We start from the raw sequence: 144,179 nt of genomic DNA, 5'->3' as shown, positions 1-144,179 counted from the left end.
TCACTTATTGGTTGAGCGTATCAACAATCGTTTGCTTCCGCAGAAAGTTCGTTATGCTTTTATGCGTGAATATCTTCCACACAAATACTAATAAGATATTAAAATATTAAGCGGGGCAGTTAATTATCATTTAAGTAAAACACTAATGCCATAAATCCATTTTATTATTAAAAAAAAAAATAATAATTTAGTAGATCAACTTACGACATCTGCGTCAATAACAGATTTTTGTAATCGTTGAAATCAATATTACGCTTATAGCAATGTTATATAACGAACCTGTTAATGAGTTTGTTTGAAACTGTTATTAATCATACATAATTGATTTGAAAAACAAACCAAAATTTCTTGGTTCAAGAAACTTACTTCATCACTGAAAAGGTAGGTATTTCTCCAAAGTGTAATTGTTTTCTTTTTTCAACATTCTTCCAAGAAATTTTTTTTGTATAGTAAGTTTTTTGTTAGTTTTCTAAGTTGTTTTAAACATCAAATTAGTAATAACGTGATCGTTACAAAATTATCAAGTTGAGTTCAGATCTGTAAAATAATTGTCCCAAATAAACCAAACTTGTAAACTTTTAAAAGAAATTAGTTTACGTTAATAAAATATGTGATGAAAATATTATTTTATCTTTTTTGTCATTTTGGTGGAAATTAATCTAATAGATTTGTTTTAATTTTTTGAGTCGACTTTTTAAAACATTTGCGTCTAATTTCTGATATATGAGTTTACTGCTTACCAGTATAAAAATGAGTTTATTTTCATTCGCTTTTAACGTGATTATAGATCCGTAAAAAAAGCAATTCATGACTATGTATAAGAAATTCAATTTGTTGTAATGGTACAATATATTTGTAAAGCAAATATTTTTAATTTTCTTTTTCAACTTATATATGTTTTTTTTATTGTATATAATCCACTGTTATATAATGTGATTGTTTTTTTAAAATGAAATAGTATCATAACTAATGTTCGGCAATATTTTTTATAAAACTTTATAAATAAGACATTTCATAATTTATTGCAGATTTAAATCTCTGCTTAATCTTGTCTTTTTAAACGAGCTATTGAGATATGTGTTCTTATTTATTGAAATGTTTTATAGGTCTTATCAAATTTCCATACTTGAATATCAAATTTATGGAATTATTTTGAATATCATAATTGATATTAAATTTGTAATATTTGATTAACTGCTTTCTGTTTGCCTGATGTGATGTATCAGTTGAAGTAAACAGCTAGTTTTTTGATCAGAAAATAAGAGATAACTGTTTTTGTTAATGTAATAATTTTTAATTGTACTATAACTACATTTTTCCCTTTCATTATAATAAACCAGATTATTATGATTATCATTGTAATGAGTGGTCAGTCCAAATTACCTAATGTGCATAGATAAATCAGAAATTATAGAGTGCACAAGCTTCTACTAGTCTTGTGAAAGACACAGAAATTATAAAACGAAAGGAAATAGAATCATGGGGGAAATAAATGCTCTATTCCTAGCTATTCACTATTTTTATGATCTGTTAGCGTATATAAAACGTATTTCTTACTCATTCTGCAGAATAAAGTCGTTCTTTTGATGCACTGCTTCAGTGTTTTATTACAAATAATTATCAACATATGTACTTTTTATTAAAACAGACCGAAAAGGGAGAAATAATAAAATTATTAGGGTCATAGACTGTATACTTTGACATGTTGTTTTATTCTATTAATATTCTAGAGAGTCCTAGAGAGTAGGATGGTCTATGAATGTCTGGGAAGGGGTGAAAATGGAGTAAAATGGGATTTTTTGAAAATATCTAAAATATATTGTTTTAAAAAATATAATCAAAAATTCTTTAAAAATTAGATATATCCCAGCCGTTCGTTTTTTTATTTTTTATTTTCTTCAATAAAAAAATAACAGAGTTAGAACGCTTTTAATTAAAAAAAACTTTATTCACCATTTACATGAAAAGAAGTGCTCCTTATACCAATAAGTTGCAATTAAGTCCTTAAAAGTTTTAAAGACATTATTTCTTACAATTTACATTTTCTTTCTTTCAAAACTGACTGAGTTTAGAAAAAGATACATAAGGTATAAATCATTATTTAAAAATTTAATTTCTGAATAACTTGGTAATAAGTTTAATGAAACTTTTTGTACAAGTTATTTTGCTTTTATTTTTATAATAAGGAGTAAGCAGGTAAATTTTTTAAATATGTAATCAGTATACGACGTTTCATAATAAAAAGTAATTTTTAGAAAATTACTTCTCTTTAAAGAAGTAATAATTCTAGAAAATAATTATTTTTCAAATATTTTGAAATATTAAAAATCACTAACAACTTTTATCGATTATTTTTTGTTGCTTTTGTAAATTACGATTGAATCTTGTAATTAAGTGTAATTACTGTACCGCTAAAGAAACTGTAATATGTGGATGGAATTTTATAACAATTAAAACAATATATTAATTTATTTTTTTCTCGGTTAATACCTTTAGAGTTATTTTACACGAAGTTAAATAATTTCAAATTTTCGTAAAAATCTACAAAAGAACAATTTTAACTACTTATAAATTTAAATTTACACGCCTAATTTTTTATCTGTACTTATGAAAATTATATGAATTTTTTTCTGTCATCCTATAAATATAGATATGTAGTTTTGTAAAGAAAAAAAATACAAATTACTAAATATTAGGCTTTAGTAATATTTTTTATATTCTGTAAGTTGAGAATTATGATGATTCTAAAAAAATTCTTATTATATAACATTCAAAAACGGCACCAAATTATATCTTACTTAGAAATATAAAGTAGAGATTAATTTAATTTAACTTTCCTCCTAATGAATGGCGGCAGTGTGTGTAATGCATTGTTTCCTACAGCAAGGGGTATACTAATTTGTTGCTTTACACCATCTGCACAGCCTTTTATATAACTATGATGCATGTAAAACCCTGAGAGGCGCAAGCGGTACTCTTTTCCTATTTATTTTCTTTGAGAATAATGAAGATCGTCATACAACCAGTATCTGGCTAAATAGAATGAAGGTACTATTTAAAGAATTGAATGCAACACTCACTTCGAGGGATAGGCGTTCCGATATGTAACAGTATATTCTTTCTTTTTCCTGTTTAGCAGGCTAAACAGGAATTCAGTTACCGGAGGGTAACTACCGTTTAAATAATTCTTCAGAGGATGAATGAGGATGATATGTATGAGTGTAAATGAAGTGTAGTCTTGTACATTCTCAGTTCGACCATACCTGAGATGTGTGGTTAATTGAAACCCAACCACCACAGAACACCGATATCCACGATCTAGTACTCAAGTCCGTGTAAAAATAGCTGGCTTTACTAGGACTTGAACGCTGGAACTCTCGACTTCCAAATCACCTGATTTGGGAAGACGCGTTCACCACTAGACCAACCCGGTGAGTTATGTAGTATATTATCTTGATGAAGAATAACGGAAACCGCTTCTTCTCAGTCACCTTAGTTTACCTAGCCCGGGATTACTCTTTATTAGTGATTCTGTCTCACTGCAGATCATCTTAAATCATTACGGATAGGACAAGTAACGTATATACTGTACACGTCGAATAAACTCGCTGTAGCTGAGTTATTCTGAAAAAAGTATTCATTACCAGTACATTTTAATCTTAACTCGGTGAATTTTAAAACTACAGCAAAGAAAGAAAAGGTATATCGTTGGAAATAATTTCTTAAATTTTTTATTTCAAGTAATTTTTATTCTTAGATTCTTGGATATAAATTTAATAGCAAAGTCTAATGCAAAAAACACACCTTCAAGAAGAGGAGTTAAAGAATTTACAAACTAAAAACCCTTTGATTATTTTTTTAACGTGCAAAATAACAAAAACCAAAGTGCAAGGGGTAGTTTTAGATATTCCCAAAAAATTCCATTTTACCCAACTTTCACTCTCATAACCCTCTGTTTATTTGGATTTCCCAAAATTTTAAAAAGCAATTAAAGATAAATGTGTCAAAGTAAAAATCAGTGAACCTTAATTATTTCCTTATTCGTTTTCTGTATTATTTTTTCTCTTGCACTTGCACAAAAATACTTTTTATTGAGACTTCAAGTACTGACGTAGGTTCTACTGAAAATACTGTTTGCTTTATTATAGTTGCTCCTTTTACAATCAGAAACATTGTTACCGTTTTTGGTTGTAAATAATATTTACAATCACAAAAGCTTAATGCTTAAATATTATTTAATCTTCCATTGCAATTATTAACTGCAGCTGGATGTATTTACTTAAATAATTTTTTTTATTCTTACGACACACCAACTTTACAATCTGTTCAGCAAGATAATTGAACAATAAGTAAAAAGATCTATATTTGAACTTACATTAAATAGTCACAGACCCAGCGGCTGGTGACTTAACGATAATAACGAAATGAAAGAAATGAAATAGAAAAGCACTCCGTACAGCCATAAAGTCACCTAATTGAAACGATAAGGCAAATAAAGAATATTGTTCCTTAATAATATTAAAATATCACTGATTGTGTTATCCAATAAATTAATCGCCAAATAATTCGGGTGCCAATCCAAATGATTTTGATACCGTATGCTGACTAGAGAGATTTCCCGCCGAACGGTTCGCAATTTAAGATCATTATATATTAAGCTATTGCTTATGTACCCAGGTATGTTTAGCATTTTTTTCGCAATGTTTTTGTCTGGTAGCGTTCAATTATGTCAATACTGGAGTTGTGTGCTGTACCCCACAATTCAAGCCCGTAAGTCCAAACAGGTTTCAAAACGGATTTATAAATAAATAATTACTTTCTACTGAAAGTCGAGATCTGTGTCCTGTCAGCCAGTACATGTGTTTAAACTTGAGATCCAACTGTTTCCGTCTGGATTTTATATGCTTCGCCCAAGTAAGTCGTTGGTCAAGATGAAAATTCTTATATTTACAGTCCTGACATCTCGGAATCGGAACATTGAAGAATCAGAACAAATAAATTATCAAGAAACATTTTTTTCTTCAGTTCTGTATCAAGATCTTCCTACCATTGATTTTAATCTAATTTGTGATAGAAGACTTAAGTAAAAATTTTCAAGAAATGCGATTTATAATTTCTATAAGGAACAAAAAGAACAAAGAAAATAAATATTTCCTTCATATCTTTACTAATATGTATTTTCTGGAAATTAAACAGTTATCTCCTGAATACGCAAATTATAATTAAAAAATTTTGACTACTAGGTAATTTTTATAACTACAGGATTTTGTACCAAGATAATTAATCCTTTTATTTTATTTTGAAACCTTAAAAAAAAAAAATATTCATAAAAAAACAAAATTATTCAATATTTTTATGTTTCTAAAAGTACAGTTCTTTTTTACATTTTATCTTCAGTTCTGTAAGTATGAAGGTAGGTATACGAGTAAGTATGAAGAAGTAGCACTAGTATGTGATTTTTGAGGAATCTTTTTAATATGAATATATGTTATATAATTGTATGTGTTACAACGATGAACCCTAAAATTCAGTTGAATTTGTGAACTTTTATAGTTACAGTATTATCTCATATTAACTTTTCTCATATTAACCTTATATAATTGCTTTATAATTATAATATAATTATTACCTTCATATTAACTTTTATATAATTACGTTACGGGGTAATTTTACTGTTTTTCTTAAACCACGTTTCTGCGGAGTATTTGTGCAACAAATATTAAGTAAACAGAAAGACTAGTAGAAAGTTAGACTGCACTCAGAAGGTTCTGCAATCAACTGATTGATTAATTAGAGTTAATAGGCGTATACTGGAGTTAATAGGCGTAAAATATTACATTTATTATATTTTAATCTTTTATTACGATTAAATAATAATATATAATCTGTAGCATCAGCAGCTTTATCTTTTTATTATTGAAATTAAAAAAAAAATCAATAATAAAAAACAAATTGCAATTCAACAAAAAAGAACGGTTTAGTTTTCTTATTAACTCCAATATTCAAACTATTTTCATTCAAATTAAGTGGAATTTTCCGCATTTACTCTTATGCTTACATGTATTTTAATTTTACCCTCAACGAATAACAATTTACATGTTAATATCAAAAGATTGTAGTATTCTTTTAAAACACAAATATAGTGGAGTATAATTTAAAGAAATACCCTTGTAACTTACGATTGCCTTTAAATAGCTATTTATCTCTTTTTCTAAATCTTATTAGTGGATACAAGGGATTACTTCACAATAAAAGTATCTATTATGGAACTGACAATATACCTACAATCTTAATTGAAGGAAGTATACAGAAATAGATTTCAGTTTTGTCAGGCTAAATAAGATAGTTTGATGACGTAATTGAAGACTCCCGGCCCAAGAAGAGCGGAAACGTAGTCTTATTGTAAATTTATATTCTCTTTTGTCCTTGTTGAAGCGTTTTTTAGACAAGAATTTTTCCCTGAATAGGAACTGTTCAACTTCAGGAACTACACGGACATAGTTCCTAAAAGGATTTCTCATTTAAAAGTGGATAAAACAGCTTCTAACTTTTACAAGCTATTGACGACATATGTATTTCAGCTATTCATAAAAAAGAACGATAAGAAAATGAAATTTTGTAATTTTGAATCAATTCATATATATTTCACAAATTGTAAAAATTCTATTGGACGTTTTTACTTATAATCATGAATTACGAAATTCTCAGTTGATGTAAGATTTTATTGACTAAATAAACCGCTTTATATAGAATCTTAGCGACGAATACATTAACGTCACTCATGAGTTTGATTTGTACACCTATCATTTCCATTCTCCTATTTCTAGCGCATCATCGTTAATTTATCACCATTGAAACTAACAATACTACTCACTGACACTTATGTTTGATTGCATAAGTGATGATCATCAGTTGATATAATTTCGATACTTGTGACGTTTAATTACAGAAAGTTATTACTTTAAAACTGAAGAATAATGACGTTCTTTGATATTATTGGCGCAAGTCATTATTTCAAATTGTCTTTTCCTTAGTCTAATATTATATTATAAACTTTACACTGTTTTTTGTATATATGATACAATTAAAAATATTTAATATGTGTTACCATATAATCTAATTCTGAACTTCATGAACAAAACTAAAAGGGTAATTTTAAATTTTACGTAATCAATTTTAAAATTACAATACATTTATAATTTTAAAATACAATATTACAGAAAAACATAAACAAATGATCGGCTAAAAGGAACTGTTTTTCTTAAAAGGCTATTATAATAAATAAAAAGAATAGAATAGATAGTATTAAATAGGTCATACCCTTATATTTTCCGTTAAAAATGGATCCATCGATTTGAGCTCTATATATATATATATATATATATATATATATATATATATATATATATATATATATATATAGATATATATAGATATGTATATATAAATTATGTTGCAGTAAAATCCTGACACATTGCATTCTATACGCCACGTGTGTTGCATATCACTAAAATACTAAGAAATTCACCGTGTGATGGAATGCAATGCAGCTACACCCTTTTTTAATTGTAATAATAATTAGTCAGTTCATGTATGGCACTCGTTCGACGCACATAATCGTCCTAATATTGTAAAGTTAGCATGTACGCATAACTTACATTATATTATACAATTAGTATTTGCGTGTGTAGCAAAGGAAATTGATTTATATTAAGTGTTTATTAAAAATAAAGATTATTTTTAAAAACACTCATTCGTTGTGTATAAACATAACTTTTATATATATAGTATTTTCTATATATGACGCCTTAGCCTCTAATGTAGGCATCCCGTGAAGGGGACCCACACCGGTTCTCGGTCTCCACGAAGGAACGAGGGAGTCCCAGTGCCGCATCACTACCGCCCAGCTGTGCAAGCACTGACGAACGGTAGCTCCACAGGGGGCTGTCCCTCATCTCCTCGCCGCTCCGTCGTCTCGACTTTTCTGTTGAAGAATACGTGCGATAAAACTGGTTACTGCCCTAAACTCCTCCACTCCGGATAACATACGCTCGATGATGTAATCGATTGCAAGGGGCCCAGTGACCATTTCAAAGTTGTGGCGATCGGTGACCCACGCCGGCAGTCGAACACGACGTGTTCCGATGTGTCCAATTCCTCACAGTATAAACAGAGGGGATTGTTTGCCCTCCTCTTGGCATGTAAGTATACCCGGAACACGCCGTGGCCAGTTAGAAATTGGGTCAACCAACAGGGTACCGGCTCGATCCGCCGGATCAGCCAGTGAGTCCATCGGCCAGTAGAAGCTTGATCCCAGCGAAATTGTCATTCTCGGTGGAGGCGTTTATTCATCTCGTTTCTGTCAGCACCCCGGATGATTCTATTTCTCTTCCTGGCCAACTGCAGAAATGGGGGAATATCCGCAATAAGAAGTGCTGTTTCGGTTGAAATGGAAGAGTATGCGGAAATGACGCGGAGGGCGACCCGTCTCTGCATATCCTCTAGTATTCCACGATTCCGCTCACATCCTAAAGCTTTCGACCAGACTATATAGCAATCTTGAGTTAATGAAGTGGCTATACACTTTCCGTTTTGAAGCCCGCGGCCCGGTCTTTTTTACCTGTTTAACTTCCTGGAATCACCGTCAGGTATTACTTGAGATGATGATTGAGGATGACATGTATGAGTGAAAGTGAAATGTAGTCTTGTACAGTCTGATGTCTACCATTTCTGAGATGTGTGGTTAATTGAAACCCAACCACCAAAGGACACCGGTATCCACGATCTAGTATTAAAATCCGTATAAAAGTGCCTTTACTAGGATTTGAACATTGGAACTCTCGACTTCGAAACCAGTTGATTTGCGAAGACGCATTCACCACTAGACCAACCCGGTAGGTCCCGGTCTTTCTATCTGATTGGTTCCAAACTAACTTTGGTTTCCAAACTAATCTACATTTTTTAAACGTAAAAAAAATTAATTAAATCAAATCATAATACAGTATTATGCACAAAGTCATCGAATTAACTCTTTGCAGTGCGATAAAGAATATTAATTGATTGCACTGCATAGTTGATAAGAATATTTATACAATTTTAATTAAAAAAAAAATAAATAAACATATTAACTGAATTTTTTAATTCTACATTTGTGTGTATATATATATATATATATATATATGTTTATATTATAATTATAATGAAAGATCAATAACATTTTTATTTGATGATAATAATGTTATATATCTGTTAAGAGATTAATCTGATAATGTCACTTTAGATATACGAGTAGAAATTGAGTTAAATTCGGAAAAATTATCTGAAGTTATCGTAATGCTTTCTTACTTGCTGATTTATACTTACACAGCACGATAAATTCAGGGCTTCGAGGTGATGTCTGATGAAGCACTTATTCAGTGCGGAACTAATTATCTTGAGTTGCAGCCAATTAGGAGAGCTTCATAGCATTATTACATTGAAGCAAAGTATTAATCATAATCGTTCAATTACAAACAATGTATTCTGTAAAAATAAAGGAAACATGGTGGGAGAATTGCAAGAATATGAATTTAACTTAATGTATTTATCTAAAAACCAACATTTATTTTATATAATACTATGTAATTTTCTATTTATTTTTTTTCTGTAATTTTGATTTTTAAATGTTATTCATTGAATATTCCTGCAATCGGAGTAGGACTGTAATTACCTTTCATATCTGGATTAATTCTCTAGCATCAGGTCAAATATATTATTTTATTAGTATTATGTGAACTGCCACAACCTGTTGGTTGACAATACAAATGACAAGTCACTTAAAAATTCTTCAAGAATAACAGTCTCATGCCAAGGAAATTAAGTTTGAAGTTCTATTATCTTCTTCACTCTGCTAAATATACGGTAGCTTATTAGCGCGCCAAAGCTCACCGACATCCAAATGATATTCAGCCCTACAAGTGACAATTTCTCTCCGTTCACCATAGGGACTGTTTGTGTAATAAAACATCATTAATCTTAGAGAAAGCAAATCCGACTGGTCCGCTTGTACCAGGGGTCCGATACTACCGGATGTCAAATGGGTAGCATTCCGATCTGTCAAGCTAATTTGGTCCTCTTGTTCCTCAGATGCATAATATACGTCACAGTCGTAAGAAAGACTGGGACAGATAGTTTTAAGCAACAAAGTAATGTATCCTTCTCTATTGTAAAGAAATGCGTTGTATAGACTCTTTCAACATAATAGATGTTCATCTGCTATTTTTGTAGTATAAAGTTTTTACTTGTATAATGCTTAAGTTTTATAGCGAATAATTTAATTTTATCTTAAAATAGGATGTAATCTGTATCAACAGTCAGTCTTGAATGTGAAAATGTCCGTAGTAATTCGTCTTTAAAACATACTAGTTAAGACACCACAGAAAAAGAGTAAATGGCTGTTTTTCATTAATATTTTTTTAAATTAAAGATAAAACAAATTCTGATACAGATTTTAAGGGTTAAGAATTTTTTTTTAGAATACGGCATCAAGAAGTTAATGCGTTTTCAAAACCGATAAAAACTTTAAATTTCAGAAATAGATTAATAAGACTAAACCTTGTCTCACGAAACCGTGCTGCAGGTATAAATATAAATTCATCAAGTATGAGTAATATCCCGGTAATTTAGGCTGTGTGATTCTGTCACTTCCACTTAAAAGTGAAATTATTGCTTTATGCTTATAATAATGTACTGTAATCTATCACTTGTCTGGTGCTGTGACATGCCGATGATAAGAAATTAAAAGTTTTGTTGGGTTTTTGTTTTTGACGTTTAATAATGATAACATAATTTGTGTGGTTCACACCATTATTCAGTTCAGTGAAAGAAAGTATTTCAGTCTATGTTATCGTGTTACATTACTTGCAAAGCAATTAGTGCAGCCGGCATTAACGAAGGTACTTTTTAATATAATAAACACAAAATTAATGCTAAACATGTTATCTTTAAAAAGTCTCGATTAAAAAGTTGGCTATCAGAAAAAATGTTCATTCGTTTTGTTTTAATAATGAACTTCCTAACTTGAACATAATATTTAATGGCGTGAATACCGATTCTGAACTGCCGAATTCTTCTAGAAGTACATTATATCGTGTTTTAAAATCAATGAATTTACGTTTCATGTCCAGAAAAAATAATTCATTATTGATTGAACGCGAAGATAAGAATTAACAGCGTAGGCAATATTTAAGAGAAATTAAGCGATTTTATGAAGAGGTTAAGGCAATTTATTATAAAGATGAAATTTCACTTGATGCGGGACATGTGCGGGAAAACGTATGGGTGCATAAAGACGTAAAGAGCGCAAAATACGTTTTTATGAAAGGTTTGTCTACTGGGATGAAAACCCCGGCTGGTAAAGGTAAACGATTAATAGTAATGAACATAGGAAGTGATAATGGATTTTTGAACGGTGGTTTATGGGTATTTGAATCCAGATCTTCCCAAAAGTATCACGATGAAATGACTGCTGAAAATTTCATGCAGTGGTTTAAAAAAATTGTTGTTGAGGGATCCGTTATAGTAATGGATAATGCGCCGTACAATTGCCTGAAAACTGAAAAAATTCCAAATGTTTCGATTTGAAAATCGGAAAATGATTAATGGTTAAAATAGAAGAAAATCGCTTACACCGGAGGAGATATGTTAAAAGTGGAACTTTTAAAAATAGTAAAATCAGTTAAAAAAATATATATTCATTAACAACTAGATGAAATTGTAAATTCAAAATATTATGTCGTGTTGCGACTTCCTCCATACCAATGCAATTTTAACCCAATTGAATTGATATGGGCACAAGTCAAAGGCTACATTAGGAGTAATAATAGAACATTTAAGTTACGTGATGAAAAAATTTATTGATAGGTGTTAAAATAGATGCAAATACTTGGAAAATTTGTATTAAACCTGTAATTAAAGTAGAAAAAAGCATGAGAACTGGACAGTTTGTGTAAAAAGGTTTATTGAAGATATTGTGATAAATTTGGGAAACGAAGAAAATAGTTCTACAGATTGCAGTTTATCGTGTATTGAAGAAAGACCTTGTGGTAAAAAATATTTTTTTTTATTTTACTTGATAAAATTTCAATATAGCGGTAACATAATTTTTTTAAATGATTATTTTTAAGATAAATCTATCATTTTATCACAGTTTTCTCATTTTTTTATTACAAATTATTTTTACTTAATTTTTATGTTAAAAGTGTAGAGACGTGTTTTTTTTTGGTTAAATTGCGCTAAATTAAATTAAATTAGAATCATCATACTGTTTTGTTTTGGTTTGCTGTACGGTTTTATGAGACAAGGTTTACTATGAAGTAATGAACACTAGGAATTTTTTTGGAGAGTAACTTTTGACTGTATTTTACTTTATCTGTTCGTATCTAAAGCCAATAAAATTGTTCAGTTAGATTTAAATCCTACAAAAAAATAAAAGAATATCTTAAATCCAAAAACGGCAGACAAATAACAGAGCTAATTCTTTTTTTGAATATATAAATATTTGTGTAGTCAAAAAATAATTGTATAATAATGTGTTGTACGAAGAAATAAATATTCACCATCGTTCAGTCGCAGTTTGTAACATTAACTATTACATTTTGTCTTAATCTAAAATAAGAATTATATAACATAATTTTACTACACCAAAAACACAGAAATTTTGTACAGCATACATTGCGTATATCTTTCTATTAGTTGGAACTGGCGACAATCGAAATTGATGAAAAAAATTAAAGTGAAAAATAATTTAAAGGAATTGGTGAGCAGGCAACACTACTGGAAGTACTTGTCTTGGTAGATCTTCGTATGAGGTAATTAAAAGAAAAGAATAGAAATTACAAAATTTTCCTGTGGAATTGGTAGTTGAGAAACGGAAAAGTATAAACAGGGTACTTTTCTTAGATTTAATTGGTTTCTCAGATTTCATTATATTAAATTGGACAGTAATGGAAAATTTAAACAAAAATTGGCACAATCGTTCATTCAAATAAAAGAAAAGTTTTATATTAACTATTTTCTTTAAAAAATTATAAAAATTTAAAAAGCAAACTTTTTTCATGTTAAAATAAAATGTAAATTAAAAAGTTATGAAACAAATTAATTTGTTCTAAAAGTATTTATTTATACGAGTTTCATGTGTTATGCGTATTTCATATATGTATTACTATTTGTAAATATTTAAAAAAAAATTTTAAAAACTTAGTTTATACTTTTTAGTCATACTTTAATCAAATTATTATCATACATTGCAAGAGTTTAATTAGTAGGTTAATTTGGATTTCAAAATGTAACATCATATATTGAAATTTCTAATAAATTTATAAAATATCAAACAAATTTTCAATCAAACATTTACTATACAACGTAACGAAATAGTGAAGTTTTTGATTATTGAAATGTTTGTAAATTAACAAAACTATTTTGTCGCTTATATACATTTTACAAATTTACCCCCGTATGGGGGAATGTTTGTAAAATGGTGAAATATTGTATTCATCACTCGCCCTTAGTAACTGTGCAAAATTTCATCAGTAGGCAATGTCAGGAAGTATGTTAAATTATTACACCCGCAACCCTAATTTCCACTCTTAATTTATCCCCGTACGGGGAGATGTTTGCAAAAGTAATGGTAGAATGTTGTATTGTCTGTCATCCGACCTTAGTAACTGTTCAAAATTTCATCAATCAGCAATGTCAGGAAGTATGTTAAATTAAGGGTACAAGATTTGAGGACAAACATGAAAAAAAAATTGGAAAAAATTGAAAAAAACATTGTGAGTTAAAGTAAAGCAAGTAACAAGAGTAACCGTACGGTCTCTACAACTGAGCGAAGAAAGCATGCTTATTGCTTTTGGTGTGAGACATTTGTTATCTCTGAGGGCAGGTAAAAGAGGCGCTAGTGGAACTGAAAGAAATGATTTTCGTTATATATGCAAAAAGAGCGAAGGTGCAATTGTAGAACTGAATACTGCCTAAGTTTCGATGATTATGACATTCTGATATGCAATAATAAAATTAACCGTTAATTAAATAATTAATCTATTAGGCAGAATAAAACTTATTCATGGAACTTAAAGATAATTTGTGCCGTTATCGAGTTTGAAAAACTTTTAAAACGTTTATTTGATAAATATTTTTTTTACGTATGACGTATACTGCTTATACTACGTAACCTACTTCGGGAAAATTTTATGTACGAATGAATTATTTTTCGTGCCATTATACAAGCAAGTATAGACATGGAATACATTTTAATTGAATGCAGACGATTTGAATTATTCGGCGTTAATAGAATATTAAACGCTTAATGAGAGCATTCGTGCATAGACGTGTGTACATATTTTCTTCACTTACGTAATAAGGAAAGTAAAAGTAGGCTTATGCACTGGTCAAATTAAGTAATTTTTTAATGTAATATATTAAAATAAAAACTAATATTCTGATTAACTGCACAAAATGTAATTAGTTAATTAATGTAATTAATAATTTAAGTTCTTTTCAAGAATACGTCTTTCTTAATGTACGATGTTGTATGAACTATTTAATTACCTGTTTTCCGTGGAGGTCTGGCTGAAAGATTTATCTTGCACTTGGATATTTCCACCTTTACACAATTCTAGAGACGGAAAATTATGTTCCTTAAGGAAGTCGATATCTATTCTCATGTGAGTTTTTAGATTCACTAGGATATTACTACACCTGTTTGAACTGCTATACACTTCATCTTTGGTCAGAAATGGATATTCCCATTTTGAATAAAATGCTCCGAAATTCTAAAATATTGAATAGGGATTTTCCATTGTTAGAAAGAGTCTTTGAGATGTATTTGACTACGGGTTTCTCGTATCGCATTTCGTTCGTGTTTAGCCACCCACTAGATCTTACTTCAGTTTCTGAGTCGTTGGTATTTTTTTGTTCAGTGAAATTTGGTTGTGGGGTTCGTCTACGGAGGTGCACGGTGATTTATTTTTATTAGGTCGCTAAAAAAACTCAGTTTAGTGTTGAAATATTTATCGAGCAATGTCGGGTCTAGTAATTATTTTTAATGCATCTTTAGTTAGATTAAATTTCAAGAAAGTAGTTCTTCAAAGTGATAAAATCAGGATAAAAAAATTAACTTAAGAATGATTCGTGATTATTATTAAACGTTGTCTTTCTAAAGACTATTTCTACGAGTAATATATAATATAACTAAATCGGTAATTGATATCTTACGTAGATCTACATATAATACTTTTTTTCTGTTGAGTGTAGTTTTTGGTGATGAAGTTAAATTTACATTTAATCTGATACTTTACATTTTTATACATAAAGTGGTGGTATTAAAAATGTGAAAATATGCATAAGTTTTATTTGTAGGTTTATCAATTCCTGTTATTTGTAATTAAGAAAATCTAACATTTCAAAACTATTTTGTCAATATAAAATGTTTTTACAGTTTATTGTATTGAAAAAGATCTTGTTAAAACATGCAAGTTTTAATTCTGATAAAAATGAAAAAATCACGACTGCCATAAAAATTAAAAAAAAGAAAAAATAGGATGTCCGGCCAGTGCAGATCATTACACAACAGTGTAATGTAGAAGTGCGGAGCCCCTAAATTTCGAACCATTACAGATACATCCGTGAAGTTTTTATGCCGATATGACGTGGTTAAAATATTTAATTAACTTGGCTAAAATACCCACGTACTATGAACTTTCCTTTGCTTATATCTTGGAAATTACATTGTTCATTTCGTTTGACGTATTGATTTTGCTGCATTATTTGTATATAGTATAATTTTTTTTTCAAAATATTTAAATTTATTTAAACATATGTGTAGCTTATGACACTCCGGATAACGTAAGGCTTCCAACGCCGGGTCATACATCTAAGCCGGTTCAGCCGATGAGCTGCTACGGTGAAACAAACATAAAATCTTGCATACACCATAAATATATTACATTCCTTTTTGGGTAGACATATAAAAATTAGTTGCGATTAAAATTTTTCCTCTTATTTACGCTATAATTTCTTACAGTCTCTGCGATGCATAAGTAAACTGATATGTAATACAGAAAGTTGTTTAGCACAAACTGTGTTTGATGACTTGTCTAGAAACTTTTCCGAAGTTGTAAACCTTATTCTAAAAACAAGTTATTTTTTTAATCAACATCAACTGACTGAGCAATCCTTTAAAAGCTCATTTTATTATACTTCTTATCGGTTTATCGATAATTAGACTGACAAATATTAAACAGTAAATGTTCATATTGCTTTTAGACTCATTCCCTTTTATATTATGACTCGCTTACAGTAGTATACAAACTTGAGTGTTTGTAGCTTACAATATTAAACGAATGGTGATCAACCGTTGCCAGATTCAGCATGTAGGAACATTCTTCGGAAAATAAATTCTCACGATTTCATCCATTAAGGTTGTTCAGTAAAGGTTTTTTCGCTATTTTCACGTCTTTCATACTAAACTTTTAGTACAAATCATGTGTGCCGTGTAATAATATTTTTCGAGTCGTGTACTTTTAAACCGTTCTTAAAATGAAATCACTTGTTAAACAAAAGTTCTCAACAAGAATAAAGACGTGGATATTATATAAATTATGATGCACTGTTTGTATCATATTTTATTTCATTAAAAAGTATTATTACTCGAAGAGACAACGGTAAAAAGCAAGGTGTACTTGTACAAGGTCGTGGGCAAGCTGAAATCACATACTGAAGCCGTATACGCGGAAGTAGTTACAAACAGCCACGAGATTACTAGCTTAACATTCCGGTGAACGCTTATATCGATGTAATATTGCGTCAGAGCAGTTATAAACTAGTTCTAATTAACGTTTCAACATGTATCGATATACATTCACTAACTTAAAAACGGAGGCTTACCATATGTAGTACGCTTAGTTTATCTCGCATGTGTACGTATAGTTTATCGACTCAACTAATGATATAATCATATCGATATGTTTATTTAATGAACCAGTTCATCTAAAACGTAAAAATGTGGTAGGTTTTTACTTCCTTAGCGTAATTTGTATTCATGTTATTATATCATCTAAAACAATTTCACTGTTACAGGTCTATTTCTGTTCTTGCATTTAATCATATATGACATGTAATAACACCAGAAACGGGATAAGCGACTATTAAAATTATAAAATTACCATATATTTTAATTTTATATATTAACAAGAAATAATATAGCCTACTTCTATTATTTAACTTGCTAAAGTGTTATTCAACTCCGTTTAAAAAGTTTTTTATTTATCTCGCATCATTTTGATTGAATTTATTTTCATGCTTTTCATAATAAACGTATTATAATAAACATAATGCGTAAATATTGGTTTTACTTGCTTTGATGTAAGAAAAAATTCAAGATAAAACAAGATAAAAAAAGATAAAAAAACATTTCTTGAGCAAATGTATTAATATAATTTTTTTATCTAATATGATTAAATGATAAACAAAAGTCAAAGCTTGGGATGGGAACACGAAGAAAAAAATTCTTCAACCTAGGAAAAATGCCAAACCTGATTGAAATACAAACCCTGAATTTTCAGGACGGTCGAGATTTTTTAATGCTATCATCTATTTCAAATAGCACATTTTATGGCTGAAATATAATTCATAAGAATTAAGTCTTTAGTAACTATTAATAAAATAGTAGATTTTGAACGTTGGTGATTAAATAGAACTGCAGGATACGAACAATTACTTTGGTATATTTTGTTACAAAAGATGTCTGTCTAGTTGCAACTAATTCTTCCTCGATAGCTAACTAAAACAAATAGTTTGGCTAATTCCAAAAATCTGTTTTTCGATTACATTCCTTACAGACCTCCAGTTATTTTTGTATTTGTTTTAAAATTCCATTAGTAAAAATTAAGAAAACGTAGATCGTTTAAATTTTAAGTTAAAATTTTATATTAAAATAATATATTTTTTACAAATTAAGTAGCACCTCTATTTATAGTAGCACCTCTATTTTTATTTTTTTACTCAATTAAATTTATATATTTGATTCGAGTTATTTTTATTCATGATTTTAACAACTAAAGGCGAAATTTTCTTTATAATGAGGATGGAAGGAAAATGTTTATTCTTAATTGCTATTGGCGGTTGTAAAATGCACATTCGCTCACCGCGCACAGGCTGCAACAAAATTTCTTCCTAACAGGAATTAATAACCCTTATAAGATCTGTTTATTTAGGTTAACCGTAATCAGACCTATATTACATGTGTTATTTCTTGCGTAAAAACATTAACTGTTTTCTTATTAGAAGCTTTTTGTTTACTTATTAGAACCTTTATGTTCACGTAGTAACGAGAACTTACGCCCGAACTATGTATATCCAAATTTAAAATTTCTTTTATATTACCTCTACGTAAAATTTCCTTCAACGTATTAGAATTTAAAAAAAGTAGGGTAAAAGTTACCAAATTTACTTACTCTCTTATGAAAGTATTTCGATGAAAGGTAAAAAAATTCTGGAATTAGCATGAACACATTGAAAAGTAGCTCGAGTTTAGGATTGCAAAAGTGTAGGAACTACGAATTAACATGTGAATACGATATTTTTATTTTATTCCTTTACGTACAACTTGTGTTTATTTCATCTTCAGGACTTCATTTAGAAAATATTTACAAAAGAATAATTTTCAGGTATTGAAAATCACACGTAATTACGTGCAATCTTTATCTACACTTAGAATTGTGTTAACAGGAAATAATATTTTAATATTAAGTAAGGATATCGAAAGAATGTTTTGAAAACAAACGAAATTATAGTCCGTTTCAAAGAAAGCGTTGCAGTCATAATTCACTGAACTAGGTCGCTTTTTTATTTGCTAAACATATACACCTGCGTGAAGTAGATAGTTCTAAAACGAATAACTTAACTTTCTTGAAGCAAATGCAGTCAGTTACATCATGCGTCAGAATCAGTTCAGTCGACAAGCTCTGCGGGAAAGCAAATTAAAGTTGAAAAGAAAGTGGTTGGAAGCGAGGTGTGGTCGTCCGACAACGGAAAACAAAATGAGAGCAGATCAACAAAAACACAGTATATGCATACTCGCAGTAGATTACCTTCTATTCAGCGCCGCTAAATATAAGAGAGTGTCGTCGTCGATACACCGTAATATAGCGAATATAAATAATAACAGACTTACACAATAATTTCCTGTTTGTCTTCCTGATATTATGTCGGGACGCTTCAGAACACGCACGCATACACGTTCTTTGTACATCATGCGCAAAGAAACATGGAAAATAATCAGCCAGATAAACAGATGATAGGTATATAAATTAAGCAATTAATTTAACTCCAGAATTTATTGTTATTTTTTATCATATTACTTCATTTTTTCTGAGATTCAAACGAAATAGTTTGCCTAAGAAATTAATGTTGCCATGATAGAAAAAGCAATTAAAAAATTAAGTGTCCTAAATAATTTCCATTTGTTGATTCCCTTATTACTAAATGCTCTCTTTTCTATACTCTTGAGGAGTTTATTAAGTTCTTAATTTTATAATAAAAAAGATGAGAAGTACTTTATATAGAATTTTATGGTATTTAAAAAAAACAACTTCTTATCTGAGAATAAATAATATTTAAAAACATCTCAGTTTTAAATCTGTTAATAATGAACTACTTTAGAGAGTAAATTTTATCCGTTTTGGTGCATTTGGTCATTTTTAACGTTGCTATATATGACAAAAGTGCCGATCACTTGGTGATAGTTACATATAATGCTGACTGCCGGTGACAGTGACTACATATTATATTTAGATATAATAATTACATTACTTCCCATCAACATAGTTATACTTTATCCGAACAATAGATCATGCTGTAATTTTATGACATCTTACCTATACATCTTTCATTTGACGTTTTCTAACTTACCGTTTTTCTTAAAGTTCTAGCATTGCCCTCTACAGCACGGGGAAAAATGTCTTTTTAATGTTTTATTCGGCGAAAGGATACGTAAAATTCATTTCTTCGGTAATTACATCTGGATTTTTTCATTCTTTTAAAAATTTGAATTCAAAGCCTATCAGATATAAAACTACAGTTGTTCCTTAACAAATACAGAATCCATTTTAGAGAGTTTTATTGATTTGATTTCTAAAAAAAATACGCACCCGTTATCATAGGTGATCATCATTATAATAGAAAGTTGGAGGTGGTTTTCGTAAGTGAGGTACACTTGGAATTACTTACAAAGCTTATTATTACTAAGAACTTCATAAAATCAATTAAATTTTACAAAAAACTTTACGGTCAGCAACGGTGTAAAAGAAATTAATTTTTTTTTTGCTCAATAACAATTATAATTACAATCGGCTCTCCCGTGCAGCCATAAGTAAGTTTCCTGACAAAAGCACGTGATAAGAAGGTCCTTAAGAAACCCCCAATATAAATAATACACAATAAATAGTTGCAAGCAAACTTAAAGTCAAATATGAAATTTCAAGCTCAGTCATAGATCACAAACCATTAACTTCAGCACCATATAGTCTACAAAACAAACATTAATAACGAATAAAAAAGAAAAAGAAAGAGAAGTAACAAGAAATTAGATACCACACCACAAAACTTATCGGTGTTAGGTTCCAAACCGTTATGCAGACCCTAAGTCGAGTACATGGGCTCGTTTCAACCGTCGGACGTCTCTGCTGATATCGAGTAGATTAATCGCAAAGTGGTTTACATGATTCTCAAGCCTCCGCAGGTATTTGACATTGCGCTGTTGTGCAATCTCACGAACCGATCGGAGAAATTAAATAAAAAATTTAAAATCAATAAAATTTGGTACGTGTACTACGCTTCAAATATAGTTTTAATTAAGATATATACAAGCTTATTTCGGAAACTCATAAAATTATATAAAAGTTTTTATATTAAAAGTTACAGATTTTTAATTGTAAAGTTTAAAATTAAAAAAAAACCGTTAAATGTAATTAAATATTGTCTTATACTGATAGAAGAAGGATTGAAATGTTATTTATTACAAAAAGTGAATTTATCTGTTTTTTTAATTCGTTAACAACGCAATTAAAATCTTTGTTTTTGTCTATTAATACAGTTTAAATAGCAGATGTGTTGAATTATGTGCGGAACAAATTTATTTTTATTAAATGCATTAAAAGATAAGTTCATAATATGTTACATTATGTATATGTGTATACATAAATATATTGTTTATTATAGTATACACGAATAAAATATAATAGTGGAAAAACGCATATAAATTAGGCAGTGTAATCTATATTTTACAATTCTATATTTATTATTATTATTAGTAAGTTGTGATGTAATAATTCCACAAAACTATCTTACTGACCACAAATAGCTGTTACTATTTCATTGTGTCAATGAATGATTGTAAAATACAATATTTGTTAACTCTAATTATATTAAATTACGCTAACAACATAATTACAAACATTAACTGCAAATTAATTTATATAAAAACTTAACGGAATTAGTTGTTTAAATTTAAATAGAAAATTATAAGGAGTATGTTCTTGAAAATATTTTATGCAAAACGATTTATTTCAATTATAGTTATGACTAACCGTACTTACCTAACCACTGATTAAATGAAGATGATTTTAATCGCATCAGTTTTTTAAAATACTAACACTTGAAAATGCCATATTGTGAGGCAAAGACTGAAAGGTATGTGTAATAATATTCAATATGACATTTAATGCGGATGAACATTGCTTACATATTTTTGATAAATATGTCTCAATATTTCAATTTTTGTTAAATGAATGCCATCTGATGTAGTTTTCATATCCTGGTGCGGTAAGGCAACGTTGCCTACCTTTTTTCAACATTTTTTTTTATAATAACCACACAGAAATTTTACAATCTGTTCAGCAATATAACTGAACAATAAGTAATTATCTATTTGAACTAACATTAAGTAGCCACAGACCCAGCGGCTTGTGACTTAATAATGAAATAGAAGAGCACTTCGTGTGGCCAGACCATAAAGTCACCTAATTGAAACGATAAGGCAAACCAAGAATATTGTTCCTCAGCAAACTTGAAAAATCACCGATCGTGTTATCTGATAAATTGACCGCCAAATAATTCGGGTGCCGATCCAAATAATTTTGACACCGTAGGCTGATCAGAGAGATTTCCTGCCGAACGGTTCGCAATTTAAGGTCATTATATATAAGGCTATTACTTATGTACCAGGTTATGTTGAACATTTTCCGCAGTGTTTATGTCCGGTAGTGTTCAAGTACGTCAACACTGAAATTGCATGCCGTACCCCACAATTGAAGCCCGTAAGTCCAAACAGGCTTCAAAACGAATTATAAATCAATAATCTATTTTCTGCTGAAATCCGACATTTATGTCCTATCAGTCTGTACATGTGTTTAAACTTCAGATCCAGCTGTTTCCGCTTATATGTGATAGGTTTCGTCCAAGTAAGTCGTCGATCAAGATGAAAACCCAAATATTTACAGTTTTGAGATCTCGGAATCGGAACATTGAAGATAGAAAAAGGACAAGAGTTTCCTTACGAAGGGTAAGCGTGAACATTACAACAATTAGTGCTATTTATTTCGTGAAGCAGAATATTACAATAACTTTTCGAAAACGACCACGGTACTTGATCATGGTAATTATAATTACTAGGCACTGAGTTGCAAGCGTGATCAAAAATTTAAAATTATATTGAAAACAAGATTTTACTGGCTGCTAGAAGTAACACTTATTTTTTAAATGTAACCTATAAAATTCTGCAAAGTGTTTTGTAAATTGGTGAACGTAATGGTGGCCAGGCATTGGAAGACAAGAAATCTCAAACCTTTTTAAAATCATCGAGTTTTTTTTACAGAAACTTGCGATTTAAAAAGAATTTTTGAAATATTGCAATAAGTAACTTATGAAAACTACGATTAATAATAATCGATCTAAGAGATGATGTCCAAGCCTACTGTGCAAGTCACCGTTATCACAACCGGAAAACAATAATTCAGCAGAGCGACATCGAAGCAGATACGTCCGACTGGAATCTTTGATTTTGTTTATGGTAATATAAATAAAATATTTTCGATGTTTAAAGAAAATCAAATTTTTTCACAGCAAATAAAATTAAAACTCCATCCATGGTATAGGTGGACATTATTTTTATTTCTACAAACTGATGCTACTTTTTTCACTTGTTTAATCACTCATTGCTTTATCAACAATAAAATGTAACGAATGAATATATAATAAATTTTGACTTGATTTGTACTCAATTTCCTTACTTAGTATTATTATTATTATTATTAGTGAAATAATTTAAAAAAACCGTCGTACGAAACAGTGACTGATTACTAACAACAAAAAAGATTGTACAAAAAAATATATTTTTCCATAATTAATATAGAATCATTTTTGCATTTTACATCCATAATAAATGGTGATGTGTTATATAAACGATACTGAAAGTTTTACCTCATCTGGTCCAATCATTTTTTGAACTTTAGAAGTTTTAATCAATAATTCCAAAATTGTCAAGGAAGCTCTTAGGGTAAAGTTCTACCGATGGAACTGAAGAAACAGAGCCTTTACATCATTACTGTAGGTTTTTATATCTTGATGTATATCAAGAATGCTGTTTTTTACCGATTGATATATTAAAAGTAAATGATAATTATGGGGAAAGGTAAACAATTTTTTTATCGTGCAAACTTTTAAATCTTGATTAAATTTTTCATATTCTTACACTTTGAAAAAAAAATTAAAGTTATATTTTCACACATGACTGATGAAACCATTGACTTTTATCTGTTCGTACTAAGTAATTCATTCTTACATGTTATATACGAATTGATATGCGATCGGTGTGTTCTCATGATTAGTCTTGAATGTTCCTAAAAATTATAAGCATTGTTTTTCTTTGTATTCCACCAGAATTCTAATTTTTATGTTCGTCTTAGCTTTCGCCTTTTTTGTAACCGGTTTTTCTTTTGAATAATCAAGAATAAACATTCAGAGTAATAGTAAACAAGAACAATATGTCTTTAGTAATTCAAATGACTGGTTGTTGATCTGGAAATACCGATTTCTTTTTGTTTAAAAAAAGAATCTAATCTATTGTATATTCAGGTAGGACGAGTTAATTTTAATGTTTTAAGAGATACAAACAGTATTTCATCGTTAAATATATTAAATAATAACGCTGGCTTTTTATAATAAGGCGATGAAATGGTTTACTTTCTAATATGGAATAAAATGGAATCTCTTTGGAAACAAATTTAATATTAAAATGTAAATATCTACCTTTACATTTCATATTTTGATTGCATTTTAAAACAATCTGTACCTGAATAAATTTAGTCGGTAATAGCTCACAGAGTTTTTTAAATCGATCAAAATAAATAAATAAATACTAAACCGCTCAAAAATTGTAAAACTACTCAATTTCCTTACTTACTATTATTATTATTATTATTAGTGAAATAATTTAAAAAACCGTCGTAGGAAATAGTCAACAGTGACTGATTACTAACAACTAGAGATCATGATTTAATATCGGTAACAATATATTAAGGTGAAAGTTATACGCTTATAACAGCACCTAAAAAGTTTTAGTAAATTTTAAGCTATTCCGAATTCTGTTCAATCTAGCGATAAAACAATTACAGAGAATATTTATTTAATGAAACCAGGCATTTGATAAACATTCGTTATTATAAAAACAAAAATTTCTTCTGGCAGAAGAAAAAAAAAATTGATTGACGAATAAAGCACTAACAAGACCTTTATATCTGATACCGTTACTTAACATCCTTTAAATATATGAGAATTCTGAAAACAATAGCTATATATTTTATATTTTAATTTGTTAGGTTAGAGGTCGATAACTTAGATGCATTATCATACTGATCCGTTTCCTTCTTCAAAATTTTATTTTTTTGGGTCTTCCCGCTCATTTACCCATTACGAATAAAATTTCTTTTCTTCTGTCTTGTGCAGCAATTTGTTGCAGTCGCTCTGTTGTGAATTGAACATTATTCATTCTGTCTTCTGTCCGTACTCCTTTATAACAACTATTTTACGTTAGTCTATCCGCTTGTTTTTTGTTTTGTTTTATCTAATAGTATTCTTTTTTATTTAGTCTAAAAATTGTTTGCGTCTCTCGGCAATCGTTAGTGTAACTGTAAGAAACAAGTGTCTACAATAATGTGAAAATAAATAAAAAATAAAAAGTATGTGAATTAAAAAAAGAAATTTTAATTATAATTAAATGGAAAGGATAATTATAGCTATTAGTATTAAATAAAATTCTTTGTTAAAGAATTTACTGCGATAACCACTCAAATTCTAACAAAGAATACGATATAAAATATTTATTACATACCCGTAAATTATAGAATTATAATAAAAGATGCCTCCTCTATGAATCATGAGACCTTGCCGTTGGTGAGGGGGCTTGAGTGCTCAGGGATACAGAGTAGCTGGACCGAAGGTGCAACCATATCGGAGAGGTATCTGTTGAGAGCAAGACTAAGGAATGATTCCTGAAAGAGGGCAGCAGCTCTTTCAGTAGTTGTTAGGGGCGTAAGTCACAATGACTTAAACGGCCATATCAACATCACTCAGTCCTCTGAGTACTGCGCAGCTGAAAGCAATGGAAAACTACAGCTGTTTTTTTTCCAAGAAAATGTGGCTCTGCATTTTCAAAAGCAATAATGGAGGCGCCTTCCTTGGTAAAATATTCCGGAGGTAAAATAGTCCCCCGTTCGGATCTCCGGGTGGGGACTACTAAGGAAGGGGTCACCAGAAAAGTAAAAAATAACATTCTACGAGTCGGAGCGTGGAATGTTAGAAGCTTAAAAAAGGTTGGTAGGCTAGAGAATTTAAAAAGGGAAATGGATAGGGTAAACGTGGATATAGTAGGAATTAGTGAGGTTCGGTGGGAAGAGGAAGGCGACTTTTGGTCGGGTGACTTTAGAGTAATTAACTCAGCGTCAAATAATGGGCAGGCAGGAGTAGGTTTCGTGATGAACAAGAAAATAGGGAGGAGAGTGGAGTATTTCAAGACGCATAGCGATAGAGTCATTGTAATAAGGATAAATTCAAAACCTAAACCGACAACGATTGTTAACGTCTATATGCCTACAAGCGCCCATGATGATGATAAGGTAGAATGTGTATACGAAGAGATTGATGAAGCAATTAAACACGTAAAAGGAGATGAAAATTTAATAATAGTTGGAGATTGGAATGCAAGCATTGGAAAAGGCAAGGAAGGAAATATAGTGGGTGAATACGGGCTGGGCAAAAGGAATGAAAGAGGGGGCCGACTTATAGAGTTTTGCACGAAGTATAATTTAGTAATTGCCAACACCCAATTTAAAAATCATAATAGAAGAATATACACTTGGAAAAAGCCAGGCGATACTGCAAGGTATCAGATAGATTATATCATGGTTAAGCAAAGATTTAGAAATCAACTCGTGGACTGCAAAACTTACCCTGGAGCAGACATTGATAGCGACCATAATTTGGTGATAATGAAATGTAGATTGGGGTTTAAAAACCTGAAGAAAAGGTGTCAGATGAATCGGTGGAATTTAGAGAAGCTTGAGGAAGAGGAGGTAAAGAAGATTTTTGAGGAGGACATCGCAAGAGGTCTGAGTAAAAAAGATAAGATAGAAAATGTAGAAGAAGAATGGGAGAATGTTAAAAAGGAAATTCTTAAATCAGCAGAAGCAAACTTAGGCGGAATAAAGAGAACTGGTAGAAAACCTTGGGTTTCAGACGATATATTGCAGCTGATGGATGAACGTAGAAAATATAAGAATGCTAGTGATGAAGAAAGTAAAAGGAACTATCGGCAATTAAGAAATGCTATAAATAGGAAGTGCAAACTGGCGAAAGAAGAGTGGATTAAAAAAAAGTGTTCAGAAGTGGAAAGAGAAATGAACATTGGTAAAATAGACGGAGCATACAGGAAAGTTAAGGAAAATTTTGGGGTACATAAATTAAAATCTAATAATGTGTTAAACAAAGATGGTACACCTATATATAATACGAAAGATAAAGTCGATAGATGGGTGGAATATATTGAAGAGTTATACGGAGGAAATGAATTAGAAAATGGTTTTATAGAGGAAGAAGAGGAAGTTGAGGAGGATGAAATGGGAGAAACAATACTGAGATCTGAATTTAAGAGAGCATTAAAAGATTTAAATGGCAGAAAGGCTCCTGGAATAGACGGAATACCTGTAGAATTACTGCGCAGTGCAGGGGAGGAGGCGATTGATAGATTATACAAACTGGTGTGTAATATTTATGAAAAAAGGGAATTTCCGTCAGACTTCAAAAAAAGTGTTATCGTAATGATACCAAAGAAACCAGGGGCAGATAAATGTGAAGAATACAGAACAATTAGTTTAACTAGTCATGCATCAAAAATCTTAACTAGAATTCTATACAGAAGAATTGAGAGGAGAGTGGAGGAAGTGTTAGGAGAAGACCAATTTGGTTTCAGGAAAAGTATAGGGACAAGGGAAGCAATTTTAGGCCTCAGATTAATAGTAGAAGGAAGATTAAAGAAAAACAAACCAACATACTTGGCGTTTATAGACCTAGAAAAGGCATACGATAACGTAGACTGGAATAAAATGTTCAGCATTTTAAAAAAATTAGGGTTCAAATACAGAGATAGAAGAACAATTGCTAACATGTACAGGAACCAAACAGCAACAGTAGCAATTGAAGAACATAAGAAAGAAGCCATAATAAGAAAGGGAGTCCGACAAGGATGTTCTCTATCTCCGTTACTTTTTAATCTTTACATGGAACTAGCAGTTAATGATGTTAAAGAACAATTTAGATTCGGAGTAACAGTACAAGGTGAAAAGATAAAGATGCTACGATTTGCTGATGATATAGTAATTCTAGCAGAGAATAAAAAGGATTTAGAAGAAACAATGAACGGCATAGATGAAGTCCTACGCAAGAACTATCGCATGAAAATAAACAAGAAGAAAACAAAAGTAATGAAATGTAGTAGAAATAACAAAGATGGACCACTGAATGTGAAAATAGGAGGAGAAAAGATTATGGAGGTAGAAGAATTTTGTTATTTGGGAAGTAGAATTACTAAAGATGGACGAAGCAGGAGCGATATAAAATGCCGAATAGCACAAGCTAAACGAGCCTTCAGTAAGAAATATAATTTGCTTACATCAAAAATTAATTTAAATGTCAGGAAAAGATTTTTGAAAGTGTATTTTTGGAGTGTCGCTTTATATGGAAGTGAAACTTGGACAATCGGAGTATCTGAGAAGAAAAGGTTAGAAGCTTTTGAAATGTGGTGCTATAGGAGAATATTAAAAATCAGATGGGTGGATAAAGTGACAAATGAGGAGGTATTGCGGCAAATAGATGAAGAAAGAAGCATTTGGAAAAATATAGTTAAAAGAAGAGACAGACTTATAGGCCACATACTAAGGCATCCTGGAATAGTCGCTTTAATTTTGGAAGGACAGGTAGAAGGGAAAAATTGTGTAGGCAGGCCACGTTTGGAATATGTAAAACAAATTGTTAGTGATGTAGGATGTAGAGGGTATACTGAAATGAAACGACTAGCACTAGATAGGGAATATTGGAGAGCTGCATCAAACCAGTCAAATGACTGAAGACAAAAAAAAAAAAAAAAAAATAAAAGATGAAATTAATTTTGATGTATTCGTTGTCTTATTATCGATTACACCCTTTTTCCATTTCTCATCGCAATTTTAACATTTGTTAATTAATGTTTTGAACTGTAAAGAGATATAAATGTAAAAATAAATATCGGAAATTATTTTTTAATAGTAAAAAATGTATTTGTTAATGTACGATACGTTTTTCTCGGTTTAATGATTATCAATTTCTCGACACCTTTATATAATATATCTACTGCGTTCCTAGGTAAACAACCTACCTGTTTAGTCTGAACGCTTCGTTGAACATCTGACAGTCCTTTTAATTAGCGTTCGGTTTACTTTTTTAATGTCTTCTAACTCGATTCTAAAGCTAAAATGTGAACAGAAATAAAAAGGTTAGTACGATTTTCTTATCATATTCCAGCTATAGGAACGATTAATTTTTTCCTGGCACAAAATACGTTTCGATAGAGTACAAACGTTAATTTACAAAAATAATATTAATAGGTTCATTTTTTTTCTATTCGTAATACTTCTATAAAGGCCAATAACTATTCTATGTTTTTCAAAACTCACAGTTAGATAAACTACGACAATTATAAGAAACTAAAACCAAACGTTAAAAAACAATTATCTTTGGTAAGAATATAATTTTTTAAGAGAAATGTAAACTGAATCTACAAGAAATATCATTAACGAAATGAAAAAATGGTGTAGAATTTCGGCATCGATTTTTGAATATTATAAAAGTTTAATACATGATAGTATTTCATTACAAGTGTGAAAGAAGTATGAGGTAATTACCTCATATGCGATGAGGTAACTACCTCATACTTCTTTCACACTTTCATCCTTTAATTCACTGAATTTCATTTTATTATCACATTTTTAAGCGTAAATACAAAGATGAGTTCAAAAAATACTGATCAATTTCAGAACATAAAAGGTTTAAAACGTAAAAAAATAGTCTTATCAAGTACACAAAAATTAACTAATCAAACCAAGATTCAGTGAAACAAATCAAAGAACCAAGAAAGGTAATTGGCGAAACGAAATAAAGAATTTTGATACTGTATAACACCCTAGAGTAGCTGATTCACCTCAAATTTCGTAGAATTCACAGATCTAATATATACAGTCACTTTAGGCATCTAACGTCCTCGCTATTATCAAGAACGTTAACCGTGAGCCAGTTCACGTGTTTGTTCAATCTGATTTTGTATCTTGTACCGAATCGCCGTATCTTCTCTCGATCGGTTGGCAATCCCAGATAATTATGTATTTCGCAAACCACAGGGCTTCTGTTACATTTTTCAATAGTTCCGGTAAACTGTTTTTATGGTTCCCGCAAATTGGAACCGATCGTAAATTCAATTCTGCGACAAAATAAATTATAAGCGTTACACTTCAAAGAAAAAGAAGAAAACATTAATTGTAAGGCATTTTTTATGTTTTGGAGAAAAACATCCCCTTAAACTGATGTGAAAATTGTAATTTATCCTACTATGTATGTTAGCAGGAGAATAATGACTTTCGGTAGTATTCTTGTTTCTGTGTCCGTTTGTATTTTTCATTTTATTCCATAAATCCAGAACAAACGAAAGACATATTTTCACGGAGCAGTTATCAACTATTGTATTAAATCCGCGAGTGTGAATCTGAAAAACCAGAATTGTTTGAAATTACAATATCAAATAAAGAGTTTATAAAAGGGCTTTTAAAAAAATTATCTTGTGGGTGTTTGTAATAATATTACGCATGAAAAGTTTATGTAAAAATTAAAAAAAAAATTGTAAAATTTGTTAGGAATCGTTAGAAATATTATTCCATAAATTACATGGAAATTATTATGAATTGAACTTTAAAATAACGTTGAATCTAATCACTGGAATCTTTTAGAGAAATAAATCAAAATTTTATAGAAAACAAAGAAAATTTTAAAAATCCTTTGAATTAATGTTTAAAAATGTGATTTTAATATTGATTTTACAATAAAACCTTTTTTAAGATTTCATAAATAATGTATCTATGATATTAGTGAATATTTGGGTAACTTACATGAAAATAAGAAACTTAAATTTAAAAATACAGCTAAGTTTATTTTCATGTGGAATAGAAACAGTGTGTATCATTGTGTGTATCAGTGTGTAACATTGTTTCCCTAGAGGTACAATTTTTCTTATGAAAGTGATTGCATGGAAGGCATCTGATTTACAAGTGACTATTAGGAAATACTTTCTTCATTGAAATTACGTTCGTTATTCGGCCAGTCCGCGGGAGAAGAGAGTTAGATGTTATTATTAGTATTGAAAGTACCATTCGTTTTCGGGGGGGGGGGGCTAGACATGTTGATTTTGTGTAACAATATATTTGCCTCGGTGAAGAAGGACAGGAATCCATTTCACTTACTCTTATGGCGCTTAACATATTTTTCTTTATTAATTTTTGACATCTTACTTTTTTAGCAAACTTCCAAACAATTTGTAGAAATTGCTACTGCGCTCGGTCAGATTTTTTAAGGAATTGTCGTGGGAAGGGGTGACCAAACTATCTTTACGTTTGGAGTCTCCTGAACACCATTTTACAGTTTATATACATGTGTACTCATATGTATGCATGTATAAGATTTTTTCGTCCACTCTGCTGGATTAAAATCTTAAATGATTTTGACAAAACTTGGTGAAATAATGTAAACCTATTGGGAATAGATCCTTATTAATTTTAAGTGAATAGGTTACAGGAATCGGAGTTAGTTTAAAAAATACGGGGTTTATGGATACATTTTCAGTTTTTTCGTTCTACTGAGCGCAATTTTTAACCGATTTTGTTGAAACTTCAAGGTAGGAGGATGAACAGTTAGTAGAAATAAATATTTAATGATTCTTAAGCGAATCGGTTCACAGGAACCGAAGTTAGAAGTAAAAAAGTGGGTTTTTGGGTATGTTTTCAAAGTTTTCATGTTGTAAGGGTGATGTGTTAGAAAGCCAAAATTAGATTTTCGCGAGCACTAACAGGTGCGAGCTGGTTTTCCAATTGTTCCAAAACATCAAGTTTGTAGCCCAAATCAGATTTTTGCGGGCGCCGCCAGTGCGAGCTGGTTTTGCTACAGTACTTAATTTCGCAATTATCCAAAATGTGATCTGGTATGAAGTAAAAGGGTTGGCGTCCAGAAAATCATTTTTGAAGTTTTAATCACTTTTGGCAAATTTGAACCTTTTCTTTTTTTGTGAGCAGGGCTTCAAAACCACACAAATTATCGGTTACAGTATCAAAATGGATTGTTGTCAAATAGCAGTATCAAACAATTGATGAAGTCACAACTCAACGATTTTGTGAAAAGAAGGAAGAATAAACCACAATTGTGGAAGTATAGTGTATTCGTTGGAAAAATACAGAGTATCTCGCAGTATTATAAAAGAACAGATGATACAAACATAACATGAAATACAACAAAATACCAAAAGCTAGTTAAAACACCGAAAGCAATATTATTTCAAAAATCATTAGCGCAACATCCTCTCTTTCTTAACTGAAACTGGAAATCCGCTCTTCTGACACAATTGCTGCGACAGATTTTTTTTTTTGTAACATTGAAATTATTATAATTTATCGGTCGATAAGACTGCCGTGCTACGAGTACGTTGGCTTTATTTTTCTAAAATACCGCTCATCTATTCTTGTTTTCATTTACGATTATAGTTTACTATTCATTCAACTGCAAACACTGCTATTTTTCTGAAATTCTATTACACATTTTTCTACCTTTAACGCACGCTAAGCTATTATACGCGTGTGAAACACAGTACGGGAATCTAATATTTTAAATAGGCCAGCATTTTATATTCTACTATCGGCTGTGTAATTTAACATTTAGAACTCATATCCATACTATTCTGAGCATAAATAATTGTGGGCTCATAATAGTATCTCTCGTTCTACCTCTTTTAATAACAATTTTTAAACTTCGTTAATTCTGGGTTTTTAAAACCTTAAAAATTTATCTTTTTTGTATTTAATTCTTTTTATTTATTTACTTTTTTCGTAAAAATGTATCAGTATTGTCTAGCTGAAAGCTTTACATATATGTAAGATTCCGTTTTCTACCTTTCACAAAATTACCTATGATTTTTTAATCGTTTTCCACGAAAACCAAATCCCATGATTTCGGGAAAGATTTGAATATAATTTCAAAATAATATTCAAATATATTGTATTTGAATATTCATAATATAAATATATTACATTTCTAATTATATTAAATATAATTGATGTTATTTTATCCATTTTTAGATATTCGGTTAAATTCCCTTTACTGATCCAGCCATATTACTCGTAACAGCAAAAACAATTCCAAATATATTGTTTAATTACGCACTATACTGAAAAAAAAACTGATCTTTTCCGTCTCCAGTAAAATCGATTAACGCAGATTTTTTTATTTGGATTATACATTATTGATGAACCAATATTTTATAAAAATATAAAATGAAAAACAAAAATATAACAATGATTATAAAAATGAGATATTTACTTTTTTTTCTTCTTTGTACGAAGTAAAGGAAGGATTGTGATCGCGAAAAATTTTGGTCTTCAGATTTCAACGGAAATATCCATTTTTACCATCCCTGAATCCATTTTGACTAGTTTTGGCGTGACGCCTGTACGTACGTACGTACCTCGCATAACTCTAAAACTATTAGCCGTAGGATGTTGAAATTTTCGATTTAGGGCTGATGTATTATCTAGTTGTGCACCACCCTTTTTGATTAAAATCGACTGGACCAAAAGTCTCCAAAAAAGCCCAAAATAAAAAAAAATTGGATTTTGGACTTTTGCTTAACTGCAGTAGTAAGCCCTCATTGACAGCTGTTCAACTATGTTATAAGTGGTACTTATTTTCATTTGTTCCAGAATTATAGCCAAATAAAATTTTAATTAATGAAATATTTGCGTCTTACAAGGAAAGGCACATACATCGGTTCAAATCCGACTTCATCTCCTTTTTTTAACTTATTTTTTAAATTTAAATATATTGATTTATTAATAACTATTATTCTCTCATTGTAAAGAAAAACTTTTACAGTAAATAATAATTCAATAATAACAATAAAAAAATAAAAAAAAATATCAGAAGTTATTAATGAAAGAACATTTTATGTACTTTTCATTAAAAAAAATGTGTATATGTAATTTAATAGGCGTACAAGGAAGTCATATGACTTCCAAGATTAGATAGTCCAAATCTAATGTGGACCCGTCCACATTAGATTTTTTTTTACGAAGGACGACGAAAATTAAAGTTGTTTTAGTTGAATAATTATATTATTTAATATTAATTACTATATTTATTAGAAGGTTTTAACTATATTAAAAAGTTTTTACAAAAGCTTTTATTTAATTCCCTACTCTATGAGTTTCAAACACTTTTGATTTTCGCTACGGAAAACTCTTTTCAATCTACTGCCTAGAGTTACTTACATAATTCAGAGGAGTCATTTGATGGCTGTTATGAAAACAGGCGGAGAAGTTACTGTAATTTACACTCATTTAGAGTTGTTCCTCTCTGAGCCATTTTGTATTTCTTGAAATAATTAAGTTAATAGGACGATTAACATACATAGTATCTGGATATCATTTAAAAATAATGTACAAGTTTAATTATTCTTTGCTATTAAAAGCCGATGAAAATTTACGAGTGTAAATTACAATAACTGATTTTATAATAAAAAAAGTAAATTATAATAACAAATACAATAGCTTTATTCTTTTTAAGCTCAGGGAGTGGAATAATAGTTTTATGAATTATGTGGTTGAAAGAGAAAAAACTCTACTTTTGCTCCAGTATGTTTATATTTACTTAAAGAGTAAAAGAAATGAAAAGTGATTGCACAACCTGTTGTTATTGTTTTTAGCAGGGTGGAGAGGAGAACAGCAGTTGCACGACTTTATCTGGACCACAGCTGGAATGTTGAACATTCAAAGGCAAACTGGTTTCCCTCACCTAACTAACTTCAGCTTGTCGGTGTACATCACGTATTGTGTTTTATAAAAAAAAGTACATTTTTCGTATTTCACCCTATTTTTATCAGTATTTAACGAAGTGTATTTTTTAAATTTAAATCAACAAGAATAAATGGTAAACTTATAAAAATATTTGTTTACAAATACATTTTTATGTTTGTTTGTTTACAAACTGTCGGAAAAATGTGATGTTTATGTATACTCGTTTTCACGTTTAATCAAGTTGTTTTGCAAACAGCACACAACTGTTGCTTGCGGTCTCGGCTATGTATGTGTCCAATAGAAGGCGGGAAGCAGGATGAATACCATATAAACTAAACTAAGCATGAGCAAAAGTGCTTTAGATTTAGTTTTTTCTTTCACAACAAAAACATGTTATAGGTATAATCACGGAAATCAACCATTAAGCAGCAAATTTTCTCTTCGTAAATCCTGTAATACGTAATACATTTCATACAAACAAGTGTATTTACTTAATCAGGATAAATTAAATTACAAGGAACACTAAATGTTAATCAGGTTATTAATTAGTTATTTTAAATATTTATTCTAGTAGTTAATTATCGTGACTATCTTTTTTTTCAATTTTACTTTTCTCAGTCTATTATAAATGTTTATTAAAAATTAACTATTGCAATATTATTACTAAAGTAATTTAATTGCAATTATTATAATTATTAACAGAAAGTATGAACTCTCAGTTCATATTCTTTGAATGAATATGAGTTCTTTCAAAAGCTAGTCATATAAACGATCGTACGAGTACAAAAAAGTCACACTTTTGCCAATGATGTAATTTATACTTATATATCTGATCTCAGTTGTATCAAATAACAAAATCATATAAAAAGAAAAATTATTTATAATTTAATAATACAATTTTACGTGTATTATTGTTACATTACCAGAGGGTCGTGTAACGTCGGTGCAACGTCGTTCCAATACTGATTTTTGGAAGAAATAAAAAATTGTTTTTTCACACGAAATCTTTTTAAGTTAAATTCTGGCCTACGTTTTATTTTAACATTAAGAATTAATTGTCATCATATTTCTTAATGAAAGGTATTTTATAATTTTCTTAAATGGTGTATGACGAATGTTCATCTATTAAATATTTTTGTGGGTATTAAAATTGTTTGGTTTGATTCCTAACCCTCACTTAACTTTTATTGATTTGTTATTAACAAATTATGAACCGATAAAAAATGAAATCTAAATTACAAAAATCAGACCGCATGAAAACGATCTTTTCTTTTAAATATCCGCAGGAACACGGCGACAAAATAAGTCGCTAAAAATTTAATTCATTAAAAACAGTTAAACATTTGACACGCAAAAGATAAGTTTTGCTTCTAATCGGTGTAAACATCGAAATGAATGAATATCTTTCATAACATTGTCATGTAGCTTACCGCTTGTGACTGTGAACAATATTCTTGCTGTTGTCTGCTATGATACAAAATCAAACGTTCCAGTATTGGAAAATCTATGATTGTGTCCCTGTGTACTAAGTGTGCACCGATCAGAAGAAATTCACTGCATATTTCAATTAAAAAAAATCCGTTATGTTTTTGCGTTATTTTGTCTGATTAATTTTCTTTTATTAATATTTTTAGGCCGAGTGAAAAATACATCTTATTAAACAATCCTATTCTATCCGTTTATTATCAACTAGCAGGTACCCTCGGCTTCGCACGCGAACTATGATTATTGTAGCAATTGTCGAGTAAATAAATCACACATAGTATGTGTAAAATATTTCTTATTGTGATTTATGAATATCCAAAATACGAGGTAATAAAGTCATCATTCATATGACCTCGATACGTAAAAATCAATATCTGATAATTTAGAGATATTTATAAACATGCGGTAACACGGTTCTTATAATTAGAGATGTAGTTGAAATCTATTTCTTAGAATAACGCAAACAGCGTTTTTATATACATTTTTATGCTAGCGCCTCGTTATAAACTACATTTTTGGTTTTCCGTTATCACAGAAAATAAAGAGCTCGCCGCTGCTCTTGCTCACTAGAGAACATGACGTAAACTATTGCCCATTAGAAAAACAAGCAGCTAGTACATCTACACCAGCTGTACGTAAATTTGACCTTGTGAATTATTGATTACCATTGCAAAACATATATTAACTGGAAACTGGAGTCTTTTAAATTGAAACGGAAATAAAATAGGTATGATTGGAATTCTTGTGATAAATACAATTTCTCCTTTGCCTCAGCCTGTTAAAATAGTTGCTTTCACGGGTTACATTTTTTTAGATTTCTACATTTTTTAGATTTCGAATTCCATACACAATTATGATGGCTTCAGATTTCTTATAACTGGAACAGTTACTTTTAATTTTAACATGTGAACTGGTAATCCTGATACTGATAAAGAATTCAAAAACTCAGTTGGGTAATGAACTGCATCTTCATCGCCCAAAACTATGTTAGTGAAGTAGTATGTTTTTTCGTCTCCTGGAAAACTTTGCAGTATGCAGTTATTTATGATATTTACTGGTTAATTTCTTGGTGTTAGTATCACACGCTTATATAACTACGAATCGTAGTGCAAATTTATAGACTCCATGAGTTCGTAAACCTTTTCGATCAACTCCGCTACTGAAGAGACTTTACGACATAATGATGGCAACAGAGGAACGGAGCGAGTAATGCGTGCGATATCGGGCTAACTTGTGGGCGTGTCAAGAAGGTAAGTGAATAAAATTTGTAATAACTCCGACTGTTTTTAAAATATAAATATCAAACAAAGTGGAAAACCTTTTGCTCAGGCCTGCTATGAAATTGCAAAGTTTCACTGAGATCGGTTCAGTAAATTTTGAGATTAGCGCGCATACAAAACCCAAGAGATTTATTTATTAATTATAGTATGGTGTATAGATTTAAATTGCTAAAATGAATTCCAATTTTTAAATAATTTTTTTAATATCTACTTAAACTACATAAAAGCAACTGGTAACCTGAGCGAATTATATACGTTACAGAAAGAAATTTCATCTTTCGTGGAAGAAGCTGGGCTCAACCGACTTTGTGTTCAATAACGAGTCCGATTGAAAGAACAACAAAATGCTGTATTCACGTGAAAAACTACTATATAGATTCCTAGATTAACGACCTTATCAATATCTGTAATACTATTAAACTAACAATTATGCAGTTTAGTTAACGAAAACGTATACAATGGATGGAACAGAAACTTTAAACCTAAAAAAACAAAAGACTGAATCATCAATTAAAATTCTCAAGAAAAGTTAAGATTTAATCGGGTTAAATAGTCGATGTGGTCCCGAGTTCGAATCCCGGTCAGGCATGGCATTTTCATACGCTACTTGTCATTCATCTCATCTTCTGAAGCAATACCTAATGGTGGCCCTGGAGGTTAAAATATATATATTCGATGTAGTCACATTTATTCAGTAATGAAAACGGCCATAAAATCTGTATATGCTTACAAGACTTTTTTAAAATGTTAAATGGTTATTTGTTGAAATTTAATTTATTTAAAGTCAACTAGTTATTCTTAATCGGCGATTTTTAAAGTGGGGTAGGTTATAAGCAGCTTTATAAAATATTTAAAAGAATAATAATAGTAACAGGAATATTTAGTTTAAACGTTTATAGGCATAACTACTTCCATTATGCCGAACGAGTGAACGATGTGTGGGAATTTTCACTCGACACTAATATTAATTCATTAATAATAATATTTTCTTTTAGATTACTTAGACAAGAATATACGTATGTTTTACATAATATAAAGGGTTTATTAAAATAAACATCGTTATTATTAATCTAATACTCATTAAAAAATTAGTATCCTTAATTATAAATAATATAGTTATAAATAAGCCTCCTTTACTATATAATACCATATGAGCAGTCTTCATCTAAAGAAAGTTATTAAAAAATGCTACTAAACAAAATAATTTCGTTTATATGTAGTATTTTTAAAAAAATCTGCCAAAATTACATTATATAAAATTCTACTTCTGCAGTTTAGGTCCTATCATTTACAAAATAGAGATCGGCTCACAAAGTATCGTAAAGGTGTTGTCAGGTCTTTAGTACTTGTGTTATCAAGAAATTTAGCGGATATATTTTATCGTTTAGGAATAAATAAATAAATTTAATGTCATCTAAAGATAAAGTTTCGGCAGGAAACTGTTTTCCAAAACAATAACTCTTCTGCAAAATTAAAACCAGTAATATATATATTTATACTTACACAGCAACTTGTCCTGTCTGACTGACTGATTCATCAACGCCCAGCAAAAACTACTGAAGATAAAGTGCAACGAATATAGATAAAATCTGTATTCGTTGTTGTGTTCTTGTATACTAATGTTCTTACGTTGTAAGCGCACACTAAGAAAGATGTCTTGAAATTCCAAGTTTATAGGTTAAAATGGAGTAACAATGAAATTTACTATTTTTTTAATTTCTCAGTAACAAATGAAGATATCACCTTTATTTTTGGTGTGTATAATCTTCATGTGAATATTTAGAAAAAAATTCTAAATTTTTTGAAATATCATGTTTAAAGGGTTAAAATGGATTTTGAATTTTTTTTGGAAACAAAGCTATTTTTTTAGTATCTCAGAACAAATCAGATAGCTTGTTTTTTTAGGGTATGTAATTTTCATATAAATATATAAAAGCAAATTCTAGATTTTTCAAAGTTCGACCTAAAGGGAAGAAGAGAGATAAATAAAATCTGAACAATGATTGCAAATTTTCCCCATTTCCGACTAATAAATAAAATATTCACTAGATTGGGGCTTGCATATACTCTTTTGATAAATATCTAAGAATAGTTTTTGGGTGTTTGAAATTCGATTTTTAATTCGGTACGGCGCGAGCCGCGCGGTATACAGTCGTGTTAGTTGATCACCAACACAACCACCGTTACTGTATGACACAGCACCTGCCTCTCCTTACTTAACTACAAAAATCTGTGTGGATCCACATGACTTCCTTGTACGCCTGTTAAATTACATACACACATTTTTTTGAAAATGAAAAGTACGTAAATTTTTCTTTCATTAATACCTCTGATATTTTTTCGTAATTTATTTTTATTGTTATTGAATTATTATTTATTATAAAAGTTTTTTACAATGAGAGGTTAATAATTACTAATAAATCAATATATTTGAATTAAAAAAAAGAGATGTAGTCGGATTTGAACCGATGTGACTTCCCCGTGTAAGATCCAAATATTTCATTAATTAAAAGTTTATTTAGTTGTAACACTGGAACCAATGAAAATAAGAACGACTTATAATATCATTGAAAAGCTATGAATGAGAGATTATTACTCCAGTTAACAAAAATCCAAACTTTTTGGAGTTGGGCTTTTTTTGGACACTTTTGGTTCAGTCAATTGCAATCAGAAGGGGAGGTGCACAACTATATGTTACAATCGTCCTAAATCGAAAATTTCAACATCTTACTGCTAGTCGTTTTAGAGTTATGAGAGATACATACGTACTTACGTACAGACGTCACGCCGAAACTAGTCAAAATGGATTCAGGAATGGTCAAAATGGATGATTCCGTTGAAATCTGAAAACCGAAATTTTTCGCGATCACAGTAGGTACTTCCTTTATTTCGTACAAGGAAGTAAAAACATTAAATAGAAGTAATTAAAAAAAAAAGAGAAAAGAAGTACTGTTACCTCACAATGCCGTTTGTGGAGTAACGCTAAGAACCGGAAAAAATAAATTTTTAGTCGTATAAAGTACGAGTAACCAGTTGCAACTAATATTTTTAAGATGGAGGCCGCTGATTTGAAACCCATATTCTTAGCTCACTCAAAGTTAAGGCCTGTTCTGACCAAACTGTTGCTGTGAAGAAATTACAATACACTGATATATTTTATAAATTGAACAGGCTTTGATTTTTATTTATCATTATTATTTTCGCAAGCAAGAGTTTAATGAACACAGTGGTGTCCAGGGACAAAACCCTGACCGGCTAAACATCCCCTGACCGCGAAGGAAAATGCAAGTAACCTTACAGTACGATAATTTTTATTTTATTAGCCATTTTTATGAAATTTAACTAATAAAACTGGTTTTAACCGGTCGGTTTTATCTTCCGTAATATTTAGTCAATATCAATAATTATAGGTGTACATATTAAATGTACGAAGTTTAAGTACTCCATTTCGCAAAAACGGTTCTGTTGGACTATTTATGTTGGACGTAAAAATTGGGGTACCGGATCTTACAAACTTGGGATCACGCTTTTAACAAAGTACAAAAAAATTTATTAAAGAATGTATGCATTTTTTAATAGTTGGCGCCTCAGTTATTTTTGTGGTTCGTCCGACTTTTACGTTTGGAGAACCAAACCTTACATCGGGATCGAGAAACGTATTAATACCAATATATCCCCACGGTTAACCATACTCAGAATTTTAATTTGAGGAAGACCTAATTGTATTTGTTTTAAATCTGCCTGTTATTTAGTTATCTTTCTTGTTTTTTTATCAGTGTTGAATTTTATTCAACTGTATTTATCCAGGTATTTTATTTTTTAAAAATAGCTCATTTACTTGTTCGCAGTTTGAACGTTAACCGTAATTTCATTTTAGTGTATTCACTGTCTTAACAAATTTGTCCGGTTTGCAATATTACCGTTCCAAATAAGAGTATGATTGAACGATTTGCAGTTAATTATATCAGATAAAAAAGAAGTTATAAATGATTAATTATGGCTTATACTAGGCAAACAATATTAATTTATTATTTGATTACATGTTCATACGTGCAAAAATGCCGTGCACGTAGTGATAATCAGTTGTTCTCAAAATGCGAATAATGTTTAAATTTAAAAGACTTACCGAAATAATTATATTAAAATAATAGAAATAATAGAATGGGTGATGTAGCTGAAAACTTTTGGCTAAGTTTACTTACAACGCACACAGTAAAACAGTGATAAGCTGAAGAAGAATTATTTATTCCGAGCGGATTTCTCTCAGAAAATAAAATAGAAAGCAGATCATATAAATTTCTTCTCTTGAATTTACTTATTCGTTAAAAAATCTTATAGTGATTTTTTTTAACAACAAAAATTTATAGAAATTTTTGCCTTTCATAGTCTAAAAAAATATTTCTGATAAAATTGTTTTCGTGTTTGTAAATTTATCATTTATCTTATTCACTTTTGCGATAGGAAAAGTGAATAAGATAAAGTGACTTCTATGTTTCTTCTAATATAAACTGCAATAAATATAATGATATTTTGTAAATAAGACAATACGTGTTTACGAGAGTACTTTATTTATTTGATCACACTAGAAATTTATTTAACAAAAATGTATCTTAATATATATTTTTTAAATAACATTTTAAACTATAATACAATAGAATTTTGTAAAGAATAAAAATAATTAATTACTTAATATAACTTATGTTACACTAGATTTTAATAACGTCCGGTGTCAAGTGAATTGACATCTAAGTAAAGTTTTTGTGCTTAAATTAACCAGAGACATTTTTTTATTTTTAACGTAATCTTCTTTTATTAATATCTTATTAGAAATATTATTTAAAAGTATTTTAATTTTACCTGCGGTAATACTTTAATAAAACACATCTTATTATAAATTTTAAACGTTGTATATATTTGTGTTTTATAATTAACTGGTGAAAATTATACGGTAAGAATGAAATATTACAGTTAATTTTTTAATTATTTATGTAATATATATTTTTACAAATTTCAAAATTAGTTCCGGTGAACAAACAGGTATAAAAGAACATTTACATATATGAAATGCTTTTATTAAAAATTATCTGCCTAATAAAGGCTACACGATCGTAATCTAATATTAGAGGACACCGTTTTAAATTATTATCCTCTTGCAACTTTTAGTTACTCTGTTTGCCATTATTAATAATGTAATGTAATGGAATTTTTTAAAAACATAAAATATTTTATTATAACTTGGATTACTCTTATTATAAATCTTTGGTATAAAGTTGGTAGTCGGTATTTCTATCAAGATTTTAATTATTTGACAGAATTTAATTTCTATGTTTTCTCTTTCGTTATTAAGATAAATACCGGAATAATTTTTATTTCATATCCATCTACAGCGATGTAATCGGTTTAAATTTAACTTACGGTTTGTTATGAGTTCTTAAAAATATTAAAATAATGTTATCATATATAGTTTTGTCCGTCTTGACTGAAAAGCCGATGGTAATGGATGTTTTTTCATTTGATTGAAGTTTTATTTTATTTTTCCTGTTTATTAACTATTCTTGTTTTTATAATTGTCGTTTTTATATTTCAACCTTCATCCTTCATTTTTGGTTTGTTATCTTGACTTTGGCATTGAAATATCTAGCTTTTATAACAGCTAATGCTGTTATAGCTATAACATTAGCGTTAATATTCCAGCATCGCACTGGTAATTGTTACAAAAAAATTAAATTCGTTTCTACGTACAGATTTCAAACTTATAATTTCTTTTTTTCAGTTTACGGTACTGTTATATATGCATTCTGAGTGAAATGTAAAGAAGATTAAGATAATTATTATTCTGAAATTTTGATGATTAATGGACCTCACGAAGTAATTTAAATGTATAACTGCTTCGAAAAGAAATGCACTATTTAATAAATTAGCTTAAAGATAGTAACTACATTAAAAACAATTAAGAATATTTAGATGGAAGCGGATTAAGAAATGCAATACAGAATATTTAGGATATAAAATTTTAAATAAGGCCGGTATTTATATATGTGCAATACTGTTGCAGTAATAGATGCCGTTCTAAGTGAGTACTTTATATTTAAAAATATTAAATTTTACGGTTATTATCCATAAAAATTAGTATTCTTGGACTTAATAATTAGACCGTTAAGCATAAAAAATTAAATTTATAAATTATATATATATAAAAAATCATTTTCAAACAATTATTGATCAGATTTCGATAATTTATAAATATCTTCTAATCCGTTTCTTTTATTTGGATGAATCCAGAATATAACCGTAAATATATTACATGATTGTGACTGTACGACCTAAACGTACAGTTATCCTCGGAATTAATTTAAAAAAACAAAAAAAAAAAAACAAAAACGGTGTCCTGTGAATTATAAAATAAATTCATTTTGTACCATTATTTACAGAATAACCATTTACATAATAATACATAAATATACATAATTATAATAATTGATTAACTTAACTAAAATATAAATTGTTACAGCAGGCTTAATTAAATGGCTATCTTACTTAATAATTAAACTAGCTTAATACTGCTGAAGTATTAAAATAATACACATTATTAATTTATGTACAGTCACTTAGATTATTTCAATAAGTCAATGAAAATAAACATAATATAGACTCCTCATATTAAAGAAATAATTATAATTTTTTACTTGGTTAAATTTTTTTTGCAATTTCAATTTTATTATTATTAGTAAAATTCTGTTTTTCGGTGATTAATGAGTTATTTTTCGAAAATTAGTAAAAAAATTAATGGCAATTTTATAAAGTGACTAGTCCGTATTTAAATTCATTTTGGCAAGTGGTAACCGGAAAATTTTATCGGAGTAGTTGTATATATAAACCGTGTGTAAAAAATTAAACCACATTATTGTAGTTAATATAAAAAAGCTTTGTCGATCTATTTGATAAATAAATAAATAATGCTCGTACATTTGGAAAATAATTATTAGTTCTTTACTAACAAAAATAACTTTGCCGAGAGGATTTCATTCTGTTTTCCGTTTTAATTGTAATGTAACAAAGCTATTCGAACCTAGAAAAATATTCTACTTCGTTGTCATTTTAAAGTAAATTACTTTCTTAATAAGTTAGATAACGTTAATAAATAAGTTATTTACAGAAAATAAATAATTCAGACGATCACAAAGCAACATTACAGAACGCATGGCGAGGAGTCTTTATGGACGAAGTATAGCGTGGTACGCTATAATCCATCGGTGAGCAGAAAAGTCGGTTAGCTTACTCCGACTTAGCGCTAAATTGTAAGGCTATGCCCTCTGAGAAAGGCATCGATTTGTCCAGAGGCTAAGTTACTTTGCGCCGCTGTTTGTGGTGATACGTAATAAAACGACTGTATGGGGCTGGGGCTAAAGCTATTAAAGCGTTGCGGCGCCGGTGTGGGTTTTGGTTGAGATGTAAATTGCTGCGGTTCTTGTTGAAGAAGACTAGTCGGAAACCTATCGTCTGTCTTTCCTTGCTGTTGTTTTCTCTTTTGTTGTTGAGCAAATAGTTGTTGCGACTGCTGTAGTAAAGCTGCCTGCTGTTGTTGAAATAGTTGTTGCTGATATACAGGCGACTGTGGGGCTCGTTCTGCTTGTATATTGAAAGGTCTAGACGGAGTAAAAAAGTTGTTTTGCTGAGGTGTTGCGACGTAAGGCTGTAACCTATGTCTTAGATTGAAGTCTCCGGTCGTCTGAGGCAGTTGTTGGTAGAGAACAGTATTGTACTGACCAGAAGACGGGTCGAAAACGAGCTCTGACTGGTAGATAGGGTCGTTTGAATTCGGTTTTGCGGATGGTGTGCGGGGAGTCGAAACGACATTATTTTCGATCTGAAACTTTTTAAGTTCTTCATCGAAGTTTAGAGGACCCGGTGTCGTAGGACTAACAGGTCGTTTTGTATATACTGGAGTCGGAGTCGGTGAGGCCTGAACGAGCTGCGGCCTGTAAGTTGTAGCCGGTAATTCGGCTATTGCCGGTCTTGGCGTAATCCTAACGGGTTGCCTCGGAGTGGTCGGTGTAGCATGTATGATATTTGTTTTCGGTTGATTTCCTCTCAAAATTTGTGGTTGTATAACATCGTTTACCGGTTGATAGAGAGGTCTAACAGGTCGAGGTGTCACTGGAATTGGAACAGGCCTTTGAGGTTCTTCTTCTTCTTCGGCACTAGACTGTTCTTCTAGATTGCTACTGCTGTAAGTCTGCTGAAACAATGCAGTTGCGGGTCTAGAAGGCTTAGGTAGAGGTCTGAGCGGTTTAATCGGACGTCTAGGTATATTTTCAGGAATATTCTCTTCTCCGCTTTCTTGGGACGGTTGTTCTTCTTCCGGTTCGACCGCATTGGGGTCACAAGGATTACCTGAAACGTAAGTGAATTCACGTTTGTTTCCGTCGGGATCGACATAGCCGTATTTTCCTCTTACGACACAATCCGTTCCTCTGGTCTCCTCTTTAAAGCTTCCATCTGCAGCTTCATATCCGAAGGTGAAGGAGCCATCATCATTAAGTTTATTATAGTTTCGGATGGTTTGGACGGGAGGTTGTCGTGCAGTTTCTGGTTTGAATCTCGGTGCGGCCGATGTACGGGCTCCGGTTGCTCGTCCATACGTATCTTGACGGGAGACCAAAACGGATCCTTCGTCTTCCGGTTGTTCCGCATAATATTCCACTTGCTGTGTGTGTTGATCCGCTTCCTCTGAAGCCACCGGTCGTACACGAACACGTCGGCCGCTTACAGCTACACACAGCAGCAGCAGCAAACACTGAAACAAAAATCCATTTTTATTATGAGTATGTTCATTCATCTGTAAAATAAATTGACTAAAACAGTAACACATTTTTCTACTTTCTGTAGAGTGCACGCAAATTTTTTTCACAAATATCGATATTTAAAATAAAATAAATTATAAACATTACAAATCTTTTTTGAACCCGATTTCTGTTGTTTATTACATTAAACAATTTAGAAAGTAGACTTTCAATGTTTACTAATTTAATTTTTACGTTTTTTATCACTATTACTTTTCATGATTATATTCAATCCAATAATTTTCTAATAAAATTTACTTATTTTTGCCGTAAATGAAATAATAGTTTTTAAATTAAGTAAAAATAATTTCAAACGGAGGAAAGTTTTTATTGTAAACTCCAGCGATATCGATTTATAACATTGATCAAATTAATATTTTCTAAGAGAGTTTCATTTTTTTAAATATTAAAAGGAATATGAAATAACTATATATATATATATATATATATATATATATATATAATGCAGCTGTAATATATATATTTTAGAAATTCTAAATTGAAATTCAATCAAACGTAGGTTTGCGTGTAGATAGAAATAATGAAAATAATATAATAAAGAAACAAACATAGAAACTAACTTTCTCTAAAGTTAAAATGGTTTTTGTGTATGTAATACTAAAGTTATAAAATTGAATTTTTAATTTTTAAATGAATATTTAAAGTAGTTTATTTCTAAAACTACTTAAATCAATCTGCAAAGAAAGATCATGTATTATCTATTTAGTATGAGAACATACTAAACAACTAAACAATAACCAATATATATTTTCATTTCTCCTTTCATACGGTTTGAATTCATTTTCAATAATTTTTATACACGCTCTTTTAAATTTCAATTTTTAAAAGTAATCATCTACTCTGATGACTATCTCAAGATTATTTCGAAAAATACCATTGATTTTATTATACCACAGATTTTCTAGTAGATTTATTCAATAACTGCAATCTCATTTTAATGTTATCCACTTTAGGATTTTGTGACTGGGACTGTAGTGCGGTAAATTATAAGTTAACGTATAAAAATCGTCTAAGTAAAAATTAATTGTGTTTTCTGTGATTGAGAGTTTATTTATTTATTTTTTTTAAAGTAGGTGACTGTGTGAGATTCACGAATCAACCACACATAACATTAATAATTTCACAGATATTCTAAATTTAATAAAATATAGTCTAAAGAATTTAAACTTAGGTGTTTGGATGTATAATAATTTCTAATATAGGTTTGTTAAGAAAAAGGGTATTATGTGCATATTAAAATACTCTTCAACGCGCGCGCGCGTGTATATTCACATAGTGGCAGAGTACTTAAACAGTGTGGTTTTATTTTACATTACAGTCGACACTAAGATTTTTTACTTCGGTACTGTTCAGAAAAAAATAATAATCATAGTTGTTGCGTTTGGTAATCAGGCTGTCATCAATAAAGAGTTTAAATATGAAGAAAAAATCATTGTTTCCATTTTAACACTAATTAATTTAATAAAGCCTTTTACAAAAAAGAAAATTATTAACGTAGAGTTTTGTGGTTCGGTCATTCAGATACAAAATATTTTGAATTAAAATACAAAAATCTTTGCAAAAGATAAAAGCATGATCTATTAACTTTTAAGCACTTCAAAAACTGTGAACTTCTGTCCATAGCAAACATTTTGGTGTAAATCTTTCTGCAGATTTTCAATAAATGAACAGTTTATTCCCAAATAAATTGTCAAGAACTATTACTAATTAGATATCATGTCTGTAACTAGATCATGTCAAGAACAGATATGTGTGGTACTCTACGGGTTGTTATAAAAGTTAAGAATACGACAAAACATGTAGAAAGGAAATGAAAAATCGTTTTTATACTGTTTATTAGGAAGGAAGATATTTCCAGTTTAAAATATTTAGAAGTTTAATAATTCTTTTGCCCAATTCGGTTTTTTGAACTATAATTATCCTCAAAACTTTTTAAGACACAAATTTCATTCTAAGGTGACACATGTAAGGTGAACAGTAGATGAGGAAATTAATTTAATTCAGTATGTTCCATTAATAATATTTTTGAAAAGTTCAGTCTCTAAAAAGAAAGTTATTGTTGATTCAATGGCTCACTGATTCGAATACAAACAAAAGAATAATTTTCAAATAAAATAAACACTATGGTTTCCAGTACAGTTCTCTATATACGTCAACAACGTTTTGTGTAGATAAATTATTATTTTATAAATAAATTACGTATTCTGTAATATGATTATTCTTCATTTCACTTATTTGGGAGTATCTACCAAATATCGTGATTTACGAAATATGTATTTTTAAATTGCAAATTAAAATTATTTATACTTAACACATGGTTATATATCTGTAACATGTTATTCTTAGAAACAAAGTGTTGAAAGATACATATGTAGAGAACGTGCTCCATAAAAAGAATGTGGTCACAACACGTTTTTATTATTATTATTTTCTCTAAATTATAGTGCCTTAAAGGTATTAAAAACTAAACAAATATGTCGCTCTTAAACATATATATATATATATATATATATATATATATATATTTATAATTAAATAATAATGTTGGTATCCAATTACATAAGAATAAAAGAAAGTTTAGATAAAGGTATACATTATTTATGAACTGTTTTACTTTCTTAAACTTTTTTCCGGAGATCTGTATTTCTGCAGGGTGTTATAATCAAAATTGAAAGCAGGTAATTGACCGAGATAATAAAACAATTCTTGCCTACTAAAATAAAATTCCAATTCAGGAAGTTTCAGTAATGTTCGTGTAAGAAATAACAATATAATCAAATTAAGGCTGCTAATTCAATTATATTGTTCTTAAAATGACTATTGAAGGCGTAAACAGGAGACATAAATTTACTACTAAATATGGATCAATATATTGGCATATATTTTAATAATACTTTGATTTTTTTCAAAAATTAACGGTAAATGATATTATTCTTTCTTGAAATCTGGAAATCAGCATTGGGGAACATTTGGACATATCCCAAATTGTGACCAGTTTTAAGGTAGGAAATTTATCAATTCTTATACTTTACAATTTATTAATACTAAAATTATGACTCCAATTTATGAACTGTAAATATTGTTTTGTATTCTGTTACATTTAGAAAGTAAATACATACTAGACGGCTGTAAAAAATAACGATAGAAAAATATATATTTGTTTTATAAAACTTAATCTAAGAATTAAAAAGTAAGTTACTATAAATAATATTTAAAGTTTACTTGTAAAAACGTTACGTGCTTTTTACTTTGCTGTAGAAAATTTGGTTTTAACTTAATTTAAAAATATAGTACAGATTCGTGTATTTTTCAGGCTGTCGGCTGTTATAAGCTTGAAGTATGATTCGTATCAGTTTAAACGGTGAACTGCTTTACTTATATTTTTATATTTGTCGGAAAAATTTATGAAAACATCTTGAGTATTTACATATATTTTATATTTACGTATACTTGCATGCATGTATACATGTATATTTGTATTTGCTACATCGACACGTTTTTATTATAAAACTGTACGCAGTGTTTTAAGAAGAAAGATTAGCAGTAAATAAAAAACGGATATGTAGTATAAACATATAAGATATATATTCTGTTACTTAAAATTAAAGTAACACGTAATATTTTACAATTAATGAAATTATTTTAAACCGACTTAACTTGCCCAGATATTAAACGGAAATATTTCTTCTAACTTCTGGTACTTTATAAACCGTTATAGTTTAGTAATGGTAGAATTTTTTTATGAAAGCTACTTCTACTAAATTACCAGTCAAGAAGACTGAAAACATAAATCGAGCAGAAATATTTAAAATAGAAGGTAAATTTATAGAAAAAGATTGGTTTCTGGGTGAAATCATAAAATTTTCTACAGTAATTCAGCGGACAACGAAAGCGACAGAAAAAATAGCAAGAAAGTCTTTTAAAGAATTTATGCTTCTTAGTTACTGTACTGATACGTAATGAAGACCTAACTGAACACTGAGTGAAAAATCTTCAAATTAATTAAAACCTATTTAATACTTACTATTCATTAAAATACAGCACGAATTCCGCAAAATTTAATAAAATGTTTTTACTAATAAATAAAACATTTTATTAATCAACAAATTTTATTAATAAGCAAAATAAATGTCTTTTGCGTTTCAAAAATATAGATAGAAGAATTTAAAAAAAAGATATCGTCAAAGTGTAGTGTTATTAATCCGAACTCTAATATGAACAAAATACCGAACTAATTAGGAAATCGAATTCTTTTCAACACACTGATATGATACGAATTTTATGAACACATCATCATGCAGAACTTAATCTAACGTTCAGTAGTTGTCGTAAAATAATCTGTATTGTGAAAAAATGTGCCTTATTTCTATTATTAATTTATTAAACAACAATTCTGAGTTCGTTTCTTTAACGAAATAGCCTTTTGTAAGAACGCAAGTATTTTTTTTGTTATTATTCTTTTCAAAACATTAAACCCGTATAATGTCGTGATTATAAAATTAAGTTTAAGTCATGAAATAGAGCCGGCTATAAACTGAATGTAATTTTACAATAGTAAATATTACAGCATCCTGAAGCCACTATAAAAAGAAATTATATATTACGTACGCACTGGAAATTGAACTGTTGTTGTTGCTAGGGGCTAAATCTAATGGCCTTTGAATGTTGTGTAACCAGTTTTTACCCGTGTCCGTGTATAAAAAAAATGTTATATTTTTATCTCGTATTAGCTTATAGCATTTGTATCGCTTGTAAAATTGCTTGGATTGATTTTAATTTTTTTTCTAATTTGTTAAATTTTCATACATGTTATTATATTTTCTTTCGGTAATTTTAGTTTTAAATAATACATAGTGTATTTTTCTGATCTGTTTTGATGACTAGAACGCTCACTGTTTTACTCGTGGTTTACAGTGGTTTTTTACAGTGGTATTTGGTTTACGTAAGGACCTGAGGCACCTTATGAGGCACCACTCAAATTCTCTTGTGTTTCTTTTGAAACTAGATATCATCTGCATTTTAGTTATTTTACAGAGATACGCATCGGCTGTTTGAAGAAAAGATACAAAAATCAACCTTCATTTCCCAGTTTTCTAGTAATTAATGCCGTTTGTAGGAGTGACATGTATATCGTGCAGGTGTCAGAAGTCTCGGACGGTATTCACGTCAGTGGTCCTTTACTACTAACATATATATTCGCATAAATTTTGCAATGTACAGATGAATATAATATTATTGTTAATATTATTATCGTTAATTAAAAGTTGATATTTCTTCTTGCGAACGAACTGTTTTTCCTAAAATAATGTTCAGACAATTAATATTTTCTACGACTATGGATTGCAATCGGCATGGCTTTTAGATTATCGGTGAATACTAATCGTAACTGTTTTCAATAAGAGTGGTGACAACGGAGTTATTTAGTCGACTGTAATCTATAAAACACGAACAAATACTGTTGCTTTCATTATATAAATAATGATATTTTCATTTCAGTAAAAGGAAATGTAGGACATAATTAAGAGTAATTACGTTAAGAACCTGTTTGTGAATAATGTATTCTTTACATGTGAAGGTAAAGGTAATTTTTCTGAGAATTTTACATATGAAATTTCTGAATTCATTACCTGAGTTTCATTATCATTAGTTTGAGTTATAATTCTTGTAGTAACTATTTGTAATTGATATTTCTTTCGATTAGAAGTTTAGAATATTTGAATTTGAAGCGTAATAAAATTTGTCCATTCGTTTAGATGTTAGATTTTCACTAAATCGAACTTTGTATTCAAATGGGTCTGAAGCATTATTATTGTAGAAGAAAATTTTATAATATATTTAACCCTAGTTTTAAAAAATACATCTTATAATTTATTAAAATATCCGTTATAATTTATTTTTGTTACTTTAAACGTACAGTAGCTTAAGAATGCAGTTAAAATATATAGGGGTTTTGTATTCCATGTTCCCTATGCGGAGAAGTTCAGTTGCACGCAATATATTTAAATCCATTAAAGTGAGTTTGAGAGCGGATTCTACGACAGGTTGATTACTCTTATTTAATAGCGGAATGATGAATTGTTCTGTAGATTGCATAATCTTTACAGCGGCACTTTTTATATAGATTTTTCTACCTGATTTCGCCTGTTTGGAACAGGTTACTCGAAGTTAGGATTTCTTATCTTTCCTTAGACATTATAATGACTTATAATTGGGAATTCAAGTACCCTTATTGATTTAAGACGTTCTAAAAAACAGCAATAACTTTTATTTTAACTTACATAACCACTAGAGTTTATTTTTAGTAGTTAAGAGCTCAGATATACAACAAAAGTCTAAAAACTTTACACTTACACTAATCGACATAATTTAAAACATTACCTTAAAAAACTGACAGATAATACTATCACGATTCTTTTTAAAATTATAAATAAAAATAATGTAATAATTTTAAATTAATCTTTGAAGTAGATCAAATCGAGTACGTATCTTTGTAAAAATATTACCCTGAAAGATTCGAGCGCCTTATAATACTTTGCTTTTGGAGGGAGTCATCAGTCGCTTTAGTGGTTTCATGCTATTCTGCAATCGTTTCTGTTCTCTCTCAATCCGTTAACCTAAACATATTTACTACGTCCTATCTGTTTTAATACCTCAATCTTTGTCTTCTTTCACAGCTTTTACACTCTGTACATACCTTTATTGGTAAATTAATAAACCTGGGTTTCTTAGTATACTGAGAACTAAATACGAGTAGTTCGCTTTTATTAGATTCTTCGAAAAAATTTCTCTTGTATTTTCTTAAGACATTATTTCAAACTTAATCGACTCACCTGATTATCCTTCAATTTCCTGACAAAAAGATCTGTTACCTACCTTGTTAATTTCCTTCTGCTGCGAGTTCTAACTTATCTATTTTTTGTTTTAATTTATCTAGCCTATCGCTATTTTTTAAACATCTAATATTCTCCGCTCTGAATCAACGAATCTGAATTGTTTTCATGGTTTTTTATTATCTCTTTAGAAACGATTAGTTAGTTTAATCTATCCTCCCGTTATGGTAGCCGCCACCCTCTAAGCTCCTTCTCCGACGACGGTGATTTTTAGAGTTATATTTATAATCCAGCACATTATAAAATGAATTCAAATCAACTATAATTAAATTTTAAACGTTCAGTTACTACTCAGCCATTCTATCGGTTAATCATTAAAACGAACAACAATTAAATTCTTGATGTAGAAAAAGAAGTTTTCATAGATAACCGTTATTTCATCTTGCAATAATTTTTTTAAGTTACTCACAAAAAATTATCTAAATGAACTTTAAAATTTGCAATTACAAAACCGTATACGAAACTTCTGAATAATTCTATCCACTTATATTTCAGCGCATTAGAGTTGAGCATACTAAAAAGAAAAAATCCTTTAATTTTTTATAAATAAAAAAAAAATTGAAAGGGATAAAACAGCTATAAATAATTAATTAAAGAAGACATTAAACTTAATAACGATTGTATTGTGAAAATTAATTATTTGCTTTTATTATAAAAATTGTTTTTATTACACAATATTTATTTAAGAATATATTACCTACACCTGAGAAAATATTCATTACACCTATAAGAACAATTAATGATTATTGTTATGTGAAGCTTGTTAAAAAAAAACCAACGTAATTCTACAACTTTAAAGTTCATAAAGAAAAAAAAAACTTTAAATTAATCTCACAAGAGATCCTTAATTCATATCTTTTCTTTTAGAATTAATTTTTCGATTTAATTTGAGTTCAATTTCATAAAAATGTCTTTATTGCTCTTAAATATTTAATTAATTGTTTCTGACTTCGAGGATTGAGAAATTTTGAGAATCATGAACATAATTTTACTACAATTTTTGAATTGTTTTTCCAATAAAAGTTGATTATGAAAATCTCATCGATGATTATTTTAAAATTTATTACTAGTTCAAATTTCTACTATTTTCTTAAAGATGTGTAGTTTTCCATACAGCATAAAACGAAATAGTAATTTTAATAGCTTATTTTTTAATTTCTTGAAATATTAGCTCGTTAACAAATGTTAAGTAAAATAATCCATTTGTTTCATTAATGCTGTGATTAACCAGGATTGAAGGTCCGAATTTTTTTTAATTTGTTTAAAGTAAACTTGATTAAAATGTTCTACTATATGTTTTGTTAAGTCTAAAATAAATTCCCATGTTATTCAACTTCTTGTGTGATAAAAGTGGAGCGTTTATCTCATTGTAATACAAATCTAGGTGAAAACTTTACAGTGAACTTAAATCGATAATCTAAACCAGTGTTTAGATTAGAAAAAGTTTAGGAAACTTGGGGACTGATGATTTTAATTCTAAGAGAGAAACGTAATTACAGATGATAGTGAAGGAGTTTAGTGTACAGTGTAGAGTAGATTTACATATTTTTTTCAATTTCAGACGCATTAACTAAACAAAACTAACAAAGTTCAGGTGATAATTTAGTTCACTCTAAACCATAACGACGCTAAACGCGCGATTTTAACCGTATTCTTAAATATAATACAAAATTGCTAAATATTTCATCATGACCCTATGACTTACCCCATCACATTTTTTACAGTCAAAGTGTAGATGATAAATTACTTTTTAATTTAAGCTGATTGTTTTATTTTATTTTGTAATGAATTTACTACGCACGTAACAAGACCTGTCTGCATTCTTTAAACACTTATGTCGCAGTGTGAGATGTAACTGATATCTCACCTGTTACATCCACCTCATAGATTAAAAAAAAATTGTACGTGTTTTGAACTACACAGATAATTATGATTAAATTTGTTCATTTACACTTCCCTATGATGTCGTAATGTGCGATCTTTATGTTTTATATTACATTTTTTCTAATCAGTGATAAAAACCTGGAAAGTGCATATAAATTAAAGATATACCGTTAATATTTCTATAATTTGTATCGTTAATATAAATATATATATATATATATATATATATATATATATATATAAATATATGTAAATTAAGTTAAAATTTGTCTAAAGATATTTTCCAGATAAATAAATTGCTTTTTAGTATAATAAATCTGAAATAGTTATTATTCAGTAAAACACGGTATCCAAGTTTTTAATAAACAATCGGCCTGCATTCTAATAACAGAGTAGAACTCTAGTAGACGTAAAGTGAAAAGCAGGTACTGAAACCCACCGGGTTGGTCTAGTGATGAACGCGTCTTCCCAAATCAGCTGATTTGGAAGTCGAGAGTTCCAGCGTTCAAGTCCAAGTAAAGGCAGTTACTTCTATACCGATGAGAATAATAGATCGTGGATACCGGTGTTCTTTGGTGGTTGGGTTTCAATTAACCACACATCTCAGGAATGATCGAACTGAGACTGTACAAGACTACACTTCATTTTCACTCATACATATCATTCTCATTCATCCTCTGAAGTAATAGCTGAACGGTAATTCCCGGTGACTAAACAGGGAAAAGAAAAAGGTACTGAAACACAGATCATTCAATATCTTTTTAATTTTATTAATGGTTTATTCGAAAATAAATAAAAAAAGGCGAAAGAATAAGTTAATTTAAACTGATGAACTTTTCAGCAATCCTGTCATTCTTGGGTAGGGATTTCAGTTTTTTTCACATTATTATTTTTTCTGCAAATTCTTTAATTGAATAAAATGGTTTAAAATTTCATACTGTAGATAAAAGGACAAAATTATTGGACCTTTATTTAATTAACATAAATATACGTGTATTTTAGTTTATTGATTAGGCTGATTAGTAAATAGATAAGTAAAATTTTAGGAAATGTTTTTCAGTTTTTTTAATGATTGTATTATAGTCTATTTTCAAGTATACAGTTAAGATATAATATAGGCTGCAATATTTTATTGAAGTATAAGAGTACTATTGATTTCTATGATCTAAAATCCAAACAGTAAGAGATAATAAAAATTAATTCAAATTTTTCACTATTGATTTATTTTATTTTTGAGTAATTTTATTATTTTAAAAATTATGATGTACTAATTGATTTGGCTATAATGAATTAAATAACAGTGAAGAAAACAAGATGTTATCTCAGGAATGGTCGGCCTGAGTCTGTTCAAGACTACACATATATCGTATGTATATTTACATTTACACGCCAGACTGCGCACAGATACCTTGGCATTTCTGCAGAGTACTGTTGCCATCATGTCATTGTGCTGTTAGTCTGTAAGCAGGTATATATAAATAAAATAAATAAATGTGATAATAGTAATTTGTTTATTGAAGCAGATCATTGAATGTGTATATCTGATTAATTCGGTTTCTTTTATAAATTATTTATTAGTTAGTAATAAATCTGTACATATCTAATTGCATTGTTTCATCTATTCATAAATAAAAATACAATAAATAATAAATAATAGTTCATGTTGCTCGCATATATGGCAATATGTTAAAACTGTTATAAATTTTCTACATCTAACTCACATAGCATACATATTATAACTGAACTAGAGCCTGCCATATAGTTCATTAATATTGCTTAAAACAAGGAAATAATAGCAAATACAAAGTTATCAATTTAAAAATATTTCAAGAACTTATAATTTACCTATGGAGAACTGAAATATGAAACTTGCTGAATAATATTTTTGTGATGTAATTGCTGCTAGAAAAATACAAAAAACACGATTCCACATTATACGGGCGAAATACGAGTCCAGTGAATTCCAGCATATGAATACAATAATTATTGCATCAATTTATAAGAATAATTGTTCTGAAAAAAATGCTGCCCAGAATTAAGGCTTAGATTATTACTATGGCTTTATATATTTTCAGTTAAAATCATTCCTTCCCGTTTCGGTAATTCAATTTTACCTAAATTTTGTCACACATTTTTCTTTGCCTGCATATTCATATCCGTACACAATTGTATAATATGAACCTTCTTGGCGCTGCAATCAATTTGTGCAATTACGATCATTATGTATTCACAGTTAATTTAAAAATGACAGTTACAAAAATTCACAGTTGGCTAACGATAACGCAACAATACTGTGTACGTAGGCTATTACATGTTAGAGTGGCAGGTGTTATTGTTACGTGGCTATCATGATATGAATTACAATCGAGTATGTTTTAAAATATGAAAGTACTTGACTGCAGGATGAATAAAATATTCATATGCTAATGAGTAGTTACAATAACCTAGGCTGTATAATAAAGTCGGAGTGTGCTAACTTTTAACCGCTATGTTTACTTCGTATATTAACTATGTATAGCAACAATATATATATATATATATATATATTTTGCAACTACAATCATCGTTTTTTGCTTTCTTCTCTTATTTCAAAACTACTTACGTTCGTAGCTGCAGTCGTGCCTACAGCTCTTTGTTTTCAAAGCGGATTCTATTTTGAGCGTGAAAAAGATGGCATCAAGGCATGCGTCGTACCTGTACGATCTATCACGCTTAATAGCAATTGTCTGTCAAATTATTTTATCTATTATGTTAGTTTATGCTCATTAACAACGCACGTTCTGTAAAGAATTGAAGTTAAATATATTTTTAATATCTATTATTACTATCACAAATCTTATATTATTTTGATATAGCTATAATTTTATTAATGATTTTGATATTGTTATTATAATCACCAGCCTCTCTCTCTTTTTTCTGTTTAGCCTCCGGAACTGTAAGATATTACTTCAGAGGACGATATGTGTTATCGTGAATGAAGTGAAGTCTTGTACAGTCTCAGGTCGACCACTGCTAAGAAGTGTGGTTAATTGAAACCCAACCACCAAAGAACACCGGTATCCACGATCTAGTATTCAAATCCGTATAAAAGTAACTAACTACCTTTACTGGGATTTGAACCTTAGAACTCTCGACTTCGAAATCAGATGATTTGCGATTTGACGAGTTAACCAATAGACTAGCCCGGTGGGCTATAATCACCAGACCTGCCGCGTATTCATCAATATTTTAAATTCATAGATTATCTGTGTTCACCCTGAGTATATTTGAATTAAATTATTTTCATGGATGATTAAACCTACAATAGAGATCAGAAACAAATTCACCTGAAGGAAATATCGTCAGATACCATTTACGTTCACAATTTAAACGATTTCCTTCAGAAAGCAATGATTGGATTAACTATTGATAGAGTTATTAGTTAAAGGCACATTCTTCAGTTGAAACGAGACTTATAGAATAAGTGGTAAGAATCAAATAAACTATTCTTTATCGTTTTTAAATTCATTTTATTGTTTTTCTCCGTTTTTACAAGAAAACTTAAGAGTAAATTTCTTAAAAAAATAAGTTTAAGTAAAGAAAAAAAATAAACTTGATGATAAATTAAGAAATTTTTATTTCCCAATTATTGAACTACAAAACAGAGAAAAATTATTGTGATCAGTGGAAAAACAACCCCCCAAATATTTGGACATTCGATATTTTCAGATTCTTGGGAAAAATATTCTAAAATCTCGGTTAAAATGTTTTGTGTTGGGGGCTATTTTGACGTACACTTCAGGGACAGAATAGTCTTCGATCGTGAAATTTAAGAAGTCAGGTCCTTACAAAGCTGCAAGCAATTGTTGTATTAAGGGACTAAATCACATAATAACTGTTTCTAACTATAACTATGATATAGCACCTGTGTAATCATTTGCAATAGAGAATGAGAATATCTATACAATAACAACTACTTAGCAGAATGCTTCAGTAGAAAGGAAAGTTTTCTTATTTTTTAAATATACGTAAGTAAATTGAATTTAATACGTATTTTTTAAAAAGCTTTATGCTTTGTTTTTTGTATATTAGAGATGATTATTTCACGTCAAACAACTGAATCTGAAATTACTACATACGATCGAAACAATTAGTCTATAAGTTTTCTGTTATGAAAGTGAAAGGAGGTGAAATTAACATGTGAAATGTGCTGACATCGGAATAAAACACACTCTTATTCGAATGTATACAAGCATATGTATACACGTACATATTACATATGTGAAAAGTTGTTGTACTTCAAAGACAATGCTCACAAGGAAAATGAAAGCTGCACCGCGCATTTCGTGTGAAAATAAAGAGCCTTGGCCAACTTGTTCGTTGTTGATTTTCACAAAATTACACCCGTGGGATCTTTTACTTCGTTAATAAACCTGTAGGAGGGCGTTTGCTGTAACAATAGTTGCGGCGAAGAAATAACAATCGTAGTAATTACATATTAAATCCAAAATTTTCTATTTATTCAATGACTACTACTAGATCTCTTAATCATATTGAGAAAACACAAATTAATTTATATTAAATCAAAAGTAAATTAAATTTAATTGTCCAAATAATAACTGTAATAAAGAAAATAGAGAAGGGAGAGAAATAAAATATTGCCAATGAAAAGAAATTGTCTGATCTTTATAAGAGATATAATTTATATTATCGAACGATCCCTTATGTTTCATTATCCGTAAATGTAATCAAGTTTTCAGATTTGCTGTTAGTTACCTCCTGTAACATCTGACATTATATTCTTTAGTAATAAGCCCATAGATATTTTTTATAGGTTTCCAGGGCGAAATATTAATCAGGATTTCTGTGGGACAAGCCAGACCTTGAATATCCACTATCAAGGTCATAAGGAAAAGTTAAGTATAAGGAGTAAATTACCATCAGAAAAGCCTTCGGTGAGTTTTATTTTTCGGGAGAACTTAACCATTTCATTGCGATTAAAAGAAAATTTCTGATAATACGCTGAAAGTTAATTTAATAATCGTTTTGTAAACTGAAGGAAATTGTTTTTTAAATTAATGGTCACTCTTTTGTTTCAATTTTCTAATTAACTATTTACAAAGTTTAAATTTACAAGTACAGGTATAATTTTTTTAAAGACTTTCAGGATTAAATAAAGTGTTATTGTATATTTCTTTCGGATAATCCTTGCATACTATACTCGTAGATTCTGACAATTCTGTTAACTTTCGTCTTTTATAAAGAGTTTTACTGTCATAATATAAAAGTTAATAAATTAGTTTTAAATCATTTCTTTCATTTTTTTTTGCTAATTTCTTACCATAAAATTTTTTTCTAAATTTTGACTGAGCGTTTCGCCATAAGCAACAAGCGTTGCTTATGATTTGACGATTCTTGCTAACAAGACCTGAAGTCTGGATTGAGTTAGGTGCTTATCTTTTCACTAATGACTGCAAATAATCTGTAAATTATATACAGTAACGTTAAATTTACCGTAACTCACTTAAGTTTAATTTAATAAAGTTTCTAGCTTATTGGAATTATGAATACACTTTGAATATAAAATAAATAAATAAATATATGCCTGTTTCTTGGAGCTGAAGTTTATTTTTTTGTTTGAAATATCTTAAAATTTCTTTACACATTAAAAATATTCATAATTTTTATAACACCTTCAGCTTATTTAGTGCTCTTTAGTGCTACTCTTTAGTTTTATAAAATTTCATTTACACATATTATTAAATTAAGAAAGATAATTAGGCTGTAGTTCTAGTTTTCAATGTGTACAGGACTTTCTAATCGCATATACTTTTATAAAGAATTAAGCTAACAATAATTTCTATAATGCCTTTATAATTAACATTACTTTAATATTTGATTAGTTACGACATATATATAAATTAAATGTAATTAATCATTATTTTTAGAAGAGATTTTTTTAGTTTTGTGGACGGAATTTGTTCTCAAAAGAAATTTATAAATTCGAAATTTAAGTAGAATGTATTAATATAAGATATGACCCAGAAGTTTTTAATCACGAGAAATACTTTTTTTTCTTTATGTATATCGGTTTGAAAATGTAGAAAAATATTTTTGACAACCAAAAATATATAAAAGTAAAAATTATTTACTTTCAATGAAAACATTAAATATATTCAACATGACTACAATGTAACTCTTTATTACGGCAAACAGGAGCTTTTGGAAAAATAGTAATTAAAACTTCTAGATAAATTTAACGGTGTAGAATATCTTTAGAAATAAGCTACTGTATAACTTAAAAAAGAGTATATTTCTTCTTTTATATATATATATATATATATATATATATATATATATATATATAAGAAGAAAATAAACTAGCTGAATACAAAAAAAATCTTGACGCTGTTACTTTTCTATAAGTATAACTTAGCATTGGTATAAGCCTAAACTGACGTTGCATAATTGAGTTGAAATTGCGTAATTTATATAAAATTTTACAATCTCATCCATTTGAGGTAAGAGCTCTTTAAAATGTAATCGAACTCTAAGCTAATGTTGATTATTACAGGAAATAAAAGAAAATTATCAAAAAAATTATCAATCAGTGCCAAACAGTAATGGGATATTGTATGTTGTATCGAAGTAGTTTGTCTTTGAAACATATATTCTTTTTAAACTCAATTATGTTAAATTGAGTTTAAAAGAATAAAAAAAAAAATTGTTAGGTGTAAAACATCTCAGAATTAGTTTCTTTGACAAATGATTAAAAAATTTCGAACGTTTGTTTTTTCTTATAAGAGATGGCTTTTTAATGTTATCGGTACTAAAAAAATTACCAGGACGTTTAGTATTGATATAAAAAGTAGAGGAGTCACAAAGTTTCGAATTTCTGGTTCTGACACTTTGGAATTGCAAGTAACTATACAACAGATTATTTATTCTTAATATATAGACTATTTTTTATTCATTATACACATGTGTTATTTTCAATGAAAAAGTAGAATATTTACGCTGATTTACATAGCGGCAGTATTTTATCCATATGAACAACAATGATGTGAAAAATTGAAAATTTCTAGGTCTAGTGGTTTGAGTAACATTTTTATTAACCAGTCAGACTTGACTGATAAACCTTTATGATAAACTTATCGAAATATATATAACATTTCACCCTATAAGTGACTGATATTTTTATTCTTTTAATTGCAGACCCTGGCTGACTAACACCATTAATCTTAGAGAAAGAATTTTTGACCAGTATCTTTTGTAATTCAGGTGCTTTACATTAATTTTTGCTTTACTTTAAAGCAAAAATTATTGAATCTCTTTCCTATAGGGAATAGTGAAATATCATTAAGTAAATTGTATCTACGTAGACTGGGAAGTATTCCATCTGTGTAAAGTATTTTCGCATATTAATTTATTTAATATAGTTCACTACAAATATTAAGTAGCACGATTGAATCTGATAATTTTTTTGTGAAAGTTCTATCTAACAGTCTATACTCCTTTTTGAAAGGTTCTGATTATTAACTGAATTTTATATAAATATATAATCTATTTTATTAGTTGTCAGTAATAATTTTCTTTATGTCGTAATAAATTATTAAATTTTAATGTAAAAGGGCAAATGAAATTAGTTGTTACAAAATTTAGAATTATGTTTTGATAATAAAAACTGCATAACTATTACTTTAAGAGAGATTAAACTGGAAAAGTGAATGACTTACTTTCGCTTCAGCGATGTCCTTGATCCTTTTATTACACTTCCTTAAAAATACGTTTCGCTTCGTTCATCAATTTATACAAGGCGTAAATTTATAATTTTAATTTTTCTGCTGAATTTTACTTTCCTTTGATTTTAATTTTTCACATAAATATTTGTTGTAAGATTTAATCTCACGATAAAAATTTATAGTTTTATTATTTCATTAAATCACTTTATTGAAATACAAAGTATGAGTGTCATTGGCATAAATATCGAGCATATTTGTTTTTTTTTTAATCAATTAAACATTTATTGTTTTATATAATTATTGCATAATTTATAATTTTGAAATATACTTTTAACTTAATTATTAATAATGTTATCTATCTCATTAAAAAAAAAAATAATTTACAGAAAATGTTAAATTCATGTATTGGACTTTAAGTTACTAAATACGTTTATATATATCATTGTTATAACCTATTAGAAAGGAGTGATTACAAAATATTTTATTTTCGTTTACTTTTTCTTTGGAGGTAAACAACTTAGCTTGATTCTAAAGTAATATTTTGCTTCCAATAGGTATAAAATACCAATAAAAAAAAAATGTTTTGTTTAGATATTTTTGGTTTACTAACAGAATTTCTCATGGATTTATTTTATCGTAATTAAATATTTTAATAAAACTTTCAGCAAATTATATCTGTAATGTAAAAATCTAGTAATTTGTTATGCAATATCTATGTTTATCCTTATAAAAACTATACAATTGCATGCATTGTTTTGATGAGTACATTTTATTATCCACGAATATTTGGATTATAATTACCTTTTTCTTTACTTCTCAACTGTAGTAGTTTTTTACCAAAAAAAAATCCTTTTTTTAGTTTATTAGTTGGTATTTTTTTTTTCAGGTGGGGTTAATCTGTTCGAAAGGATTTTTTGTCGTAAGTATTAATTCAAATTGTAAAATTAAAACTGGTACACCTTTTTTCTTTTTATAAAAATGCCATTTTAATTTATTAATCATGGACTAGAATGAAAGGTTAGAACCTTTCGTTGATATAATTTTTATAATAGAAAAAGTAACTTCGTCTGGATAATAATTCCTTGATGTTGTTAATGACTTGTACAATATTTTTTTCGGATTTAGTTGTCAAATTATTTAAAAAAATAATTATGTAAACCACTTATATCATTTATAAAGAAGCGGAAAATAGACATTTTATTACATTCATTTTATACGTGATTACTACTGTTTTTGCCACTAATCTTTTAAATGTTTTATATCGGTCACTCCCATTAAATATCAAGGACAATGGAGTTTATTTTTACATAAAATCTTAAAAATAATCTTCAGATTACATTTATTTTTTTTTTCGATCATCAGTGTATTTCTTTGGACTAATCTTTTATTTTTTTGTAACATATCTTACGAAGGTAGTAAATTATTGTGAAATTCCAGTTCAAGGTTGTTATATATTCATTCATTTATAGAGCTTCCGTAAGTTTCCAAACATACATTAAATATATAATAAAACTAGTAACAATAAAAAAAAAGAAAAAATAGTTTTCATAAAAAAAATGTATTTTTCCTATGTATGAAAACTTATGAGACAACCTGTATAATTAATATTTTGGTTAAATTTAGATTCAGATTATCATTAATGGATATTAATAAACTGTGAACTGATAGGTTATTGAAAATTTACTCTATATTAATTATAAATATTGTTCAATAAAACTTATATTAATGGTAGAGAATTATGAACACTCACATTGCGGTTAAAGGTTATTTAATTAGACTGGATTAATTCATCGCAAGGATTTTCTAGTATGATCGATGCGGTCACGTTTAGTATTTTATTTCTTCACAACTGTACGCAAATATATACTGATCGAATGGAAACCGCTTGTACACATATTACGATACAAACAGTCTTGATTTCAGATGCTAGTTTTGCGGAATGAAATATTAGTGTTAAAGAATCAAGTACTTGTTATTTTAATACCGATAAATTATCAGGTGAGAAATTTTTGAAAAAATTGGACATAGTTTTTAATTACTGCAATACTGTTTGGATTATTCTGCTTTATGTATTTCTCTTGATTGTTTATATATACTCGTATGAACACATATTACATATAGCTTTTAAGAAAACGAATTCGGTTTTCATCCTCCTTTTTTATCATCCTAATTTTTTAACCGTTTAACAATGTCTGTGGCCTCTCTCATCTATGTAGATAATATCTCAAATTTTTTTTTACGATTTCTATTTCTTCCCTATAATTAATATAGAAACGTATATATATATATATATATATATATATATATATATATATATATAAATGCTACTTGCTTCCCACAATGTTTAACTCAAGCAATCCATAATATTATGAAAGTATAATTCTAAATATGTTCATATCTAAAAAAAATAAATTGATAGACTGTGAATAACTAGGTTATACATATTACGTGTTATAATGTCGATAAATTGGCTTTTAGATAAGATAGTTTTTGATTCGATTTCGGGCAAGAGATTTTTTCACATTAAGAAAATTGCTTGATGATCAACAAAATATTAACATGTTAGTGAAAAAGCTACATTTTTCCACTATTCTGTTAAAATTGAATTATATGAAGAACCGTAAAAAGAATGTATGTGTAAAAAGAACACGGATGTGAAATATTCCAGAGGTATTGTATGAAAAACAAGTATCAATTATATATATATATAATTGTATGGTCTACTAAATAAAAGTTTTTAGTTTAAATTTAATTTGAAAAGAGTTATTAGGCTGTTTACGGTGTTCTGTGTCATTTTTGAAAATTGTGAAAATTTCTAATCTGAAAATAAAATTATTATGTTTGCGATTAACGTTTTGAAAAAAAAAACAAATAAAAGAAAAGAAACAATTTCAATCGATAGATTGGTGTATAAAATTAAATAAAAATGTATTAAACTAAATCGATGAATTATATTATTAATTAAGCTAATGATTACTTAGCCTTCATTAAGTGAAACAGACCAAAAAGATCGATTAAGACTGTTCCTATCAAATAAACTACTACATTTCACAATTTGTTCAATCGACAAGAATATCTCATTCATATACAAATTTTCTATACAGTTTAAAGATACTTGGATTCATATCTGATGTCAAAAACATTTCTTACTTCACGTCATTTCCAATAACTTCAAACTCGAGAGTAAAATGTACATGTTTTTGCTGGTTTACAACAGGTAGTTGATAAACTAAAAGACAATAACTATAATTTTTTTTCAACAGATTCAAAAGAGTTTCCTACTAACAAGGTTTTTTTATTTTAGTCTCCGGGACCACCGTTAGGTATTGCTTCAGTTGGTGAGATGGAGTGGAAATCTTTTAGCGTGTGAAAATGCCATGCCTCACCCCGTTTGAACTCTGGACCTCCAGATGAAAGGCCGAGACAACTATAGTGATTCGGTGTACAAAAAGGTTTTATGGGCATAAAAAGGTGTAAAAGGTAAAGGAAAAACTCTACAGAAATTGCTAGACCTACAGGAATTTCACTAAATTAATTCAACGTCAACTAAATCAAAAGTAATACAGACCCATCGAGTTGGTCAAATGGTAAACTCGTCGTCGTAAATCAGCTGATTTTGAAGTCGAAGTTTTCAGGTTCAAATCCTATAAAGATTATTCTTAGTAAAGGTGCTCTTATTCGGATCTGATTACTAGATCGTGGATACCGGTGTTCTTTGGTGGTTGAGTTTCAATTAACCACACATCTCAGGAGTAGTCAACCTGAGTTTGTTCAAGACTACAAATTTATCGGTACAGTTACATTACACTGACAAGTAGCTAATTTTAATTGTTGATTGCGACTATAAATAAATTTATAAAAAAAAGTAATACAAAAGTATGAAATGTTAAAATAAAAATGAAATCGATTTAATTTAAACATTTTACAGGATTATTTTCACGAAGTATTATTTTCCCTGAAGGAGTATCACGCATTAATTAGAGAATTTTATAAAATTCAAAATATTGAAAAATAATCTAAAAAAAGGCAAAATAGAAGTAGAAGGGGAGGAAATTTTGTATAATAAATTAAGTGTGAATTATCAATAACGCTTATTATCCGTAAAATTATTTGTAATCTGTATAAAAATACTTTTATTATTTGTAAGTTTTCCACTTTTTATAAGCATTATACGAAGTCGAATGATACTAAAAAAATCGTGATTAAACAATAGCATCGACCACTAATAGCCGTTAAAAAAAATTATTTATCTTCATTGAATAAAATTAAAATAGAAGTTGTTTAATAATTATTGAAGGTTAGAGTGTATATCACTTTTAAATATGATAAAAAAAGAAGAAATTAAACCTTCAAACGATGCAATAATAAGCATTTATAAACCTTATATATAAATAATAAACAAACCTTCAAAATAAATAATAGATTATTTAAATAAGTATTTAATATCCGATCACTCTTTTTATTTAATATCCGATCACTCCTTTTCTTACTTAACCTTTTTAATCACTTCTACTTCTTACCCGGAATTGTTATTAATGGTTTTGATATCTTATTTCCCTGTTTAGATAGAAAATAGAAACGTGATTTAATCAGAAAAGAAATCCGTTTAGGAAAGACTTTGCTTTGAAAAATTTTATTGTAAAATATAACTAGCTATTATTTTATCATCTGTGCGTAGTTTGTGTCTTCCATTGGCGATTATTTAATTAATGATGGCTAGATTTTTCTTCATAATACGGAAAATGCAAAATTCAAATGCAAACCTCTTCAATATTATTTACTCTTTTCAGTTTTTATTAGAACTCTTCATTTCTGTGATATAATATGGGGATAATTGTAGCCTGCTATACACCAATGGTGCTGCTTATGTTTTTATATATATAATTCCCTCAGAATTATAATAAAAACTTAAGTTCCTATTAAAAAGAAACATGTTTATATTTGTATCTAGATGAAAATAGACAAAACAAAATAATAAGATAGATAGTTTTTACTTTTTTACAAAATAAGTATATATATTAGAAAGAAGCAAAAAGTACACACTTTTCGCTACCGTAAAGAACTTCATTATGTACAAATACTTATAAAATATCTTTTTAATTTAAAACTGTTAATTAATTCTAGGTTAAGTTACATTAATTACTATCAATTTCTATTTAATAAAGGCTTTACTCTCTTGGGCTAATGATTCTAATATTTATAATAAATCTATTTTTTTTAAAGTAAATTAAAAAATTAAGTGTTCTAACTAGTACTTTTGACGTTCATGTGCAAATTCAATATTGGTCTGATGGAATTCTGAGAATGGGTGTGAAAAGTATGATTTATATTCAGAAACACTGGATTTTTAAAATCAATTTTATTTTGAAATTTTTACTACTACGGAATTTTTTTTGGAATTATAAAAATTATTCTTGCTGTCGAATCTATTTCAATTAGTGGAAATCAAATTAGAAGAGTTTCATAATTATGGTATTTTTTCTCCTTTTTTCCCCGCCTCCGGAGCCGAATCCGCAACTAAACATAAACTCGGCTCCGAGGGGTACCATAGCCTCTAACTATCTCGTCTGGAACAAAGCTCCCGCCAGATAGCCGGGACTCGGTTGTTTAGGCGCCATGCCTCAAATGAGGGGATCCCAAAGGATCCTCCCACCGGAGCTCGGTCTTTATGGGAAACCCTTGAAAGGATCCCCACCGAGACTAGGTCTTACTTTTCTCCCAACGGTACTGCAAGGGAGTCCCTACCCGATCGTCGTAAGCGGGAGACCCAGGCCTCCCACCTCCTCCCGGGTGGGGTTGTCACTCAGAGACACCAAGCATTTCCAGATGCCGATGGAGTCATTTTACATCCTCTACCCCCAGGTGCATGACCATATTACTTGCACAATAAGCACCTAGGGTCCTGCTGGCAGTCGCTGCGTAAATGGCCAGCCTTACTGCATGTAAAACAGTGGTCGCTTCTGTCTGCGCCAGAACAGAATTTGGCCCTGTGACCTGGATTCCAACAGCTGAAGCAAAGGCAGTCGGATGTACGCCACACCACTCGACAGGCCACCTACCCAATCCGAACTCGCTCATCAGATAGTAGTTTGTCTGCCAAGATTGGCGGCACTGCCAGTGCAACCACCTGAGTGGAGCCGTAAGCAGGCCGCATTGACAGGACGTCAGTAGTGACCGACTCACCTATCGTCCTGCGAAGCTTCCGAAGAAACTCGTCCTGTGACGTTAGAGCATCCACATCCTTAATCAGGACGTGGGGTTCTTCGGCCGCCCCTACCAGTCAGGGCCGTAGTAGCAGCCTTCACCTTTTCGGCAATATCCTTGCTCAGTTGGTCCGCCTCGCCACTGTCCGCCCGATAATTATGGTATTAGAATATATATAAATATGTTTTTTAATAAAATTATTTTCTTAAAATAAATTGAATAAGGCTTTTGCTAAAGCAACTAGATATATTTTACACTAAATGGATGCTATTAAAAAAATAATAACTGTTTAAAATATTTTTTTTTTTAACTTTCTTATTTTAGAAGTGGATAAAACTTTTACACATCAGTGTAATATGTATAAGATTGACTTAAAATTTATGGTTGTAGCTGCAGCTTATTCTCAAATCTCAAGTGTACATCTTAATAAAAGTAAAACTTTGATTTATTTAAAACTGTTTAGAAGTGTATATGAACTATCAGTTTTAAATACAGTAATTTCACGGCGTCAGCTGCAACCAGCATAACATATAGCCGAGATTCTGGTTCTCGAGCGTGTGAAGTGTATTCACGTTTACCCGGTTAATTTATTTTCTTCAATAGTATTGATAAAGAAAAAACGAATATTTAATTTTTTTTAATGAACATTTTTAATTGGAAGAAGTATAATAAGTTTTAAATTACAATTTTAAGTGGCGTAAATTTGAAAATACTTTCAAATAACCAAATATTATTAAACTACATTTCTTTTATAATTGACTGAGATCGGGAATCAACAAACAACAAACGATTACAGTTGTTTTACTATTTTGTAAATATAGTTTACAAGTATAATTTGTAAGTATGTCTACTTATCTACGATAAATTAGCTGATAGTAGAAACAACTTGATATTCGGAAAATTTCTGTATTGGAGTGAATCCAAAAATTCCCTATATAAAAATTTTTAAAGGAGTTTGTTAACGGTTAATAAAAATTTTTATTTTTATAAGCCAATTATGTTAATTCTAATTTATGTTATTATAATCAGTCTTTTTAAATCAGATGACTTTTTTAACAGGATAATAAAAATCGAGTCTTTGTTTTGTACCATAGTTACTAGTAATATTTTTATTTCCTCCTGAAATAATAGGTTGATATCCGATTTCAGTTTAATTAATTATAATAGATGTACACTTAACATACGAAAAATACCAAGCCTGTCCGAAAATCAAAACCAGGACTTTCGTATGAATGCAGAACACTACACCCCACGTGAGGAGTCGGTAGAGCCCTCGCGGTGGGGTGACTTTCCCGTCACGTGGATAAAGCTGCGTTCGGGAAAGCCCTAAAACTGTGGGTTGTTTCTGATGCACAACTGTGGGTTGGTTCTTATCCACACATACACAGACAACTTAATTAAAAATATTTATCACTTTATTCAAATATAATATTTTTCGTTTATTTAATTCAATGATTCTAACTCCTTTTTTTTCTGTTTAGCCTCCGGAACCATCATCAGGATTAATTCAGAGGATGAATGAGGATGATATGTATGAGTTTAAATGAAGTGTATAGTCTCAGGTCGACCGTTTCTGAGATGCGTGGTTAATTGAAACCCAACCACCAAAGAACACCGGTATCCACGATCTAGTATTCAAATTCGTACACTATAAAAAGCAAAGCCTTTACTAGGATTTGAACATTGAAACTCTCCACTTCGAAATCAGCTGATTTGCGAAGACGCGTCACTACTAAACCAACCCGGTGCGTTAATGATTCTAATTAAAGCGCGCGTGCACACCGAATTTAATTCGCGCGGGTGTTGCTTTCATGCGGAAGGTTAAGAATGCAGATCCCGGTCAGGCTTACAATTTTTCAAATGTAACTATTATGGTGACCATAATTGGAGGTTTTATATTATAAATATATTTTTAAATTTTCTATTTATAAATTTTAATTTTAATAATTTTAAATTTATTAATAAATTTTTTAATTTATTCTGTTTAAGTTTAATAAATTAATTAATAACTGTAAAAGATTTCTTGTATTTCATTAACGCAATCTTAATTTGCTTTTATAAACAAATACAACCGATTATTGTAATTTTATAATTAGTTTACATATACAACATAGAAAATGTTATTAGTTTATCCATAAAGTGACTTAATGATAGCATGCAGCGACTTGACTGTTATGAATTAGAGAAAATATTTCTACCGAAAAGGATACAATGAATACAAATATGAAAGAAAAAAGACAGGAAAATTATGTAACAAATTATAGTCTAGTTGAAAGAAATGACATCCTTCATTGCGAAAATAGAAAAAAAAAATATCAGAACTCTCACACTAGCATAATATTAAATAATACTCTCCGACAATCGCCGTAAGAGTATTTGTTATTTCATATCTAGGCTCAGTCAAGTAGGCCTACGCAATAAATATCAAGGAATATTAGACTTTTCTTTTTTAAAATTTTACAAAATAATTTATTGTAAACTTTATTTTATAAGAATTGTGATATTAAGTAATATTTTTTTAACAATGTGCATTTTAACAATAGAATTCGGGTTTAGTTATGAGTTGATATAACATATTAAAGCATGAAGCGAACGATAATTAGATTTTGAGAATTGTAACTAGAACAAATGAAACGTTAGTTATGTAACTGAAAGGACTAATTTAAATTATTACTTTAAACTTAATTAATGAATAAGCTAAAATCTTATAGTTTGGCTTTCTTTTAATGATTCAACGTATAATCAAACACCGATCTAAGGTTGTCAGAATCTATATTTAAATCATAGCCGTTTTATGTTCACATTAACTTTTCTAGTACAACTTGTAACCTCTAAAGAGTGGCTGTATGAGGAAAATTATTGGGTAAAACTTATGGGTATAATCTTTCACATTTTTTTAAGTTCCATTTTCTATTAGATCTTTGAAACCTACGCAAAAAGGGCATGTTTGCGTTTTACAAAATACTGATCTCAGTAGTAGAATATTGTAACATCTTATGTAATTAATTTTTAAATTTAAATCTGAGTACAGCAAAATTCTAAATTTAGCACTTACGTTTGAAAATTTTAATTTTCAAACAAAATAGTCACGATGCCCGACTTATATACGACGGTTCAGGGACACTCTAACGAATTAATAACTATTAATACCTAATTAAAATCTACTACTAGTTGGCTATCATTTTTCTAAATTATCTGTACTCCGACGATCCTATAATGAAGAGTCCCTAATAACCCAGTTTCTTTTCTGGATACTGATCCCCGTTCACATTTTCCAGATCGAAATCGGTCAATTTCTTTGATCATTTATTACTGTAAATTTAATAATTTTCGTTAAGATTAAAAAAAAAATTATTACCTGACACTATTTACATACTAATAACAAATAAATTTTTTTTTTTTTTTACAAAAGAAGAAAGTAAAATGATCTCTAACCTACAGAAGAACACTCATTCACCTATGAGGCATTTGGATCGGTTTCAATTATTGTAGTTATTTATGCATCAAAATTTTCTATACATCTTATTTTCATAACAAACTTCTTTTCATGGGTAATCCGTAATATGATTAATCTTATTAATTAAATATAAATTAATTTGTAATTAAATATATGTGATCGTGCTAGCTATTAAAATCTTTACTGTACAAAAATTACTTTTAACTTTGTTTTCTCCAACCAGGTTTTTAGCTACTGCCAGGTCAGGATATGTGTGTATAGGCAAATGCAATTACTGCTACCGGCTTGCCAGGCTTGACTAGCTGCAGACATAGCGCAATTTAAGTGTAGATGTATCGGTAAAAATGTATTTGAAACAGACTTAGGTCGACCACTCCTGAGAAGTATGGTTAATTGATACCCTAACACCAAAGAATACTTTTAAGCATAAAATTAACTTTTGTGAAACTTAAATTTAATTCTGTGTTATTATTCGTACTTTAAATAGTGATCTTTCTCTTACGTTTTTCTTCTTTGTTTTTTTTGTCTGGGGTAGTCTTTACAATTATCAATGGATTTACTGCAGTGAGATCATACGTTATTGGAATATTATAGGCGCTTTTTGAAAAGATTCTAACCGAATTGGAGTAATATCAGGTTAGATTAAGGTCGTATAGTGTTTAGATTTCCATAGCTTAACAGAATGATAAAAATTAAAATGATCGTTGAATTTTTACAAAATTATTACGTTTCTATATTAAAATAAGAATTAAATAAATAATGAAATCATTAAATGATAACATATATATAAATTTTTATCTTTACGTGAATAAAAAAGAAAAAAACACTTCTTCCTATTTTTTCCCATTAAACGAAAAATGCTTTTTTTAAGAAGTAAATTTAATTTTTTTAACCCAGAAAGTAAATGGACCTTTGACTTCCTACAAATTTCTATTCGTTGTACGCTAAAGAAATTACGTTAATTTTCGTTGAAAATAAATACTTATGTAAAATATTATAGGAATGAATTAGGTAAATTTAATCTTTTTTGTTTTATAAATTAGTTTTTCTTTTATCATGTCAGTTTTCGTTTGACATACGGCTGGTATATTTCGTTTCATAACGTCTAATTGAACTGTTGATTGGTTAACACAGGTACATGTATGTCGGTCATTATTTTATAAGGCAAGTCATTGTGCGAAAAAACCACAGCATTTTATTACAGACAGAAAGGACGTCTACACGTTTTAGTTATTTAACAGAAAGAAATTACTCGGCTATTTTTTATTATGTGTTATGTACGAATAGGCTATTTAAGCCAGATGTGTTGCAGTTAAAAATGATCTAGTAGTAGTCCGCACCCATATTTCGGCATAATGTGACCTCATTTTATATTATTTCTCAACCTCAAAACAATAACTATGCAAATAATTCTAAAAAATCTATCATAAATCACTTTAAAAGAACCAACTTGTTTTTTAAAAAGAAATTTAAACAGTAAATTAAATATTTCCTACGTTTACTTTTTGTAATTATGAAATCCCATATTTACTTACATTGTAATTTGGAAAAAAGTACTGGGAGTTTGTATTTTAAAAGGGCCACGTTAATGATTTAAAAAAAAAAATTCCGTAAGACTTTAGAACTGTATTTAATTACAATGTCCAAAACGAATACGCTCTGTCTTTCAGTTTATTTACAACAGCTGGTTGAATCGGTCCTCTTCAGTAGTGCATTACGATTTTTACAACGAACAAAATTATCGAAAAAAGTGGTTTGCCTTAAATTTTTTGTTGCAAACAGAATTTCATGTGGTGACTCACTAAAAATGTTAGAAAAGACTTATGGTGAATTTAATTTTATCAAAAACATGTGCTTCTGAGTGGTACAAAGCGTTCAAGGAGGGCCGAGAGATCGTCGAAGATACCTCGTTCTGGACGACCTTAGAACTTTTCAACTAATGAAAACATCGAAAAAGAGAAGGAAATTGTGCTCGATAATCGCCATTCCAGGTTAAGAGAGATAGCTTGTGACCTTAACATCTCTCACGAGTCAGTTTGTTTCATTTTACTGAATATTTTGAGTATTAGACGCGTCGCGACACGGCTTGATCCAAAAGCGCTCAATTTTCTTCAAAAACAATACCGTGAGCAGGTCTCTTTAGACATGCTGGATCGCGCCAATTCCTGATACCGCATTCATGGATCGCATCGTAACTGGTGACGAGACACAGTTCTACGAATTTAACATGCAAAAGTCAAAATCATCAGAATGGAGGACAAAAGACGAGCCAAAACAAAAAAAAAAACTATGTAAAAGTCGCTCAAAAGTCAAGATGATGTTAATTTTTTTCTTCGATATTCGTGGTTTGGTAATATTCGTGAAAGAAATTACAAATATTAGCATCAGTAATTCATTTCAGAGAGACAGATGGTCAATAAAGAATACCATTTGGCCGTATTGAAGCGTCTGCGTGAGAAAATCCATCAGAAACAGCCAGATTTGTGAAAGAAAAATACGTGGATTTTACACGACGGTAATGCGCTGTCGCATAGAGCGACAATTGTGACGGAATTTAAGGCCAAAAACGCAATAAATATCATCAATTAAACACCGTATTCACCAGATCTTGTTCCGTGTGACGAAGTCACACAGGGCCAAAATTGCCGCTCCGTGGTACCCGTTTTGACTCGATTGAGGCCATAAAGCATACTTCGTAGAAGCAGCTGAAAGCCATACCGGTAAGCGCTTATAAAATGTATTTCGAAGACTGGGAAAAACGGTAACATATTTGTGTTGCATCAAATGGGGCCTACTTTGAATGCATAAAAATAAATATTGATGAATAATTAAAATTGTGCGTTTTGTTAAAAAATTCCCGGTAGTTTTTTGACAGTATATCTACCTTTTGTTGCTTATTTTGTACTAAAAATAACAGTTTTTGTGACAATAAAAGATGAAAAGGTTTTAACGTTTAAAATTAAATAAAATTATCGTAGCTCTATTTGGTACTACAAAATAGACAAAACTCAACAATTTCCAAATTTCTATCTCTTAAGATAGAATATTTTCCAATTATCATTCATTAGTTGTTAACAGAAATTTTTTCCCTAAAAAAATAAAAAAAACATATTTTTGTTCGGAATTAAAACCTAAGAGTGCGCTTTAGTCTTTTAATTATACATATTTTAATACACACAATTTATTCGCAATTTCATATTCATTATGTAGAAAATTTTGTCACATTGAATTTAAAAGAAATAATGGAGAGGACAGTTTGATGTAGGAAAAGCGATTATGCGTGTAGAAATTTATAACATGTACTTTCATTGTGGAAACAAACCTACGGTAGGGTAAAATTAAACAAAGAAGAAAAAATGGATTGTTAAAAACGACTTTTAAAACAAAAGACTTTCACTCGATAATTTTTTTTACAGTTAAAAAGGAAAAGTAAACTACAAAAACATTTCATTCGTTAATTATAAAGTGTATATTTACTGATAGGCAGTTAAGTTTCTAAATATGGTGTAGGTAACTTACGAGTGCTAATATGGTTTATAATTCTAGCTCGCTTGGATTCTGATGTACTATTGGTGTATAGTAGTTTAATATTTATTCCAGCTTCCAGTTAGTTACGTGTTTCTACATGTAGTCAAGTTTATTATTATTGTTAGTTATATTATTATGTTTTCGTCGTCCAAAATGAAAATACTGTAATTTGGAAAAAATGAAAATAATTTTCCCCCAAAAATTAATAAGAATATATAATAATTATTACCACGATGATTTAATGTTTAAACAAAATTCATTAAATAACCTTAAAAGAAAAATTAAGTAATTTAAATAAAGTTTCAAGTACAGACTTTCAGCGAAATTAATACTAAAAAAAAGAATAATAATGCATGCTATCAAGAAAATGTTAAATCTCATTTCACGTTTATAACAGACTTTCTTTAAACTGTTAAGTTAATTTTCATCGGTAAATAAAATAAGTGTGTACTGTGTAACCCTTTAAACTAACAATAAACTGAATTGTTGCGTATCGAAACGATTAAACTCTTAATGGTTTCTTAGAACGTGGTATTATAACCTCTTAAGTTAGTCTTGTTTTACCGCTTTCTTATTTATTCAGCTGGGTGGATATATTTTGGGAAAATATTCAATTACGTCGAAATTTTATATGAACAATATGCTGAAAAATTTTTGAAAAAATCTTATGATCGCATAGAATATTAAATGCAATAACAGTGTTTAATTACTTGCATATTAGATGTTTATAATTGTTCTAATCTGTAATAAATAGGACACATATAAAATAGAAGACTTTGTATGTAAACAGAAATTAGCTATAAATTCTATTTCAAAATCTGTTGTTTTTGTTCTTGTTTGATTTAATATTTTAATTAGACCTTAAATAATTAATTTCATCCTTAATCAACCTATTATATTATAAAATACAATTCAGTAAACTTGTGTTGTAAACTGGAGTGCAGTATAATAATGGGTGTGTTCGTATTTATTACTATCTTCAATGTAAGATCACGTGTTATGAGTGAGGACCTCCACCTTTTGGCCTCTTTAGAAGCTGACATTATCAAAGCAGATCTCTGGTAGCCTTCGGCATTTCTAAAACAGTGACTTCGCATTCGGTAAAATAACAGTCTAATTTTAACAAATATAAAATATTTAAATCGAATATTTTAACGTGATTAGGCTGATATAAACGATCATTTATTATGAATACAATGGAAAAACAAAATTAAAAATGATTAGTACTTCTGTACGCAAAAGGAAAAAAATTAAATACTTAAACAATAAAGTAAAAAAATTTTTAAAAATGGTAATTGATTTATGCAAAAGGAATAAATATTGTTGACACAAGTCAACACAATACGCGTACAATGAGCATGAATAAGATAAATATTTTGTTAAAATCTAACTGGCCATACAATTATAATTTAAAAAAAAGTGTAAATGCATTTCTTTATTAATTATTAAGATCATCTGAAACAAAAAGTTGTTTTCACAAATAGGTAGTTTGAAATAAGTTTAGTTTTAAAAAAATCTTACGAAATGATAATAAAAAAAAATCCTCGCTCAGTTCAGCGCAATATAACCGAATTTTCTTTATTATATCTTGTTTCCCTTTGCCCCGCTGAAACACATATCCAGTTATAATGACCCTCAAAACAGGTAACGCTACCTTAATACACTGAACAATATTGCTAATATTCGTATACCGCAGATAAAAAAAAGTCAACACTGCAATTTGTAGCATCATGACGAACCATGCTTCTAACTTGCGCCCTGCTCAAATTTCCATCCGGTTTTTTGGGTTCCTTAGGTATAAAACGTCAAGATCCGGTGAAAACCGCATATGCCCAAATTGGACCGATTACAATACTTTCCCTTCTTGAGTTGTAGCTCTGCAATAGCGCTATCTAGGCGGGAAAGTAAAATGTTTTTATGTAAAAAAATGTATAAAGATAATAAGCAATAATCTAAGAAAACAAATTTCGGAAGTTGTCAATTGACTTAATATGACCGCAGTCGTTTTGGTGCAGATTTTAACCTGTTGATTTTAAATAAAAAACTATAAATAAACAATTACGTGCATTTTAAATATTTATGCAATTTAAAGTAGTAATATATCACATTATTTATTTAATATATTATATATCCACCAACCTAGTTGTGATGCTTTATTGATATTAAAAAATTTATATCAGACTCACATTTGAGATTATATCTATAGCATCACATTTTCTACAGTAATACGGATGATAGTACCTACTTCATTAGTCAAACGGAAGTAAATACAAAAATAAAAAAAATAATTTTAACGTCTTTTCTGTTTTACAAAGATGTTGAATTTTTTTTAAAAGTAAAACTTAAATAATTTACTTTTCAAACACACATTCTTGTTTTTGCTAAAAGTGACCACTGAAAAAATAATATTTAAACTAGTTTTCTATCCGGCCGGAAATCGAGGATTAAGATGGCGCTCTCCTAATAAATTATTTCTGTACTAGCTTTTACTCGCGGCTTTGCTCGCGGTGAATCTTTAAACGAAATATGCGAGCAACTATGTCATGTCGATCAGTGGCTTTTTGCCTGGGCATTAGCTCTTTAGTTACATCCTGCCACGAAGGATTACAGGTAAAAGTTACAAAGAGGTCAGGCCTGCCGTAAGTTCGCACATAAGCGAAAGCGTCTTGAGTGTATTCATGCAGATAACGGGGACTGTTCGCAAAAGTAGAAGGCAGAATAACCATCTTGCCTATGTCACTAGGTCTAATATTACCATCTGCGCTAATCGCATCCTGTAGATGAATGTAATTTTCAAAATGTAATCTTCATTTTCTTCATCACCCATAAAATATACCTGCAAAAATTTATGCTGTTCATTATCTGCTGGAAAAAGTGATCCAATTTGATGATATATCTGTCCTTGTACAGTAAAAGTTGGTGAAAATCCGGGCATTCTTATCACTTTATCTACTCCAAAGGATGTTATTTGGAAGCAAGAGTTATACTTTCTGATTTTACTTAAAAATTGCTTCGACTCATCTGTATCACTTAAATAAAGAGTTTTCAAAGGTTCCTCTGGTTCACCAAGTAAAGGAAGCGAAACTTTACCGCTGGAATAGCACATTCCAGCATCGCAATGCTGACATTATCTATTCATTGAGTCAATACCAATTAAAGAATGCTTATGGTATTCAAGTGAAGGATCATATTGAAATCCAGAGTTATTAAATACAGACCAATTGTTACACATGAAATTTCGACGGCGCGCGATTTGCATTTCTGCATGAACGAATCTTCTCGCCTGTGATTGTTCTGGAATTTCTCTCCTTCTTATAGCTGCCTGTTGTTCAGCTTGTCTTTCTTAACGAATTTGTGTATGAATTGGCGTTTCAGCTGCTCTTAAGGTAGCTTGGCGTTCAGCTTGCTCATCTAACCTTTCTTGTCTCTGAGAAGTTTTTCACCAGCCCTCAAAGCACATTGTCGCTACGTGTTGTTGTCTTAGTTCTGCGTGAGCGGAAGATTCTTGAGTTCGAGCAACTTTTGCCTTCCGGGCCCCTGATGAATCCCTGGACAGGTTAGATTTGCGTTTCCGAAGCATTTTAGAAAAAAAAAACAAAGTAAAAACTGAAAATAGCGTTAGAAGTAAAACCTTAAAAAGGGACCTAACCTCAAAAACTGGAAAAGTTTTAGTATTACTTAGAAGTGACAGAAGAATAACAATAAATATAGAAGGATTTGAAACAGCAGAAGCACTATACTCAATTGAATAGTGACTTGCCCATTGGTATTACAATGTTGGATTGGCGCTTTATTTCATTTACTTACTGGAACGCCAGATGGCGTTGAATTTGGTCAAATTTTTTGTCGGACGATCATACCTATCAATATAAATTTTTTTACCCTCCCGAAAAAATATTGTTTTTTTTTACTAAAAAGGGTCCTATGTCCTTCGCAATACCTTTGAGAATATGTGTACGAAGTTTCACGATGATCGGTTGAGTAGTTTCTGCGTGAAAGCGTAACAAACAAACAAACTCACATTCACATTTATAATATTAGTAAGGATTCGTTACTCTGTCGTCGATTATTTAGCTATTGTTTTCATTGTTTATAGTTGTGAATTTTAAGTACAAAGTAAATTACACATAAACGGGTAAATAAATGTAAATAAGTAAATGTTAAATACTTATATATTTCAACTTTGATTTAATTAGTTTGTTAATAAAACAAATAACCTAAAAAAAGTTAAATTATTAATGTTGAGGAAAACATGTACGAACAACTTTACAAATTTGTAATTTTAATACAAATAATTAATAAATTGTATAAGATATAATTTTCTGATCCTTTAAAGTAATATAAAATAATGTAAGACAGTTTCATGACTTACAGTGCCTTAATGCAATAAAATGATTAGTAGCCGCTTTATTAGTCATCATTTGCAGGACAGGCTAAAAACAACTTCGTAGAAGGTCGAGAACTTTGAAAGACATCCGGTTGGAAAAAAATATACTGTCTATAAAAATTCTCAGAGTTTTATTTCTAATCTTAAATCTCTACTGTAATCGATTACCTTAATTAATAATGCGACTTTAAACATTTCCAGTAAACTTTGATCGTTTTTTTCTTTATTTTTATATAAATAAATATTTATTTATAGATTTTGTTATTTCAGCGTTATAAACCTAAAGCCATGTATAGAAAACAAAAACTATAATTTTTTTATCGACTGTTGTAGAAGGAAATTAATTATTTATACTAAAAATTCTTGATTATGATAATTACATTATTTCAATCCCGAAGTTAATTAAATGACCATGAATTACTATAGTGTAAAATAAAAAATGTAGAACGTGAGAATAATTTTTAAAATATACTTCAACTAAAAAACATAAGCAAATAACTATATAGTTGTTTTTAAATTGAATCGTAACGTATTAGCTAAAAGTAAAGTGTTTTGATATCGGTCTGTTATTATTTGTGACCTTGAGCTTGCTGTTACTAAAGACAAGGTCTATTTTGCTTATAAAATAACCTTGGTGTATATCTAACAAGATTACTGGAAGAAATTTAACTTCTTTCTGAAGTAGGTATCTTATTATGGTAATTATAATATAAAAGAACTATCATGATATATTCATTCCCTTTTATTAGCGATAATATGTAATAATTTTTTCCTATAAAAAACACCATAGAAACAACTGTTTGCTGTGGTTGTATTCGTAAGATAAAGAAGCAAATAACTTTTGGACCTTTTTCGTTTAGTGGCAGCATTTGCGTTTCTGTTAGAGTTATGTAAACGCGTCTCGGTATAAGCGTGGAATGACAACATTGTTGCATATTGCTGGTTGGCCGCGAAAGATTATTATTAAAACGATTCAGTATTCGATTGATTATAATATTTTTACTTACATTAAATAAACAATTTTTTTTTTTTTACAAATTGGTATTTTTAACTTTATTTCATAATAAACATGCACTAAATAATTATAATAAACGTACTCTATTCAAAAATAAGTATATATAAAAGAAATATAAAAAAAATAACAAAATGAGAAACTAAGATTATTAGGCCTATAATACAGAACAATAATAATGTAGAATAATACACAATATGAAGGATTATTTATTCGGACAGCATAAATTCCTACCGAAGTTTCGTCAATTTTGACGTGCATATAGGATTCACCTATCACCAACGGATTATTTAGTAAATTACACCTCACGCATGTAACTGTTCCAGTAGACGCAGGTGTTGTGGTTCATTACCAGTTCTTCTCAACAGAATTTAACCGAAGAGTATTCTTTACTCCAGTTGTAAATGAAAAACACGACAGTGCGAAAGTCTACCCGTGATTTGACGAGCCACTTTCTACGTCTAAATTGTTTAGACTCCCGACAGTCTTTTCTGGAACAAACCCGACGCTCTTTACTCCAGTGTATGATCTCATTTCGCCCATTAGCACATAAACGTAGATTGCGTAAAACACATTGGTATGGTTCTATCCCATACCGAGGAAGGTTTACACTATTCTCAAAAAAATGCAAATGCTACCACCACTTAATGGAAAAGATCCAAATTTATAATTTAATTCAAAATAGATATACAGATTTATTTTATATAAGATTATTTATAAAACTATTTATTATTAATTAATTATAAATAATAAAGATAATAAATAATATTAATAATTAAAAAGAAAGTTTTTGTTTATTAATAATAAACTATTTATTTACAAAACTATAATTATTATTATTATATATTCATAGGTATTTACTAATGCTTGTAAATTCAATATTTACCGTGTACCTTTTTGTTAATCCGAATGCCTTATACAGTAATCCTTACGTAGTATAGCAAACGATTGTATATATTAGTAATTTTCAAAGGTCGTACAAGAACTTTCAAAGTATATAAAAAATAAGTAAACTAAAGACTATTAGATCTAATTAACAAGCTTCTCTTAATTTATTATCTTTTTTACGTTATTTTAATAAAAGTTAAATCGGGCAAGTAATTGGACAGATTAATTTGACTGAGTTGTTAATTAGAGAAAAAATAAAAGTTGACGTCAAACTAATACATTTTATTATTATTATTATTATATTTTTTTATATAGTACCAGAAATTAGTCATCTATTTTAAAGAATGGTCTATTACCTTCTCTATTGAGTTTTTTATTTTTTTATTTCGGTACTTTTTATTCCTAACATTTTCCATTTCTAGTTCGCCTTGACCAGATTTCAGGTCAGACGATGATCCTTTAGATTCTGCAGAGTTACTTTCATATTTATTCAACCATGGGTTGTATATGTATTGATTTTATTATTAAAATTCTATTATTATAAACTAATAAACAACCATTTTATTACTTACAGAAGCAATTGACTGAATCAATAATAAAATGAAATTAGTTAAGTAAAATAAATAGATAATAAAAGATAAATAATTATATTATCAGAATGATTCTTACTTAATATAAATAAAAATAAAAATCAGTGTTAACAACATAAAACCTCGTGTTCGCCTCTTAAAACATTCTAGAAAAAAATAAAATAATAAAAAAAATAATACCAAAACCTGCGAAAATGTTTTTCATTTCTCAAGGAACAATTTTAAAAAATTGCTTCTATATTCACTGTAAAAAGAAGTGATCGAATCGTTATAGATAACTTCATCATATGAATCTATCTGAATCCATCCAGCAAGGTTAATATAATTATGGAAGAAATCATTACACAGGAAGTCACCACAAAGAAGAGTGAATAACTTTTTTATATTGTCCATCAGGAATGGTCGGCCTGAGTCTGTACAAGACTACACCTCATTTACATGTCATACATATAATTCTTATCTCATTGGGCAGTGGAGTGGGGTTGCTTGTTGTTCACTAATTGAACATATTGCAACGTACACACTAGGAAGAAAACATATTTTGTTAACCGACCGTGTGATTTATAGTACTCTAGTGACACAGTGGAACTGATGGTCGTAGGAGAAGGAGCGGTCAATCAGGCAAAGAGGTGGTTGTCAGCGAATGGTCTGCGTCTGGCTGATGACAAAGTAAAGGTAGTAGTTATGACAGGGCGTCGGAGATTAAGTTCCATTCAATTCCGGGTGGGTGAAATAACTGTGTACCCTAGCTCAACGGTAAAATATCTGGAGGTGGGGATGGACAGACACCGGTCCTTCACAAACCATGTAGAAGAAACTGCCAGGAAGGGCGAGAGAGTTGTTCAGGCGTTGAAGAAGTTGATGAGCAACCAGGGCGGTCCCCGAACTGCGAAGAGGAGGCTACGGGCTGACGTATACGCCTCGATGGTGCTTTACGGGTGAATGTATGGGTGTGTGCTCTGGACAGAGCTCGCAACAGCAAGAGATTGCTGAGTCAGCAGAGAAGACTCAATTTAAGGATTATCGCCGGATACGGGACGAAAAGTACAGAAGCGGCGGCAGTAATACTCGGGATGCCTCCAATAGATCTGCTGGCAAAAATGAGACATTCCATTGCAGTGGGATGTGGCAGGAAAACGGCTGTTGAACCGATATTCAGAGCCTGGATTAACAGATGGAAGGAGGTAGCTACAGGAAGATGGACAAAAAGGCTCATCCGCGATGTGAGGAGCTGGGTGGAGAGGAAGCATAGGAACATCAGTCATGAGTTTTCTCAGTTCCTCTGAGGACATGGATGCTTTTGAGACTATTTACATAGAATGAAAAGGAGTAATACAGGGATCTGCAATGACTGTGGTGAGCGGGACACCGCTGATCATGTGATATTCTCGTGCATGAGATGGAGAGGCCTTACAGCCGATATACTGGAGCAAAGTACAGTAAATGCAGATAACATCATCAGCGTAATGTTAAGAGACAGGATTTCTTGGAGTAGAATAGCGACTGCAGTAACTACCACAGTTAGATCTAAGGCAGCAGAAGAACGAAGGCAAGCAGGAAGAAGGTAGTCAATGCGAAGCAGAATAGCCGTTGCCGGGTGATTGTGGGCGGTCAGCTGCTGGGGCCGGGGAACGGGGACTCTCCGGAGTCGTTGTCCGTCAATGACCCCCCGGGGCGCTGCCTAGGCTATCCCTGCGCAACTAGAGTGGGAGGTATTTTAGCAGGTGAAAGCGGGTGGGCGGCGGCTGATAATGCCTTTTTTCTCCCCCTACGGAAAAAAAAGCATTTTGAAAGATTTATTTTTCCTCAGTGTGTGGATGTCTTTGATATAAATTTTTTGTAGGATATGGGAAGTGAGATAATTCAAAATTAAAATTTTTGTCTTTAAAAAAATAGATGTAATGAAAATGGGTAACCGAATTTATACTAGCATAAGATATCATTAAAGTAGTTATTATTGATTTATGTCGAACATTGTGTGTTAGTAGAAAGGCCGGGAATTTAACAGAATTAAAATATAGTTAAAAAACTGAAAAATAAAATTAAACAATAATAATTATTCATATATGAAATTTAAAAATTTTCATCGGTTAATAAAATAAACATTTTTTTATAAAGGCTTTTTGTTAGTAATTGTTAAAAATTAATTAATTTAATTAAAAAAAAAAAAAATTGTTAACTGGGATTTAAGATGTAGATAAACGGTTATATCAGAAAATCAAATTTTTTAAGTAGGTAACTTACTCGTTGGTAGGCGGTTGTAAGTGGGTTATTAAGGAGTGTAACTAAATGTGACGTTTGTAAATTAATTTACCACTTAACCCTCTCACTTTTGTTTTAAACCCAAACGATATCATATTACAAACTGTTAGGTACTTTTTTTTAACTTAATGAATGAATAGGTCTGATTTTATTTAGAATAAAAATTGCGAAAGAGTCTTTATAGAGTCAAAATATTATCGGATTATAGTAGTGTTTTAAGTAATATAACAAAAATAAATAAATCAAAATATAATTCCCGTATATTAAATTATAACGTCTTATAAATATTATAAACAAGAAATTTTATTAGAATTTACAACTGAAGCTTAAACAATTTAAATCTTTTTTTATTTTAGTACGAACAGCATAATGCGCATTTACTGGACCATTAGATCAGACACGCCTTAGAGAATTTATTATGTAGTATCTACTACAATGTATGATGGCTACATTACATACTTCTGTATGTGTTTCTATTTACGTGCGTTTAGAATACCTGAAGTTCATAATATATATCTTACCTTGAAAAACTTTTTTGTAGATGTTTCTTATAGTAATAAAACAATTAAATTCTGAAAAATTTATTCAACTTCTCTACGTTTGTAAATTTAAATGAATTTAATTTATTTTGTACGAAGTAATTGAACGAAATGTTTTATTTTAACAAATTCATGTTATTTATTTTATACCATAAATAAAAAAAATTGAATTTGAAAGCCTGCAAGTAAACAAAAAAATTTATTTCTATATGCACAAAAATATAATAGTAAAAACACATGAAATTAGAAAAAAAATCACAGAACACACACACGCACGCACGCAGACAGTGAGAGAGAGAGAGAGAGAGAGAGAGAGAGAGAGAGAGAGAGAGAGAGCGAGAGAGATTTTTATAATAAATAAAGAATTATTTTAATTAATCTTATTTTTACTGATATATAATAAGTATTTCTAATATTTCAACGTCTTTCATTTTAACTTTAATAGAGAAGAAATGTTTGTAAAATTACCAAAATGTAAGCAACTCTTACTGAGTCTTCTTAGTTAATAGAAAGTTTAGAAATTAAAGAAGAAAAAATTAGTACACTGGCTGGGTTGAATTTATGGTAAATTAACAGAATAATACATTTTTTAAATAAGATTCTTTAATTGATGAATAAAAACTATTACAATAGACGCAACTCAAAAGTTATCTAACTTTTATTTTACGACATAAAAATGAAAATAATTAGTACCTTAATTATAAAACTTCAAGATGCAGGAAGTTGTAGTGTTGAAAGAATAAAAACAGAATAAATAAATAAAATAAAAAAAAGATAAATATACAGGTTTATTATATATTTTATTACAAAGTAAGGAAGTTTAACGGGAATTAAAGTAAGCGATATACATCTACATGTTTTGTTTATTTATTAGTTTTTTCGATCGACATTACCATTAATAGGTAACAAATGATTTGTGGAAAGTGAAATCAGGATGAGTGTAGAACATGAACTCATTAAGTCTAAACACGTTAGTGAGAGCTTTTACAGTGATGACAATGACTGAAATGCAATAATAATTAGATGGCTAACGTTAATTGTATTAAATATCTTCTAAAAACGTGCTCGGCCCAAATAAAACCGGTTTGTGAAACGTTCGATATGATACCTGATCGTTTTACGTGTTAAGGCAAATTTAATGAAATATTTTCACCATCAAAAATTAATCGTGATATATTTGTAAATCAGTTTTGATTTCCTCACGATTAGTGAAGTAAAATAGCTTTAAGCAAGTAAACTAAGCTTGTAACTGCAACTTCCTTGAATCTTTCCAAAGAGTTTGCTGTATAAAAATGATAAGATAAAGGTACTTATAGACGTTAGTTTTAAGAAAAGATTTTTTTTTCAATTATAAAATTAAATTTTAAATCTAATTGACACAACGTTACCACTTACTCGTAAAAAGGGAAATTTAAAAAGTATATTCAAGTATATTTACAGATAACTGCAGTCAGTTTTTACAGATGAATTTTTGTAGATTTTTTTTAGCAGTATGTAATCAGAGATGGCTATTATTAGTAATTAAACAAAATATTAAGAAACTTTTATAAATTACTCAGAAGATTGAAATTTGATTTGTGTTAAGTAATTTGAAATCGAAGAACATTATTTATTAGGATAAATTATATTTTTCTCTATTAAACGTAAAAAGAGAAATTAATAATCACATTGTTAATTTAAAAATTATCTTTTTAAAATGATTATTATAATGCATAATCCAATTAAACATCATTGTTCATTCGTATAAAACACTACAGCAAAATCAATATGAGTCGGTATTATCAATTATAGATATAAAACGCGATGAATATTTAATGTTATTAAAATATTTTAGCGATGCTTTATTTATTTTATTACACGTTCAATACTTTCAGCTAAATACAAAAACAGAAGCTTTAAAAACATTTTATATTTTAATTACCTTTCATTTCATTTATGATGAGTATACTCTGAATAAAAATGTCAAAATAACGTATTATTTTCATTTAACAAGTGATTAAAGTTTTTTGAGCGATTTAAATGTATTGATAATTAAAAAAACATCTATGGCTTCTAAAAAAAAAAAATAAAAGCAGAACGAAATTAAGAAAAATAATTATATAACATCTGATTAAAAATTCTTTTCATGTTTACCAACTGGGAAACATACCTTAGACTTCTTTAAATGTTTATACATTAATTTTTGACAACATGAAAACAGTCAATTTAACATACCTAATTCGTATAGTAATCTATTCTTAAGCCAAAAGACCAAAAGAAGGAAAAAGAAGAGTTTTCAGCATATTTTTATAGGAACTATTTTATTTATACTAGTATGTAAAAAAGCCATTCCCCAAAGAAATTCAGTTTATTTCAAGAACATCACATTTTACTATTAATAATTTTATTATTAAAAAAAATCTCACCAAGTACTCGATATTTTTGTATTTCTAATTTAATTTTAGTAATTTCTAAAGACGTGAAACAAAGGAAATAATAGTTCAGCAGTAATAACAAAGGTTTATGATAAAGTAAAGGATGACGGAAAATATTAATTATATTGTATGTAGTGGTAAAGTTACATATTATTTATCTGCTTTTATAGACCCTACATTTAACACTATTTCAATTTGTACTTCAACTTATTTTGGAGCAATAATATATAAGCTGTGTTCCCTCTAAAAACACATAATTAAAGAAATAATATAAATAAAATATAAAGATAGAAACAATTTAGGTGAAGATCAGGATGTTACCTAAGATAAAAACTATTATTATTCATAGTTTCACATAAATATTAAAAAAGAAAAACAAACATAACGCTGTTTGTATAAACCGAGTTACAGAATTTTTCAGAACATAGATCAGTTCACAACGGTAGTCCTTGTAACAGGATCTGTAAATCAGCGAAGCTTAGCGAGTAACCGTAATTTTAGCAGAATGTCGAAAGGTAACACACATCCATGGAACGATGATCAACATTGTAAATATTAAATCAAGGAAGCCGTATACATTTACGTCTTTTCGTGAGAAATTATGTATTATTTGACCATACTAATACTCATGGAACTGGCGAATTTATATTTAGCAAAACATGTTGGACCATTTTTTGTCTTTTTTTACATGTGTAATTCGGATACAACAAAATATAACTTTCATAAAACATAAAATAAACCTATCAGCGTAACAGTTTTTATCTTTACATTTATACTTTAAAGTTATTTGAAAACACTATAAAATAAAAAAAAATATAGAAAAGTCTTCTCTGAAGGTCAATGTTATTATACATTTTAGCGATTAAATTTTTGATTTCATGAATTGTTTCATTGTTTAGGTCTGATGGGCTTCAACGAGTTTTCTTTCTTTTTTGTTATATAAAAATATTATATCCTCATTCATGCCTTAATTCATGAGCATATTCTATTTATTTTATGGAGCAGGCAATAAGAAAAAAAAAACAAACATACTTAATAGCGATATTTATTTTTTTTATTATTATTATACGGCTGATGCTGATATGAAAGCACCACTTGGTAGTCGCTGACCTGATCCTACAATTCTTAGTTACGTCTTAAGATTTCCACCCTGTGCTCATTCATCTAATACTAAACCAGAAGGACCAGAAGGTCATTACGCGTCTTATGGTAGTTTATTTTGTAAACCTCGAGTTTTTAAACTATTTTTAGTTTTTCTTTATAAGTTTTTCATCAAAGTTCTTTATTTTTTTCGACACACTTGGAAATCATTTCCTTCTTTCAAAGGGTCGACTTACCTAACTTCCAACCTTTTCCTTTTCATTTAAATGTATTTCTTCTTCTCCGTTCGAGTTTTACGATCCATGTTCTACTGCTTTATTATGTTATATCCAAAGAAATTGCTTAAAAGAAAGTGAAGAATTCACACACATAAAAATTTCCTTTTGGGAAACTCATTTGGAAAGATGATTAGTCTATAAATAACTATATATACTTTTTAACACAGTTAAATAACTACAATCTGTTCCCTCGAAACAATGAGTAGCTATGTTGGATGTCTACAACTGACACGAAAGAAAGAAAGACAACAACAATTAATTCCTCTGTATTGTGTTTTATTCTGGTTGGAACCCTGTAACAGCTGCCTATGGATTTTTTGTAATGTGTGGAACAATGCCATGCCTGAATTGGACCCGAACCAGGCAGGACCTTAAAATAAAAGCCACAGACGCTACCATTCCACCAAGGAGATAGGCAACTTTATTTCAAGTTCGAGTAATAATAATTCAATTTAAAAAAAAAAAATTTTCCTTTTTTACTTCCTTGTACGAAGTAAAGGAAGTATTGTGATCGCGAAAAATTTGGGTTTTCAGATTTCAACGGAAGTATCCATTTGACCATCCCTGAATCTATTTTGACTAGTTTCGGCGTGACGTCTGTACGTACTTACATATGTATCTCGCATAACTCAAAAACGATTAGCAGTAGGATGTTGAAATATTGGATTTAGGATTGTTATAACATCTGGTTGTACGCCTCCCCTTTTGATTGCAATCAACCGAACCAAAAAAGTGTTCAAAAAAGCCCAATATCCAAAACAATTTGGAATTTGGACATTTTCTTAACTGCGGTAATAAGTCCTTACTGAGAGATTTTCAGGGATTATCATAAATAGTGGTACTTATTTTCACTGGTTCCGGAGTTATAGCCAAATTAAATTTTAATTAACGAAATATTTGGGATTTATATGGGGAAGGCACATCGGTTCGAATCAGACTTCATCTCCTTTTTTATTTTTTTAACTCTTTTTTTTTTTAATTGAATATATTGATTTATTAATAATTATTAACCTGTGATTGTAAAAAAACTACAATAAATAATTATTCAATAATAACAATAAAAATATCAGAAGTTGTTAGTGAAATAAAATTTTATGTACTTTTAAAAATGTGTATATGTAATTTAATGGGCATTATTACATACGTGTATATCTAATAGAGTTGGTGAAACATCTGATTATCTTTTAATATTAATTGAAAATTATAATTTAAAATCGTATTATTTTTGGATTTTCTAGTTTAAATTCTTTTTTATTTAACTATTCTGGAATATCTGTATAATTTTATGTATATTAAAGTTAACTACAGAGTGACTGAAAAATAGACCATCACAAGAACAACATATACACTGTGGCATACGTGCCCGATCTTTAAAAAACTGCAAAAAACTCTTATCGTTTAGTTCTTTACTCCTCTGATATTGTCGGACTATATTCTCTCTAAATCGGAGATGACCATCATTTCGTTTATTTGTTTTTTGTTGCCAATCATTTAATCGCTGATATAATGGTTAATGATATAATGATATATGTTGGTTTGATATAATTCTTCTGATTATAATTTCTGTACACGTTATCTTTTTATTCTTTCTTTGGTTTTAACATTTTCTTCCTCTTCATATTCGTCTTCTTGTCGTTTTTCTGAGATATATTTCTTCACATTATCTTTCTTTTGCCTATATGATTGTTTCCTTTTCATTTTTGATATTCACAAAATAATCCAATAATATAAACTGAATATTTTACACCGTAAGGTTGAAATTAACATTTGTAACCAGTATACAGGAGTTCACTAAACGGAGTAGTTTAATTATTATTAAATTTTATTTATACGACATATAGGAAATCTGAAACTTTTATTAATCAGCAACTCACGAAGATACGAATAATACTAATAGTAATACGAGTAATAAAGAGACTGTTACTCTATCTTAATATTTCATGTAAGATTTTTGAATTAATAATTGTATAACTATTTGATGTTAATAAAACTAATATTTCAGCAATTGTGTAACTATCCACTTTATTAAAGAATTGGAGGGTCGTATCTCACTTTCAAATGAAATAAGTTAGGTAAAATGCAGCAAAAAATGTGTTATGTAATTTAATAGGCGTAGAAGGAAGTCATGTAGTGTCCACATCAGATTATTTATAATTTAATATTTAAAATATGCATTCATTTTTTTAATCTGTTTAATTTTTTTTAACCTGCTTCAAAAAATAAAAATAAAGATTTTACGAGTAAATAAATAAAATTTCATAAATATTCCGAAATATATTTTTATATATCTGATTTACTAAAATTACTATTGTATTATTAACAATTTTTTTTATATTTTGTTGAATATAATCCAACTAGATAATTATTAAACTTCATCTTTTACTATTTTCAAATGCAAAGGTTGAAAACACTTCATTATCAAAATCTTTGTTTTATTTATGAAGTTTATATATATACATATATATACGAGATTAATATTCGTATATATATTCTAGATTAATTAGATCAGACAGCCAGATTCTTTTCAAGTTAGTTTTAATGTTTTTTGTCAAGTCGTTTTAATGTTGACAGTATTTCCTTTTTTAAGATTAAAATCTATTAGATGATGGGTTCATGTCTATGCTACAAATTCTATATAATCCAGGATTACTGTTAAGACGTATATACTTTAGATAAATAAGTGTGTAACTATATTAACATTTTTTACTTTAATGTATGTATATTTACGACTGAAATTGATAATTAAATGTAATTTATTTTGTTGTAAATTTTAATTTTTTAAATCTTTAGTAATTTTTGTTACGTTTCTAATTGAATACTCGTTTCAATATTTGTCATTTTTCTATCTTTATTTATTTTGAATACTCTTTTTCTGTTTAGCATCCGAAACCACCGTAAAGCATTATCTCAGAGGATGAATGAGAATGATATGCATGAATGTAAATGAAGTGTAGTCTTGTACAGTTTCAGGTCGGCCATTCCTAAGATGTGTGGTTAATTGCACTCCAACCACCAAAGAACACCGATATCACGATCTAGTATTCAAATTTATATAAATGTAACTGCCTTTACTAGGATTTGAACCTTAGAACTCTCGACTTCAAAATCAGCTGATTTACGATGACGAGTTCACCACTGGACCAACCCGATGGGTTGACTCATTACTAGACTTATTTACTTTGAGTACTGTAACTATCTAATTAGGTCTTGATTAGCGTCAAGTAGTATTCATGAAATCGATTTATGAAAATTTATGTAGTTACATTATTGATCATCAAATTAATAATTAAATACTATTTACTGTAAACTTTTACCTGGTTTGTTTGTGATATACATACTAGATTTAAATGGCCATGGGTCTTTGAGTAATAAATATATAAATACATAATTGTTACGTGGAAATCAGGAAAAAAACAAAAAGTAAAAACCGATTTAATTCGTGAAACAATTCCTGCAATAAGTTAAAAAAATAATTTATTGGAGATTATTTATATATATATATATATATATATATATATATATATAGGATAGTACAGAGTTATAATGGGAAGTAAACAATTTAGTGAGGTGAAATAAAATGAATAAATTGAAATTATTAACGTCACGTAGTAATAAAAAATTGAACACGCCCAAGGTAACTGAGTCATGTTCGTGAAGTCGCTGGTCTTTTAAAAAGCATTACATAATTAAAATCTACATTAAATAACCGTTGGCAATACATTTAAGGATTTAATCTTGATAAATCTTAATCATAAAATATCTAGATTTTTTACACCATCGTATTTGTGTAAGAATACTGAACCGTTCACTATTTGTTCTGTAATTAAAAATATTAATCCTTTCTCCAATAATGTCTCGCTATATTGATTTAAAATAAAATAACTGAAAGTTCATTTATTTGTAACATTATTTACGTCGTATAGAAAAATTACTTCTAACTGGTTAAGGGCTTAAATTTCCCTAACTTTTGACAGCTTCAATAGGATTGAACGTCAGTATATATATAATATATATATATATATATATATATATATATATATATATATATTTAGCCTAAATAATTTTGATGATTATTGCTTCCCGAGATCGACAATTTAGAGAAATCACTGTCAGATCGTTTATTGGACAATAACGGAAGTTAAAGAATAAGATTTATTATTGTATTTAAATTGAAAAACTACATTACTTTCACAACCTATATCTAAAGCCTAAAACCAATTTAGAATGAAGTTTCATTTGATACAGTTTTCCGGTACAATATTAACTTTAAATAAATTTTCTTTCAACACTGATTGATAGAATAGAAATTATGTGATGCGTTAATATTTTGCACATAACGATATAAATCGTGGTATGTTTTTTAATTATGTCCCTGCATGGAGTTTGTACTCATTACTTGGTGAAGATTATTATGTTCTATTTTTTTGTATTTTCGTCCCTCTATTCCATCCTTCATTACCTGGCTCCGTACACTTCTGAAATGAGTGCTATCCATATATTTAGAACTAATATACCTAGTTTGTAATGTGTACTCGTGCATATTTTGGCAACGAATAGCGAACAATGTTGTAAACAATATAAAACGAAAGAAGGTTTTAATAACAAGGGTGAGAGCAAAACAAGCGTGTGATGACAACTGATACGTCGCTTACGGATTCGTATTTGCTTATGTTATGTATGAAGAGTATTTAGTTCTAAGAGAGGTAATTGATTATGTATCATGTATGAATGAATTATATATTTATATTAATTAGCAAATTCTTTCAGGAAAAAAGACAACATTTTTTTCCAAATGTACCAAAGGTCAAATTTATAGGTGCAACAAAATTATAAATCTTAACTATAATTTTTTATATATATATATATATATATTTTTTTAAATTTATTAAAGTATAAAATACGAAGTATAACATTTAACTTATAATGTTACGGATATGTAATATGATAGGATTATGTGTATTATATATCCTTGTAAATAACAGCCTCTTAAAGTTTTGTTAATTCTCAAATATTATAACAGTCTTTATGTATATATACATAAATGTATATAATTCTCTCTTATACAGACATACACCCATTGGGATTAAACAGTTATATTAGTCAAATCAGTTGTTGCTAGTAAAATCAGAAAGGGTTTGAGATTCAAAAATACTTTCGTGATTCCAATTTGTAATCTACAGCAGAAGTTTCAACATAATTAAACGATAAGAAAAATAAACTTTATTTAATAATTACATTCTGACAAAAACAATTCATTACAACTCCGAGGTATGAAATCGTACTAAGCGTAGCTTGATCGTAAGCATAGCTTAGTTCGGCCTAATACCAATTAAAATACTTCAGGTTTAATAGAATAAGACAAAAAATAAGTAAGTGTGTCAGTTACGAATTAGAAATTACATTTTAAAAAATAAATATTTTATATGAAAACAAAGTTTTATATTCTTAGAAGACTGAAAAATTGATTAGATTCTTGATGAAAGCTGTTGAACATACTAATATTATGTGATTTTTAAAGAAATATTTTTTGAAAGTAAAATATAAACTTACAATAAGTACAATAATAATGCAATAATGAAAAAGAAAGGATTAGCTCAAAAAAAAACAAAAAAAAACGAATAGAACGTGTTAAAAGCTATGTGGTAAGCACTTAAGGAAAGTATTAAATATTAAAATAATTTTATAAAAATGGGTTCGTATCATAAGAAGAGAAAGTTATAAATAATTATAAGATAATTTTTTATTAAACATTTTTCAATTTAAAAACGAAAAGATAAAGAACAAAATAATGAAGATTACTGTTCGTTTAAGAAAAAATGTAAACTGAAGGTGTAAAATATAACGCGATGAAATTGCAATCCTTAATTTTTTCATTTTCAATGAATAAAGTAAACCTAAAATCTATTCGTTCTGTAGTTTTAATGTTTGCAGTAATCTTTAGTTTTCACGGTAATGAAACCATTAAGTTCCACTATTAGCCGCATTGTAGAATATACTTACGAGTTTGTTCAACATTACTAATAACTACTGTTTGGTAAAACGTTTTACCAGACCGTTGTGAATTTCCGGAAAAAAAGTTGCCCTAATGATAAATAGTACATTTTATTTATGTTATTTTTGTTTTATTATTCTATTAATTTTGAAAACTTGTAGCAATATGTTTAACGTATTTAAAAACTAAGTTATTACCTTTTTGTACCGGTGTTGATATCGGTAATAACGAGAAACTAAATATATTGTTACTTAATAACGATATATAAACTTTACAAAAGTCTAAGTATACGCTACAAAAGTCGGTTTTCTTACCGAATAAACTACAATATCAAATATTGAACTTCAGCGTTGCCGTTTAAAAGATATAACGTTGGCATTTAAAAGGAAATATCCTGTTCGTTCATAAGCTGTTCTTAGAATTACGGTTTTATAGATAGTTTTCCATTTCAATAATTCAAACTGTGACGTTAGTGATTTTGATAGTGGAATGAAGAATTGCTGAATTGGTAGTAACGTGATACTGTAAATAGAAATTTGGTGATAGAATGATGAAAGAAATAGGAAAAAGTTTGTAAAATGATAGTAGCCTGCTTTTTTTCTATGATAAGACACGGTGGAATATAGCTAAAAAACAAAATAATTGAATGTAAGGTGCAGAAATAAACTTTGCTGAAAGTAAAATGTTGCATAAGAAAAGATTTAATACCCGATAAATATACTCTATACTCTCTCAGATTAAAGGTACTCGTTCACAGAGTTGTGTAAGAGTGTATTAAAAATTACAAAGAGCATTTGAAAAGAATATCAGAGAACAGGATATTATAAAATTATAAATATATTAAAAATTAAAATTGTGTTTCTCAAGGAAAAGAGATATTGGTTGTCCATGGAAAAGGTAAAATTAATGTAAAATAGGAATAGATATCTTAACACAATTAAAATGTAAAAAAATAATTGTTGATTGTAAATTAAAAATAGAATTATTATAAATTTATGTGAGATTATCCTACGTAGAATATATAATACTGACACATACCGCATAACACATACACACGATTGGAAGAAAAGAATAGTAATTCGAGTGAAACGAATACATTCCATTTTATATTCATTGACAATGTATATATATATATATATATATATATATATATATATATAATATTCTTGATTTATTTTCTCATATATCACTATCTTGATCTCTTGATCAATGATGAGCTATTATTAGGTTAATAGAAAAAATGTTTGTTCTTTTCGCTAATAAAAAATCTGTTCAATTCGCTTATAAGTGAATTAACTAGTTATAATTAAAAGCATCAAGAAAAGTTAAAAATTTAATGCAGTACATGAATTCGATTAAGTATTAATCACAAGTATTATAAGTTTCTGAAAAAAGTGGCGTGTGCCAAATGTATTCAATTTTGTTTTGTAGTGTATATTGGGAGGAACAATGGAGTGGAAAAAGGATGTTATGTATACGGTATGTAGAATTATTACAGTAAATGCTGCACTCTTTGTTTACTTTAAAAAAAGTCTCTGAAATTACCGTCTTATTTTATTTAATTTAATCTTTTTATGAGAGAAAGTAAACGGTTTTTTTTTTATTTCATCAAAACAAGTTTTAACAATGTTGTACTTCTTCAATACTAATTGACGCTTTCAAGATTTTATACTTTAAAATAAACTTTTTTTAAAAATAATTAGATAATATTTTAAATGCGTTCGAATTTTAATGAAGGTATTATTCTGTTTTTAGAGAATATTGAAGTTCATTAAGAATGAGATTTTAAATGATTAATGCAGGTATATTTAATAAACCTTTCTTAAGAACTAACATAAACTTTCAAAATACAATCTAATTAAATTAAAATGCATTTATATAGATTTATATCGGAAGTCATAACGCTGGATCTAAGTATATAAGTACGTACTAGAAATAGAAACTAGTAACACTATTACATTCTCATCCTCAATACAAAAACTTTCAATAGTAGGTATTGCCATTCATTTTTAAATGCTTCAGTACTAATAATATCCAATAATTATGCAGTGCGTTCGGAAAGTTGCTCTGCACTGGAATTATGGAAGTGTAATGACGAAAACTGCTCAATTATTACCTTGTATTTTTATTTTATTATTTTACTGGAGCGGATTTTACAATAAGTGGCATAGTTTATAAAAGGTGTTGAAAATGACCTCCAACATTAATACATCAGTGCACACGTTTCAGTTTTTTCCGAATATTTAACCAGCTGATGTACTGGAATGTCTCGTAAATATGCCTTTATTGCGGCTTTTAGTTCGTCAATCGTTCGTGGTCTATTGCGATACTCTGCTTATTTCGCTGTTTCCCATAGAAAGTAATCTGGGGAAGTCAGATCGGGCGGTCGTGCAGGCCGCAAACCCCTCGAAATGATTCGTTCACCAAAGCCATTTCGTAAAAAGTAATCGACCATTTAGTCTTGTGCGCTGTGGCGCCATCTTCTTGAAACCAACCGTGATTGATTTCAGTTTCTGTTAATTTACTAACGAAGTTTGTTAAAACAACACAATAACGATCACTATTAATTGTATTTTCAAAAAAGATTGTACCTACAATACGCATTATACACACACCGACCCAGACTCCTATTTTCGCTTCGTGTAGAGTTTTTTCGTGTAATTCATGGAGATTAGTTGTCGACCACAGTCGTGTATTTTGTGAATTAATATATCCTCACAGAAGAAACCACGCTTCATCTGTAAAAGCCGTAATGTCGAGGATATCTACGTAATTTAGATCAATAAAACGTTTAAACCATTAACAATAATTTAGTGATTTGGCACGATCTATAGGTGTCAGTTCTTGAACACACTACTATGTAGGAAAAAGTGTCAATTCTTTTCTTACAGTTTTAGATGCGGTAGCAAGTCCGTTTTCTTGCTCCTGTACTAACTTACGCGCTGACTTTGATAGACTTTCGGCCACACCATCCGAAATATCAAGCAGCTTCTGTTCGTTTAGTTTAGATGATCTTCCACTTTGATCAGCGTCTGTCGTCCGAATTTTTTCAATAATTGTTCCAATTGTACTGTGGTGAGGAACTCTTATTGAAAAATTTGTTTTTCGCTAAATCAGTATACTTTTCACCTTCGCGAAAGATGTATTCGACGAGAAAAATGCGTTCCTCTACTGAAAGAACCATAACGTTTCACGCAACTATTAATTCCGATAAACGAAACAAAACAAAGCACATTTAATCATAACTCAACAACTGAAGTCTTGTTTTATTACTGAGTAACGCCCACCGAACCCACAGAGTAGCCAACCTAACGGCGAAAGAACAAACTGCAATACATAATTCTAGAGCATACAGCACAGCGACTTCCCGAACGCTCTATATTTATAGCGAGAATAATTATCCTTAGGTGACCTACATATACTGAAGATATAGTTTCCTCGTTATAACTATTATATCATAGATATAGGTTCTACATGTACAAAAATTGAAGATATAAATTTTATCTCTATTTGAAAAATATTTTTTTCAGATGAAATTTTTACAAGCCGTTTTAACTTTCAGTCGTTTTTACACAATACTTATTGATGCAATATTACAGAATGTATTATATTTTTAATTGAATGTCATCCAAAAGTTAAAAAAAATCACATATTTATGCAATTTTATTTAACAATTTTTGGCAATTTTTTTTCCCCGCATCTCACATTTATTAGAAACGAGTGAATAATCTATACCGGTAATCTATACCGAGTGAATAATATCTATTCTGTTTTATAAACAGAATACGCATTCTTATAATACAGACCTCTAAGTGTGTATATATATATATTAAACTTAAGTAGAAACATCTTACAACGTTAGGGACAAAACCTCGCAGTATGTTACCGAGCAAAATACAAAGGAAATATTATTTTAGCGTTCTTGCATAAATACATATGATGGAATAAATTTGCAGTAGAAAGTCAGGATATCCGTAAACTCCTTTCATTTCGGAGGTACAAACCTAAACTTATTAAGCTATTAGTTCGTTTAATGGTCCATTAGATACTGTATAAAACCTTGTTTACTTTCATAGAATTATCAAGAAACAAAAGAACAAGATAAGATAAAGTAATCTTTCTTCTTATTTTTCGAACTTTTAACTTTTTTTATTGCCTTTCTACGACTGAAATTTGATTAAACGTTGTGAGGTAACGATTCAGTAGCAACGAATAAAAGACATATTTTTAGTTTATGCTGAAAATATACTAATCGTTTTCATAGATATAAGTTCTGAGCTAATCGTCTTTGGAAATTTCATTATTTATTAACTGATCAATACTGTAAAAGTAAAAAAGATTTCTATATAAATTACGAGTTATAAGTTTTAATAAGAAATGGATTTAAGCTTAAAAAATTCTTGAAAATAGCAAAACAAATAAATATTATTGTTTGAAGGTAGAAAATATTTATATTTCGCATTCTTATAATACAGACCTCTAGGTAAATTTGTGTATAAAACTTTTGGAAGTATCATATAACGTTTGGAACAAAACCTCACAGTATGTTACCGGGTAAAACACAAAGATTTAACTATATATATTTAATTATATATGTAATATATGTAATTCTGTTCATATTGTAATTTATAATATATTTTTTCTATCAATAATTACATAATTATTCTTTTATTCTTCCTAATTATTTATTATTAAAATTATTAATTTTGTTATTAATGTCATAAAAGACAACATAATAGAAGCTTACAATATATAATAAATAATAATTGTAATCCTAGCTATTAATTATTTGTTTACAGAGAAAGTAAGATAGAAAAAAAATTATATTCTTTTTTTGTTCTGTATAACCATTGCAGGATACTAAATCTATCAACAACGTTCCGCCTCGTAGCCAAGTAAGTTTCTTTGACATACGTGCTCTTATATTTAACTAATTACGTAGACTACTACTTTTACTCTTTTCAGAGCTATTTATACTGTATTTTAATACTTTCTACAGTAATAGTAATTGCATAACTGTTTAATTATTGGTTTTTTGTTAATAAAGAATATTGTTTTGTAACATGGAACACAATTACAATTTACATTGTTTAAGGTACTCTTAACTTAAAGAGTATAACATATGCACAATCGTTTTTTATGACTAATATATTAACAAAAAAATAATTAATCAAATACTCCATGTTTATATGTGTATGCCTCTCTCTCTCTCTCTCTCTCTCTCTCTCTCTCTCTCTCTCTCTCTGTGTGTGTGTGTGTGTGTGTGTGTGTGCGTGTGTGTGTGCGTGCGCGCGAGTGTCTGTCTCTCTCTCTCTCTCTCTCTCTCTCTCTCTCTCTCTCTCTCTCTCTCTCTCTGTGTGTGTGTGTGTGTGTGTGTGTGTGTGTGTGTGTGTGTGTGTGTGTGTGTGTGTGTGTGTGTGTATGCGTGTTTGTGTGCGCGCGCACACGTGTGTCGATGGAATATAATGTCATACGTATATATAACTTGGTGCTCATTTATATATTAGTTTTAGAACACAAAGAAACATATTAAAACGTATGAACAAAAGGTTAAGTAACCAATTAAATTAAATTGAATCATTAATCATGAAATAATAAATCGGGTTTTTTATTATTATTTGGACTATAGTACGAGTAGATAGTATCTTTGATCAGTTATTATGACAGCTATTTTGTGTTTAAGCTGAACGCAGCTTCAGAACCAATTATAGTTATTTAGGTCGATTAGAACGCCCAATACATTCTTATTGTGATTTTATTAACGACACTCTCTTATAAATAGTTGTTTACCTGAGATCGGATAAATCTAACTAACGAATTGTAATAAGACGTACAGTCTACAGTAGAGCTGTCTAATCTCGAATTAAAAACAAAAAATCTTTACAATAATACTTCTTAATTGTAGATACAACATTTAAGAAGAGGAAAACATTTAATTGAAGAGAAATTTAAGGAAAAATTTCTGTAATTCGTAGAAGAAAATAAAGATATTAAGGGATTTGATTACATTATTTTTCTGACCGAGACCAAGAATGGGTTAAAAGAAACACGAAAAGGGATATCCTGATAGTAGAAGATACTATTTTTTTAAAAAATAAAGTTCATTTAGGATAAACTCACTCCTATAAAAAAAATTATAAAACATAAGCTACGAAGTGTTAAAGAAAGGAAGATAATGATGATATAAATATTGGAATGAGAGAAAATACAAGATAAATTTAAAATGATTAATTAGAAATGATTGTTTAGATATCACTAAAGAGTAGTCAGAAAAATCGAGAGATAGTTCCTTTTAATAAAACGTGATTTAGGAGATTTTTAAGTGCCGTTCGGATTGATGAGTTTCGAAAAGAAGAGAGTTTAAGATGAAACGGAGAAAAATATTTGTGGAAATTCTGGCAATAGTAAGAACTAGGCTGCTATGGCCTGACATAAGGCATCCAGGTAGTTAATTCCAGTACTAAAATGAAGTTTAGAGAGATAGAGAGAGAGAGAGTGAGAAAGAGAGCGAGTAAAAGAGAGGTAGGATAATGGAAAACAAAAATTAAACTACAAGAAACAGAAAATTAATTGTAGTAATAACGGAAAGTGATAAATAAGGAGTAGGTAAATATTTTTCAGTTTATACCGTTTGCGTATGTTAATAGACATAAAAAGGTTTAAAATAGAATTTTTCCATTTACAAGTCTATTTACATAAATCAAATTTATGTATAGTAACCGAGCTTTAGGGGAAATAAGGTTTACGTTAATGAACGTTTGTAGAACTTGTAACTTGTAACTGCAAGACTGCTTAGGATTGTATTCCAAACATGTAATAGTCGAAGATGACCCGAATGAGTCACATGTCACTCCTGAAAATGAACAGCTATTCCCATTTACAAGCATTTCATTCTGCGCTTATTTGAGTTAGACGAGGACTGAAATGGTTTTCCATTACGTTCTTCATTATACTTTAATAAAATACTTTTAACCTGTACCAATAAAGAGTGAACTAAAGTTGAACAGCAATACTGAAAAAAATATTTGCTTTTTAATTGATACTTTTATCTGCTCGTTAAATTGGTATTAGAATCCTTCCGATTACTAATACTTGAGGATATTATTAGAATACTTTAATCATTTGCGTCACTAAAAACGTGTCTTAAACAGTAAACCACAACAATTTTATAATTTAAGAATAAAATAAAAATAAAATAGAATAGAATAGAATAAAAACAGTGATATTCAGAAATCCTATAAAAGATTAAAATGAAGGAATTTTCACAGCATTAAATTTTAGGCTAAATGTGTTGCGTGATATAGGATTTTACTATAGAATCGAATTAAAGATATAATTATTTAAGATTTTATTGCTATTAGTGTAATACTTCTAAAATTTTGTCACAGGGATTTAGTTAATAGTACTATACTATTAATTGTCGAATTGTAATTTGTGTGTATATGTGCGCGCGAGTAAAATAATGAACTGGTTTTATTTATTTATCTAATCTTTTTTAAAAATAATTTATTTTTAGGTTTTCATTTTATTCACATTATGTTAATAATAAATGATCTGAATTAACCTAAATACATAAACAGATTCTTGAACAGAGAATGAAAATTTGATAGTGCAATTCTGGGTGTAATATTTAAAGAATATTGTATGATAAAAAATTGTTATAATAAATTTATTTGAAAGTATTATTAGAAAGAAAATAAAAGTATGACAACTTTTATAGATTATACTTTTAAGCTTTTACTTATATATATATTTTAATCAATGTATTGTAATCAAAGTATTTTAATCAATGCTTAAATTTGATTTAATTATTATATTTAAAAGTATAATAAAATTTGTTCTTATTATTTCTATTCTAATTTCTTAACCTGGAGGTTTCAGATTTCGTTTACGTAGTCTTTTTTATATATGTATTTTTCTTACTTATCTTCCAAACACCCTCACCCCCTTCCCGTGTAGAATAAAGCCACTGCCTATTACATGATCGAATATGATTTATAATTGTATTAATATCAAAAGAAAAGATTACTGAGAATATGAAATGAAAACAAAAACATAACTCTCTTTGTTTACTAGGGTAAACAGCATGCATAACTTAGAAAAACTATCAGAAGAAATTAAATTGTTGTAATACGTAATTGTGCATTTATCATGGTCAACAAATGTATCTATGTTACATTTATTTTTCAGAAATACATTACTGTATCAAAATGATCTTTAGGAACTTTATTCTTTGTTTGTATTATATCTGATATACTTATATATGAAAGTGTGTTATAAATAACGTAATGTGACATCTATTTCATTCATATTTATGAGCATATAGATTATTATATTCTGACAAATTATTTAATTAATGAATGATAATTCTGAAATAACTTTATATATATATATATATTTTTTTTTTTTAATGTACTTACAGGTATTATGGACCTCATAATGTATATGTCCTCATCCACAGCACTATCACTGGCTACTACATCACCAGTGCGCTCATGAGTTTCTTTTATAACTTCGCGCGACTGGAGAGAGTAAGCCCTACATCGAGCCCACCTCTACGTTACACCAGCTCGGCGCTGACTCAAGGGCGAATATTACTGCCATACAAGCGTATCTAATATTTTATTTATTCCGGTTAATTTAAAAAATTAATACTGACAAATCAGGATTGATTGACCGTGTCAATGTTCTTTAAATAATAAAAAAAAAAAGCAACATATTGATTTTTTAAACATGATTTTATACAGTATAACATTATGCTGAATTATCATTAGATAATTAAAAAAGAAAAAAATCATATCTTAGTAGTAGAGGGTGCATTTACCAATTACTACTACTACTACTACTACTACTACTACTACTACTACTACTACTACTACTACTACTACTACTACTACTACTACTACTACTACTACTACTACTACTACTACTACTAATAATAATAATAATAATAATAATAATAATAATAATAATAATAATAATAATAATAATAATAATAATAATAATAATAATAATAATAATAATAATAATAATAATAATAATAATAATAATAATAATAATAATAATAATAATAATAATAATAATAATAATAATAATAATAATAATAATAATAATAATAATAATAATAATAATAATAATAATAATAATAATAATAATAATAATAATAATAATAATAATAATAATAATAATAATAATAATAATAATAATAATAATAATAATAATAATAATAATAATAATAATAATAATAATAATAATAATAATAATAATAATAATAATAATAATAATAATAATAATAATAATAATAATAATAATAATAATAATAATAATAATAATAATAATAATAATAATAATAATAATAATAATAATAATAATAATAATAATAATAATAATAATAATAATAATAATAATAATAATAATAATAATAATAATAATAATAATAATAATAATAATAATAATAATAATAATAATAATAATAATAATAATAATAATAATAATAATAATAATAATAATAATAATAATAATAATAATAATAATAATAATAATAATAATAATAATAATAATAATAATAATAATAATAATAATAATAATAATAATAATAATAATAATAATAATAATAATAATAATAATAATAATAATAATAATAATAATAATAATAATAATAATAATAATAATAATAATAATAATAATAATAATAATAATAATAATAATAATAATAATAATAATAATAATAATAATAATAATAATAATAATAATAATAATAATAATAATAATAATAATAATAATGCCCTGAGGTAGATAATCCCCACGTCCGGAACACAACATCTATGTTCCACGTCCAGGGCGGCAACAGCTGTACCTTTGTACATCACATATAGCTGGCTAACGGGGTTCCGAGTAAAATCCTCGGTTATGCTTTGCTAAGTTTGACCTGGTTCCAACTTCAGGTCACTAAACGGACTGGATTTTTGGCTACCTGCAGGAAATGGAGTAACATATGATTTTGGAAGTGGATTCATACCATTCTTAGAGCTGGCGATGTGGCGGCCAGGGTCAATGTTATTGCAGGTGTAACGGAGACCCTTCCGTTGTCCACATGCCCCCTGCGATGGCAAGCATGTAGCAATGGTGCCCATGTATGTCGGTGCATGGGAGCTCTGAAAGCTTCGGTGAGTAGGAGCCTGGAGTCAGTGCAGAGACTGCGCATCCGCTCTCTGCCAGGACATATGCCGGTTCCACCGGAGTACCGGATCGGACCTCCAAGGTTAGTAGCCCTGGAGTGGGGGTGTACCCCGGCGGCTAGCCTTGCTACAGAAGGGATCAATGTTCATGAATTTTCCTGAACAAACTAACGTGGCAGAGGGTGCACGTAAACACCCTCGTTTAGAAACCGCCGATTCGCCACAAGCGAAGCGGAAAAAAAGCAAGGAGAGTGATAAGTTAAGAAAAGATGCTGATAAAATCAGTAAAGATTTGAGAAAAGCTTTGTTTGGTAATAATGTTCCCAAACCAAGATTTTTGGTCATTACAAAAGAGAATGGTAACTTCCAAAAGGTAAGTCCATTCTTAATTGCTAGAGAGATTACAAATTGTGCTGGTGGTCCTGTTAAGGATATCCGTAAGACGTTTAACGGATTACATGTCGAAACTATAAACGACATGCAAAGTCAGAAAGTCCAGGCGTTGAAGAAGATCGGCGAATTTGCGGTTACTGTCCAACCGCATAGTACCCTTAATTCATCTAGAGGAGTTGTTGTTTGCCGTGATCTTCTTAACTGTACTGAAGAAGAAATAGTGCAGGAAATGTCTAGTCAGGGAGTGACACATTGTCGCAGACTTTCTATGAGACGAAATGGTGAGATTCTTCCTTCGGCCTCTCATGTATTGACATTCAATAGGCCAAGTCTTCCTGAAAAGGTACGAGCTGGCATCCATCGGCTTGATGTACGGGCATTTATTCCGCAGCCGATGAGATGTTTTAGATGTCAACGTTTCGGACACACTGCCGCTAGATGTGAAGCGCAGGAAATTTGTATATGCGGATCGAAGATACATGAGGGTGATCCATGTAAAGACCCTCCAGTCTGCATTAATTGTAAAGGGCACCATAACTGTCGATCCAGGAACTGCCCAGTATACAAATCAGAAACAGCCATTCAGGAGGTTAAAACGCTTCAAAAAGTCAGCTACCCTGAAGCGAAGAAGATTGTAAACCTACGTACACCTAGACCATCGACTTCATATGCAGAAGCAGCTGCTGCTCCCCCCACACCTAAAATCAACGTGGAGCAGTTGCTTAATACGATGGCACCAAGTCTCGCGACAGTCATAGAAAGAATCATTGATTCCAAGATCGAGTCGACTCATCAGATACAACAAAGTAAACATGAGAAGGCTCAATCCCAGACTGACGTCGCCGACAGAAGACCCGTACCAGCGCAGTTTAAAAAACCGGCAAAATCCTCGATTATTACTCCAGCAATAGACGTAATGAAGAAAAATCTTGATTTATTCAACAAAGATCTAAAGATCACCCCGACCACGAGCCATATAGCTAAGGATACTGTGACAAGAGTACAGGAAAAATCTGCGTCAACCAAAATGGAGGTGCAAGTAACTATCGAAAAAGCACCAGACACAGATGATATTAAAACCGTACCTACAGAGGCCCCAAAAGCTCAGAGAACAACTGTGGCGAGAGCATCTGTATCAGCCGGCCCAAGCACAGCCTTAGATATCGAATCGAGTTCATCAGCCGCCGAAAGTGCATCGGTTGCAAGTTTAGACTCAATTGCAACGATGCTCACAGCACCATTGAAGCTTTCATCACCTGATGTAAGCCGGCGAACGTCATTGGCGTCAGAAAGAGAAGACGATGCCATGTCCGAAGCCTCAGACACTCTGTCGTCGGAAGTTGAGGCCGTTCGCAGGATGGAAAAGCGGTGTAAAAAAGGTTGGCCGAAAGGAAAGCCTAGGCGGTAATTTGTGGATTCGAAGTTAGGAGAACATAAATTTTTGAACATTTTTGATTCAAAGAAATGTGAATAATTGAACCTTTTTTTTTATTTTTTTTTTGAAGTGGGATGGGGCTAATGACCAAAGTAGTCGATGCCCCTAAAAACCTCAAAAAAAAAAAAAAAAAAAAAAAAAAAAAAAAAAAAGTAATAATAATAATAATAATAATAATAATAATAATAATAATAATAATAATAATAATAATAATAATAATAATAATAATAATAATAATAATAATAATAATAATAATAATAATAATAATAATAATAATAATAATAATAATAATAATAATAATAATAATAATAATAATAATAATAATAATAATAATAATAATAATAATAATAATAATAATAATAATAATAATAATAATAATAATAATAATAATAATAATAATGCCCTGAGGTAGATAATCCCCACGTCCGGAACACATCTATGTTCCACGTCCAGGGCGGCAACAGCTGTACCTTTGTACATCACATATAGCTGGCTAACGGGGTTCCGAGTAAATTCCTCGGCTATGCATTGTTAAGTTTGACCTGGTTCCAACTTCAGGTCATTAAACGGACTGGATTTTTGCCTACCTGCAGGAAATGAAATAACAAACGATTTGGAAATGGATTCATACCATTCTTAGAGCCGGCGATGTGGCGGCCAGGGTCAATGTTATTGCAGGTGTAACGGAGACCCTTCCGTTGTCCACATGCCCCCTGCGATGGCAAGCATGTAGTTAAGGTGCCCATGTTCGGAGCATGGGAGCCCTGAAAGCTTTGGTGTGTAGGGGCCTGGAGTCAGTGCAGAGACTGCGCATCCGCTCTCTGCCAGGACATATGCCGGTTCCACCGGAGTACCGGATAGGACCTCCAAGGTTAGTAGCCCTGGAGTGGGGGTGTACCCCGGCGGCTAGCCTTGCTACAGAAGGGATCAATGTTCATGAATTTTCCTGAACAAACTCACGTGGCAGAGGGTGCACGTAAACACCCTCGTTTAGAAACCGCCGATTCGCCACAAGCGAAGCGGAAAAAAAGTAAGGAGAGTGATAAGATTAGAAAAGATGCTGATAAAATCAGTAAAGATTTAAGAAAAGCTTTGTTTGGAAATAATTTTCCCAAACCAAGATTTTTGATCATTACAAAAGAGAATGGTAACTTCCAAAAGGTAAGTCCATTCTTAATTGCTAGAGAGATTACGAATTGTGCTGGTGGTCCTGTCAAGGATATTCGTAAAACTTTTAATGGATTGCATGTCGAAACCATCAACGACATGCAAAGCCAGAAAGTTTTGGCGTTGAAGAAGATCTTGAAGAAGATCGGTGAATATGCGGTTACTGTCCAACCGCATAGTACACTCAATTCATCTAGAGGAGTTGTTGTTTGCCGTGATCTTCTTAACTGTACTGAAGAAGAAATAGTGCAGGAAATGTCTAGTCAGGGAGTGACACATTGTCGCAGACTTTCTATGAGACGAAATGGTGAGATTCTTCCTTCGGCCTCTCATGTATTGACATTCAATAGGCCAAGTCTTCCTGAAAAGGTACGAGCTGGCATCCATCGGCTTGATGTACGGGCATTTATTCCGCAGCCGATGAGATGTTTTAGATGTCAACGTTTCGGACACACTGCCGCTAGATGTGAAGCGCAGGAAATTTGTATATGCGGATCGAAGATACATGAGGGTGATCCATGTAAAGACCCTCCAGTCTGCATTAATTGTAAAGGGCACCATAACTGTCGATCCAGGAACTGCCCAGTATACAAATCAGAAACAGCCATTCAGGAGGTTAAAACGCTTCAAAAAGTCAGCTACCCTGAAGCGAAGAAGATTGTAAACCTACGTACACCTAGACCATCGACTTCATACGCAGAAGCAGCTGCTGCTCCCCCCACACCTAAAATCAACGTGGAGCAGTTGCTTAATACGATGGCGCCAAGTCTCGCGACAATAATAGAAAGAATCATTGATTCCAAGATCGAGTCGACTCATCAGATACAACAAAGTAAACATGAGAAGGCTCAATCCCGGACTGACGTCGCCGACAGAAGACCCGTACCAGCGCAGTTTAAAAATCCGGCAAAATCCTCGATTATAACTCCAGCAATAGACGTAATGAAGAAAAATCTTGATTTATCCGAGAAAGATCTAAAGATCACCCCGACGACGAGTCATATAGGTAAGGATACTGTGACAAGAGTACAGGAAAAATCTGCGTCAACCAAAATGGAGGTGCAAGTAACTATCGAGAAAGCACCAGACACAGACGATATTAAAACCGTACCTACAGAGGCCCCAAAAGCTCAGAGAACAACTGTGGCGAGAGCATCTGTATCAGCCGGCCCAAGCACAGCCTTAGACATTGAATCGAGTTCATCAGCCACCGAAAGTGCATCGGTTGCAAGTTTAGACTCAATTGCAACGATGCTCACAGCACCATTGAAGCTTTCATCACCAGATGTAAGCCGGCGAACGTCATTGGCGTCAGAAAGAGAAGACGAAGCCATGTCCGAAGCCTCAGACACTCTATCGTCGGAAGTTGAGGCCGTTCGCAGGATGGAAAAGCGGTGTAAAAAAGGTTGGCCGAAAGGAAAGCCTAGGCGGTAATTTGTGGATTCGAAGTTAGGAGAATATAAATTTTTGATTCATAGAAATGTGAATAATTGAACCTTTTTTTTTATTTTTTTTTGAAGTGTGATGGGGCTAATGACCAAAGTAGTCGATGCCCCTAAAAACCTCAAAAAAAAAAAAAAAAAAAAAAAAAAAAAAAAATAATAATAATAATAATAATAATAATAATAATAATAATAATAATAATAATAATAATAATAATAATAATAATAATAATAATAATAATAATAATAATAATAATAATAATAATAATAATAATAATAATAATAATAATAATAATAATAATAATAATAATAATAATAATAATAATAATAATAATAATAATAATAATAATAATAATAATAATAATAATAATAATAATAATAATGCCCTGAGGTAGATATTCCCCACGTCCGGAACACAACATCTACGTTCCACGTCCAGGGCGGTAACAGCTGTACTCAAGTACATTACATATAGCTGGCTAACGGGGTTCCGAGTGTTGTTTCTCGGATATACTTTTTTCGGTCGATTTACATCTATAGGCCGAATTACAGGACTGGACTTTACGGCCACCTGCAGATATGACATTATTAACGATTACGGAAATGGATTAATACCGCCGTTAGAGCTGGCGATGTGGCGGCCACGGTCAAAGTTATTTGCAGGTGTAACGGAGACCTTTCGTCGTCCACATGCCCCCTGCGATGGCAAGCATGTAGTTAAGGTGCCCATGTTCGGAGCATGGGAGCCCTGAAAGCTTCGGTGTGTAGGGGCCTGGAGTCAGTGCAGAGACTGCGCATCCGCTCTCTGCCAGGACATATGCCGGTTCCACCGGAGTACCGGAACGGACCTCCAGGGTTGGTAGCCCTGGAGTGGGGGTGTACCCCGGCGGCTAGCCTTACTACAGAAGGGATTACTTGTTCATGAATTTTCCTGAACAAACCAACGTGGCAGAGGGTGCACGTAAACACCCTCGTTTAGAGCCGGCTGTTTCGCCTGAAGCGAAACGCCGAAAGAGTACGGAGAGTAAGAAGATAGAAATTGAGGCTAGAAAAAGCTTACAAAAGGCTTTTTTTAAAAGTAGTAATGTACCGAAACCTAAATATTTGGTCATTACAAAGGAGGATGGAAATTTCTCGAGGGTGAGTCCTTTTCTCATCGCTCGAGAAATAAACAAATGTGCTGGAGGCCCTGTAAAGGAAATACGGAAAACTTTTACGGGACTTCATGTAGAGACTGTTAATGATATACAGTCTCAGAAGATTTTAGGGCTGAAGAAAATTGGAGAGCTAGCGGTACGCATTGATCCCCACGGCACGCTCAACACCTCAAGGGGTGTTGTGGTCTGTCGGGATCTTTTAAACTGTTCGGAGCAAGAGATTGTAGAGGAGCTGGCAGCACAAGGAGTAATAGAGTGCCGTCGGTTGAACATGAGAAGGAACGGTGAGGTCTTACCCTCGGCTTCTCATGTCCTTACTTTCAACCGGCCTACTTTGCCAGAAAAGATAAGAGCGGGGATTCACCGTTTGGATGTGCGGGCATTTGTCCCACAGCCGATGAGGTGCTTCAAGTGCCAACGCTTTGGCCACACCGCTGTTAGATGCGAAAGACCGCAAATATGCGTGTGCGGTGAAGAGGTGCATGAGGGAGAGCCATGTAAAGAGCCTCCTACATGTATAAACTGCAAAGGAGCGCATTCTTGTAGATCAAGGAATTGTCCTGTCTACAAAGATGAGGTAGCTGTGCAGGAAGTAAAAACCCTGCAAAAAGTCAGCTACTTCGATGCAAAGAAAATAGTTAACGCCCGTAAGCCTAGAGCAGCAACATCTTATGCTCAGGCTGCGGCTACTGTTCCTGCTCCTGCTCCGATTGCTGTAGATGAGGTACAAATTATAAATAAACTTGCTCCCACTTTGGCTAACATGATTGAGAGGATCATCGAAAACAAGATGAAACCTCTTGGCAATAAAGAACTTGTTAAGCCAAAGATAGTGATACAGCCTGCTGAAGATAAGTCGATAAAAGTGAAAGTTGCTCCTCCAGAAAAGAAAACGGACAACAAACCTGAATGTCAAGTCCGTCTCAGCGAGATCCTCGATGAAAAGAAAAAGGCGATACCTACAGAGTCTGTTATGGAGGCTCCCAAGCCTCCTGTAACTGAAGTGGCCTCTAAGCCTCAGAGGCCACAAAAAATCACACAGGGGGGGCGAGTGTCCCCCCTCCCACAGGCGGTGACCGGTGCGACCCCCGTGTTGGGGAGCGGGCAGGTTGTCGCCTCTCAATCGGCGCCTGAAACCGGCGCCGATCCATGCCCGTCGTCGTCGGCGGCTTCGGTGGTCTCCGATACGGAGACCGGAAGCCTTACAGGCGACGACCTTCTCCGCGAACACGATGCTGTTCGCAGGATGGAGAAGAAAAGGAAAAAAGGATGGCCGAAAGGAAAACCCAGGCAATAATTTAATTAAAAATTAAAAATTAGCGAGTCGATTGTACAATGGAACATCAATGGATGTTTTTCAAACATCCATGAGCTCCAACGCTTGGTACATGACGTAGACCCGATTTGTATATGTCTGCAAGAAACGCATTTCCGCCGAAATGAAAATTTTAAATTAAAAGGATTTGATATATTTCGGCGAGATCAACCGCCAAATGTAAGAGTTAGAGGTGGAGTAGCTATATTAACATCGACTAGAGCTACCACCGAAGCGGTTGTTCTAAACACCAACCTACAAGCGGTCGCCGTTAGAATGAAGCGACCGCTTAAGATCACTGTGTGCAGCATATACTTACCGAATTACGATTGGAATAAGGATGACATAGAAAGATTAATTTCCGAGCTTCCCCCACCTGTTTTACTGGTGGGTGATTTTAACGCTCATAATTCTCTCTGGGGATCGGATCGAGTAGATCCCCGTGGAAGAGAACTGGAAGGGTTCCTGATGAATTCTGAACTTATTATTTTAAATGACGGATCAGGAACCTTTTTCAATGCCAGAGATGGATCGACGTCCTGTATAGATCTTGCACTTATAAGCGGATCGATAGCACCGAGGTACAGCTTCCATGTTATAGACGATCTGCATGGAAGCGATCATTTCCCGGTGCAAATTGTAACTGATGTTACTAGAACAATATATCCCATCCCTAAAAGATGGTTATTTGAAAAGGCAGACTGGACGAGCTTCACAGCTAGAACGATGCTCCCAGAAACAACCGGAGTTATCGGAGACGATGTCGACGCCATAACAAATGCAATAATCGAGTCGGCATCGAGATATATTCCCAAAACATCTGGGAAACTTACAAAGAAACCCGTTCCATGGTGGAACGATGAAATAAGTGAAGCTATAAAAAGAAAGAAAAGGGCGTATAATGCCTTTAAGAAGCGTCCTAGTATAGAAAATCTTGTTGCCTTTAAGAAATACAGGGCGTATGCAAAACGTGTTATGATAGATTCGAAAAAACGATCCTGGCAGCAATACGTGTCATCCATTGACAAAACTACTACTGCATCAGATGTTTGGAGGAAAGTGAAGGCGATTTGTGGGCGTAATGATTTTACTCCCATAACTAGCCTTCAAGATGAAGATGAAGATGAAATAAAAGACACTCCATATGAAATTGCAGAGCTGTTATCCAATCATTTCGAAAAGGCCAGCAAAACGGCCAACTACGAGGAAGGTTTTCGAACCAAAAAAGAAGAACACGAAGGTCTACTAAATTTTGGAACTGAGTATAATTACTCATATAATGTACCATTTAAAATGGAAGAATTCGCGAAGGCGTTGGAAAAATCAGGTAACACAGCTGCTGGTCCGGATGAAATCCACTATAATATGATCAGGCAGCTGAATACCACTGCAAAGTGTAGATTATTAGAACTTTATAATAAAATATGGCGGGATGGAACGTACCCGCAGCAGTGGAAAAAAGCTCATGTTGTTCCAGTACCGAAGAAAAATAAAAATTTAAGAGACCCCAATAGCTACCGTCCTATTTCTTTGACGTGTGCTATGGGGAAAATTTTGGAAAAAATGATTAATAATCGACTCGTCTGGGTTTTGGAAAAAGAAAACCTGATATCACCGTATCAAGCAGGTTTTCGACAATACCATTCTACCACTGATCAAATGATCAGCTTAGAGGATATTATATATAACAGCTTTATTACAAGGAAACATTGTGTCGGAGTCTTCTTTGATCTTCAGAAGGCTTTCGATATGACCTGGCGTCATGGTATAATGCTCCAGTTACATGAATGGGGCATTCGGGGCAATTTGCCTATACTACTCAGCAACTACATGAATGACCGTACCTTCCAAGTACGCGTCAACAACGAATATTCATGTGAAAGAATCTTGGAAAATGGCATACCGCAAGGTTCGCCGTTGAGCGGTACCTTGTTTACCATTGCCATTAATAAATTGATATTAGCCATTCCAGTAGAAATCAGCAAAAGCGTCTATGTTGATGATCTGGCAATCGTATATGCCAGCAACAAGACTGCTATAGTGAGGTACAAATTGCAACGAGCGATCAATGCTCTAAATGAAGTTGCAAGGAATACAGGATTCCAATTCTCACCAGAAAAAACGTGCTGTGTACACTTTTGTAGGAAGAGAATTCCTCATCATAGTCCTGCTCTGACAATTGATGATAATCCAATACAATATAAAGATAGCGTAAGATATTTAGGACTAGTATTGGATAAATCCCTTACATGGGGATTACATATACAGGACTTGAGTGATAGATGCAAAAGAGCCCTAAACATTATAAAATGTTTATCGAACTTAAATTGGGGCTCAGAAAAAGAGACATTATTGAGATTGTATAAAGCATTGGTTCAATCTAAACTAGACTACGGATGTATCGTGTATTCATCCGCTAAAAAGTCGCACTTAAGAAAGTTAGACGTAGTTCATAATAGCGGAATAAGATACGCAACAGGTGCTTTCCGCACAAGTCCGGCGGCTAGTCTGATGTCTGAAGCCGGAATAATGCCACTACATTATAGAAGAGAGATCCTCTTGTTAAGATATGCAGCAAATATATGGGCATTCCCTGCCCATATAAATAATAAATTGTTTATGAATCATCCCATGGCTGCATTATACGAACGTCGTGCTACCTATTCCAGACCAGCCGGAATTAGGTACCACGAATTAAGAAGGAAATATGAAATTGCTATACCAGAGACACTAGCAATTTCTACTAGAGAAATACCGCCATGGCTCTTGCCAGCGGTAAATACAAGTTTGGATCTCTCTCAAGGAGAAATAAAAAAGAAACCAGCAGTGATCATCCAGCAAGATTTTTTAGCAACCGTCAGTAGTTACGAAGAACATATTAGAATTTATACTGACGGTTCTAAAACTGAACATGGTGTTGGATGCTCGATATATGTAAATGAAGAAGCCCACTCTTGGAGACTGCCAGATGTGGCCAGTGTCTACACGGCAGAGCTCACTGCAATTCAGCAAGCTCTTCGCTACACTGAACACTATTGCGAAGAGAGAGTGCTAATATGTTCCGACTCATTAAGTGCACTTGTCGCAATTCGGAACAAGAACATTAAGGATGTCCTAATTGCAAACATCCTGTCCATTTTATACGTTCTAAAACAACGAGGACAGCGATGCGTATTTGTATGGACTCCAGGGCATGCTGGTATTACAGGTAATGAAATCGCAGACGAAGCTGCCAGAAAGGCAACAGTCTGCGATGATTTGGATGCATTTCCTGTAAGAGTGGCAGATATTAAAAACCGTCTAACAAATATAGTAAGAAACAAGTGGAACGCTGAATGGAGGAGTTTAAATACAAAATTAAACTCAGTTAAAACTTCTCCTTATAAATGGAAAAGCGACTTTAAATTGACTCGCCGTGAACAAGTAGCGGTGACCAGACTTAGAATCGGTCACACGCGATTAACAAATTTATATTTGTTAACCGGCGAAGTGAGACCAATGTGCGGTGTTTGCAATAAAACACTGACAATCAAGCATCTAATAGAAGAGTGTACCATATATGAGGACCTCAGAAAGAGGTTCTGTTTTACAAATAATATTAGTGCTGATCTGGATAATGGAAATGAAGAAAATATAGTTGCATTTTTACACGCCAGTGGACTTCTTAAAAGTCTGTAAAATGGAAGTTTAAAGCTGTGGAAAAGATACTCTAAGCGGTAGTTATATATATATACATATAGAAGAAAGAGGAAAGATATGGTATTGAGAAGATTAATTATAATTTTAAGTTCATGGTCTTTTGAGAACCTATCTCAAATTTTAATATTGGGGCCCTTTACACCCCGTAAGTGTTTGTGATTGTCCTTGTCTTTCATGTTTTAATGTTTATTGTGAAGTTTGTGTTTTTAAATAAAATGTAAGGGCCCTTTACACCCTTACATATGACGATCCTGATGGTGATAATAATTTCTTTTAAAGAATGTGACGAGGGCTAATGACCTTGGCAGTCGATGCCCGTAAAAATTCAGATAAAAAAAAAAAAAAAAAAAAAAAAATAATAATAATAATAATAATAATAATAATAATAATAATAATAATAATAATAATAATAATAATAATAATAATAATAATAATAATAATAATAATAATAATAATAATAATAATAATAATAATAATAATAATAATAATAATAATAATAATAATAATAATAATAATAATAATAATAATAATAATAATAATAATAATAATAATAATAATAATAATAATAATAATAATAATAATAATAATAATAATAATAATAATAATAATAATAATAATAATAATAATAATAATAATAATAATAATAATAATAATAATAATAATAATAATAATAATAATAATAATAATAATAATAATAATAATAATAATAATAATAATAATAATAATAATAATAATAATAATAATAATAATAATAATAATAATAATAATAATAATAATAATAATAATAATAATAATAATAATAATAATAATAATAATAATAATAATAATAATAATAATAATAATAATAATAATAATAATAATAATAATAATAATAATAATAATAATAATAATAATAATAATAATAATAATAATAATAATAATAATAATAATAATAATAATAATAATAATAATAATAATAATAATAATAATAATAATAATAACAGTAAAAGATTGTTACAGCGCCTCGTTCATTAGCATCACTGATTATTAAAATGAAGACCCTGGGGTAGATTTCAAGAAAGTATTCTGATTTCTGTGAGACAAAACTACTTTTCGTATTCTTCCGATTAATGAAAGTCAAACACTAAAAACTGACTGTCCAGTGTGGTGTAATTGTTAATACTGGAGGTAAACTTGAAAAAAATGTAATAATTATATTTAAAATGATAGTAAAAATTAAAACTTATTATTCCGGAAAAAATATAAAAGTATATGGTCAATATAATAATGCAGAGATTAAAGAAAATAAAATAGTTACTGATTTTTACAAAATTCTTATATGCCAAAAAATTATGTTACCTCTACCATTCAGGTAAAACTAGATATTTTGTATTAACATAAACTGCAAATTTCAAATTATGCGTATTAATAAACAATCTATGCTTACCAGGTATCTAGGAAACACGTCGAGAACTCGAAGTATTCATGAATTTTGGTTTATTAATTAAATACAATACGAATTTAATTTGTGTAGATATTTTAGTTTAAATATGGTAAAATTAAAAATGTAATGAAATTTTGCACCCGTATTAATATTTAAAACAGAACCTGTCCTCTGTGAATAATATCACCTACGTTAGGACGTCCAGATGCAATTTTAGTTAATTAAAATAATTAATTTAAAACAAATATGCAAATATTTTAAATTTTTAGTTAAAATTTTATAAAAACATATTAAAAAAAATATAGCTACATAGATTATTTAAATAAATACTGGAAAAAGAAACGGGTAATCATTACTTCTATCAGATATCTTGGGATGACCTGAATGCCTTGTACAGTAATTATTCATGAACGATATTTTACAGCTATAAAAAAAAGAATGAATTCATGTATGTTTAATCTTGTTTATTTTGGCTATAAGTTAAAAATTAAACATACAAGGCATTTTATATAAATATTTAAAACAGAAGATTATTCAGCTTGCCTTGAAGCCTTGGAGTATTCGAATGTAATACCTCACATACTTATCATTTATTTATTAAAAATTGAGAATTCTGTATAGTTTTACCGTTTTTTTATGAGTTGAAATTGAATAAAAAACAGGTATAACGGTATTTCATATACAATCGAAAAATAGAAAAAAATAAATATTCTAAACGGAAGCTATAAATCAGTTGACAAGGGACAAGGTACACATAAACTTAAAGAAGACCTGATCGTTCTACTTAGATGTTATATTTGTGCCCTGTAATTCCCAAACGGCCATATTGATTTTTACGAAATATCTATAAGACGATTAATTTCTACACTGCAGCGAAAGTGATAATCGAGTCCGTGTTGTTACTTAGTTTGGTGGTTATCTTCCTCTAGGGGGTCAGGTACATGTGTACACTAAACGGATATAATACATTTTTCCCTTGAAAATGAAATGAAAATTAATAAATGAAGTGAATTAAATTAATTAATTTTTTTTGCTGAGGTGAAACAAGTTAGAGGTTGAAAACTGTGTAAAGCAACAACAAATTTGTTGTTGCTTTACACAGGAATATAGGGAGTAAAAAAATCAACAGGAAACAGATTCCCAAATTTCCCTAGTAAGAGTAACGTAGGATGATACTGACTGTAAAGGTAATTTATACTATTACTTCAGAAAGGAAATGCTATTAGTTATGGAATAGCAATTGTCCCATGCCAGATCATCTAAAACGTTTTGATTATGACAGCTGCCAAAACAGACAAAGTTTGTATAATTAGCATGCACACAATATTTGTTTGTATGTAGTTAATTATTAATCAAATGAATATAGTTACGGACTCTCAATTTTTGAATTAGATTTAATATTAACAAAATATTATGAAAGAACCTGTTCCAGGAATCGCATACCGATTTTTTTTTCATATTTTGACACGAGAAAGATCAAATTACGATTCCTCGAACAGCTCCTTTAATAATTTTTCATAATTTTGATATGATATAAAAGCTGTCTGTTTGTGATGGATGTGTTCGTTTATTCCAAGTGAAATTTATTTTTAACCTCTGTGTCAAATCCAGGGAAATTATTTATTACCAGTACTACATAATAAAACATTTTATCTCTTCTATTGCGAAAATTTTGGAACTTAATATAGAGGTAAGTCTTTCTTTTCATCAATTGAGTGAATCTTACTGACTCTATTGCCTAGTCTGTTGCTATGGAATAGCTTCGGGCTGGTCCGGATAACATCTGTGAAAAGGTGTGTGTCCAAAATCTTCTTCACTAATTACTAGTAAACTCGTGTCTTTAGATTATTCCACAAAAAATCCCAAGAAAGTTATCCAACAAACTGATTAGTGGTAAGATCGTTGATAACATGAATGGAATCTCAGGGACTGAAAGTGGATATGGGTCTGACATCATGGACCTTCGTATAGTGACTCCTGAGTGGCAAACGAACCCAGTTTTACGCATACCAAAAATATCGCGAGGCAATTTTAAAATTACGAGCATCTGCTGATGGAGGAGTCTTTCGCAACCGTTGAACATGTAGAACATGTTAAACTCCTCCTATCGTGCTTTCCGGAGTTTATGACATCACAAAGTTATATCAGTTATTGGAATCTGTAGTAGCGAAAGCTGATTTTAATGTGAGAGTTACAAATAGAAACACCTTTGGTTTTTCTCTAACGACATAGAAAGCTAAACAGAAATTATTCAGGTGATACGAGAAAATAATCTTGCACGTCACACGTTCAAGAGGTGAGACGAAAGGGCATTGAGAGTGGTGTTGGGAAACCTGCACCATTCTATACCTTTTGACTGTAGTAAAAGAGGACATTGAGAGTCAAGATCACAATGTTAGGAGTATTGTCAACGGTCACCAAAGGACTACCAGAGAACCACTACCCGCATTCTTTGTGAATTTAAAACCCCAAAGCACCAACAAATATTATTTAAATAAGGTATTTAGCTAATTATTTCGTAAGGGTTAAAACGCCCAAAAGAACTGGCATCATACAATGTATGCGATGCCAACAGTATGGCCATACTAATAACTACTGCATACGATCATACCGGTGCGTTAAATGCACAGGCGGTCATAGATTATTAATTGTCTAAAGGATAGGAGCAAGCCAGCCACCTGTACGCTTTGCCATCAGGATCACCCGGCATATTATGTAGGTTGTTGGGTGTATAAAGAAATTCTCTAGAAAAAGGAAAGACAAAAAATGAGTTATGCTCCTATTATTGTAACTAACGGTTCCCCAGGCTCCCAGGGTTGGTCTGTTGACCGTGGCCAGGACAATTTTCCGTCATAAGACTCGGTACATCTAGGAATCTGAATAAGAGTTCGGATGATCAATTCAATGTTCACTCTAACATGCATCCGAGGTCATCATTTGCTGCGGTAGTAAGGAGTAACATCCGTGATGATTCGACTTACTGTGATAAACTTGAAAAACTGGCGGCTGACATCGAATTCCTGGGAGAAGCTAATCAGGAATGTGATTGATATACTAAGATCTGTCAATGTGGAACTAGTTAAAAATCGTAGCATGGACTATCAACGGCATTTTACGCCAGCGAGAGGAGCTGGAGATGTTATTTTATTCGAAGAAAGTAGACGTTATCTTTATTTCCGAATCCCACTTCACGGATCAAAATTTCTCTACATTCGGGGTTTCAAAATTTATGTGACTAACCATCCTAACAGTAGGGCTCATTAGGGTTCTGCCATATTGATAAGAAACGGTTATAACATATTCAGATTCTTCCTTTCGAAAATGCTCACATTCAGAATATCTCTTTGGAGATACTGGACTGGGTTGCAAGACCCAGTTTTCTGCAAAATCACCCAGACTTTCTGCAATTTATTATCCATCACGCTATCTAAAAGGACTGTTTTGTGAGTACTTTAACAGGCTATGTAATAAATTCATCGCAGGTGGTGATTAGAATAAAAAAAAACCTATTCTAGGGGTTACACCTTACAACTAACAACACGTGGAAGAACACTGAAACTGTCTAGTGAGAGATTGAGCTTGAAATTTATCATCGGGCTTGAAACCACTTACTGGAATACGGATCTCACAAAGGTCCCTAAATTGCTGGAATTTTTTTTATCAGCTCGGGCATTTCATCGTTTTATACCAATGTGCAAAAAGTTTGAACTCTACATTTGATCACTCTCCTATAATTCTTATCTTTAGTACGACTATACGTAAGATAATCTACTATACCTTGCAAAAGAAAAACTGATTGGGGGTCTTACCGTGACTAAATGGAGCCAGAGTTGCCTTTGGGTATTTCATTGAAGTGCACAGACAATATTGACGAAGCCAGGAGAAACTTAAACTCAACAATGTGGGAGGCTGCTTGGCGCTCCAAACCTAGTGTAAAGCGTGCTAATCTGGCAGGCAGGCAATACTCGAAGCATGTGTTGGACCTGAGTTTTGACAAGAGAAGGATCAGAAGGAGATGGCTGCGTTACAGTAGCCGGAGGATAGGGTAGCCCTGAATAGGGCTGCTCAGAGATTAAGGAGGTTGCTGAGAAAGATCAAGAACGAATCATTCAGGGATTTAGTTGAAAATCTGTTCCCTCTCAAGAGAGACAATTACACATTATGAAAAGTTCCGAAGAAATTCGGACGGCCACCCCTCTTATTTCTTCCCGACGGATGCGCTTGTAGTGATGTGGAGAAAGCCGAGCTGTTTGGTATTCCGGTCACTTGATGGACAAGGAACATATGAGGGAGAGGTGTTGACTTTTTTAATAGACCTATCACTCTGCCTGCCATAAAACCATTCTCTTTGGAAGCGGCATCTAGTAAACTCAAGGGCATAGAGAAAATAAGAAAGACTCCTGGCTTTGTCTCTATAACGCAAAGATGCGTTATATTTTGGAGTTTGAATATTTTATTACTCTACTTTGGAGTCTGAGGATGTAATACCCGACCATCATTTTGGTTTTACAAGTGACTACTCAACTACAAAGCAGACCCATAGAATATATAATGTTATTATGGGGTATCTCGAAAGAAAGAGCTATTGCTCTGCGACGTTTTTAGACGTACAAAAAGCCTTCTATTAAGTTTGGCTACCAGGAATGGAATGCAAAGTTGGCGGGAGATTATAGATTCTTCCTACCCAGGCCTGCTCTTCAAATTGAAATCTTGCCTTTCTCAACCTTGTTATTTGGTTCTGCGAAGTTACTTAAATGGTCGCTTTTCGTAAGTTAGGTATTATCAAGATGTATCTAACTTCTTTGAAAATGTCTGGTGTCGCAGGCTCGGTATTTGGACCGGTTCTATTCCTAGTGTACACTGTTAACCTTCCTTATCCAGGATCTTTTGTAAATACATCGTATGCGGGTGATACTGCGATGTTAGCAGCTGACGATGACCGGATTGTAGCCTCGGGGAAAATTCAGTCGGGATTGGATGTAATCAGTAAGTAGCTGCAAAAATGAAAGATTAAAGTCAATCCGGTAAAATCTATCCACATTTTGTTTAAGACAAGGAGAGGAGACTGCTCTCTAGTCTACTTGTTTAACTTTGAAAATCTTCATATATGTGTAAGATAAGAAAAATATTGACCAGAAATTCACGCGTATGTATAGACTAATGGGTAGGGGCTCTCAGTTTTTTAACTCTAAGAAGGTTGTTTCTCTCTTCTTCTATATAAGACCTTCTCCATGAATGGGATTCAGCTCTGGGGAAGAACTAGTAACAGCAGTATTAAAGTGATCCAAAGGTCACAGAACAAGGTATTGAGGCAAATACTCAACCGCCTTGGTTCCTTAAGAATTTCGAAATACATGAATACCTGGAGATTCCGTATGTTTGGGATGAGATTGATCGTTTCAGTTCTAAATACATGGTTAGGCTACATAAATGTATAAATCGACTATGCTTTTTGAACCTACTAGTCAACGGTGATGATATTAGACGATTGAAAAGGGTTCATGTATTGGACTTAGTGAAGTTAGTTGAGGATATCCTATTTTCATGTTTTTCGGTACTTTTTGTGCTTTCTGCATTACTCTGTTTTTTATTTTTTTTTTTTACTATTTTTTGTTTCCATTATTGCTACCTATTGACTATTGGTGTTATAATGTTTTTACTGTTTGTCGTATTCCTGCTTTGCATTTATCTTGATTCGCTTATTTTGTGAGCCTTTTATTTATGTCTGATTTTAATTTTTCATTTGTTCGTTTATCATGTTCATTTGCGCATGAGAATCTTCTATTTGATAAAAACACATCGCGTGTGAACTGATTGTGTTGGACACATGCGGTCCATAGATTGCACATGTTTTAGAATTCCATAATGATAGGGCTTATGATAAAATGAGTGTTTAATGGATCTCGGTAGTTGTATGTTTAACATGTACCTTGACTGTTATTAAAGTTTACTGATTTTTTTTGTGGGAGTTGTCATTGGAAGGCCCTCTCTCATGTCAACATTATTTTAACATATTATTTACGTCAGGAAAAAACTAATTGTAAATTTGGGTTCAACGCAAAAAAAAAAAAATAATGAAATAAAAATATTTTGACATAATTTATTTTTATGGTGACTTTTCAAAATGTTTTGCACATACATATAAAATTTTATTTATAATTTTACGTTTTTTTTAATTCTTCTTAATTAGTAAATTGGTTTATCTGAATGTATTATAAAATTGTTTTGAGTAATTGCAAATAAAAATTCACGTGAAGCATAAGTTTCAGTGTAAGTATAAGCTCAAATTGTAATACCTATTTTATAATAATTTAGTTTTTTTTTGTTTGTTATCGTTTTTGAAGTATAGTACACTCAGACGAAAAGATTTAAAGAAAAAAAAAAAAAAAAATATATATATATATATATATATATATATATATATATATATATTACAAAAATATTTCACAAGAAAGCTATTAGATTTTATAATCTATATAAATATATATGTTATAAAATCTAAGCGCTTTCTTTTGAAATATTTTTATAGAAGCATAAAATATTTAAAAATTCCTACAATTTATTCATTCAAATAGCTAATAAATAAAACGAAATTTTTACTGTTATTTTTATTTCTGACCACTAAAGAAATGTCTAATACTTTAATTGATGTCGTGTAAAAATTATACTTTGCCTTTATATATATCCTTTTGAATGTAGGTTATCATCACAACAATCACGTTAGAAATGATGATACTGAAATAATCTCCGGATGAACACTCTAATTATTATTATTGTCACAGATTTCTTAAGCATCACATCCGAAGATGCCGCTCTACTTTAGTATTACTTACCACAGAATGACGAGATGAAATTGAGAAAACTTTTTCTCGATTATAGAAATAATTATGATGAAATTCTTTGTGTCTTCTTTTTTGTAACAGCAGTATAACTTATTTGAGTAGTATATTCAGATGTAATGTATTTTCTTTTACTTTTTTTTAGTAACAATTCGGAATTATTTCTCCATACAGACTAAATTAAATCTATCTATTCATTCAAATTCATTTTGTGTATATTTTCAGCCGACACATTTCTAGAAAAAGTAAATAAGTAAAAACTCAAATAATAGACCCCGCTTTGGAATAATTATGAAACTTATCCACTAAAATGATTTATATTTTAGGAAAAGTTACTCTGTAGTTGAAACTTAGAAGTCCATTATCAGGGTTACTCTAAATTAATTGTTTTTCTCCCTTTATAAGTAATATTTAGATTAAGTGTATCAGTTAAATATATTTAAATTAAGTTGTGACGACATCTGGTATCCTTTTTACAATGAATATAAATTTTATACAAATACTCATTTTTCTTTAAAAATTATGTTTTTAATAGGTATGTGTATTAAACTCATGATGTTAAATTTGTGGATTCTGTAGAAGATTCCGCTTAATATATTAAACATTTTTTAATTATATAAAAAGAATCTTCATGCATGTCACATTCTTTCCATGAAAACAAATACTACAGGCTCTGTTTTTAAATTATAAGCTTTCATTTCCCTTACACCGGCTATTGTGTCATATAAATATTTACAACTACTGGGCAATATGTCTTATTACGCGTTTGAAGTTGTCTTTCTAGAAAGTCTAAATTGATAAAGATCTGTCAAGTTTAATCGTACTTAACGGAAATTAGTTAATAAATAAACACACGAATAAATACCGATTAGGTTTACTTGTAGCAGATAATCTCTTTGTGCTGTAACGATGAAATAACGTTGTACGAATAAATCATACTATCAACATTTTCTATACAAAAGAAGCTTTATAATGTAGAACCATTACGGAAATCTATTCCGTTCTTACAGCTTATATTACGTCCACTGAAAAAAATAAACGAAAGTTTTTAAAAGAAAACTAACTTTTGTATTTCACGGTAAAATCATTATATGAACTTCATTTCACGATTATAAACTTTAAGCTTCAAAGATTATTCAAAGTGCATCAATAAATGCAATTTAGTTTTATTGTTTTTTCAATCCTAGTACTTATAAGTTTATAAGTTTTACTTATAAAAATTTACTTATAAAAAAAATTTATAAGTTCACTTATAAATTCTTAGTCAAAGAAGATTTCTTCTTTTTTTTAACAAAAATTGTTTTTGTAAGCTGGTCACATATTAGTTTCAGTTAAAAAAAATTATATTTAGCGAAATGTTTTCTGCCAAAAACTGTTTTGTATTCGGTTAATAATATTTGTAGTCAAAAAGGATAATTTACATTTGAAAGCTATTATTTATATTTTATTGAATTGAATTATATAAGTAGGATATTTTATTCGCTTTTATTCAATCCATTGCTTAATTTTTCATCGGTTGGTTAAAATATGTTATTTATTGGATTCGTAAATATCTACGACAGGAATTATTATAACAAGAGTTAATATCTGTTAGCAGTTCACTATATTTCACGTTAAATTACTTTTTAATAAAATTACCTTTTAAAAAGCTGAATTTCCTTTTGCTTTTTTACCGTGTACTGTTAAATTTTCTGCTTAAAATCTTTTTCAAAAGTGTCAGTTATATTAAACGATCCATTCTTTTGTTACAGATTTTTTACAATCCCACCCGAATAAACATAACATTCAGTTTGCAGTTATATCGTACGAGCTGGAAGAAAAAGCAAGATATCGTACGAGCTGAACTTCAGTTTTTCTGTGAAATTAATTCCATATGAACAAACAAACCTTTAGTTTGAAATTGTTATGCACACACGCGCGCACGCACACACAAAAACAGTCATCGTATAAAGTTATTCAGTTGAGACCGAACGGAAACTATAAGCACGCGAAGTGTTTCAAGTCATGCTACAGACAGAATAAAACTTCATATAGGATAATTTATTGAATGAAAAGCGAGTGAGATATGTTTGTTTACTTTTACGCTACGAGTTCAGAGAATGCACTGAAAATAAAAAGGACGTTAAAGATTGCAGGCTAGACTGCCAGAGTTTTCATTGTCATACGTAATTAATAATTGGGTACCGGATTAAAAATCCGGAATAAAATGTGAAAAAATTAATATACTAGTTCAAACCGCTATGATATACGGGTGATATAATAATCCAGTTGTAAGGAAAGTGATTAAATCAGATAAATTTATTAGTAACACCTGATGCAGAAACAGAACAGAAATAATATTAGTACCATACATTATCTGAATTATAAATTAGATACGATAAAATATGCTAATAAGATATCCTAGTTTTCTATAATGTCATTTACATTATTTAAGTAATAAATAAAATAAATTTCTAAAATTATGAATGGAATGATGTTACTTTAATAAATTCAGACTTGTGCAGAATGTAGTTTGTACTGATTTAATGTGTAGTACAAACTACACTGATGAAGATGGTTATCAATAAGTTCAGTATATTTCTGTTTACATCAATACAAATATATTAAATTATCACCTTTAACATAGAAGATGAGATAACCTTCTTATTTTAATTAATCAATATGTAATTTATCTTATTAGTTCATCGTGATAATTTACAAAGTATGTATGTTGTTTGCGAGTAGTTACCTATAGTCTATTCGTCTGCGTTCATGTAAGCCGTTAAAAATCTGCTGGAAGTCTTGCAGAAAGTGACTTCTACTGTATTTTCGCTTTCACTGCGATTTCCGTTACTTTTGTTCGACATCCATGCACAAATCACTCAAGGTGACTTAATAACTTGTATTATTGTTTTTTAGTCTTATGTTTTGTTGCTAATTATCGGGAGATTAATTTCAAAATTTTATAAAACCAGCTGACCGTTATAACTGCGATTTACAATTTCACTTGAAAGTTATTGTGTTGCACGGTACGTTGTAAATATCCGTATACGATATCTAATTACACTTGTATTTTATCCCTATTATTAATGCACTCATTAATTTTAGTTTATTTATTAATTATTTTATTTTATGTAGGTCGTACTGTTATCTCATCCTTTAGTAATTAATTGATGGAAATATTTTCCGTACGTCCGCTCTAATTATATTTTTAAGAAATAATCTTATTTACTTCCCCTTACATAAACGTAGTTACCGGTTGAACAACTCATACTCACACCTTTCTCCGAAAAAAATTTGATCACGACAAGATGAATAAATTCATAACTTTTTTGTGAATAAATCCAAGAAAACCCGTTTAAAAGATTAAACAAGAAATACAACAATATTTAAACAATAGTCTGGCTTAAATTCTTGATGTATGTCCGTGCGAAAAGGAAATGTTCGAAATAGTTATTTGTCTGCTGTGCAATTTAATTCAATATACTTTAAACGATGTAGATTAATATCACCAGATCAAATATTACCTGTAATTATAATAGTGAACGAGTGAAACTGAATACGTTATTAAACTGATCTGATAATTCGATGAATTTTAAAATAATAAAATAGTAATATAGTTAAGCAATTTTAAATTGCAGTAGGTATTGGGTTTTTTAAATTAGCTAATAATAATTCATTTGCATCCATCAGATTAGTAAGAAATAATTTATACTTTAAACGCCATTTCCTACATTACTGAGATATGTTTTAAAACAGTAACTAGCTGAATTAACAGGATAAGACAGAAAAATTTACGTAAAATGTTTCTTTTCATCTAGATTCATACACTTCAAATTCTCTATGTGGAAATGGTGGGAACAGCGAATGAGGACATGGCTTCCGCTCAAGAAATTGTAAACTAGTGTGATTCGCTATAATGTCTTTTAATATAGCTGAGTTGCTACTGTATAGTAAAAAACTTTTATATATTGTTTTAAATTGAAAAGATGCAATAAAATATAAATATAGTTGTTTTAATTTATAAGGAAAAACAAATTTGTTACACTTAAAAAATATTTCCGTGCTTGCAATATTTTTCTGAATTGGAGATAATGTAATCCGCAATAAATTTTTGAACGACGCAAATTATAGTGAGATCATAAACCTTTATTTCATCATCATATTCACACCCAATCTTATTTCATTATTTAGGTTGTATACTGAAGGTAATCATTTCTTTATACAAGGAGCCAGGTTGAAGTGAATGTTAATACCTTGAAAATTTGCCTCAACTAAGTGCCCAACAGCCCGTACGTACTGGTTGTGTAAAGTTCTCCGCCTCACGGTGGGACTCACTAAAAACCCATTCCCTCTCACAACGTGGTGATAGAAACGCCAAAATTAAAAAAAATATCTGCTTCATGAAAACTTCATCCAAAGATTTAATGGCATGTACAGCAAACGCATTTTTCCCCCTAGGAACAAATGTTGTTACTGTATTTTTTAAAGTTATCAGAAAGTTGTGTTACGTATTCTGTTTTTGTCAGTATCTTATAAAATTATTAGTTTTATAAAAAATTCAAGTAAAACGTAACGCCTTTTCAATAAAGCTTAAACCTCCATTCACAAAAAATTCTGATGAAAAAACTATTTTGGAGTCAAATTTTCCATAATTGATGTAAGTAGAAGTAAAATGAATCTTTTCATTTAATTTGCGATTTCCAAATATCACCACCCTATTTTTACAAGATCCGTAAGAAAAAATTTTCAGATCTTTGGGAAGTCTTTGGTGTTCTTAGGGTTTTGTTTCAATATTTTTCATTCCTTCTGATGAAAATCAGATATGATTACAGTTGACTTGCATTCCCTGGCGAAAAAGAATATATTTAAAAGCTTACTGTAACTCGTAGCATATATTATTTAGTTGACGCGTATATAGTTTTTGCTATAACATTTTCTCTCTGTTGACAATAATTTAAGTTAAAATATTTAAAAAAGTAATAAATGTAATTTATTATCTAAATCAATTATTTAAATTATTTTAATCTAATTTTGTTCTTCTTGAGGTAAATACAAAACAGTTGTAGAACCTAAGGATATTTTTAGAGAAAAGAGCATACTTAGCTTATTCGCTAATATGCTCCTTTATGATATATGAGCCGCTCCACCACCAACCTGGCCTAATCCCACCTCGCACACCTGAATGTGGTATACTCCACAGAATCTATCTCTTCACAATAAATTCACCGGTCAGAAGCACGCCTATGCATCTGGTGCAGAAATTATTTATAACTACCATGGCCACTAAGGAACTGTGTGAGCTCAAAGCTCAACTCATCATATTTCCTACCGACCCACGGCTCCACCTGAGGGATCAACCTTTAATTCCAGCTGTCCGGCCTGATACCATCCCACCTCCGCTGCCACTTGTTCAGCAAACCCTTGCGGGGAAAACCCTTGGCTTTCTCCGCCTGAAGTCGCTAGTCTCGAACAGGATTGCCTGATGATCACTTAGCGTCTCCTCATTCATCACCTCCCACTGTCACACTCCTCTAGATACTCTTTCCGAAGCGAAAGCGACGTCAATGAAGGGCTGTCACTCCCCCAACGTCGGTTCCTTCCCGTCATTGAGGCAGGTGAGCTGTAACCCAGCCGTCACCTCGTCAAGTAACCTTCCTCTGGCATTCGTGATACGGCCGCCCCAGGCCATATATTTGGCATTAAAATCGCCTGAAATTAGCACTTCCTTATTGGATCCAAGATCACATTATTTATATTACCTAAAGCAGCTTCAAACTCCTCCAGAGAACAATTAGGAGACACATAAACACAATAAATAAAAACATCGGGCAGCTCTGCGCAAACATAACCGTCCCGCGATCCATGCGACAACACGGGGATAGGACACAATTTAATGATCGCTACATTGGACCCGCCGTCTCGAAGCCAATCAGTCTCCGTTGCCTTCCGCACATTTGGCTCTGATACCAACAACATCACACATTCTCGCGAGCCAATCTCAAGTATTGCGTCATGAGACGCAACACACCACGAAATTCATTAATTTGAATGAATCTAACCATTCACGGGCTTGGAACTACCACTGCCCTTCTTATGCCCGACCTATGCGCAAGTTAGGCATACCGGCTTCTCTCTACACTCCAGCGCCTTGTGGCCCGCAGTACCACAATTGAAACACACTACAGAACTATCGGGTTCTGTACATCTTGAGGCAATGAGCCCTCCCCCCAAGTACTGAAAATATTTGAACTCCACCTCCCGCAGAGAGACCTGACACAACATCCAGCCAATATGCATATTCGTATTACCAAAAACAGGCTTCTTCGACATCACCTTCGGCTCTACATCACGGTCTTCTATCCCCTTCTTAACCACAGCAGCAATTTCAGCCTCCGTGTTATCCTTCTCTACATCCTTAATAAGGACGTATGCTCGTTTACCCCTTACCGTGCGGGTAACATTCACACCTGCCAACTTGTCCTGCAGCTGCTGCTTGATCCCATCTAAATTCTCCTCCTGCCCTTTAACACGGATATGGAGGAACTCACCCGGCCCCTTCTTGATCGAGAGAATATCTCTCAATTCCTTCTTCGACACTCCTTTAACCTTCCTCAGCAAGTTGGCATATGTAGTACCCTCAGCCTTAAGCACAGGTGCCTGACGCCTCCTTCTTACATTGCTAACCACCCTTATTCATTGCCTTAACCCCAGTACCCTCTTCCACATAAAGAGTTCTCTTCTCTCCCAGCCTCCTCCCATAGTACTCGAACACTCGCTTAAAATACCAGCCTGTCTGGTTCCCAGCTACACCAAAAGCCACTTTGATCTTAGACTCCACAATCTTATTATAAGCTCTGAGAAGATCCTCAACGACTATCCTGCCGCACGCCTTAGAATCACTAACTACCGTATTACAACCTCCCAACTTTTCATTTTCCAAGTGCCCTAAGAGGACTTCAGTATGGGCCACCACCTTTTCACGCCTTAGCTTGCCCGCACGGAGCATTCATATAACACCCGGAGCCCTGTCCAAGAGCTTCCTATCGTACTCCGACTCGCCCTTTCTGGCCAAGTCAAACACTGTCACAACGTCCGTGTCCTGCAGACCAAAAACGGACTCACGGACCTCCTCACAGTTCACAAACATGATTAGAGAGCCAGTCCTTCGGGGCGAGCTTACAAGCACCCTAGCCGCTCCCGGCTTGACCATCATAAATGGACCCCAGCTTCTACTTCCTACGGTGGGGGCTGCAACTCACCCCTTATTGGGGACCTCATTAGACTTCTTCTAGGCTTGACCGCATCCTCCTCGTTTAAATACCAATCCAGTACACCTTTTTGATTATCAGATACTCTGTATCCCGATTAAACAAAGGGGTCAAAAACAACTTAAAACAAAGAGTAGAATAAATAAATTAAATTAATTGAAGGAGATCTGGAACTAGAAGAATATACGGGTTATACTTGTTTTGCTGGGTGCAATGGGTGAGGTTCCGCACTAGCAACATAAAGCATTAAAATCTTTTATCTTCCTGCCGGTTTATTCGTTTCAGTGTAAAAGATTGTCCTCTTGGACATCAGTGTAAGGAGTATTTGTATACTCCTTACAAATATCTGATCCCGGTGGCTCACTAATAGGAGATATGTAATGGGATATATAATAGTCCAAAAGTAATTAACATCTTTTTCACAGACGGTATTAATTACCGTCTCATATCTTTATAATACCGATCAAATATACGAATACATACAGCAGTATCGTTTCAAGCCTTGCCACTACGGTCAGCTGAAGTACTGAAAAGTTATGGTAATCCAGGTAATAATAATCTTTTTACTTTGCCTTTTTAATTCAAATATAAAAGAAACAAAAATATAAGTTAAAAAACGTTTGGAGCCAACCTGTCCATATTACGAAAATATTTTACTTAATGTTTAAAGGACATATACTATTTTTCCTATTCGTGAAGAAAAAATGCTTACGAAGTTAAAAAATTAAATTTTAATTGTAGCCACGAGACTGGAGTGGTACCAATGTTACTTGTATAGATCGTGTGAATCTATGTACTTGTGTAATTAAATTATGCAATAAACGAATTAATCTGTATTAATACGTTTATTCCTACAAGATATGTTCATTATCAACATTACATAGGTTTTGCCGCTCATTAAACTTACCTATTTTAGTTTGTTTACTCATTTTAATTTTTACGTAATTCTCGGTAACGACATCCAGTAAGCATTAAATGTTTCCCTCTTTTTGTTTAAATTATTTCCATATTGAGAATTACTGACGACTTGCTAACTAGTTTGTAACTTGCGAAACGCTACCGACTTCCGATCGATTATTATCAAGTCAAACTGCCATTAGTTTAGTCCACTCAAGAATGGAAAACGCTCTGCTGGCAATTCATTACAGTTAAAAAGATAAGGAAAACCAGTCTCAAACAATTCACTCGGGCGAGCGTACGAGCCCGAGTGAATTGTATTGTGAGTATTGTGTATTATCACACATACACACATTCATATACACATTTGCAAACAGGAAACCTCGGAATCTATATTTTTGATAGTCTTTTTATGATAATTATCATCTCGACAAGGATTTAGTACGAATTAAATAAATAATTGCATTTGACATTCAGTTTTATAAAAGTTGACTTTCCTAGATAACTTCGATTTTTGTGAGATGATGATCTTATATGTTTATTTGGGTAGAAAATCTAATTTTATTGTTAAATTATTAAGAACTTCGGTAAGGAACATCATATCCCATTTCGGAATTCTTCTTTTAGATTATTTCTATAAATAAATGTAATTTAAATGTAATGTGTGATGATTTCTTTAGTTACCCTTACAGAATAAGATGAAATTTTATTCTTAATATTTTTTGTAGAAACGACTTTTATTTATTTGACTGCATAAACAGATTCGTTATTTTGAAAATAGAATAGTAAAACAAAAAACCTACATTTTGCATCAATTTATGAGACCATTTAATGTAACTAATGTAAGAAATGTTTGAACTGATTTCAAATGTCGATTATATTTATATAAAAAAAAGAAACAACGAAAACGTAAATTACAGCGTACATCCATAAATATAATCATAGATGACTAAGAAAAATATTATAAAAAACGTAAATAAACAATTGCTAATCGCTGTTTGTGTATCGAAGTGATCTCGAACGAATTAGTCTAGAAAATGTTTATTTCCATATTTCAGTGAATTTAATATTGCATAAGGTAGAAAAACTATATGTCAGTCCAGTTAATGAACTTTTTTTTTTAATTTGAATAAAATGATTGAAGTGTTTTTTTTACCGAAAAAGTATTTTTTAACCGCGTTAACACGCGGTTCACGTTATTTTATTGCTGGATCAGCTTATAAAACAATGGTAGATTGTTGTTAATATCTTAACAACTTTAATTAACTTTATTTTTACTTATTCTTTCTGTAAACGTCATAAAGTTCAAAATGTACAATATGACAGTTCAAGGAAAGGAAATTTTAATAACAAAACAATTAATCCCTAAAATTTTAGATTCTTTAAATTAAAAATACAACATATTTGGTTACAAAATTTTGTGTACGGATATGAGTAAGGAGTTTAATAATTAATTTTGAAGATTGAACAACATTTCCCAAATATTGTCTACATTTTTTTGAAATTTTTAATCTTTCAACTTAATTAAAATATTTATTATTCTTTTCTCTTTATAAAACTTTATCAGGACCGGAAATAATTTCAGCTTACATCGTAGCGGTAGAGAGTAATATAATCACTCATCTACAACAAGATTAATATTATTTAAGTAAAAAATACTGATAAGGTGAATAAATATTAAATTAAATAAAATCATGAGACAATTAGTGGTACATTCACCTAGATAACCAATTGATGGCTCCCAGAACTGGCAAATTATTAATTATTATCGTGAAAATGTTTTTAATTAGACTCTTTCAATTAAGCATATCAGAACAGGAATATTTAACAATTACTTACAAAAAGTAAGATGAAATTTTTATTTTTCCAAAAAGGAATATATTATTTCAATGGCCTTAAAGATTGGCGTTTGAGTGAAACTGGTGTTAAAAATATAATTAGAAAATTTTGATTGCCTTTTTCTTTAAACTCTTTATGTCTCAATTTTAAGAGGTAATGATCAACATTATCTCTTGGGAGAGGGATAACATTTTTAATGTTTTGGAAATACCTGGAAAATCAGCGTTTTGTTTGCTAGATTTCTTTGAATAAATGTAAGAAAAAAATAGTAATAAAAGAAAGTAAAAGTTCATTAAAGAAGGAAAAAAATTTGAAGAAGAAAATGGGATTATTATATTTATACTTAACGTTAATATAATCTATGGAAGTGGAGTTAGTTAAGGGTGTGCCTACAATCAATCGAGTATTTTAATATGCGCATTGAACCTATGATAAAAAATATTGTAAGAAAAGAGGTCAGGGTAAGAGAAAAGAACAGATATATAAGGTTCACGATGACATGGTTTTAAGGAGATGATGCCTAGGATATTCAACAGATAATTGGAAAATGGTAGACTCTATGTAGTAGTATTTTTTGTCAATAATGCATAGAATATATATATATATATATATATATATATGTATGTATGTATATATTATCGTGTGGTTCGTGGCTCGATCAGGATATTGAGAGGTTGACAATTTAGAATTTTTATGTAATTACAGTTTATTCGTTTAAATTGTTCATAATTACAACCAGACAAATTAATAATAATAATAATAATAAAACAATCAAGGAACACAAATATTAATATAATATTTACAACCGCTATAATGATCAGGATAATACGAGGTAGTAAACAATAATAATGTTACATGTCAATAACAAGTCAAATAATTAATACATGACAATACATAACATAATCAAAACAGTAAGTATGACATAAAAACAGAGCATAATACATAACGTCATCAACGAATAACAATCAAAATATTACACATCAAATAGTGATAAACATCAATAGTAAATAATAATTACAGATTACATAAAAGACAGAGTTCAAAATAAATAACCGTTCCAAATTTATTACAGGTAGATAAATAGAAAACTAGAATTCATACCCATTAACAAAGAAACCCGCTAGTCTTAAGCCTTTTTAACCACTATTCTTATATTAACAAACAATCGTATAAATTTCACTTGCAAATACCTTTGCTGTCTACCCTAACAATTTATGAATAAAGTTTGTTACATTATTATTTTTCATTATGCACTTATACTTTTCTTGTTAGTATTTCTTGTTTACTGGAATTACTCGTGGCGTCATGTTACTCATATCAAACTGGATTCAAGACTCTCCTCGCTGGACTGACGTCTCGCACTCTTGTCTCGAAGACTCACACCGCAGACTCTCCTAGCTGAACCGACGTCGCAACGTCTTGCCGGACTGGTTCGCAGAACTCCGCCGAACCCAAACAACTCGCAGTTTCTCCTCGCTGAATTTCTGGCAGAACTGCCCTTGCAGGACTAACGTCGTAACGACTCACACAATGGTTCTAACCATTCTGATTCATCCATTTCCATTTGATTTTTAGCCGGTCTACTGGACTATTTATACTGCTAGCCTCTTTACCTGCCGGGCAGGACCTAAGCGTGAGAACGATAGATGAGCCTGTTCGTACTCAGGAATTCCATAACCAGGTCTGGTAGCTTTTCTCACGGTACAACAAGTGTTTATTGTTTGTCACCGGGCAGTATAACAAAGGACGATTGTAAGATGAACCTATTCTTTACGAAAAGGGTTCTTTTTTGTTCCTTTCTGGAATACTCCAGTTATTATATTTTCTATTACTTTCATAATAATTGGTACGAATCCGTTACTCAGGTCTGCTACATCGGTCTTGTTACAATATGCACTTAGAATATGTATATTTAGAAAAATAAAAGTAATAGGAAACGAAGACAATAAGCCGATAAATATCTGCAAAAATAAAAAAATTAAAGAAGTAAAATAAAACAGATAACTATTACCAATATTTACTAAAGATTGCAAAAATGTAAACAGTATAAAAACAAGAATAACAATGGCAAAGAAGCATTTAACACAAAGAAACAGTTATGCACCAAGATGGAACAATCTTAATATGGATACTAAGAATAAGGAAAAAGAGCTATTTTCCCCTTTGTTTTTTATGTGGTTATATTTAAATGTGTTTTAAATTAAGCTTGTAATGAAACAACTTTTATTTTTGTCTACGTTATCATTATTTGTAAGAGAAATAGCGATTTTTGTGGGGAAAAGTTACTATCTATAGTATAATTGTGTAAAACCTTTCTAAATAATATTGTAATTATTATTAATCTATGAATAAACTATAATAAAGAATCTAAACATTATTTAAAACGCATTAACTACAGTAGTAAGTTTATTGTAGAAAAGAAGAATATAGCTTCCACATCAACAATTTCACCCATTTTTAATACTCAAGTTAATTTGTAATCATTAGTCAAAATGATGAATCTCTATTTAAAGTTCTTAATTTTTTAACGACTTATCCTCGAATTAAATCGATAAATGTTTTTTATTTATAAAGAAAAGGTGATCTGATGTCGAATCAGATTATCATACAGTTTGAATTTTTAACACAATCATTAGCAATTAATAATATAGTAGATGATACTTTGAGAAAAACCATTGCTATTAAACCTCAATTTCCATATAAATGTTGCTCGTGGTTTCACTAAATAATGTATCTTTAAGTCTTTTATTTTCCTTTTCATGTAACAAAATTTCAGTAAATTTTTGAATTGATAAATTCTCATGCATCCTAAAATACGGGTTTCTGTTTAGTTTTGTTATTCATGTCATTAAGATTTTTTAATAATTTTTTCCATTGTTTTACAGATAATAATGTATTGTTAACCGGTTATGAAAGTTTTGTACTCTGAGAAGCTGCTTGTTTTCTCTAAGTTTCTTTAAGTATGAATAAATAATACTAAACGTAAATCATACATTTCTCATGCACATGAAATATTGCATGCGCTTACTTACATGTTATAAAGTTGAAAGGTATTATAATTAGTACTGGTAGTCGCATCACGAATTTTAAAACCGTTTTGCACCGATCTTCACCAGCGTCTTTTTAGAGTACAATGGATCGGAATGTAACAATAAATACATCAACAATAATGTTTATTAAACATTCTACTTGCTATTATGTTGTTATTAGTTGTCTTTTATTTTTGTCTCCATTTCAGAATATATTTTTAACGGTAAAAAAATCTGATATCTGTACTAATATAAATAGAAAGATATCTATATATATATATATATATATATATTTATAAAATTATTGAATATGTCATGTAACGAGAAGTTTTAATTATTCCATGAAATACAAATAACTGTTCTTGCATTTGTCTGTTCAGACCAACCAATATCACAGTAAGATGCTAATTCGACTAATTGAAAATCTATTTATTTAAAAAAAAAACTACTTCAAATCTGCCAAATCTCGATTTGTTGAGAAGGGCGCTCGGCTATTAACTACTATTGAAAATTCATATAAAGCCACGGAAATATTCCTAGTAGTTTTATCTTCCTAACAGAAATTGCTATTTTTGTGTGGATAAAAATAATCCGAATATCAAACACTTTTAAACTGATAAGAACAGGCATCTCTTTTAAGAACCAGAGTAACAGAATCTTTTGTTGGTTACCCAAAAAACGAAAATGCTTAAGTCGTTGGCTTATCTAAACAGAAGAGTACTTTGCCTTTTTCGTATGAAATTTGCTTAATTAGTCTAGTAATTAAGTATAAATTTTGTTTAACTGTGAAAATTTTCTTTGAGAGTAAAAACGAATATGAAAGCGAAACAAAAGTTTTTTTTATTATCCCCTTAAATTTACTTCGTTTACGAGTATGGAAATCATGACGGATAAAAGGCTCGTTATTGTCGGGTAGAATAAAAGATTCTGAGTGATAATCCATCAAACTCTGAAGTAAAGAGAGTATGAGTGATAAATTAACATTAAAAATTATAAATGTATAATTAAATTTACAAAATTACAATACTGATTAGCGAACTTTTCTTTATTATGTTTTTTATTATCTCTTATTTCCCTTTTAGAAATCTTGTCAGTTGTGATTCACCCATACACAAAGATAAAAATAAAAATTACTTTATTTAAGATCAACTATACTCAAAAAACTGCAAAAGTGCTGAGAAATACAAGGAATTACACAAACTGGTATCCTTTATATAGAATTTAGTTAATTATTACTTATTACTTAATTATTAAGCATGTACAGTAATATATTCATTTCCTATACGTTAAAGTTGATTTCTCATGCACACAATATACTAAAATAGTTTTAACAAAGCCTTATCTAGAAATTTTTCAATCAGTATTTGATTATTCATTTTTATTTCTTCTAACTTTCAAAGCGTAGTTGATGAATTATAAAACAGTGTGGTTGCAAGGGAGGCGGCTTTAATTCACAGATTAATCTTGGAAGCCAGAGTGAAGAAAAAAGCTACAAGGTTGTACCTACGTAGCATTTTAGACCTTGAGAAGGCATTTGATAATGTTGAATGGACTAAGAATTTAACTGATGCAAAGAACGTAGGATTGAAATATAGAGAAAGAAGAGCGTTTGAAATCTTAACAAAAGCAGGCAGCTGTGATAATAGTGGAAGACAAAGAAATGAAAGATAAAGAAGTGAGACAAACTAAATCACTGACAAGGATGTTGTCTGTCCTACGTGGATGTACTTTGCTTTACAATTTTTGTGCGTGGGCAATTACATAAGAATAAAGATGTCTGATAAAATATTATTAATTAACTGCTGATGCAGATATAATATTTAAAATTAATACTCAGTCAGACACAAAATATTTTGTTTAGAAAAATGCATTATATCAGATAGGTACAAAATAAATTTTTTAAACTGTTTTTAAGTCCAGGAGAAATCTTTTGAAAACGCTTAGAAGTGGGAAGGCAATCCTATAAATATTCCATGTCGAAGAGATTAAAAAAAAAATTCTGCTGTTACTAGATAAGAAAAATATTAACTTATAAAAAAGCAGATTGGAGTTCAAAATTATGCTCCAAAAACCGTTTAAAAAATTATTTTACTCTAAACCTATATAGGTATTTTAATAATAGCTATAATTAAATCGTTATGATTAAACACAAAGGATTTTATGCTATGTAATTTTTACGCTATAGCAAAAAATAAAAACAAAGAAATACAAAAAAAAATATAACTGACAAATAAACAGTACTTGTCTAATACAAGAAACATTATAGAAAAATACTTGCAGCCAGAATTTTGAAATTATAGAAAATAAAAGTATTAATAAAAAAGAATTAGAAAAACATTAATAGTTTAAATTTTTTTCAGATTATAGAGTAAATTAAAAAAAAAGTCAATATGTTAATATCTATTTTTCTTTAAATTAGGGGGCCAGGGGAATGAGTATTTTTGAGGGGAACTAGGAATGAGACTTTTCTTTTCTTACATGATATTTAATTTAAAAAAAATTAAAGTAAAGAATATGATAACACTTCAATTATTAATTGGAGTATGTTGGAGAAACGCCCAAGAAGGATTTCGGTAATTGAAAATCTGTTTTTCTAGTTATGGTATAACTCTGGTTCCATAGAATCAGATTTAGAAGTTTGGTAAAGATGTGATAAACGATTTTCTCATAATCAAATTCTATTTTTTATCTATATATTATTAATATTATTGCCATGAAAGGGTAAAAAAGAGAGTAAAAGAAGGTACACTAGGAGGTACGTAATTTTTACTACGTTACGTAAACTTATGGCACTAAAAAAATAAAGGGGTAAGCTTTAAAATAACATCAGAATTTTTTAATGTAAATATTGCTATTGAATATATATACAGAGCCATCAGAAAATCGTAGGGTTTCACTAGCTCAGTTCAAGGCCCTAGTTCAATCGAAGCCTCTAGTTAAAAATTTCAAAAGCAATCGTTCATAAAGTTCTACGTAAAAGGTTGCCCTTATACGCATAAAAAAATTCAACTATTGCAAGAAATAAAATTTCAAGCAAAACATGCAAAACGTTTTCTTGTTGAAATTTTAGTAAAATTAGTGAAAAAGAATCATTTTTAAATTTTTTATTTAAATTATGTATTTTTACATAAAAATCCGATTATTAATTTTAATGGTTGATATGGCTTAGAGAAACATTTTGAAATAGGAAATTTTACTTTGTTTAAATATATTGATAGGTTATCTTGATATCTGGTTATCTTCATGTGTTATATAACTGTTGCTTTTCTCAATCACATGAATTCCAAAATGTACATTGAATTTATTTTCCATAACATGGTGCACCCCCACACTTTATTGCATTTGTAAGCCATGCATTGAATGAAAGAATTTGTAAACAGCAGGATAAACCGAAAAGGACCTAACCCTGGCCTCTAAAAAGTCCGGATCTAAGTCTTTGTGATGGTTTTTTTTTGTGGGAATACTTTAAAAATATTGTTTACTAGAAAAAATTACATGACCTGTTTAATTTACTCAATTGATTTTAAATATATGTGTGTATTGTGAATTAAAATCAGCAGGTAAAATGCTTATGTGCACGACATACTGATTTATTGGAATAATCAATACAAACTGAAATAAAATATTTTTGTTTTATAAGAAGCAATTCAAGATAAAAATACTCTCAAAAATTAAATATTTTATTAAAAAGTAAATAAAGCTACAAGTATATTATCTTTCAACATTTCTATATGTTACTTTAAATACATAATAATAAAATAAAATAATAATACTGTTGATCTTAGCCTTGGTATTTTTGAGAAATGATTTTACCTAATAGCGTGACAGCTACATTTTTATTACTTATTATATTTAAATGCATAGCCGGTTAACAAGCAGTATTTATAATTTCATAGGCTACTTATACCAATGTAATTCTTAAATTATTGTAAATTATGCTAGGGAAATATTGCTGCAAGCTTAAAGAAACTATTGTTCCACAAAAAAAGGCGCTCGGTATTTTTTTTTTTTAATTTTTCAAAAAAAAGTCGAATACACAAAAAATTCAAGCTGTTGCCGAAAGTTTAACTGAAAATCAGTGCCAAAATATTGTATTTCTATAAAAGATTATTTCACTTAATGTTATAAAGCAAATTAAAAAAAACATGGAAATAGCTACTCATCTTATTTCTGTTAATTAGTTTCCAGTTTTCCTGTTTTGGTTTCCAGTACGATCGCTAAAGATTTTTTTTTTTGTTTTATCTTCGGATCCGCAGTCAAGCAATTCATTCCGTAGAGGATGAGATGAATGTTTTGCAGCATGTGTGAAAAATGCCATGCCTGACCGGGATTCGAACCTAGGACCTCCGGGTGAAAGGCCGAGACGCTAACACTCGGCCACGGAGGCTGGCACGATCGCTAAAGTTAGGTAATATTATAGCAACAAAGCATTATAGCAAATGAATGGTGAAAGTTCATTTGAATATTCACCACTTCCGTCCTCCAGTAAATAGCCTTTAAAAGGGACAATTAAAAATGAAAATCGGTATAATCCTCTTAATCCCAGGAAAACCTTGAATATGTAGTTGTAAAAGCTTTAAAAAACAATTAATACTGTTGCGCACCATTCTGACAGGTAATAATTGATTATTTCTGGGTTTTTTAAAACCTGAAATATGTTATACGTACTATTAAAAAACAACACTAAAACCGGCAGAAAGAAGTAAAAAACATATTTTTTAAAATTCTATCGGAACATCTTTTTTTTGTTTTTTAACCTCCGGGTCTACAGTCAAGCAATTCTTTCCGGAAAGGATGAGATGAATGTTTTGTAGCGTGTGTGAAAAATGCCATGCTAGACCGGGATTCGAATCCAGGATCTCCGGGTGAAAGGCCGAGACGCTACCACTCGCACCATGGAGGCAGGCATCTATCGGGACATCTAGGCACCCTAAAAATTTCAAACTTGTTAATGAAATAAAAAATAAAATAAAATCAGCATTATTTCTAAATTTCATTTCTTACACTACGAACATATCTGTAACCGAACGAATTTTGAGTGGACGCTTAAAATTTCTCATCCAGAATAATTGTGACTGATATTAAATTTAAAATTACAATTTAAATACAAAATGAGAAAAATTTCAAATTAATTGACATTGAGCGCCAAAATTTAGTTTAAAATATGGCAAAATTTGCTTAGTTTCGATTTTGCTGATATAGTTTTGATGGCTGATATACGATGATTTAGTTCATGAATTCAGCGCGAGTTTAAAAATATTTATTTAGACTGAACGAGTCTGCTTTACTGATAGCAGATTCACGAATGTATGGTAGAAGCACCTGCTTTTTCCATGAGTACTCGGTTTCTCTGGTCTCTTACGTATTTCAGTAACAAAAAAATAATAATAATAATAATAACTGCCTTTTTTCTTGATTATTTTTATTCTCAACACCCAATTAGCTGTAATTTTTCGTAAAAATTAAATTAAAATTATTATGCTTTATGAAAAAGTCTAACTAAACATTCTATGTTACCACAAAACCTAAACTAGTAATAGGAATGTTGTTGAAAAAAAAAATGCGAAAAAAGTGTTTATTCCAATTTTTATATTTTATATAAACGTATGAATATATATATATATATATGGACCATATATTCTATATACTATGTTTAATAAATTACACTCTTTGACAAAAAATAAATATTTTAATGTTTCTTTAAATGTGATACCATTTCTTGAATTGCTTTTTTGCGTACATTACAGATCTGTAAATACGATTTTTTTATCATCCTTAGTTTTAAATAAATTACGCTTCAAAAAAAAAAAAATAAGGGAAAATATAGTTAAAATCTGTAAAATTTATAATTTTGCACGGTCATACTTGTTTTAGAATGATTTCGCTGATGCTTTTCTTTTATAAATAGCCTCAGGAACATCCCGAATTAATGTCCAACAATAATATATAACAATAACAACAATAATAACATAGCTGTGTTTCTTTAGCTACATGTTTTGACCTGCATACACATGATTTATCTTGTCCATGAAGGATCACTCTTCAAGATTCAATTCTTTGTCTTGTATTGTTTATTTATAGTTTAAAAATTATGTTAACAAAGATAAAAAATAAAAAAAATGAGCTAAAAAAATACAATGTAGGAGCTTAAAATGCTAACCATACGTTGAAAAATGAAAAAAATCCTTTAATTAAAATTTAAAAGTTTTTCAAAAATGGTGGGTGATAGAAAGATTCTTAGTTCATATTCGTTTTCAGCATCGAAAACAGATTAAAATCATGTATATAATGTTAGGAATCAAATATTATGTTTATCAATACAGAGATTTCGACAGTAAATTTTTGTCTTAATTATTTTACCGACCCGATTTGAAATACTTCATGCTTTGTGCATTGTGCAAGCTCCTACCCTAAAGAAACTTACTTTTTTGTTGTTACCCTCAACAGTTCCGAAATTCTAATAGCTATCTTAGAACAGGCCCACCAGCCTTGTTCTGTTGACATGACTTCTTTCTCCTCCAATATTTCTTGAAATTTTTTAATTCCGTAAACTACAACCCCCTTAATTTTATAAATATTCTGTTATACAATTCAAAAGCCTGTATTATGTTTTTTT

The 144,179-nt window shown here is 30.3% G+C and overlaps 1 protein-coding gene across 1 annotated transcript; it reads right to left on the bottom strand.

Moving 5' to 3' along the window:
• Positions 1-42,040: 42,040 nt before the first annotated feature.
• LOC142326876 (uncharacterized) lies at positions 42,041-104,016 on the bottom strand. Its single transcript, XM_075369611.1, has 2 exons — positions 103,921-104,016; positions 42,041-46,286 (listed from the first exon to the last, which is right to left on the bottom strand). Exons 1-2 carry the CDS (start codon positions 103,936-103,938, stop codon positions 44,781-44,783), a joined length of 1,524 nt encoding a protein of 507 aa, XP_075225726.1. The 5' UTR covers positions 103,939-104,016; the 3' UTR covers positions 42,041-44,780.
• Positions 104,017-144,179: the final 40,163 nt, after the last annotated feature.

This window comes from Lycorma delicatula, chromosome 1, assembly GCF_047948215.1.
Source record: "Lycorma delicatula isolate Av1 chromosome 1, ASM4794821v1, whole genome shotgun sequence".
NCBI lineage: Eukaryota > Metazoa > Arthropoda > Insecta > Hemiptera > Fulgoridae > Lycorma > Lycorma delicatula.
Note: the sequence above shows the minus strand (reverse complement) of the source record. Positions and strands in the feature narration are given on the sequence as shown.